General features: G+C 53.2%; 10 protein-coding genes across 13 annotated transcripts; 3 read left to right on the forward strand and 7 right to left on the reverse strand.

Moving 5' to 3' along the window:
* Positions 1–1247: 1247 nt before the first annotated feature.
* Positions 1248–5002, reverse strand: TXNIP (thioredoxin interacting protein). Of its 2 annotated transcripts, XM_084223279.1 has the most exons (8): positions 4600–5002; positions 4018–4090; positions 3767–3914; positions 3392–3494; positions 3046–3302; positions 2803–2959; positions 1963–2111; positions 1248–1878 (listed from the first exon to the last, which is right to left on the reverse strand). In XM_084223279.1, exons 1-8 carry the CDS (start codon positions 4847–4849, stop codon positions 1813–1815), a joined length of 1203 nt encoding a protein of 400 aa, XP_084079405.1. In that variant the 5' UTR covers positions 4850–5002; the 3' UTR covers positions 1248–1812. The 2 variants fall into 2 exon arrangements, with proteins under 2 accessions (XP_084079405.1, XP_084079404.1); XM_084223278.1 differs by having other exon boundaries at positions 1248–2111.
* Positions 5003–8118: 3116 nt separating this feature from the next.
* On the reverse strand, positions 8119–19394 carry HJV (hemojuvelin BMP co-receptor; the record flags this gene model as incomplete). Its single annotated transcript, XM_084222954.1, has 4 exons — positions 19270–19394; positions 17883–18376; positions 16245–16861; positions 8119–8182 (listed from the first exon to the last, which is right to left on the reverse strand). The coding sequence occupies exons 1-4, from the start codon at positions 19367–19369 to the stop codon at positions 8119–8121; spliced, it is 1275 nt and encodes a 424-aa protein (XP_084079080.1). The 5' UTR covers positions 19370–19394.
* A 3973-nt stretch (positions 19395–23367) lies between these two features.
* BOLA1 (bolA family member 1) lies at positions 23368–25850 on the forward strand. 2 transcript variants are annotated; one of them, XR_014616832.1, is made up of 3 exons: positions 23368–23407; positions 24476–25038; positions 25121–25850. XR_014616832.1 is itself a non-coding variant. In XM_084223208.1 (2 exons), the coding sequence occupies exon 2, from the start codon at positions 24486–24488 to the stop codon at positions 24906–24908; it is 423 nt and encodes a 140-aa protein (XP_084079334.1). In that variant the 5' UTR covers positions 23368–23407; positions 24476–24485; the 3' UTR covers positions 24909–25850. The 2 variants fall into 2 exon arrangements, 1 of the variants encoding a protein (XP_084079334.1); XM_084223208.1 differs by having other exon boundaries at positions 24476–25850.
* Positions 25851–27175: 1325 nt separating this feature from the next.
* Positions 27176–39214, reverse strand: SV2A (synaptic vesicle glycoprotein 2A; the record flags this gene model as incomplete). Its single annotated transcript, XM_084223022.1, has 12 exons — positions 27176–27359; positions 28169–28328; positions 30444–30647; positions 31476–31609; positions 32073–32237; positions 33712–33800; positions 33880–33990; positions 35064–35153; positions 35765–35898; positions 35978–36129; positions 37561–37741; positions 38635–39214. The coding sequence occupies 12 exons, from the start codon at positions 39212–39214 to the stop codon at positions 27176–27178; spliced, it is 2184 nt and encodes a 727-aa protein (XP_084079148.1).
* A 4530-nt stretch (positions 39215–43744) lies between these two features.
* On the reverse strand, positions 43745–51157 carry SF3B4 (splicing factor 3b subunit 4). Its single transcript, XM_084223207.1, has 6 exons — positions 51094–51157; positions 50223–50351; positions 48390–48932; positions 46715–46909; positions 45097–45267; positions 43745–44188 (listed from the first exon to the last, which is right to left on the reverse strand). Exons 1-6 carry the CDS (start codon positions 51125–51127, stop codon positions 44004–44006), a joined length of 1257 nt encoding a protein of 418 aa, XP_084079333.1. The 5' UTR covers positions 51128–51157; the 3' UTR covers positions 43745–44003.
* Positions 51158–51554: 397 nt separating this feature from the next.
* Positions 51555–56582, reverse strand: MTMR11 (myotubularin related protein 11). Its single transcript, XM_084223417.1, has 15 exons — positions 56453–56582; positions 56257–56372; positions 55748–55820; positions 55507–55649; positions 55146–55396; positions 54975–55062; positions 54803–54891; positions 54568–54689; positions 54412–54475; positions 54210–54280; positions 53966–54141; positions 53725–53895; positions 52813–53004; positions 52380–52628; positions 51555–51773 (listed from the first exon to the last, which is right to left on the reverse strand). The coding sequence occupies exons 1-15, from the start codon at positions 56499–56501 to the stop codon at positions 51678–51680; spliced, it is 1950 nt and encodes a 649-aa protein (XP_084079543.1). The 5' UTR covers positions 56502–56582; the 3' UTR covers positions 51555–51677.
* A 1355-nt stretch (positions 56583–57937) lies between these two features.
* OTUD7B (OTU deubiquitinase 7B) lies at positions 57938–85817 on the reverse strand. Its single transcript, XM_084223088.1, has 12 exons — positions 85705–85817; positions 77978–78101; positions 75665–75835; positions 74257–74475; positions 67548–67649; positions 66343–66470; positions 65439–65551; positions 64318–64445; positions 63578–63727; positions 63044–63158; positions 62343–62427; positions 57938–61731 (listed from the first exon to the last, which is right to left on the reverse strand). The coding sequence occupies exons 2-12, from the start codon at positions 78048–78050 to the stop codon at positions 60442–60444; spliced, it is 2574 nt and encodes an 857-aa protein (XP_084079214.1). The 5' UTR covers positions 78051–78101; positions 85705–85817; the 3' UTR covers positions 57938–60441.
* Positions 85818–90311: 4494 nt separating this feature from the next.
* VPS45 (vacuolar protein sorting 45 homolog) lies at positions 90312–104531 on the forward strand. The gene is made up of 16 exons (XM_084223277.1): positions 90312–90506; positions 90602–90736; positions 91018–91078; positions 91496–91575; positions 92212–92280; positions 93068–93205; positions 94020–94130; positions 95390–95524; positions 95805–95918; positions 96135–96302; positions 98535–98693; positions 99762–99869; positions 100092–100213; positions 101156–101287; positions 103498–103581; positions 104419–104531. The coding sequence occupies exons 1-16, from the start codon at positions 90414–90416 to the stop codon at positions 104420–104422; spliced, it is 1713 nt and encodes a 570-aa protein (XP_084079403.1). The 5' UTR covers positions 90312–90413; the 3' UTR covers positions 104423–104531.
* Positions 104532–106126: 1595 nt separating this feature from the next.
* On the forward strand, positions 106127–116418 carry PLEKHO1 (pleckstrin homology domain containing O1). The gene is made up of 6 exons (XM_084223132.1): positions 106127–106450; positions 107215–107361; positions 113353–113493; positions 113721–113825; positions 114586–114687; positions 114974–116418. Exons 1-6 carry the CDS (start codon positions 106424–106426, stop codon positions 115739–115741), a joined length of 1290 nt encoding a protein of 429 aa, XP_084079258.1. The 5' UTR covers positions 106127–106423; the 3' UTR covers positions 115742–116418.
* Positions 116419–126992: 10574 nt separating this feature from the next.
* On the reverse strand, positions 126993–135942 carry ANP32E (acidic nuclear phosphoprotein 32 family member E). 2 transcript variants are annotated; one of them, XM_084222978.1, is made up of 7 exons: positions 135739–135942; positions 134086–134235; positions 133527–133649; positions 132772–132934; positions 131944–132098; positions 131131–131182; positions 126993–129607 (listed from the first exon to the last, which is right to left on the reverse strand). In XM_084222978.1, the coding sequence occupies exons 1-7, from the start codon at positions 135790–135792 to the stop codon at positions 129543–129545; spliced, it is 762 nt and encodes a 253-aa protein (XP_084079104.1). In that variant the 5' UTR covers positions 135793–135942; the 3' UTR covers positions 126993–129542. The 2 variants fall into 2 exon arrangements, with proteins under 2 accessions (XP_084079104.1, XP_084079103.1); XM_084222977.1 differs by having other exon boundaries at positions 126993–129610.
* Positions 135943–136647: the final 705 nt, after the last annotated feature.

Consider the following 136647-nt stretch of genomic DNA (forward strand, 5'->3'; position numbering starts at 1 on the left):
TTGGCCAGGAACCAAAAATGATTCAAATTCCAAAGAAATAAAAAAAAACCCCAGAATTTTGGGGGAGTTCCAAGTGGGAGAGAGGCTGAGGAGCAGAGCCAAGGTCGTGGCCTTGTTTTTATTGACCTTTCCCCCAGATCCCAAAAAAAGGCTGGAAAAAAAAACCAGGATGGGGCCCCCAGCCTGCCTCAGTTTCCCTTTTGTGCACTGTTTATTTTGATTTTTTTCCCTGGAAAACCAGGAAAAAAAACCCAGGAAAATCAGATCCTGCCTCAGTTTCCCCACCCTGCTGCTCCCAGCTCTCTGTGCCTCAGTTTCCCTTCTTTACACTGTTTATTTTGATTTTTTTTGCTGGAAAAACAGGAAAAAAAATCAGGAAAATCCCATTATTCCCTCCAGGAAAAGCAGATCCTGCCTCGGTTTCCCCACCCTGCTGCTCTCAGCTCTCTGTGCCTCAGTTTCCCTTTTCTGCACTGCTTATTTTGATTTTTTTTCCTGGAAAAATCAGGAAAATCCCAGGAGTCCCTCCAGGAAAAGCAGATCCTGCCTCAGTTTCCCCAGTGCTGCTCTCAGCTCTCTGTGCCTCAGTTTCCCTTTTTTGCACTGTTTATTTTGCTTTTTTTCCTTGGAAAACCAGGAAAAAAAATCAGGAAAATCTCATTATTCCCTCCAGGAAAAGCAGATCCTGCCTCAGTTTCCCCACTGCTGCTCTCAGTTATCTGTGCCTCAGTTTCCCTTCTTTACACTGTTTATTTTGATTTTTTTCCTTGGAAAACCAGGAAAAAAAATCAGGAAAATCCCATTATTCTCTCCAGGAAAATCAGATCCTGCCTCAGTTTCCCCACTCTGCTGCTCTCATCTCTCTGTGCCTCAGTTTCCCCTTCTTTCAATTATTTTTCTGCTCAATTTTTTGCTTTTTTCCTCTGAAATAAACAGGAAACCCCTCCAGAAAAAAAAAAGGAAAAGCATTTCCTGCCTCAGTTTCCCCACTCTGCCTATTTTAACCTCTCTGTGCCTCAGTTTCCCTCCCTTTATTATTTTTTGGGTTTTTTCTTCCCCTGAAAACAACAAGAAATTCCTCCAGGGCTGCTCCTAGGAGAAAAAAAAAACCCAAAAATGGGGAAAATAAATCCAAAATGGAGAAAATAAATCCAAAATGGGGAAAATAAATCCAAAATGGGGAAAACAAATCCTCTCCACCCTGATTCTGAGGCTCCCACCCCCCCTCGAGACAGACACCAGCCACGAAAATAATTTCATTTATTTATTACAATTTTATTACAAATTTCGCCCCCCAGGGGCCACGCGAAAAACAAAAAAAAAAAGTACAAAATTTGCATTTTCGTGCTTTTTTTCCCCCCCTCCCCGCGACGCTATGTACAAAAAAGTCGCGACAGCAAGGCTTCATGTCGCGACAGGACGGATCCACCACGTCACAGCGCCCCCTGCCGCCCATCGGCGGGAGCGCTCCCTTAATTAAGATGGAATTAATTAAAAACCACAACTCGCTGCCTGTCACGTGTCGCGACAGGGCGAGGGTCGCGACAGGGCGGAGCTTTTCCTGCCTCGTCTTCCCCCACGGTGCTTCAGGAGGGGATTTTTAAATCCCCTCGAGGTTTTTTGGGGAGTGCAGGAATCCCTCGGGAAATGCAGGAATCCCTCGGGAAATGCAAGAATCCCTCGGGAAATGCAGAAATCCCTCGGGAATGCAGCAGCTCCTCGGGAATGTGGATTTATTTTCCCTCTCTCCAGGTGTGCTGCGGGTTCAGGGCACACCCCGAGCTCAGTCCAAACACTCTGCGGGTGTGGAGCTCACTGGATGATGCTGATGTTGTTGTTGTTGTTGTTGTTGTTGTTGTTGGACACGCAGGGATCCACCTGGGAGCAGCAGGAGGGTGAGGAATCCGGGCAGGTGATCCCAGATCCACCTGGTCCCTCCTCCCCCGGAGCTGCCGGGCTCACCTCCGTGTAGGTGGGGGGAGGCATGAACTTGAACTCGGGCGCGTACATGAAGATGGGGCTGTCGAATCCGTCGGGATCGTCCAGCAGGGGCGTGGTGGGGCTCTCCAGCCGGTGATCCTCGGGAACGATGTCCAGGTAGCACGGGGGAGCTGCGGGGAGGCAGCGAGGGAGGGATGAGATCGGCTGTGAGCTCCCCGAGGGGCTCCGAGCCCGATTCGCCCCAGATCCCGGCCCTCGGATCCCCATCCTGCCCCGAGGGGCTCCGAGCCCATCCCGGCCCTCGGATCCCCATCCCAGCCCCAGATCCCAGCCCACTGATCCCCATCCCGGCCCTCGGATCCCGGCCCTCGGATCCCCATCCCGGCCCGCGGATCCCGGTCCCGCCCCGCGGGGCTCCGAGCCCATCCCAGCCCCAGATCCCGGCCCTCAGATCCCCATCCCGGCCCTCAGATCCCCATCCCGGCCCTCGGATCCTGATCCCGGCCCGCGGGGCTCCGAGCCCATCCCAGCCCCAGATCCCGGCCCTCGGATCCCGCCCCGCCGATCCCCATCCCGGCCCCGCAGACCCCGATCCCGGTCCTTGGATCCCCATCCCACCCTGGGGATCCCGGCCCTCGGATCCCCATCCCGCCCCACCGATCCCACCCCACCGATCCCCATCCCCCCCCCGCGGATCCCGCCCCGGGGATCCCCATCCCGCCAATCCCGATCCCCATCCCGCCCCACTGATCCCAATCCCCATCCCGGCCCTCGGATCCCCATCCCCATCCCGGCCCTCGGATCCCCATCCCACCCCACCGATCCCGGCCCTCGGATCCCCATCCCGCCCCACTCACTCACCCTCGGGAGCGTCGGGGAGGTTCAGATCCACCCAGCTCATCTCGGAGCTGGTCTGGCTGGCCATGCTGGAGCTGCGGCTGCCGATGCCCGAGCGGCTCCCGATCACCAGAGGCAGCTCCAGGATGATTTTCTTCGAGCCTGGCACGCTGACATAAATCTACAAAAAAAAATTCCAAATTTAGAAGGGTGTGAAACAACACCAAGATGATAAAATTCCCCCAAAAGAGGAGGAGGAAGGCTCACCTGCAGGAAATATTCCACCCTGAGGATGTTGCAGCCCAGGATGGAGGGTTTGAGCTTCTTCACCCGGATGGTTTTGCCACGCCAGGACTCCGAGGTGCCCGAGATGATGTGGTTGCCACGGACACAGGAGAGTTTTTGGGAGAACACCTTGGTCTGCCCGTTGGCCAGGTAGGTGTGCTTGGCCACGATGGCCGCCTTGGGCACCACGATGCGCGAGCAGGTGTTCTCAAAGTCGGCGTTGATGCAGATCTCATCACCTGTTGAGCCAAAATCACACATTTTAGAGGTGTTGGGGGTTTCCTCACCTGTTCCCCCACTCCAGCTGGGTGTTCCCACCAATCCTCACCTTCACAAAACCCTTTCCTGTCGATCTGGGCGCTGACGGACACGCGGCCGTCAGGGATGAACATGCACGACACTTTCTTCTCCTTTTTGGCCGCTACTGGAGACTGGAGGGAAAGGGAAGGGTCAAATGCTGGCCCCATCCTGTCCTTCCCACCCTTCCTTCCTCCTTTTCTTCTTCCCTTTTTGCAACCCAGCCTCAAATTCCACTGGAGTGCACAACACGCCCCACCCAGTGTCAATTTCTGGAATTATCCACAACTCCTTAATCCCACCCTTAATCCAACTCAACCCAAATCTGATTAAAGACACCACAGGCTTGGCCTGACCCTCCCCAAGGGCTTTTCTCACCAGCTTGGAGAGAGGAAAAGGGGCTCACCAGCAGTTCTGGGGTGTTCACATCCACAGGATCCATCACCTCGAAGCGTTTCTTGACCTGCTGAGCGGGGCAGGCCGGGCGCTCCAGCGACGCCTGCACCCAATAATCCACAGAGCCGTACTTGCCCTTGAAGGTGGTGCCCAGCGGCCTGGAGACACACAGGGGGTCACTCCAGAGCCAAAACACCGATTTTCCAGTTTAATTTCCACCCCTCCAGTGGAATTCCACCCCAGCTGCTGCCTCACACTCACCCCTGGGGCAGCTCGAAGCCGAATTTGTACTCGTACTTGTTGCCGGGTCTGAGGATGACTGAGCCGTCCTCATCTGGAGGAAAAAAAGAGGAGGAAAAACATCAGGGTGATCCTGAGCTCCAAGGGTGTTGGCCAAGCCCTTCCACACCCCGGGAACCCGGTGTTCTCTGCCTGTACCTCACCAAGCCCCGGGGCAGAACAGAGTGTCTCAGCAGCTCCACCCCAGCTCCCGCTCCCCCCTTATCTCCCAGCTCCAGCCCCAGGGTGTGATCCTGTCCCTGGGGTGTTCCCAACCCACGCCACAGCACCTCCCCAGGCTCTGATTTTGTCCTTTTTGCTCCCAGACTTCCATTTAGCTTGGCCAACTTGCTAAGTTTTCCTAGATTTGGTGATTTTTCCCAAACTCCAGACACATCATCAATGCTGTGCTGCTGCTCAAGGCTTCTTGGGGTGCCCCTCCCAAACCCCCCAACCCATCCTAACCCCACCACACCCCTTCTGTGCCAACCCCTGAGCTGGGCTGGCCTTACAAACCCATATTTAAAACCACCCTTGCCCCTTTTTCCAACCCCCTGCCCTCACCTGTGGGCTGCTCCTCCAGGGCCAGCACGTCCTCGAAGCGCAGGTACTCCATCTCCTGCCGGCACTGGGCCGGGCCCTTGGCCCAGGTCACCCTGGCCACGCCACACGCCAGCACCTTGACGGCGGTGACACGGGTCACCTCGGCCACCTCCACCAGCACTCGGCCGGCCACCTTGTCCCCGCTGAAGTAAACCTTGTCGGGCTCGCTGAAGGCCACAGCGAAGTTCTTCACTTTCTTGAACATCACCATGGCTGAAGCGGGATGAGGACGAGGGGTTGAATCAAGTAAAGGCTGCAGGGTTTTATCCCCGGAGGGCAACAAAATTCCCAAAAAAAAAGGAAGCGAGGGAGGGCTTTGTTGAGAGACGCCGCGAAGTTCCCACAGGAGCCGCTGCCCCGGGACCTCAGCGCTCTGAGGGAGCCTCCGCCTGCTCTGCCTTTTATAGGCTCGGGGCCCCGCCCACCCCCGCCCGCGCCTGTTGCTGCCGGCGGCCGCCACGCCGAGGGCGCGTGGCCGGGCGTGCAGCTCGCGTGATCAGCGCGCTGATTGGCTGCCGCTGCCTTGTTTACGGCAGCACTGACCAATCAGAGCGGCGGCCGGGGAGCGTGGACAGCGTGTGAAGGAAAGCCGCGCGTGTTCAGCGGGGGCGGGACGGACGGGGGTGGAGTGACAGCTGGGGTGGCCAATGGGGAGCGAGGATGGGCGGCGGCTCTGGCCAATGGCGAGCGCGGAACACGATGTCATGTTCCCAGGCTGGGTGGGGGGGGGGGGCGCGGGGTGTTGATCCCAGTTTGGGACGGGCCGCGCTGTACTGGGAGCACTGGGAGCACTGGGAGCGGCCCCGACGGGCCCCGAGGGGTGGGGGGGCTTCACCTCCTCCCTCTCAATCCTTCCCCCCACTCAGGGGGCGCCTCCATTGCCGTCCTTCAGCCCCCCCCGTGAACTCTGCCCTATTAATTTGGGGTTAATTAGGGCGGATTTGGGGTACGGATGGAAATGGGGCGACTCCTCTGGGCAGGATTTTCCTTTTTCTGCTGCTTCCATCCCCTGGAATCCTTCAGCTGGTTCTGAGAGGTTCCCTCAGCCCCCTGAGTTGTATTTTCATACCCCCCTGCACACACACTGCCCCCCAATATTTGGGGTAAATAAAGGTGAATTTGGGGGTCCAGCATCAAAACCTGAATTTGGGGTTCCCTCCCTGTTTCTGGTGTATTTTTGGGAGCATTCCCAAAATATTTTCAAGTATTTTCCACCCCCCCTGCACACACTCCCCTCTGTTATTTGGGGTAAATAAAGGAAAATTTGGGGGATTCAGCATCAAAACCTGAATTTTGGGGGTCCCCTCCCTGTTTTTGGGGTATTTTTGGGAGTGTTTTTTACTTCCCACTCTGTCTTGGGGACATTTCCCCTTCTTTTTTCGACCCAAGCAGCAGCAAACAACCAAACCCATTCCACAACCCTGGCCCTGCCTTCCAGCAGGGATTTGGGCAGTAAATCAGAATTTAATTTTCAGCATTACTCCAGAACAGGAATTTCCTATTTTTCCCCTTTTTTCCCCAATTTTTGCCACTTCCCCAGCTCAGGAAATTCAGAGCAAAGAGAACAATCCCCATGGATCCTTGGCCCTGTCTTCCAGCAGGGATTTGAGCACTAAATCAGAATTTCTCCTCCCTCCAACCCCTCTAAAGGCGAATTTGACTTCCCAGAAAAAATCAGATTTCCCTCCCTACATCACCATTACTCCAGGACAGAAATTTCCTATTTTTCCCCTTTTTTACCCCAAATTTTTGGTGCTTTCCCAGCTCAGAGCAAAGAGAACAATCCCCATGGATCCCTGGCTATTCCAGCTGGGATTTGAGCAGAAATACAGAATTTAATTTTCAGCATTACTCCAGAACAGGAATTTCCTATTTTTCCCCTTTTTTACCCCAATTTTTGGTGCTTCCCCAGCTCAGGAAAATTCTGTGAGCAGAGGAAAGAGGAGAACAATCCCCATGGATCCTTGGCCCTGTCTTCCAGCAGGGATTTGAGCACTAAATCAGAATTTCTCCTCCCTCCAACCCCTCTAAAGGCAAATTTGACTTCCCAGAAAAAATCAGATTTCCCTCCCTACATCAGCATTACTCCAGGACAGGAATTTCCTCTTTTTCATAGATTTTTCCCCAATTTTTGGTGCTTTCCCAGCTCAGAAAAATGCAGAATAAAGAGGAGAACAATCCATGGATCCCTGGCTATTCCAGCAGGGATTTGAGCAGAAATACAGAATTTAATTTTCAGCATTACTTCAGAACAGGAATTTCCTATTTTTCCCCTTTTTTACCCCAATTTTTGGTGCTTCCCCAGCTCAGGAAAATGCAGAATGAAAAGGAGAACAATCCATGGATCCCTGGCTATTCCAGCTGGGATTTGAGCAGAAATACAGAATTTAATTTTCAGCATTACTCCCGAACAGGAATTTCCTATTTTTTCCCTTTTTTCCCCAATTTTTGCCACTTTCCCAGCTCAGGAAATTCAGAGTAAAGAGAACAATCCCCATGGATCCTTGGCCCTGTCTTCCAGCAGGGATTTGGGCACTAAATCAGAATTTCTCCTCCCTCCAACCCCTCTAAAGGTGAATTTGACTTCCCAGAAAAAATCAGATTTCCCTCCCTACATCAGCTTTACTCCAGGACAGGAATTTCCTCTTTTTCATAGATTTTTCCCCAATTTTTGGTGCTTTCCCAGCTCAGCAAAATGCAGAATAAAGAGGAGAACAATCCCCATGGATCCCTGGCTATTCCAGCTGGGATTTGAGCAGAAATACAGAATTTAATTTGCAGCATTACTCCAGGACAGGAATTTCCTATTTTTCCCCTTTTTTTCCCAATTTTTGGCGCTTTCCCAGCCCAGGAAATTCAGAGTAAAGAGAACAATCCCCATGGATCCTTGGCCCTGTCTTCCAGCAGGGATTTGAGCACTAAATCAGAATTTCTCCTCCCTCCAACCCCTTCAAATGTGACTTTGACTTCCCAGAAAAAATCAGATTTCCCTCCCTACATCAGCATTACTCCAGGACAGGAATTTCCTATTTTTCCCAGATTTTCCCCCAATTTTTGGTGCTTTCCCAGCTCAGCAAAATGCAAAATGAAAAGGAGAACAATCCATGGATCCCTGGCTATTCTAGCTGGGATTTGAGCAGAAATACACAATTTAATTTTCAGCATTATTCCAGGACAGGAATTTCCTATTTTTCCCCTTTTTTACCCCAAATTTTTGGTGCTTTCCCAGCTCAGGAAATTCAGAGCAAAGAGAACAATCCCCATGGATCCCTGGCTATTCCAGCTGGGATTTGAGCAGAAATACAGAATTTAATTTTCAGCATCACTCCAGGGCAGGAATTTCCTATTTTTCCCCTTTTTTTCCCCAATTTTTGCCGCTTTCCCAGCCCAGGAAATTCAGAGTACAATGGGAGGGGAGCGGCCGCCCTGGCAGGGAGGTGTTGGTGTTGGGCTGGGTTGTTTGGGTCGGCTGTTTGTCCTTCAGGGCTGTTTGTCCCGCCGCTCCTGGCGCTTTTCCTGCCCTTCCCCCGGAGTTAATTCACACCTGATCGGATAAAGCGATAAACTGCGGATAAACCCCGGCACAAAGGGAATAATGTGAATAAACTGAATAAAGTGAATAAAAACTGAATAAAAACTGAATAAAAACTGCCCTCCTGCCAGGGCAGGGCGGAATTCCTCCTTGGGAGGGGAATTTTTCCTTCCTTTGGTGCAGAATTGGGGGAATTTCGCCTTTTTTCCAGTTGGAAAAAAAAGGAGAATTAGGGATTTATAATGTAATTGTAGTGTATGTTTATATAAATATGTGTCAATATAAATAAAATAATTTATGCTATGTGTGTGTGTATTAATTTCTATATTGTAGTATGTATTAATTTCTGTATTTTATGTTTACATATTATGTATTTGTGTATTTATGGAAATTTACATTTCTAATATAAATATATAATACATTGATTTATTATATAGTATATTATTTCTATATTTATATAAAATATATCTATTACATATTTATCTATTTATATAAATAGATAATATAGTTCTATTATCGATTTATCATATTAATATATCTATTATGTATTAATATATAATATAATATAATATAATATAATATAATATAATATAATATAATATAATATAATATAATATAATATAATATAATATAATATAATATAATATAATATAATATAATATAATATAATATAATATAATATAATATAATATAATATAATATAATATAATATAATATAATATATATTTAATATAGTTAATATAACACATTACTATATAAATATAGTAATATATATGAATTATATTATTTAATATGCATTTTATGTTTTATTATATTACATTTATATATTATATTACATTATCTATTTATAATACATATCTATATTTATATTTATATATTTATATACTATATACTTCTATATAGAGAGAATATATTAAAATATATGATCTATTCGTTAAATATAAATATAAATATAAATATAAATATAAATATAAATATAAATATAAATATAAATATAAATGTTCTATAAATATATTATATGTGATATTTATTTATGTATTTATGTATTTATTTATTTATGTATGTATGTATGTATGTATGTATGTATGTATTTATTTATTTATTTATTTATTTATTTAATACAAATATAAACACACAGAGAGTTATAATTATGATTATAATTTGGTGAAAGGTTGGGGAGCTTTTTCCAGCCTTCCCTGCCAGGGGATATTTGACCCCTGGGCCCTCTGGCCCCGTCTGATCCCTGTTTTTCTCTCCCTCTCCAGTTCCCCTTTCCAAGGAATCCTTCCCTGAATTCCAGCCGGGCCAGGGGGGCCTGGCAGGGATCCCACCCCGGGCAGGTTCCAAAATCCCAGAGCTCCTCCCTGGCTCCTCCTGCCCTTTCCCCCCCTGCCCTCCATCCCCATCCCTCGAGGATCAGGATCCCTCCAGGAAATTCGGGGGGATCCGGGGTGGGGGCTCGGGATTTTCACTTGGAAAAAGCCAATTTTCCCAATATCAAACCCAAGAAAATCAGGAGAGGAATCACCAGGGCAGGGACAAATTCTTGCCAGCAATAAAATTTTATTTAACAATTTAACCCCCCTCCCATGGGTTCAGAAATTCCCTCAGTGGATGGACGGACAGAATGACAGGATCCAGAATTTTTCCTGGAGTTCCTAAATAGGGAAAATAAATGGAAATCTGAATGGATCTGGGGTGGGATGTCAGGATTTTCACTTGTAAAAAGCCAATTTTCCCAATATCAAACCCAAAAACATCAGGAGAGGAATCACCAGGGCAGGGACAAATTCTTGCCAGCAATAAAATTTTATTTATCCCCCTCCAAGCTGCTTTCCCATGGGCTCAGGTGGATGGACGGACAGAACGACAGGATCCAGAATTTTTCCTGGAGCTCCTAAACAAGGAAATGGCCAGAAAAATCTGAATTAATCTGGAGTGGGATGTCAGGATTTTCACTTGTAAAAAGCCAATTTTCCCAATATCAAAACCAAGAAAATCAGGAGAGGAATCACCAGGGCAGGGACAAGTTCTTGCAAGCAATAAAATTTTATTTAACAATTTAACCCCCCTCCCATGGGCTCAGAAATTCCCTCAGTGGATGGACAGACAGAATGACAGGATCCAGAATTTTTCCTGGAGTTCCTAAATAGGGAAAATAAATGGAAATCTGAATGGATCTGGGGTGGGATGTCAGGATTTTCACTTGTAAAAAGCCAATTTTCCCAATATCAAACCCAAGAACATCATGAGAGGAATCACCAGGGCAGGGACAAATTCTTGCAAGTAATAAAATTTTATTTATCCCCCTCCAAGCTGCTTTCCCATGGGCTCAGGTGGATGGACAGACAGAACGACAGGATCCAGAATTTTTCCTGGAGCTCCTAAACAAGGAAATGGCCAGAAAAATCTGAATTAATCTGGAGTGGGATGTCAGGATTTTCACTTGGAAAAAGCCAATTTTCCCAATATCAAAACCAAGAAAATCAGGAGAGGAATCACCAGGGCAGGGACAAGTTCTTGCAAGCAATAAAATTTTATTTAACAATTTAACCCCCCTCCCATGGGTTCAGAAATTCCCTGGGTGGATGGATGGACAGAATGACAGGATCCAGAATTTTTCCTGGAGTTCCTAAATAGGGAAAATAAATGGAAATCTGAATTAATCTGGGGTGGGATGTCAGGATTTTCACTTGGAAAAAGCCAATTTTCCCAATATCAAACCCAAAAACATCAGGAGAGGAATCACCAGGGCAGGGACAAATTCTTGCCAGCAATAAAATTTTATTTATCCCCCTCCAAGCTGCTTTCCCACGGGCTCAGACATTCCCCAGGTGGATGGACAGAATGACAGGATCCAGAATTTTTCCTGGAGTTCCTAAATAGGGAAAATAAATGGAAATCTGAATGGATCTGGGGTGGGATGTCAGGATTTTCACTTGGAAAAAGCCAATTTTCCCAATATCAAAACCAAGAAAATCAGGAGAGGAATCACCAGGGCAGGGACAAGTTCTTGCAAGCAATAAAATTTTATTTAACAATTTAACCCCCCTCCCATGGGCTCAGAAATTCCCTCAGTGGATGGACAGACAGAATGACAGGATCCAGAATTTTTCCTGGAGCTCCTGAATAGGGAAAAGAGTTGGCCAAGAAAATCTGAATGAATCTCGGGTGGAGGCTCAGGATTTTCACTTGGAAAAAGCCAATTTTCCCAATATCAAACCCAAGAACATCATGAGAGGAATCACCAGGGCAGGGACAAATTCTTGCCAGCAATAAAATTTCATTTAACCCTTTAACCCCCATGGGCTCAGGGGTTCCCTAGGTGGACGGACAGACAGAATGACAGGATCCAGAATTTTTCCTGCAGCTCCTAAAGAAGGAAAAGAGAATTCCAGGCCACTGTGCCTGGGAATAACCCAATTCCAGAGGCAGAAATCGAGCCCTGGGGTGACTCACTGGGTCCCGAGGAAGGAGCTGGGCACGGCCCAGGGTTGTTTTTGCCAGCTCAGCTCTCGGGGCTGATAAGATCCCTGGTTTTATGTTGGTTTTTTCTTTTAGCTGATAAGATCCCTGTTTTTTTCTGCTCCAGGTTATCGGGGTTGGTTGCCAGGAGCAGCCACTGGGGCAGCCTGGCCTTTGTCCTTGCTGTGAAAAAAGGAGGATTCGGTCAGGATGGCCGGGGAGAAGGAGGAATGATTCCTGCAGCCTCTCCGGGATGTTTGTCCCGTTTTTCTCGCCTTATTTGGGCCCTTCCAGAATATTCCAGGGGGGTGAGAGCAGCTGGAGCGCGGGGACACAGTGTGCAGTTGGGAGCTGGGGTGGAAAAAGCATTTCCTCTGCTTGTTTGTGCAGCAGGAGCGTTGGGAACTGAGCCCAGCTGGGGAAAAAAAAAGGATTCTGGGACTGGGTTGGCTCCTGGAAAGCAGCTGCTTGTCCCACATAAATAAATATATTATGTAAAATCAAATATAAAATAAAAATAGAAAATAAAATATGAAATATGAAATATGAAATATAGCATATAACATATAATATATATAATATTATATATATAATATTATATATATAATGTAATATGTATTGTCTATTATGTATTATATATTGCTTGTCCCACATAAAAAATAAATGATGTAAAATAAAATATAAAATAAAATATGAAATATGAAATATAACATATAACATATAACATATAATACATATAATACTATATATATAATATTATATATATAATGTAATAAGTATTGTCTATTATGTATTATATATTGCTTGTCCCACATAAATAAATAATGTAAAATAAAATATAAAATATAAAATAAAATATAAAATATAACATATAATATATAAAATATAACATATAATATATAAAATATAACATATAATACATATCATATTATATATATATAATATATATAATGTAATATGTATTGTCTATTATGTTTTATATATTGCATTTCTGTATTATATTTCTATTATATTTATAATTAATTTATATGTCTTTTATATTATATATTGTATAATACATATTATATGTTATATGTTATATGTTATATATTGTGTATTCGATATTATGTATTGTATATTGCATATTGTGTAATATATATTATATAATGCATTCTGTATTCTATATTAATATGTTATAAAGTATTCTATTTATTATATTTATTATATAGAAAATATATAAAATAGAACTATAAAAATACATTATAATAACCCCACCAAGAGTAATTTTAAATTATTAGCTCTAAAGCATTTACAACATAGTGGAACTACAACTAATAAACCAAAACCCACTCGTAATATATTATAATTAAAAAGTAGTTAACTTCTAATTGTAATAACATAAATTATAACACCTATTTTTGGTAACATGTATTTATATTATTTTATGACATCTATTTCTATTTTTATAACATTTATTTCTATTATTTTATAACATTTATTTCTCTTTTTAGAACATTTATTTCTATTATTTTATTACATTTATTTCTATTTTTATAACATTTATTTCTAGTGTATTTTTAAAAAAAATTCTCCTTTTTTTGCTGTTTTGTCCCCAGATTTTGCCCCCCATGTTGGAGATTCTGCAGGGACGGGGGGCTGGATCCCCTTTTCCCCTTCCCTCAGGGCTGGCCCAGGAGGATTTTTCCCTGTGCAATCCCATTTTCCCAGCTCCCACTGGACACTGGGATGTGGAATTCCCCATCCAGGTGGGATTTCTCCCCTGCTCCCTGCCCAGGGACGGGGGAGAGAATGTTCCAGAAGAGCTCAGCCGTCCATAAAGGAGGAGGAATTCGGATCCTGGCTCTGCAGAGTCCCGTGTTTGCCGTCTGCAGCGACATCAGAGAGGGGCTTCACCCCCTCAGACAGCAAAAAAATTTGGAATTTTTCCTCCTTTTCGGCAGCAAAAGCTGCTCGGAGCTGCTCCATCCATCCATCCATCCATCATCCATCCATCCATCCATCCATCCATCCATCCATCCATCATCCATCCATCCATCCATCATCCATCCATCCATCCATCCATCCATCATCCATCCATCATCCATCCATCATCCATCCATCATCCATCCATCCATCCATCCATCCATCCATCCATCCATCCCTCCATCCTCTCAGGGCCACCACCTCCTCAGGACACCCTGCAGACGCTCACACCCGAGCTGTGACCTCCATCTAAATGGGGAAAAAGCTCCAAGCATGGGGTGATCCCGTCCCATTCCCAAATTATCCCCCCTGCTCCTCCTCAGAACCCCCTGGGCCGGGACCAGACCTCTTCCCACCCCAAATCCAGGAGCAGAACGTCGGCGCCTGCCCGAGTTGTTGATATCAACAAAGTTGTTTCCACTTTGACGTCAGCGGACTTTGGATCGACCCTTCCCCTCCCTGGCTGATGTCACCTGCTAAAAAACCACCTCAGCCAGCTCCAGCAGGATCCCACGTGGGGAAATTCACCCTCCAGCCGGAGCTGAGGGCGTTCAGGGTGTTCTCCTGAGAAGGAAAGACCTCTGGAGAAGGTTTGGGTTGGATATTTTGGGGATTGTGTTCGTTGGATGTTGGAATTTGTTCGTGAATTTGTTCAAAACCAGGTGGACGTGGTACCTGGGCTCATGGGTCGGGAGTGGCCTTGGCAGCGCTGCAGGGAGTTAATAATTAACGACCTCGAGTTTCTCCGACCTTAATGAGTCCAGAATTCATCAGCAGCAGCTTCTCCACGTTGGAATCCTGTTGTCAGCAGCTGGATTTACACCACCTTGGGCCGCTCCCGGTGGAAATCTGGGCTGGGTGGAGCTGCTGAGCCTCCAAGCTGGAAGCAGAGCTCTCCCAAATCAGAATTCCTGGGCATTTTCAGTTTGGGAGCTGCTCTCTAAATTCCAGAGGTGGCTCCTGAGGAAGGCTGGGTGAGGAAAGCTCCAGGCCCGGTCCTGGTGGTGCAGGAGGAGGGAAGGTCTGGTTCTGCTGGGAACCCTCCTTTCCCCCTGGAATTCTTGTTGAGTGGCTCAAATCCACCCCAGGATTTTCCACCAGGAGCTGCAGCACCACCAGCGCTGCTCCCCAGGATTTCATCCCTACAGAGGGGCTCCATCCCCGTGGAGAACATTCTCCCCACGGAGGATTTTATCCTCCCACGAGGATTTTATCCCTCCCCAGATGATTTTCTTCCCAAAGGGGCACATCAGGAAGCAGTTTGCTTTCCCCTCCATCCACCCAAAATTCTGGAGTCAGAGGAGCAGGGGAGGAAGGAGATATTCTTATCCTCATCTGCCACTGCTGCCCAAAGACATGAAGAGACAGATGACAGGAAATGGGGACTCAAAAATAAACCCTTTAATGTCAAACCCATCAGGGATTACCAGGAGAGGGGTGAAAAACATGGAGCAGCTCTCCTGCTCCTCACTGAGCAGGAACTCACTATGACATCCATGAAATTATTTTGAAATTATTTCCTGCGTGTTCTTTGTGCTCTTGGCACAAAAGAGTAAAGAGAGAGAAAACCCCGTGGGAGTATTGAAACTTGAATTGCAGAACCTCCCTTGACGGAGCCTCCGTGCCTGGAGGGGCGGAAATTCCCTTTTCCCCCACGTCCACAAGCCCTTCCTGCGATTCTGTGGGGTGGGGATGGCCAAGTTTTTAACACTTTATTAAAAATAAAGGAAAGTTTTCCCTGAGGAAAAGATTTCTGCTGTAGAGCTCCGTCTGCTTTACTGAAATCCTCTGAAATATGTGAAATTTGCCCTCCACGGGGCAATGCCCTGCCCCTCTGTGTGCCCAGCTGGCTCTTTGCCATCAGGAATTCTGGTTTTCCAAACAAAAAGCTCCAGTTTGGGTTGGATTTGAGCAGAGAATCTGGGCCCAAGGGAGAGAATTCCCAAGGGGTGTTTTTGTCCTCCCTAAAACCTGACACCGCTTCCCAAGCCCGGACCCGGCTAAACTGAGTCCACAACAGGTGCCAAGAAAACAAGGAAAAATAGCAACAGTGGCCTGGGATATCGGAGATCTCAAGCTCCACAGCTCCCACTGCTGGAGATTCACTTGTTATTTATCCTGGAAGAGGAGCACAGGGACAAAACCAGCTGATTTCTACTCAAAAGTTTCCCTCTGGGTCACAACCTTCCCCAGAATTATTCGTGGCCTTGCTCTGCTTTGGGAGCAGCTGAGTGAAGGGTCCCAAATCCGTTTTAAATTTTTTTTTTTTACTGCTAAAAATTGGGCTTTGGGCTCTGAGTCTGTTATTTCTGGAGCTGTGGGATTCCTGAGTGGAATTCTGCTGGATTAACATGGGGAGGAAGGTGGGAAGTGATTTATGGAAGGGATCTTGAGGGACAGAGGGGGTTTCTCACCCCGGGGGTTTATTTTCCTTTGATGCACTGCAATGCCACATCCTTAGGGGAGCAGGAACATGTCAGAATGGAACAGAAAAATCTGGAACCGCCTTCAGGAGAGGAGCTGGGAGCAGCTGCCCCATCCACGTGAGACCATCGGGTGCCAACCAGGGCTTCACCCCTTCCCTCTCTTGCCTCTCTGAGGAGCCAAGGTGAGGAACCCTCAAGGTGGAGGCAGGCCTTAAAAACACCACAAAACCCCCCAAAATCCACATGGCAGGAGGCAGAGGAGGACGAGAAACGACGGAGAGCCGAGCCGGCCGCCTGCCCCGGCTTGGAAGATGTGAATCTTCTCAGCATCGGGCAGGAAGAGCCGAGCATCCTCCAGCGCCCCGCGCGCCGCCGCGGTGAAATTGGCATCCCCCGAGGTGACCACGTCGAAGACGCACGACTGGAAGTAGACATCCTCCACCGGCAGCATCTCCCGGCACAGCGCCCGCGCCCTCTCGGCGGGGACGCGTCCGCGCCCGCGGGGGCTGCGGGACATGCGCTGGCCGCGGGGACAGCCGCCCACGCAGAGCTGCAGGTCCTGCTCCTCCGTGAAGGCCGCGGCCACCTCCTCGGCGGCGCGGATGGAGAAGGAGAGCTGGCGGCCGGCCTGGCGCACGGCGATGGTGGTGGCGATGTAGGCGGCGCGGATCTCCACGTGGCGGCCGGGGATGCGCTCGCGGATGGACAGACTGCTCCCGCCGGGACGCGCGCCGCCGTCGGTGGAGCCGTCCTGGAAGGCGGCGGGGAGGTTGTCCAGCTCGGCCTGGTAGACCTTCTGGTCGATGCATTCCTTCATGTTTTTGAAGATGATGGTGAGCTGTGGGGAGGGGGGTGGGTGTGGTTTCATTGGGGTGTCGCAGGATGGAGGTGTCACCTCACCTGTTCATCCTCAAACCATCCCTGCCACAGTCCTTTGGGGATAACTACGATATTTCCTTCTTTTTTTAAACACAATTTAAGCAATGGGAAACTCAGGTGGAGACAAAGCCAGCAAGATTCCTCCAGGTACCCCATGGACCACAAATTCCTCCAGGTACCCCATGGACCACAAATTCCTCCAGGTACCCCAAGATTCCTCCAGGCACCCCAAGGACCCCAAGATTCCTCCAGGCACCCCATGGACCACAAGATTCCTCCAGGTACCCCATGGACCACAAATTCCTCCAGGCACCCCAAGCACCACAAGATTCCTTTGGGCACCCCATGGACCCCAAGATTCCTCCAGGTACCCCAAGATTCCTTCAGGTACCCCAAGATTCCTCCAGGCACCCCATGCACCACAGGATTCCTCCAAGCATCTCATGGACCACAAATTCCTCCAGGCACCCCAAGCACCACAAGATTCCTTTGGGCACCCCATGGACCCCAAGATTCCTCCAGGTACCCCATACACCACGATTCCTCCAGGCACCCCATGGACCACAAATTCCTCCAGGCACCCCAAGATTCCTTTGGGCACCCCAAGCACCACAAGATTCTTCCAGATACCCCAAGATTCCTCCAGGTACACCACGCACCACAGGATTCCTTTGGGCACCCCATGGACCCCAAGATTCCTCCAGGTACCCCAAGACTCCTCCAGGCACCTCATGGACCACAAATTCCTCCAGGTACCCCAAAATTCCTCCAGACACCCCTTGGACCACAGGATTCCTCCCGGCACCCCACGCAGTCACCTGACAGCAGCAGGAGTGTTTGAGGGTCCCCTCAACAACCCTCACCCCTGTTGTCCCTCCTTCCTCATCCCCCCCTGGCTCTGAAGGGGTTCCAAGGATTTTGGGAAGCCCAGGGGGTGCCCCAATCCTGGCTTTGCCCCCCACCCTGTGCCCTCACCTTACCTTGCTGGTGACCGTCGCGTTGGACCCCTTGGCCACCGGCGAGCTGGTGGCTTGCACAAACAGGTAATCATTGTCCAAGAGCGGCCAGGACCCCTCCACCCGGCACGTGTGGAAATCATCGTGGAAAGTCCTGATGTGGGGATCCCCGAAAGCAGCGCAGTGCTGGAAACCAGGCGGCCGGCCGTGCTTGTAGAGGAAACTCCTCTCGTAATCGCAGAGATCCGACGACTCGAAGCCGCGCGCGGCCGGCCGCGGCCGCGGCGGGGCCGTGGGCCCTTCCTTGGAGCAGTTGTTCTGGATCATCAGGTCCTCGATGCCGTGCACGGCCGAGTGGAAGGCCAGGTCGCCGCGGCAGGTGCGGGCGGTGCGGCGGGCGCAGAGCGAGTAGGAGCGCAGCGCGGTGCAGAAGGCGGCGCCGCGCTCGGGGCCGCGCAGGTGGAGCGTGGCCGCCACGTACTCCGAGTTGCAGCGGAGGATTTTGCACTGGGAAGAGACTGGGAGAGAGGGGATGGGGTGGGGATGGGCAGGCTGTCCTCCCCCTGTTGCAGGTTGGAAGGCAAGGTGTGTTCTGCTACAATCTGCGGGGTAGTTTTTCCTTATTTCTTCCAAAATTGTGGTGATGTTCCTCATTTGGGGTTAACCAAATGTGGAATTTGCAGACAACCCCAACATGGGAAGGGATGAGATCTTGACTCCATGTTTCAGAAAGTTGATTTATTATTTTATGATATATATATATATATATATATATATATATATATATATATATATATATATATTGTCGCCATGATCTTTTCTGAAAAATCCCTTTTGCCAGGATTTTTTTTCCTGAGAAGTTGAGAGGCCTCAGAAATGAAATGTAACCAATAATTATCTGCTGCTGTGGAATGCAACAGGAGAATCTTTGATTGGTCTCATGTGGTTGTTTTTAATTAATGGCCAATCCCAGTCAGGCTGTCTGAGACTCTCTGGTCAGTCACAAGGTTTTGTTATCATTCCATTCCTTTCTGATGAAATCCTTTCTTCTGTTCTTTTAGTATAGTTTTAATATAATATATATCATAAAATAATAAATCAGCCTTCCCTGTGAACACCAGCACACCTTATCTCTTCCACAATTGTGGCAATGCTCCTCACTCGGGGTGCACCAAATGTGGAATTTGCAGGCGACCCCGACGTGAGAAGAGATGAGAATAAACTATAGGGTTTTTTTCCCTTTTCTTTGAACCTATTTAAACCTGCTCTAAACTAAAGACCCCAAAAAACCCAGCAAACTACACCTAAACCACAACATCCCCCTCACCACCCAGCTTGAGATTCTCATGGAGATTCCTCCTGGAAGCATTTTATTCCTGATTTTTACCGCCCTGCCCATGCTGATCCTTACCATGCCTGCTGAGGAAGAGGAGCAGGAAAGCTCGGAGGAAGAGGCCGGAGTTTTCCAGCTGCCCTGGGCTCCTACTGTGGGCAGCTCTCCCCATTCCCATCCATGCAGAGCTTGGGGGGGTCTCTCACCCACCAGCAGCTCCTGGTTTCATTCAGCAGCTCCCCTGGAAGGAGAGGTGGGGTTGGGGAGACGGGGCTGAGAGGGGCCCTTCCTTAACACCATTTGAGCAGTGGGAAACTCAGGTGGAGCCAAACCCAGCAGGATTCCTCCAGGTACCCCAAGATTCCTTCAGGTGCCCCAAGATTCCTTCAGGTACCCCAAGATTTCTCCAGGCACCCCTTGGACCACAAGATTCCTCCAGGAGCCCCTTGGAACCCAAGATTCCTTCAGATACCCCAAGATTCTTTCAGGTGCCCCTTGGAGCACCAGATTCCTCCAGGCACCCCAAGATTCCTTCAGGTGCCCCTTGGACCCCAAGATTCCTTCAGGCACCCCAAGATTCCTCCAGGCACCTCAAGATTCCTTCAGGCCCCCCAGGATTCCTCCAGGTGCCCCATGGACCACAAGATCCCTCCAGGCACCCCAAGATTCCTCCAGGCACCCCAAGATTCCTCCAGGTACCCCATGGACCCCAAGGTTCCTTCAGGTGACCAATGGACCACAAGATTCCTTCAGGTGCCCCAAGATCCCTCCAGGCGCCCCAAGATCCCTCCAGGCACCCCAAAATTCTTCCAGGCACCCTGTGGACCACAGGAGCAAGTCCAACCCAGCTCTCCCAAGGCCACCACTCGTCCCCAGGTGGCTTTGAACACCTCCAGGGATGTGACTCCACCTGGGCAGCCCCTGCCACGCCTTGACCACCCTTTCCATGAGGAAATTTCATCCCCCTGAGATTTTATCACCACCTAAAACCCCTCCTCAACCACCTCAACCCCTGCTTGAGCTGTTTCCTCACAGGGGTGGCTGCTGAGCATTTCACTCCACCCTCATTTTGGGGACACCACACCTGGGATCAGACCCTCTGCCCCCACTGCCCCCTCACCTGGATCAGCCTCCTCAGGGAGCTCCTTCCCCGCGTCCTTGTCACCAGCTCTGCCCCAAGTGACAACCACAGCCACCCGTGGCACGACCCAGGGAAATCCCAGCCCCCCTGGGCTCCTCCATGGATGAATTTGGGGTGCCACCAGCCCTTGGAGGGGACAGAGGACGAGCCCCCCGTGGCTCCTCGTCCCCGGCCACCTTTGCTCTGTCCTTTTTCCCCGCAGAGGGGCAGAGGTGGGGGTGGAAATCGATCCTTCTAAATTTAGCTGGGCTCTGCTCCAGCCTGGAACAACAAACCAGAGCCTGGAGAAGGTGGGGCACAGCAGCTCCAGGTTTGGGGAGCCCCCCAAAAAACCCTGGGAGCTTCCTTGGGTTTTTCCTCCTTGGAAATTCCTGCGGGCAGCACCCGGGGGTGAATCCCTGTGGAAAAGTTTTTCCCTGTGGGATGTGTCCAGCAGGGAATGGGATGTTCCCTGACAGGGAAGACTTTTCCAGCATTTTGTCTCCTGGGGCACAGCCAAGTCCTGAAGGCAAACACGGCCAAAGTTGGCCAATGTCCCCAGGGGTCGATGGCCAGTGTCCCCAGGGCTGGTGGCCAATGTCCCCAGGGGTCGATGGCCAGTGTCCCCAGGGCTGGTGGCCAATGTCCCCAGGGGTCAAGAACTGCCTGGCCATGCTGGCTGCACTCCTGAAATCCCGAAATCAGGGAGTGCTGCACCAGCCCCTGCTCCCTGCAAGGAGAAGGGATGGTCAGGAATGTCCAAATTGGGATTTTTTTAGTTCTATTCCCATCTAAATCCCACCTAGACCTGCAGGAAGCAGCTCCCTCCAAGGAGAAGGGATGGTCAGGAATGTCCAAATCCTGGTGCCCACCTGAGCTCAGGAGAGCTCTGGGATTGGGGTGGGAAGAGAAATATTTGGGGAATCAGTGTTTGCCAGAGAGTAAACAGAGAGTTTGCCAGAGAGGTGGAAGAGCGGATCCCTCTTCTTTCCAGGATGCACAATCAATCCCAAAGGATGCACTCTTCCCTCCATGCTATGCTTGGAAGGAAATAAATCCCATCCTTCCAGAAATCAAGGAAATAAATCCCATTCTTCCAGAAATCAAGGAAATAAATCCCCATCCCTCCAGAAAAAGAAGGGAATAAATCCCCATCCTTCCAGAAATCAAGGAAATAAACCTAATCCCTCCAGAAATTAAGGAAATAAATCCCCATCCCTCCATAATAAATAAAGAGAATAATCCCATTCCTTCATAAATAAAGGAAATAATCCCATCCCTCCATAAATAAAGGAAATAAACCCCATCCCTCCAGAAATAAAGGAAATAAATCACATCCTTCCATAAATAAAGGAAATAAACCCCAACCCTCCAGAAATCAAGGAAATAAACCCAATCCCTCCAGAAATAAAGGAAATAAACCAAATCCCTCCATAAATAAAGGAAATAAACCCCATCCCAAGCATAAATAAAGGAAATAAACCCATGAAAAATCCCATCCCAAGCACACAAATCCCATCCCTTCATCCCCACGCCTCATCCAAAGATCCCAGCCCTCCACTTACCCCCAAAAATGCCCCGGGATGGACCAAATCCCCCCCAAAATCCAGAGGAAAATCCTGCTGGGGAGGGAATCCCGGCTGTTGCCACCCGGGCTGGGAGGAAAAAACAGCTGAAAATTCTGACAGGGGAGCAGGAGCTGAGCGATTTAAAAATAGCCAGGGGGGATTTTGGATCCCAAAAGGCGAATTCCAGTGGGGAGGGGAAGGAAGAAGGCAGGGAGAGGGAAGGAGAGGGGTGAGGTGGGCACGGGGTCGCTCTCCAGGTGTGGAATGAGTTTTAGAGGGATTTTTGTGAGCCATGAAGGTTTGAGATCCAGGTTCACCCCTGGGAGGAATTCCTGGTCAGGTGCTTGATGCAGAAATCAAGAAAAAAAGGAGGAGAAATAAGAGAAATAAATAAGAGAAATAAATGAGAGAAATAAGAGAAATAAATAAGAGAAATAAATAAGAGAAATAAGAGAAATATATAAGAGAAATAAATAAGAGAAATAAATAAGAGAAATAAATAAGAGAAATAAATAAGAGAAATAAATAAGAGAAATAAGAGAAATAAATAAGAGAAATAAATAAGAGAAATAAGAGAAATAAATAAGAGAAATAAATAAGAGAAATAAGAGAAATAAATAAGAGAAATTAGAGAAATAAGAGAAATAAAGAAGAGAAATAAAAGAATATCTATTCCAATAAACACTTTGAAACCATCTGAAAATTGAGTGTTGCTTGGTGTTGTGACCATCTCAACTATGACAGGGATTTTTTGGGGATTTGTGGACTTTTGGAGAGGTTTTACAGGGATTTTTGTGAGACATGAAAGTTTGAGATCCAGGTTCACCCCTGGAAGGATTTCCTGGCCAGGTGCTTGATGCAGAAATCAAGAAAAAAAGGAGAAATAAGAGAAATAAAAGAAATAAATAAGAGGATCCATGCCACGAGGTGGCAGCAGGACCGGTAGGAACCCCCAAAAAGTAAAAAAACAAAATTAAAATTAAAATAAAAGGATCAAAAGAACCTCCTTCTTTTAGTTCTCATAAGGGAGAAATTGGAAAATGAGGGTGAACCTGGAAAATGAAGGATGATCTGGGAAAAATCAGGATGAAAGTAGGAAAAGGGTAAGGAAAAAAATGAGGAGAGGTAAAAAATGAGAGTGAATTTGGGAAATTTGAAGGCGGTGATGGAAAATAGGAGTGAATATGGAAAAATAGGGGTGAATATGGGAACATCAGGATAAAAGTAAGAAAATTAGGGATGAATGGGGAAAAATCAGGATGAAATTAGGAAAAAAATGAGAAAAAAATGAGGAAAAAATGAGAAAAAAATGAGAAAAAAAAGAGAAAAAAAAGAGAAAAAAACCGCCGCTCGGTGTCAATCAAACAGGCCTGACCACGCCCCCACATCGTAGTCTCCGCCTACATCGCCATATAAGGATAAATAGGGCGTGGTTTGTGTTTGGGGGCGGTGCCTACGCCGCCGGCGGGGATTGGGCGGGTTGAGTCACGTGGGGCGGCTGCGGCGGTGTCACGTGACGGCGGGAACGGTGAGGGCCGTGAGGGGACCGTGAGGGCACCGGGGGGGATCGGGACCACCGGGAGGGCCCCGAGGGCTTTGGGCACTCCGGCAGCATCTGGGGGTGCCCTGTGGGAGGATCCGGGGGTACCCGCGGGGGACAGGGGGGCTCTGAGGGCGATCAGGGCCTGCCCGAGGGCTCCCCGGGACAGCCCCGAGCGCCCCGGGGCTGCTCCAGCCGGGCTCCCCCGGACTCGCCGGTCCCAGCACCCCCTGATTCCCCGTTCTGTCCCCTCAGCACCCCCTGATTCCCCATTCCAGCCCCCAATAACCCGGCAGAGCCCCCCCAAGTCACCCCTCCGCCTTCCCCCCTCCTGAGACCCTCAATCCCCATCCCTGTCCCCCCCACCCCGCCCTCTCCGCGCCCCCAAAAATCCTCAAATCCCTCCGGTGCCAGGTGGGGATCAAGGTGGGGCATCTCCCGCTGCACCCCTCAAATCCCCCCTCTCTCTTCCAGCCTTTCACCCATGTGGGGTCCCCTCCTGGGGGTCTCCCCCAAATCTCCCCCTCTCTCTCGCAGCCCTGTTCCTCTCCTGGGGGTCATGGGGGGTTTCTCTCCTTGCACCCCCTTCTCTCTTGCAGTCCTACTCCAATGTGGGGTCCTCTCCTGGGGTTTGGGGTGTCTCTCCCCCTGCACCCCCTCTCTCTCGCAGCCCTGTTCCTCTCCTGGGGTTCGGGGTGTCTCTCCCTTTGCACCCCTCAAATCCCCCCTCTCTCATCCAGCCTTTCTCCCATGCGGGATCCCCTCCTGGGGGTCACCCCCAATTTCCGCCTCTCTCTCGCAGCCCTGTTCCTCTCCCGGGGTCCGGGGTGGGTTTCTCTCCCTATCCCCCTCAATTCCCCCCTGTTCCTCTCCTGGGGTTCGGGGGGTCTCTCCTTCTACACCCCTCAATTCCCCCCTCTCTCTTGCAGCCCTGTTCCTCTCCCAGGGTTTGGGGGGTTTCTCTCCCTGTCCCCCTCAATTCCCCCCTGTTCCTCTCCCGGGGTTCGGGGTGTCTCTCCCCCTGTCCCCCCTCAATCCCCCCGTTCTCTCTCGCAGCCCTTCCCCGATGCCGGGTCCCCTCCTGGTGGCCGCCGGCGCTGCCATGGGTGGCACGGGAGGTCCCCTGGCCCGCGCCATCCGTGCCAAGCTGACCGCGGCTCTCCAGCCCACCCACCTGGAGATTCGCGATGATTCCCCCCGCCACGGGGGTCCCCCCGGAGCCGAGACTCATTTCGGGGTGCTGGTGGTGAGCGGCCGTTTCGCGGGGCTGCCGCTGCTGCAGCGGCACCGCCTGGTGCACGAGGCGCTGCGGGCCGAGCTGGCCGGGCCCCTGCACGCCCTGCAGGTCACCGCCCGCACCCCCGAGCAGTGGCAGAGCGACCCCCAAAACCCCCCCGCGCCCCCTTGTTTGGGGGGGTCCAAGAGGGAGAAGAGACGCGGGGCCCGCCAGGAGGAGGAGGAGGAGGAGGAGGCGGCGGGGAAGCACTGACGGCTCCGGGAGAGCCCCGGGAGCAGCGTGGGGCTGCTGGGACCCCCCCCAGGAACAACGGGAACCCCCCAGGAACAACGTGGGGATCATGGGAGACCCCCAGGAACAACAGGAACCCCCCAGGAACAACGTGGGGATCACAGGAGCCCCCCCAAAAAACTGTGTGGAGCTCACAGGACACCTCAGGAACAACAGGAACCCCCCAGGAACAGCGTGGGGATCACGGGAGCCCCCCAGGAACATCGTGGGGCTACTGAGACCCCCACCCCAAAAACTGTGTGGAGCTCATGGGACCCCCAGGAACACCAGGACCCCTCCAGAAACAGCGTGGGGACCATGGGAGCCCCCCCAAAAAACTGTGTGGAGCTCACAGGAGCTCACAGGACACCCCAGGAACAACAGGAACCCCCCAGGAACAGCGTGGGGATCACAGGAGACCCCCAGGAATAATGGGGGGCTCCTGAGACCCCCCCAGAACAGCGTGGAGCTCATGGGACCCCCCAAAAAACAACAGGACCCCCCCCAGGAACAACGTGGGACTCCTGGGACCCCCAAAAAGCACCAGAACCCCCCCAGGAACAACGTGGGGCTGCCAGGATCCCCCCCAAGAACAACAGGGGACTCCTGGGACCCCCCCAAAAAACAACAGGACCCCCCCAGGAACAACGTGGGGCTGCCAGGATCCCCCCCAAGAACAACAGGGGACTCCTGGGATCCCCCAAAAAACAACAGGACCCCCCCAAGAACAACATGGGGTTCCTGGGACCCCCACCCCGGTGTCAGCATTGAAAGGGGGCAAAAAAAACAGGGGGACCCCCCCCCCCCCTAAACCCCACCCCACAGCACCCCCTCCCTGCTCCCACCCTGGTGGGGGATTTTTGGGGTGTCCCTCCCGTTGAATGTGAATGAATTGAAATATTTAAATAATAATAAATGTGTTCTGTGGGCAGCTGGGTGTGGAGAACCTTTTTTTGGGGTTTTTTTGGGGGGGTTTGTAACTATTTTGTCCTTTTTTTTTTTTTGGATTTTTTTTTTTTTTCCATTTTAATTAATTTACAAACACCTGAAACTACAGCACGGCACGACAGAGCTACGGGGGGGGCCAGGGGGGGGCCCCCCCAAAAGGACCAGCTACACCAAGGAGGGGACAAAGCACACGGGGATTGGGGGGGCTGCTTGGAATTGGGGGGACGGGGGGGCTGCCCTGGGGCTGGGGGGGCTCCCCAGCTCTGCCCAACCCTCTGGGAAGGGGGCAGAGCATGGGGGACCCCCCCAAACCCCAAATTGGGAGGGGGCACAGCACTGGGACCCCCCCCTGAACCCCGATTTGAGCACTGGGGACCCCTTGTACCCCGATATTTTTTTTTTGGGGGGGGGGGGTTAGGGGCTGTTTGTGCTTTGCAAACCGCTGGTGGTTTTGGGGTGGGGGGAGGGAAAAGGGGCAGGGGGTTATTAACAGGAAAAGGGGGTGCAGGGAGCCCCCCCCTCACCCACACCAGCCTCCCTCAAATAGGGAAAATCCTTTAAAAATCAGTTAAAAATCCCAAACTGGCAGTTTTGGGGTTCCCCCTCTGCTGCACCCCAAATGAGACCATAAAGGGGGGGGGGCTGTGCTTTGCACCCTGAAAATTGGGGGGGGGACACCCAAAAATTGGGGCATCCTGGGTGGGGGGGGAGCATGTGCTTTAAGGGGGGCACCCTAAAATTGTCAAGGGGATTCTGCACCCCAATATTTTCTGCTCCCCCCCCCTAAAAAAAAATCCGTGGGGGTTTGGGGTATGGGGAAACTGAGGCACAGGGGGTTCCCCCCCTCCCCCCCGCTTCATCCTCCTGCTCCTTGGCTCAGCAGGGATTTGGGGGTGCACAGAGATGGGGGGAGGGGGGGGGTTCAGAGGGTCGGGACCCCCCCCCCCCAAATCCTGTCCCACAGCCCCCCAGGAATGAGCAGCAACTCACACAGGGGGTGACACCGAGAAAAGAAAACTGGGGGGGGCTCTGAGGGGGAGACTTGGGGGGATTTTGGGGAGGGGGGGGTATCAGGGGAGGTTTGGGGGTACAGAAGGAATTATTTTTGGGGTGAGGGGGGGGTCCAAGTGCAAATGAAAAAGATCCCAAATGCTCCAAGACGTTTCACAGTGTCTAACGCAGAACTAATCCCGGGGTGGGGGCACGAGGAGATGATGGAGGAGGAGGGAAAAAATGCTGGATTTTTTTGTGGGGGGGGGGAAATATGGGGTGGGGGGGTCCCTCTCCCCCAAACCCCCCCATCACTGCAGGACCTGCCCCCTCGTCTCGGGCAGTTTGAGGGCCAGGGAGCTGCCGAGGGCCAGGGCGGCCGAGGCGAAGAGGATGGGCACGGCCTTGGTGATGCCCACGAAGGAGGTGAAGATGCTGATGCCCAGCACGGCTGCCAGCTTGCACAGAGCGTTCAGGAAGCCAAAGGCCGTCGTCCTGGGGAGGAGGAGGAGGAGGGTGGGATTGGTGGGGGAAGCCCACCGGGGGGGAGGGTGGGGGATCAGCCCAGGGGGGAACCCGAAGAGGGCGGGGGGTGGCGTGAAATGGGCACCTGGCACCCCCAAATGGGAACTCAAATTCTGAAATGGGCACCCAGCACCCCAAAATGGGTACCAGGACTGGCAAGCATCACCCAGAATCATCTGGGAGCCCACAGCTGGCACCCAGCCCCCCAAAATGGGAACTCAAACCGTGAAATGGGCACCCAGCGCCCCAAAATGGGGACTCAAATTCTGAAATGGGCACCCAGCACCCCAAAATGGGAGCTCCAAACCCTGAAATGGGCACCCAGCACCCCAAAATGGGAACTCAAACCCTGAAATGGGCACCCAGCACCCCAAAATGGGAATTCAGGATCCTGAAATGGTCACCCAGCACCCCAAAATTAATACCAGGGCTGGCAAGCAGCACCCAGAAACCAGCTGGGAACCCACAGCTGGCACTCAGCACCCCAAAATGGGAACTCCAAACCCTGAAATTGGCACCCAGCACCCCAAAATGGGAACTCAAACTCTTAAATGGGCACCCAGCACCCCAAAATGGGAACTCAAACCGTGAAATGGGCATCCAGCACCCCAAAATGGGAACTCAAACCGTGAAATGGGCATCCAGCACCCCAAAATGGGGACTCAAAATCCTGAAATGGGCACCCAGCACCCCAAAATGGGAATTCAGGATCCTTAAATTGGCACCCAGCCCCCCAAACCTCCCTCCCTGCCCCCGAAATCTGCAGCCCACGGCCTCACCTCTTGTCAGAGGGGTACAGCTCCACGGTGAGCACGTCGAGCGCGTTCCAGGAGGCGATGCTGACCCCCCCAAAGAGGCAGAGCAGGGCGATCATGGCAGACTCGCTGTTCCCAAAGGACAGGAAGAAGCAGCTGATGCAGGACATGACACTGGAGCCAGCTGGGGGACACGTGGACACGTCAGAGCACGGGGAAACTGAGGCACGAGGTGGGGCTTGGGGGGCTGAGAGTGCCGAAAGGGAGAGGGAGGTGGGGGTGACCAAGGATGGAGGTGAGCAATGGGTGGGAGGAGGATCAGGAAAGGGGGTGATGGATGGAGGTGAGGTGACCCATCAAGGTAAAGGTGATGGTGGTGGGCCAAGAGATGGGGGTGACCCACCAGGAGGTCCCCAAGAGATGGAGGTGACAGGTGGAAGGAGGATCAGGAAAGGGGTGATGGATGAGGTGGGGTGACCCACTGGGGTAAAAGTGATGGTGGTGGGTCAAGAGATGGGGGTGACTCCCCAAGAGGTCCCCAAGAGGTCACCAGAGGTGGAGGTGATGGGTGGGAGGAGGATGAAGAAAGTCCCCAAAGGATGATGGAAGTGGGGTGACCCATCAAGGTAAAGGTGATGGTGGTGGGTCAAGAGATGGGGGTGACTCCCCAAGAGGTCCCCAAGAGATGGAGGTGATGGGTGGGAGGAGGATGAAGAAAGTCCCCAAAGGATGATGGAGGTGGGGTGACCCCCCAAGGTAAAGGTGATGGTGGTGGGCCAAGAGATGGGGGTGACTCCCCAAGAGGTCCCCAAGAGATGGAGGTGATGGGTGGGAGGAGGATGAAGAAAGTCCCCAAAGGATGATGGAGGTGGGGTGACCCCCCAAGGTAAAGGTGATGGTGGTGGGCCAAGAGATGGGGGTGACTCCCCAAGAGGTCCCCAAGAGATGGAGGTGACCAATGGGTGGGAGGAGGATCAGGAAAGGGGGTGATGGATGAAGGTGGGGTGACCCATCAACTTAAAGGTGATGGTGGTGGGCCAAGAAATGGGGGTGACCCACCAGGAGTCACCAAGAGATGGAGGTGACCAGCAGGTGGGAGGAGGATCAGGAAAGGGGGTGATGGATGAAGGTGGGGTGACCCACCAAGATAAAGGTGATGGTGGTGGGTCAAGAGATGGGGGTGACCCACCAGGAGGTCCCCAAGAGATGGAGGTGATGGGTGGGAGGAGGATCAAGAAAGTCCCCAGTGGGTGGGAGGAGGATCAGGAAAGTCCCCAAAGGATGATGGAGGTGGGGTGACCCCCCAAGGTAAAGGTGATGGTGGTGGGTCAAGAGATGGGGGTGACCCACCAGGAGGTCACCAAGAGATGGAGGTGATGGGTGGGAGGAGGATCAGGAAAGGGGTGATGGATGAAGGTGGGGTGACCCACCAGGAGGACCCCAAAAGATGGAGGTGATGGGTGGGAGGAGGATCAGGAAAGTCCCCAAAGGGGTGATGGATGAAGGTGGGGTGACCCACCAAGATAAAGGTGATGGTGGTGGGACTAGAAATGGGGGTGACCCACCAGGAGGACCCCAAAAGATGGAGGTGATGGGTGGGAGGAGGATCAAGAAAGTCCCCAGTGGGTGGGAGGAGGATCAGGAAAGTCCCCAAAGGATGATGGAAGTGGGGTGACCCATCAAGGTAAAGGTGATGGTGGTGGGTCAAGAGATTGGGGTGACTCCCCAAGAGGTCCCCAAGAGATGGAGGTGATGGGTGGGAGGAGGATCAGGAAAGGGGTGATGGATGAAGGTGGGGTGACCCCCCAAGGTAAAGGTGATGGTGGTGGGCCAAGAAATGGGGGTGACCCACCAGGAGGTCCCCAAAAGATGGAGGTGACCAATGGGTGGAAGGAGGATCAGGAAAGGGGGTGATGGATGAAGGTGGGGTGACCCACCAGGAGGTCCCCAAAAGATGGAGGTGATGGGTGGGAGGAGGATCAGGAAAGTCCCCAAAGGGGTGATGGATGTGAGGTGACCCACCAAGGTAAAGGTGATGGTGGTGGCTCAAGAGATGGGGGTGACCCACCAGGAGGACCCCAAAAGATGGAGGTGATGGGTGGGAGGAGGATCAAGAAAGTCCCCAGTGGGTGGGAGGAGGATCAGGAAAGTCCCCAAAAGATGATGGAAGTGGGGTGACCCCCCAAGGTAAAGGTGATGGTGGTGGCTCAAGAAGACCAAGAGCCTGGTTTGGGCTGGAAAGCCCCTCCAGGACCCCCCAGCCCCACCAAGGCCGCCCCCAGCCCATCCTGTTGCCCACCCAGCATGCGCAGGCGGCCGATCTTGTCCATGAGCAGGGCCGAGACGATGTTGCCGGGGAGCACGGCCAGGGTGCCCAGGAAGCTGACAAAGTAGATCATGTAGGCGTTGTTGTCGTCGCTGAAGTCCAGCTGGCAGCCCTCCTTGTTGTGCAGGAACGTGCTGTTCACCACCCGGCTGTTGATGAACTTGTACTCGAACAGATCTGGGGGGACAGCGGGGCCGCGGGGTCACCCCATCCCCGTGCACACCTGTCTGACCCCACCCACCACACCTGGTGGGTCCACCACCCCTCTGGGGACCACTCTGGTCCTTATCTCTGCCACCCCAATTCCATCATGACACTGGGGACCTTCCTCCAAGCTGGTGGCTCACCCTCATCTCCATCAAAACCCTGGGGGCCACCTTGGTGGGTCAGGTTATCTCTGCCACCCCAATTCCATCTTGCCACTGAGGACTTCCCTGACCTTCCTCCACCCTGGTGGCTCACCCTCATCTCCATCAAAACCCTGGGGACCACCCTGGTCCTTATCTCTGCCACCCCAACTCCATTGCACCACTGAGCACTTTCCTGACCTTCCTCCAACTTGGTGGCTCACCCTCATCTCCATCAAAACCCTGGGGACCACCTTGGTGGGTCAGGTTATCTCTGCCACCCCAATTCCATCATGATATTGGGGACCTTTCCTGACCTTCCTCCACCCTGGTGGGTCAGGTTCTCTCTGCCACCCCAACTCCATCGCACCACTGAGGACTTTCCTGACCTTCCTCCACCCTGGTGGCTCACCCTCATCTCCATCAAAACCCTGGGGGCCACCTTGGTGGGTCAGATTATCTCTGCCACCCTGATTCAATCATGCCACTGAGGACTTCCCTGACCTTCCTCCACCCTGGTGGGTCAGGTTATCTCTGCAACCCCGATCCCATTGTGCCACTGAGCAATTTCCTGACCTTCCTCCACCCTGGTGGCTCACCCTCATCTCCATCAAAACCCTGCTGGGTCACCCCCCTGCCGGGGATCCCATTGCCCCACCTGTGTTGTAGAAGACGGTGGAGATGAAGGTGCAGTTCTTGAAGAAGGTGTTGCTGGAGGTGATGTCCTCGAAGTAACACTCCTCAAAGAGCGAGTCCTCGAACGTCACCGACTTCATCTTCAGCCCGATGAACCTGCAGGGGGGAGAACAGGAGGGATGTCACAGACATATTTTATTAAAAATCCTTTTGTTAAGATCTTTTCTCCTGAGAAGTTGAGAAGCTTCAGCTTCTCTGTGTTTTACTGGTTTGGAGAATTGTTTACCCAGCATGTGAAATTGTTTTTCTTGAGGACCAAAGACAGCCCACCTGTGCCGAGGCTGTGAGCAGTCACAAGATTTTGTCATTATTCCTTTCTATCCCTTTCAAGCCTTCTGATGAAATCCTTTCTTCTGTCCTTTCAGTATATCATTTTCTTTTAATACCATACATATCACAAAATAATAAATCATGAAACACAGAGTTAAAATTCTCCTCTCCCCCCTCGTCCTGGAACCCCTGCGAATCCCACCCCACCGAGGAACGTTCCCACAGAGGGAGACCCCAAGCTCAGCAAGGCCAGGCTCAGCAAGGCCAGGCTCAGCCTCCCCTCACTCACTTGTCGTTGAAGTACTCCCCGCCGCGGTGCACTTGGTTCTCCAGGGTGAAGTTGAAGGTGAAGTGCCGAACCTTCTCGCGCGTGAAGAGCTTGGTGCGCGACGCGTACTCGATGCTCTGCAGGTGCTTGATCATGTCCGGGAACCACACGGTCAGCCCGTAGTAGCTGCGGGGACAGGGGTCAGCGGGCACCACACACCTGGGCTGGCCAGAGCTGGCCCTGAGCTCCCAGGGCTGTGGCGGGGATATGTGTTCCGTCCCGTCCCACTCGGGGCTGCCCCGTCCCATCCCATGGATCCCATCCCCTCCCATCCCATGGATCCCATCCCCTCCCATCCCATGGATCCCATCCCCTCCCATCCCATGGATCCATCCCATGGATCCCCTCCCATCCCATGGATCCCATCCCATCCCACTGATCCCATCCCATCCCATCCCATCCAATCCCATTGATCCCGTTCATCCCATGGATCCCGTCCTATGGATCCCATCCCATGGATCCCATCCCATCCAATCCCATCCCATCCCATGGATCCCATGGATCCCATCCCATCCCATCCCATTGATCCCATCCCATAGATCCCATGGATCCCATCCCCTCCCATCCCATTGACCCACAGATCCCATCCCCTCCCATGCCATTAATCCCATCCCACGGATTCCATCCCATAGATCCCATTGATCCCATGGATCCCATCCCACTGATCCCACAGATCCCATCCCATTGACCCCATGGATCTCATCCCATTGATCCCATCCCATCCCATCCCATCGATCCCACAGATCCCATCCCATTGATCCCACGGATCCCACCCCATTGATCCCACGGATCCCATCCCATTGATACCACGGATTCCATCCCATTGATCCCATGATCCCATCCCATTGATCCCATCCCATTGACCCCACTGATCCCATCCCACAGATCCCATCCCATGATCCCACAGATCCCATCCCATGACCCCACAGATCCCATCCCATTGACCCCACAGATCCCATCCCATCCCATCGCATCCCACTGATCCCACAGATCCCATCCCATGATCCCACAGATCCCATCCCATCGACCCCACAGATCCCATCCCATTGATCCCACGTATCCCATCCCATCGACCCCACGTATCCCATCCCACTGATCCCACAGATCCCATCCCATTGATCCCATCCCATCCCATCCCATTGATCCCATCCCATCCCATCCCATTGATCCCACAGATCCCATCCCATGATCCCACAGATCCCATCCCATCGACCCCACAGATCCCATCCCATTGATCCCACGTATCCCATCCCATTGACCCCAGGTATCCCATCCCATCGACCCCACAGATCCCATCCCACTGATCCCACAGATCCCATCCCATTGATCCCATCCCATCCCATGACCCCACAGATCCCATCCCATGATCCCACAGATCCCATCCCATGACCCCACAGATCCCATCCCATGATCCCACAGATCCCATCCCATGACCCCACAGATCCCATCCCATCCCATGACCCCACAGATCCCATGACCCCACAGATCCCATCCCATCCCATGACCCCACAGACCCCATGACCCCACAGACCCCATGACCCCACAGACCCCATGACCCCGCAGACCCCACGCCCCCGCGGGTCCCACGCCCCCGCAGCACCTGAAGGACATGGTGAACCACACCGCCATCATCATCAGCGTCACGCGCCGGTACTCGGGCACAAAGCACTGCTGGAAGTTGCTCCAGACCTGCGCGGGGACACGGGAGGTGACAAGGACACGGGAGGGGGCAGGGGGCTCGGGGGGCCCTGGGTGGCCCCGGCCTCACCTGCTGGGACAGGTTGAGGCATCGGACCAGCCAGCGCCGGTACCACGTCCCGGTGTCCGACTGGATCTCGATCAGTTCGTCCTCCCGCTTGATGGTCTTGATGTGGGTGACCTGGGGGGGGGACGGGTTGGGGACACCGGGAAGCCACCAAAACCTCATTTCTTGCACCCAAAACTTCACTTCTTGCACCCAAAACCTCACTCCTTGCACCCAAACCTCACTCCTTGTATCCAGACCTCACTTCTTGCACCCAAAACTTCACTCCTTGCACCCAAAACCTCCCACCTAGCACTCAAAACTTCACTTGCACCCAAAACTTCATTCCTTGCACCCAAAACCTCATTCCTTGCACCCAAAACTTCACTCCTTGCACTCAAAACCTTATTCCTTGCACCCAAAACTTCACTTCTTGCACCCAAAACCTCCCACCTAGCACTCAAAATCTCACTCCTTGCACCCAAAACTTCACTCCTTGTACCCAAAACCTTATTCCTTGCACCCAAAACTTCACCCTTGCACCCAAAACCTCACTCCTTGCACCCAAAACTTCACTCCTTGCACCCAAAACCTCACTCCTTGCACCCAAAACCTCATTCCTTGCACTCAAAACCTCACTCCTTGCACCCAAACCTTCACTCCTTGCACCCAAAACCTCACTCCTTGCACCCAAAATCTCACTCCTTGCACCCAAAACCTCATTCCTTGCACTCAAAACCTCACTCCTTGCACCCAAACCTTCACTCCTTGCACCCAAAACCTCATTTCTTGCATTCAAAACTTCACTCCTTGCACCCAAAACTTCACTTGCACCCAAAACTTCACTTGCACCCAAAAACTTCACTACTTGCACCCAAAAACTTCAATACTTGCACCCAAAACCTCACTCCTTGCACTCAAAACTTCACTTGCACCCAAAACTTCACTCCTTACACCCAAAACCTCATTCTTTCCCCCCAAACTTCACTTGCACCCAAACCTCACTCCTTGCACCCAAAACCTCCCACCTAGCACTCAAATCCTCCCCCCAGCACCCAGCTGTGCCTCAGTTTCCCCACCTGTGACAGCAGCATTCCCCTGCTGGTGCTTTTCCCGGAGGTGGGAATGGCACCCCTGCCCCTGGAGGACACCCCACCCTCATTGGGGTGCTGGGGGCCCCAGGGGGGTCATCCCTGGGGGGTCCTTACCGAGAAGACCCTCTCGGGGTGGCCCTTGGCCCTCATGTTGGTGTCATGGACCTGCTTCAGCACCATCCAGGCCTCGTCGTGCTTCCCGTTCTGGGAGGGCAGGGACAGGTCACCCTGGGGCACCCCAAACCCAGACCCTGACCCCCCCATCAGCAGGGCCTGCCGGGGTTCCACCCCCCCACACGGGGATCCCCCCCATCATCTTCATCTTCATCACCTCCTCAGTGTCCCCCCATCCCTCTAGGTGCCATCATCCACCTGGGGATCCCCCCATCATCTTCATCACCTCCTCAGGGTTCCCCCATCCCTCTGTGTGCCATCATCTGCCCGGGGATCCCCTCATCATCTTCATCTTCATCACCTCCTCAGGGTCCCCCCATCCCTCTGGGTCCCACCGTCCACCCAGGGATCCCCCCATCATCTTCATCACCTCCTCAGGATCTCCCCATCCCTCTGGATCCCATTATCCACTTGGGGATCCCTCCATCATCTTCATCTTCATCCCCTCCTCAGGGTTGCCCCATCCCTCTGGGTCCCACCACCCACCTGGGGGGCTCCTGCCCCATTCCACCCCTCTCCAAAACCCATCTGGCCCTTCCTCTCCATGCCTCACCCCCCTGGGCCTCCCTTCCTGAGGCCCCTCACCCCCTCACCCCCCTCCAGACCCCAGACCCACCCCAGACTCCCCCCACAGCCCCCACCTCAAGGTAGAACCGCGGGCTCTCCGGCATGGTGGTGAGCGCGCCGATGGCGAAGACCGAGGGGAAGGCGCAGACGAGCACGAACACCCTCCAGCTGTGGAATTGGTACGCAGAGCCCATCTGGAAGCTCCAGCCTGGACAGGGGGGACAGGACACGGTGGTGGGGCCGAGCCCCGGCTCACCCCCCGTGTGCCACCGGCCCGGGGCTCCTACCGTAGTGGGGGATGATGGCCCAGGCCATGGCGGACGCGTAGATGCCGCCGATCATCCAGAACATGCAGAGCCAGCTCAGGTGCTCCCCGCGCTTCTCCTGCGCCAGGAACTCCGAGAAGTAGGAGAAGACGATGGGGATGGAGCCGCCGATGCTGGGGATGGAGGGGAGGGAGCAGCGTCACCCCCCGGCACACCGGGGATCAGACCCTGCTCTGGGGGTCCCTGCGTGGCTGGGGGGAGCGTTCCCAATTTCTGGGAAAATTCCTTAGCCCGGGATTTTTCTCCTGGGAAGCTGAGAAGCCTCAGAGGAAAAGGAAAACAAGAATTATCTGATGGCTTCTGCTGTGTTTTGCTGCTTTGGAATGAGGTTTGGGGGTTGTTTAGGTTGTTTCACTGGACTCTGCTTAGAGTTGTTTTGACTCTTTGGCCATTTGGGGACTCTGGAGAGAGCCACAAGTTTTTCATTTTTATGTTTTTAGCCTTCTGTAAGTATCCTTTCTGTATTCTTTAGTAAAGTTAATATTAATATAGTATCATAATATAATAGAGTATCATAATATAGTATCATAAAATAATAAATTAGCTTTATGAGAACACAGAGTCAGATTCACCATTCCTTCCTCGGTCTGGTGGGGGAACACATATACAGCTGGGCCCCCCCTGCAAGTATCCTTTCTGTATTCTTTAGTATACTTAATATTAATATAATATAGTATTATAATATAATGTAGTATCACAATATAATATAGTATCATAATATAGTATCATAAAATAATAAATTAGCTTTGTGAGAACACAGAGTCAGATTCACCATTCCTTCCTCGGTCTGGGGGGGGACACAAATAGAACACCTGCCCCCCCTGCAAGTACCTTTCTGTATTCTTTAGTATAGTTAATATAATATAGTATCATAATATAATGTAGTATCATAATATAATGTAGTATCATAATATAATATAGTATCATAAAATAATAAATTAGCTTTGTGAGAACACAGAGTCAGATCCACCATTCCTTCCTCGGTCTGGGGGGGAACAGAAACACAGCTGGGCCCCCCTGCAAGTATCCTTTCTGTATTCTTTAATACACTTAATATTAATATAATATAGTATCATAATATAATATAGTATCATAATATAATATAGTATCATAATATAATGTAGTATCATAGTATCATAATATAGTATAATAAAATAATAAATCAGCTTTGTGAGAACATAGAGTCAGATCCACCATTCCTTCCTCAGTCTGGGGGGGACACAAATAGAACACCTGGCTCCCCCTGCAAGTTTCCTTTCTGTATTCTTTAGTATACTTAATATTAATATAATGTAGCATCACAAAATAACAAATTAGCTTTGTGAGAACACAGAGTCAGATTCACCATTCCTTCCTCGGTCTGGGGGGGAACAGAAACACAGCTGGCCCCCCTGCAAGTATCCTTTCTTTAGTATACTTAATATTAACATAATATAGCGTCATAAAATAACAAATCAGCCCTGTGAGAACACAGACTCGGATCCACCACTCCCTCCTCGCCCTGGGGGCCGAAGGAAGCACACCCAGAGCCGCGCCCCCCTTACCCCACGCCCGAGAGCAGGCGGCAGAAGAGGAAGGTGCCGTAGCCCTGCACGAAGGAGGAGAAGAAGGCGAAGACGCTGTTGACCGAGAGGGAGATGAGGAGGCACTGCCTTCGGCCCAGCCGGTCGGCCAGCCCGCCCCACACGAACGCGCCCACCATCATGCCCAGGTACACGATGAGCCCTGCGCAGGGGGGGACACACGGCGGGGTCAGCGCTGGGGGACGCGGGGACCTGCGCCCACCGGGGGTCTTGGGGAGGGATCCTCTCCCTGAAATGTTGGGTGGTCTTGAGGGGGAGGGACACAATCTCTTCTTGTCCCCCTGCTCTGCTCGAGGACTGTGCCAGCCCCTCCCCTGTCCCAAGATTGCCACATCTCAGGGGTGGGGGGCACTGGTGTCCCCTGGGGTTTGGGGGGTGTCAGGCCCTGGTAGGGAAGGGGGAAGCCATGGAACAAAGCCCCCCACAGCCCCCCAAACCCAGACTCAGCATCCACTGGGCAGCCCAAATTCAGCCTTTGCTCATGTGGGGGCCAACCAGTGTGGGACTGGGAGGAGGATGGTGGGGACCAGTGTGGGACTGGGAGGAGGATGGTGGGGTGGGACTGGGAGGAGGATGGTGGGGACCAACCAGTGTGGGACTGGGAGGAGGATGGTGGGGACCAGTGTGGGACTGGGAGGAGGATGGTGGGGACCAGTGTGGGACTGGGAGGAGGATGGTGGGGACCAACCAGTGTGGGACTGGGAGGAGGATGGTGGGGACCAGTGTGGGACTGGGAGGAGGATGGTGGGGACCAGTGTGGGACTGGCAGGAGGATGGTGGGGACCAGTGTGGGACTGGGAGGAGGATGGTGGGGTGGGACTGGGAGGAGGATGGTGGGGGATCCTCATCCCCACATCCCTTCCTGGACCCCACACCCCACCACCTCCCAATTCTTCCTGCGTTCTTCCACAGCCCCTCTGACCCCCCCATGCCCATCCCCATCCCACCCTCCCGTGCTTCTCAATGCATCCTCACATCCCCCTACATTCCACACATCCCTCTGTCCCCCCACACCCCCCCGGCCCCTCTCCTCACCCAGCATTCCCTTGTTGGAGTCGGAGAGGCACATATCCTTCTCGGCGCTGGGCAGCACGAAGCCCACCACGAAGATCTCCACGCCGTCAGCCATCAGGGCCAGGCCCAGGACAAAGTAGAGGGTCCACTGGAAGCGGCCGTGGCCGCATTCCTGCAGGATGAGCTCGTACTGCTGCGCCAGCTCCTCCCGGTCCTTCCTCCGCTGCCCCTCGCTGTCGTCGAACGCTCCGGCGGCCGCCGCCGCCCCCAGGCGCTCCCCCCCCTTCAGCGACTCCTGCCGGGGGATCCCTTGGTATTCGCCCTCGTAGATCTCATCCTCCTCATCGTGACCTTCCGTGGCGTCGCTGGACACCCCCTCCTCCTCGTTAGCCCCCTCGCCGCCCCGGTAGTAGCCGTCCTGAGGCGCGTAGTCTTCATCATCCTCCTCCTCCTCGAAGCGGGAGTAGGAGCGGCGGGTGTACTCGTCCTGCACTCGGTCCATGCCCCGGCTCACCTTCTTGGCCGCGTGTTTCTTCACCTCCTTGGCGATGTCCTTGGCGCCGCGGATGAAGGCGGTCCGGTCCCGGAACGACTCCTCCATGGTGCCCTCGGGGCTGGCGCGGGGATGCTGGAGGTGCTGGGGGTGTCTCTGCTTCGGGGGCTGCGCCCTCAGGCCCGGGGTGAGGGGAGAGGGGTGGTGGTGCTACCCATCCGTGGCACGGGGGGGTGGGAGGACCCTGGATGCCAGCCTGGACCTGGGGAGCCGGGACAAAAGCAGGATGGGTTGAGGGGTGCTGGCCCTCCCTGTCTCTCGGTGCTTTTTCTCCATCTCGGATGGAAACGGGAGGATTAGAGGACACAGGCTCAGGCTGCATCAGGGTTGGATTTTAGGAAGAAATTTTTCACTGAAAGAATAATAAAGCACTGGAATGCTCTTCCCAAGGAGGAGGTGGAATCACCATCTCTGGATGGGTTTAAAAACAGACTGGACGTGGCACTGGGTGCTGGGTGAGGTGATGGGGCACAGGTTGGACTCGATGACCTCAGAGGTCTCTTCCAACCTCATCCTTCTGGGATTCTGTGATTTGGGGACCCCCCCCGGTGAAGCAGCAGGTGGGGGCTGGGTTGGGGACAGGCTGAGGGAGGCTGGCTCCATGTCAGCCCCTTCCCCTCAACTTGGGGGGCTCCAGCTGCCACAGCGCCCTGGGACCCCCCAGACCCCCTGGATCCTTCCCCCTGCCCTCCTCCCAAAGCTCAGGGGGAGCTGGGGGGGACAGCAGGGCCACAGCACCCCCAGGACAGCGAGTCACCCCAAAAAACAAGGCCAGCAGCAGGTCTGGACCAGAGCTCCCCATTCCCCTGAGCATCACAGGGAGGATGAGGGGGTCAGGAGGTCCCCAAACCCTCTCAGCACCGCTCAGGGTACAGGAGCCCCTCAGAGGATCCCTGGGGGGATCCCTCGAGTGACAGTGACCCGAGTGTGCCAGGCCACGCTCGCTGCAGGAGCTGCCAGGCAGGATTTGCTGCAGGAGATGCCAGCACTGGCAGATGCTGACCCGGCCAAAGGGGGCTGGGGGGTTACCACGAGACCCCCGGGGGGAGGAGAGGGACATCCAAACACCCGGGGGTGGCATCTCCTTGTCCCCTCACATCCCAGCGTCCCACCCCCTCTTCCCCACACCCACTGCACAGAACCCGGCTCAGCTCGTGACAGGGACGGACCTGCAGCCCCCCAGCCCCCGATGCTGCTGCTCCTCCACCCTCGGGGACCATCGTGACCCCCCCCTCGAGCGCTATTTTTATCTCTGGCCAGGCGGGAAGGAGCTGAGAGCAGAGGGACGCAGCCGGCGACGTGTCCCCCCCTGGCCAGGAGAGGGGACAGGGCACGCAGGGACGCTAAATTTAGAATTTAGCTCTTTGGGAAGGCTGCAGGGAGGGGGGATGCGGCACAGCACGGGGCCCCCACTCCCGAGCAGAGGCAGGCAGGTGGTTTGACAGGATAAAATGACAAATTCCCCCCCCCGGGCTGAAGGGAGACCCCAATCCCCTCCCCGGGGCTCCTGGATCCCTGACCAAGGTCATTTTGCTCCAGCCAGGCTCGAGGTTCCCTTTGGAATCTCCCCGTGTGGGGCCGGCATTGCACAGACCGGGCGGTGTTTGGGGTCGGGAGGAGGAATGGGGGAGCAGGGAGAGGTTGGGAGCAGGGTGAGGAAGAGGATGGGCTGGGGGAGCAAGGTCACGGCTGGCTCCGTGACAGAGAGCGGCCGTACAAACCAGGGAGCCCCGAGCGGCCGAGCCGACGCCAGGAGCCAGAACTGGCTGAGATCGGGGGTTTGATCCCACAAGAGAGCCAGAAATCCCCCAAAACCACAATCCCTGAAATGTGGGAGCCGGGGAGGTCCCCAAAAAATGCCCGTCTGGGGGCTGAACACGCCGCTGGCCCTGCAGCCCCGCCGTGGCGTTGGACAGCTCTGCACAAGGTTATCGCCTCTGGAGCTGCCTCCTCCTGCCACGCATCCAAGAGGAGCCGAGGATGGATGGAACCGTGCACCCCAAAAACCCCCACGCTGGGGGGCTGCATCCCCCCCATTCCCCCCCCCCGCCCCCCCCGCAGCCCCCAGCCTCCCTGCGGAACGCCAGGAACATGGCGACAAGGGGGAAGAGTTGGGAATCGCTCGTGTCCAAGGTCACCCCCCAACATCCCCCCCCCCGCTACCCCTTCCCCAAAAACCCCCCGGTTCCCCCCTCCCATCCCTGCGGCGAATTCCCCGTCCCCTCCGGCTGCTCTGCGGCCACAGGCGCGGGGGGGGATGAGAGGAGCCCCCCAAAAACGCACATCCAAAGGCAGAGCCCGGCTCCGGAGAAGATTTTCCAGGACAAAATGGCCACAGCAAGTGGGGAAGGGGAAACCGAACCCCGAATCCATCAGCGGCTCCGAGGACGCCGATTAACGCCGCGGGGAGGGGGGGGATGCGGGCTATAAACCCATTTTTTGTTCCCCCCTTACCTGGCTCAGCCCTCGCCTCGCTCCAGCTCCTTCCCGAGGGATGCTCCGGTGAGGAAGGGAGGAATGTGAGGATGCTCGGGGAGGGATACGGAAAGAGGATGCTCCGGTAGCGACAGCAGCTCCCGGGTACCAGCGCTAGCGCCGCAGCCTCCGCCGCACACACGGAGCGCTGGGAGAGTCCATCGGCGCAGCCCCGGGAAGGGAGGGATCAACCACGGCACGCGGAGAACCGGGGGGGCTCGGCGGGGGCGGGGGGCTCGGCCCACCGAGGGGGGAGCGGCGGAGCTCCCGGGATGCGCAAACGGAGCTCCCCGGGATCGGCGTTCCCGTGATGGAGACGCCGCCACGGAGCCGCTCCGGAGGCTGCGGGTGGGAGGTCGGGGAGCGGCGGGTGCGGTGGGGGGGGGGCACCGGACCGGGGCTCCCCCCGGAGCTCTCGGTGAAGCTCAGCCCGCCCCCACCCCGCGCTGCCGCCCCCCGCCCCCGTCACGGCTGAGTCACGGCCCCCGCGGGGATGGATTGGGATTTTTTGGGATCAAATCGTCCCCGCCTGGGCTGGTCAGACACAAAAAGCCCCCGAGGGATTTGTTTTTTTAGGGAATTTTTAGGGCTGGAGATGTTGCAGCACTCATTTCCCGTGGATGGATTCCCGAGCTGCAGCTCTCCAGCCCCACAACCCCCCCAAAAAAGCTGTGGGGTGCTGGGTGCCCCTGGGAGCTCAGAGTGGGGGAGTTTGGGGTGACCCCACCAGCAAGATCCTCCTTCACTGGCATTCCAGTGTTCCCAGAGCCCCTTCATCCTGCACCCCAACATTCCCAGAGCCCCAACCTTCCCTGAACCCCCCTCCCCAATTTCCAGGGTGCCTCACACTCTGTCAGGATCCAAGATTAGCACTTCCAGCCCTCAAACTGGAAAAACAAGGATGAGAATCTCCACTGGGAAGGATTTAGAAATCCACAAGCTGAGAAACAAATTGTGACATTCATAATTGGAAAAAAATCCTAAAAGAGGGGTGAAAGTGCAGGGCAAAGCTGGCAGTGGAGGAAATGGGCAGCACCAGGACCCAGGCTGTGCCCTCCAGGGATCAGCAGCCCTGGGGAGGGGACAAAGGAGCTCCAGTGACTCATGTGCCACTGTCACCACAGAGCCCCCAGGGCGGTTTTGTGGATCATCAGAGGGACCAGACTTGGCAGCAGGACAGAGAATGGCTCCTCTTGTCCCATCCAGCCCAAAACGTGGGAAAGAGCTGAGGGGAATGGGATAAAACCAGGGAAAAAATGGGAGAAAAGGGGAGAAAACCAGGGCTGAGGAAGGATTGCAGTCAGGGGGAAGAGAGGATGTAACTGGGAATGACAGAACAGCAGGGATGAGGGGATAAAATGGGGTGACAGTGGATGCCTGCAGGGGAGAAGGGGATGATGATGATGATGCTGATGATGATGATGATGATGTCCATGCAGGGAGATTGGCTGCCCTGGGGCAATCCTGGTGGATCCAGGACTGAGGAGCAGGGAAATGCCACCCTGGGGCTCTCTGCATCCAGACAGGAATCTCTGGATACTGGAGATTTCTTCAGGCCCTTGGCTCAGCACCACAGGGAACTCAAATTCCCACCCCTGACAGGTAAATCCACTCACTCCACCAGTCCCCGTGGGGTTCTCCCCACATTTCTGGATGTGGAGGATCAGGAGGGGGTTCCAACCTTCTCCTTCTATCCCATCCAGACCCCAGGGCTCCCACCTGGTTGTAAGAAGATGAAGAAGGGATGAAGAAGGAAGGAAGCAGCAAATTCCAACTTCTGTGTCCCCCCACAAACTCACAGCTCTTGGAGGCTCTGGCATTGCCCAGGGGCAGAAGATTTTGAAGATTTCCCAGGGGAATGTTTGACTTTACCTTAGCACCAAAATATTCCACAGTCCAACCTCAGCTCCCTGAATCTGGGCAGCTCAAGAATGGGAATCCAGACATTCCTTGGAGCAGCTGAAGAGAGCACACTCTTCCAGGCTTCCAGGTGGAGCAGGGACCAGACCATGGCTCAGCTCTGCCCCAAATCCCTCCAGCCAGGCTCTTCCCAATGGTCCAAGCAGGGAAGAGATCTCAGTCCCAATCCAGAAACTCTTTTGGTTCCTAAATCCTTTATTTGCAAGTGGGTGGCCACTGTTTTCCATACAAAACCAACAAAATCCAGTAAAAAGGAGCTTGGAAAAGCTTCCAGGGGAACACAAACAGGAGGAGATGGGGAGAGGGAAGAAAATAAAAACAAATGGGGGGAAGAAATGGGGAGGGAAGGGAGGAGCAGGGGATGGCCCCCAGCCCTTTGCAGGAGTGGGAATGTTGATACCAAGGGCTGGGGAAGGATGGGGAGCAGAGAGTTCCCCCCTTCTCAGGGCAGGGGTCCCCGCAGGGGCCCTCGTGGGGGGACTCCAGGGGGTCTCTGAGCTGGTCGAGGGGGCAGAGGGACCCTCTGGTAGCCGTAGGGGGGGGGCCTGGGGGGCCCGTTGTAGCCGTGGGGCGGCATCAGCGGGGGGGGCCCGCGGAGCCCGTGGTGCGGCAGCGGCCCGGGGTGACCTGGGGGGGACAGGGGGGGTCAGAGCCAGGGGGAAAGGACAGAGCCCCCCAAAACCCCTGGAGGAACATGATCCACCACCCCAAACCCATCTCCCAAACTTCCCAGGAGGTGCCCACCACACCCCACCCACACCCAGCTTGGTGCCCCCACCCCAGCCTGGCAAACACTCCCCAAAATCACAAAATTGCTCCAAAAACAGGGGGCAGGGGGGGTCAGAGCCAGGGGGAAAGGACAGAGCACCCCAAAACCCCTTAGAGGAACATGATCCCCCACCCCAAACTTCCCTGGAGGTGCCCACCACACCCCACCCACACCACATGCAGCAGGTGCCCCCCCACCCCACAGCTTGGCAAACACTCCCCAGAATCAGGAATTGCTCCAAAAACAGGGGGCAGGGGGGGGTGTCAGAGCCAGGATAAAAGGACAGAGCCCCCCAAATCCCTTAGAGGAACATGATCCAAACCCACCTCCCAAAATTCCCTGGCAGTGCCCACCCCACTCCATCCCATTCATATCCCCTCCCCAGCTTGGCAAACACTCCCCAAAATCACAAAATTGCTCCAAAAACAGGGGGTAGGGGGGTGTCAGAGCCAGGGGGAAAGGACAGAGCACCCCAAAACCCCTTAGAGGAACATGATCCACCAGCCCAAACTTCCCTGGAGGTGCCCACCACACCCCACCCACACCCAGCTTGGTGCTCCCCCCCAGAATCAGGAATTTCTCCCAAGACCCCCATGGGCACAAAGGGCATCCAGAACCCCCCCAAAGCTGTGGGTATCCCCATGGGGGGGGGGGTTGAGGAAGCCCTGTGAAGACCCCAAAGTGGGGAAGGGGGGAACCAGATCCCCCAGGTTTTACTTCACACCCCTCCTCTTCTTCCTCCTCCCCCAAACCAGACCCCACTCACCCATTGGAGATCCAAAATGTGGCCCCCGAGGGGGGAGCCCCATGGGGGGGGGTCCTGGGTGTGGCATTCCTGGGGGGGGCCGGGGGGGGGGCTGCCCTCCAGAGCCTGGTGGTCCTGGGTGGTGCTGCCCCATGCCAGGGGGGCCGTGGTGCACCTGCATGGGTGGCATTCCTAGGGGGAGGATGGAGTTAGGGGTGCCAGGAAAGCCCCCCCAGGAATCAAAATTGCAGCTGGGGGTGGAAATCCTGGGTGCAGAGGGGGTTTGTGCTGCCAAAAAGGGGTTAAAGAGAAGGGAACACTGGGTTTGCAGCAAGAGGAAAAGGGCTTGGATGCAAGTGGGTGAGGAATCCCCATCCCTGGAGAATTTGGACAAGTTCCCAAAGCAATCCCAAGCTGGAGGCTGCCCTGCTCTGACTGGGGGTTCCCCCAAATTTCCCTTCTCCCAGTTATCCCATTAAAAAAAACCCAAATAAATAAATGATTCTTTCCTCCTGAGCCTGGTTTTCCCTGGCCTGGTGTAATTAGCTCTGCTCAGGCCCTGCAGCATCTGTTCCTGGCATGGCCAGAGTAGGATCACACAAAGCTCCCTAATTAGGGTGGCTCTGGAGCCACAGGATCAAACAAATCCCAGAGAATCATTAAACTGCACATTTCACAAAATTGGTGCTTTTGAACACAGAGCTGAGATGCAGACACAGCTCCTTCAGAGGACCACAGGACCAAAATGTGGGGAATCAGGGAAAAAAACTGGTTTAATTCAATTATTAATGCCAAAATTAGCTCTTGCCTTCCTTCCCATGTCCCTGCCTCCCACACCTCCCAACCCTCTCCCTGCCCAGGTGCCTCCCAGACAGCAACAACCTTCTGAATTCCCCAGATCCTTCAGCAATCACAACCCCCACTCAGAATATATTTCACTATTTTGATAATTATAAAAAAAAAAAAAAAAAATTACTGGATGCCACGTGCTTGATTCCTTAAATGGACCAGTCAGTTAATTAGTTGTAATTCAGAAATGAAATAATTTATGTTTGAAGTGTCACTGTCTAGTAGGAATTGAAATGTATGGAAAAGAGGGGAGGGGAGGGGAGGGGAGGGGAGGGGAGGGGAGGGGAGGGGAGGGGAGGGGAGGGGAGGGGAGGGGAGGGGAGGGGAGGGAAGGGAAGGGAAGGGAAGGGAAGGGAAGGGAAGGGAAGGGAAGGGAAGGGAAGGGAAGGGAAGGGAAGGGAAGGGGAAAAGGAGAAAGGACAGGAAAGAAGAGAGGAGAGAGAAGGAAGAAGGGAAAGGAGGAGAAAGAGAAAAGGGAAGAAAAGGAAAGGAGATGGAGAGGAGAAGGAGAAGGGAGGAAGGAGAAGGGAGAAAGGAGAAGGGAGGAAGGAGAAGGGAGGAAGGAGAAGGGAGGGAGGAGAAGGGAGGGAGGAGAAGGGAGGGAGGAGAAGGGAGGGAGGAGAAGGGAGGGAGGAGAAGGGAGAGGGGAGAAGGGAGAGAGGAGAAGGGAGAGAGGAGAAGGGAGAGAGGAGAAGGGAGAGAGGAGAAGGGAGAGGGAAAAGGAGAAGTGAGAAGGAGCAGAAAAGGCAGACCAAGAGAGGAGGATGCCCGCCCCCTGGCAGCCCCATACCTGGGTGGTGCATCCCTCCAGGTGGGAAGGGGTGTGGGTGAGGGGGGTGTCCCCCAGCAGGGGCAGCCCCCGAGGGGGGCCCGGGGGCTCCGGCGCCCGGTGGCATCGGCGGGGGGGGCATGGCCGGGGGCATCCCGGGGGGCAGCGCCCCGGGCGGCGGCACCGGCGGCGGGAAGGAGCCGGGGGGAGGCAGGCCTGCAACACAGCAAGGAAATTTCTGTGAAAATAACCCCAAAAACATGCAGGCAGGGTGGGAGAGCTGGGAATCCCTGTGGCTGCTTTCCAGAGGGAGTTAAAGAGCCGTGAATTCCTCACCTCATTCACCCAAAAAGCAAAACTGATAACAGCCACCTTACAGGATAACAGGATACAGGATAACTGATAACAGCCTTGGTTACAGGACCCATGTTTAGATAATTTAGATAAGGGCCTGCAAATGGGAGAAATAGAACCAGGACCACACTCCACCCAAACCAGGGCAAGCTGGACCACTTAATGAGGTTCTAAATTTTATATTCAACTATATCTTCTATGTAGAATATATAGAATATATTCTATATTCAACTATATTCTTCAGTATAGTATACTATAATAGAGTATAATATAGTATAGTGTAATACAGTATAGTGTAATACAGCATAGTGTAATTAGCATAGTGTAATATAGCATAGTGTAATATAATGTAATGTAATGTGCTATGATATATGATATGATTGATATGATATTTGATATGATATATGATATGATATGATATGATATGATATGATATGATATGATATAAGAGCCTTCTGAGAACAGAGTCAGACCCATCACTCCTCCATCCACTGAGGCCCCCCTGCAAACCCACCCAGGATTTCAGTGCCCGGGCCGTGCCAGCCCCTCTCACCCACCCTGTCACCCACCTGGCAGGGTGACACCCAGCCCCACCCCATCACCCACCTGGAGGGGTGACACCCACCCCATCACCCACCTGGCAGAGTGACACCCACCCCCTCATACCCACCTGGCAGGGTGACACCCACCCCATCACCCACCTGGGGGGTGACCCCCACCCCATCACCCACCTGGAGGGGTGACACCCACCCCATCACCCACCTGGAGGGGTGACACCTGGCCCCATCACCCACCTGGAGGGGTGACACCCAGCCCCACCCCGTCACCCACCTGGCGGGGTGACACCCACCCCCTCACCCACCTGGCGGGGTGACCCCATCACCCACCTGGCAGGGTGACACCTGGCCCCAGCCCCTCTCACCCACCCCATCACCCACCTGGCAGGGTGACACCCACCCCATCACCCACCTGGCGGGGTGACACCCACCCCATCACCCACCTGGTGGGGTGACACCCACCCCATCACCCACCTGGCGGGGCGACACCTACCCCATCACCCACCTGGAGGGGTGACACCCACCCCATGACCCACCTGGCAGGGTGACACCCATCCCATCACCCACCTGGCGGGGTGACACCCACCCCATCACCCACCTGGCAGGGTGACCCCCACCCCCTCACACCCACCTGGCGGGGTGACACCCACCCCATCACCCACCTGGCAGGGTGACACCCAGCCCCACCCCATCACCCATCTGGCAGGGTGACACCCACCCCCTCACACCCACCTGGCAGGGTGACACCTGGCCCCAGCCCCTTGTACCCACCCCCTCACACCCACCTGGCGGGGTGACGCCCGGCCCCAGCGCGGTGACCACGGGCGCGGGCACGGAGGGCGGCGGCGGCGCGTCGGCGAACAGCTGGTGCGGCCGGTCTGCCTGGGACAGCGGGTTCTGCGCCGCCAGCAGCCGCTCGGCCGCCGAGCCGTGCCGCTCGCCCTTGGAGTCCTTCTTGAAGGCGTAGGACACCGTGATGGGCCGGTTGCACAGGTACTGCCCGTTCATGGCCTCGATGGCCGCGTCCGAGGCGTCGAAGCTGGCGAAGTTGATGAAGGCGTAACCCTTGGAGTTGCCCGTGTCGGGGTCCCTCATGATCTTGGGGGTCTGCAGGATGACCCCGAAGGCGCTGAAGGTGTCGTAGAGAAGCTTCTCGTCGATCTCGGGGTCCAGGTTGCCGATGAAGATGTTGGCGCCCACGTCCAGGTTCTTGTTGTGGGCCGAGGCTTTGTTGACCCGGATGGGTTTGCCGTAGAGCTTGATCATGTTCATGATCTTGATGGCGTAGTCGGCGTCCTCCTCGCTCAGGAATTCCACGAAGCCGTAGCCTGGGGGGCACCAAAGGGGCTCAACACACCCTCAAAGGGATTTGAGAGGATCCCAAGAGGGTTTCGGACAGAAATGCTGGAGGCCAAAAGGATTTCAGGAGAGAAATCGTGGACAGAAACCAAAAAGATTTCAGGAGAGAAATCCTGGAGAGAAATCCAAAAGATTTCAGGACAAAAATCCTGGACCCCAAAAGGATTTCAGGGCAAAAATCTTGGGCAGAAACCCAAAAGATTTCAGGAGAGAAATCCTGGACCCCAAAAGGATTTCAGGAGAGAAATCCTGGACAGAAATTCAAAAGATTTCAGGACAGAAATCCTGGACCCCAAAAGGATTTCAGGAGAGAAATCCTGGAGAGAAATCCAAAAGATTTCAGGAGAGAAATCCTGGACCCCAAAAGGATTTCAGGAGAGAAATCCTGGACAGAAATTCAAAAGATTTCAGGAGAGAAATCCTGGACAGAAATGCAAAAGATTTCAGGGCAGAAATCCTGGAGCCCAAAAGGATTTCAGGAGAGAGATCTCAGGCAGAAATCCAAAAGATTTCAGGAGAGAAATCCTGGACCCCAAAAGGATTTCAGGAGAGAAATCCGGGACAGAAATCCAAAAGGATTTCAGGACAAAAATCCAAAAGATTTGAGGACAGAAATCCTGGACCTCAAAAGGATTTCAGGACAGAATCCTCCCACCTGATTTAAACCCCCAGCTCATTGAAAGCCCCATTAATTATTCACTAAACCCCCCCGATTTTATTTTAATACCACCTAATACTTGATTTAATCCCCACTTCATTTAAACCATGGCACCCATCACGTAAGGAATGTGCCCCTCTCATTGATGGAGTGGCTAAATTATTCTTTGTCTGCTAAAAAAGGAAAAAAAGCCCAGAAGTTTCTCTCCTCAAGTTGGTACAAAGACACCTCATGAGACTTTTAAGATTTTGCCTCAGACTTAGGGCTGCCAATTAAAGGCCAAAAAATCCCACCTAAGTAATTCACTAAAAAAATAAGAGAACAAAGGGAGTGGAGTGTTTAGCAAGAGGAAGAACCTCTTACCCTTAACTCAGCTTTTTCTCTGTAAGAGCTTTGTTATTTTACCTTTTTACAACCTTTTCTCTGTTTCCAACACTACCTCAAAACCCACCCTGTTAATTTTACACAGCAGAGCCAGCTCAGATGTGACAGATTCTGAGAGACCCTTAAAACCAAGCTGAAGAGAAACCCCCTCCCAAGGGACAGAGGATGATCCCCCCTCTCCCCCACCCCCGGCTCGCTGGATTTGGGGCTCCCTCACCCTGGTGCTGGCCCGTGACCCGATCCTTGGGCATGTGAGTGTTGACCACGGGCCCAGCCTGCAGGAACAGCTCCCAGAGCAGGGGCTCGCTGACCTTCTCATCCAGACCCCCCACGTACACGGTGGCATCTGCGAGGAACCGAGATCAGAACAGAACTGGGACCCCAACCGCCCTTCCCCATCAGCCCCCAGCCCCTCTTTTTCCTTCCACCACCCCTCATCCCTCCCAGCGCCTCCCTCCGTGTCCCACAGAGCCCCAAATCCCCCCCACAGCCCCTTCCAGGACCCCTCATCCCCCTCAGCGCCTCTCTCCATGTCCCACAGAGCCCCAAATCCCCCCCCAGCCCCTTCCAGGACCCCTCATCCCCCTCAGCGCTTCCCTCTGTGTCCCACAGAGCCCCAAATCCCCCCCCAGCCCCTTCCAGGACCCCTCATCCCCCTCAGCGCCTCCCTCCGTGTCCCACACAGCCCCAAATCCCCCCACAGCCCCTTCCAGGACCCCTCATCCCCCTCAGCGCCTCCTCCATGTCCCAGACAGCCCCAAATCCCCCCACAGCCCCTTCCAGGACCCCTCATCCCCCTCAGCGCTTCCCTCCGTGTCCCAGAGAGCCCCAAATCCCCCCCACAGCCCCTTCCAGGACCCCTCATCCCCCTCAGCGCCTCCTCCATGTCCCAGAGAACCCCAAATCCCCCCCCCAGCCCCTTCCAGGACCCCTCATCCCCCCCTCAGAATGCCCCTAATGTACCCACAGCACCCCGGCGCGCCCGAGGCCTCCCCAGCCCCACCGCGGTGTCCCTCCCCGAGTGCCCACAGCGCTCCCCCAGTCCCGCCGTGCCCCCGGTGCCGCCGGGCCCGTCCCGCCGTTCCCACCCTGGTTCCTCTCCGAAATCGGCCCCGCCGCCATCTTGTCCCGCTCGGCGCGCGCGGCGCCGCACGCACGTACGCACGCGCGTGACGTCAGCGCGCGAGCACGGCGTCAGTGAGACGGGCCGGAAGTGGTGTTGTGAGGGGAAGGCGCGGCCGCCATCTTGGGTGTGGGCGAGGGGGGCCTTTGCCCTTCCTTCTGTCGCGACATGGGCCTTCTCTCGCGACATGGCCTTTCTTTCGCAACATGGCCTTTCTTTCGCAACATGGCCCTCGCGGCCAGGAGGGCCATCAGTGCCGCAGGTCCCAGATCTGAGCTCCCGCAGCGTCCCCATCCCATCCCCATTCCAGTCCCCATCCCTGAGCTCCTGGAGCCTCATGGAGGCAGCACAAATTTAATGGAAAACCGAGACCCCGCAGCGTCCGTCCAGCATCGCGGACACCTCGGGAGCAGCCGCTCCGTCCTTCCCGGCAGTGCCAAGCACCCAGAGGTAGCCGGGGGCGGCTGTGGGGAGCGGCCGGAGGCAGCGGGCGGTTCAGAGCTCCAAGGCCCCAGCGATCCTGGGGTGGGCTCAGGTGTCCTCGGGCTCTCAGTGGGGTCTCCGCAGGTTCCAGGCACGGAGACGGTCCTGGAGCAGCTGCAGCTCCTCAGCCAGCCCGGCCAGGGATGGGGCCAAGCGGCCACGCTGCAGGGAGAGCACGGCCAGCACGGTGTGGGGACACAGGGACCAGAACACGGGTGGAGTGTTCATTGTGGGACAGGGACACGGGGCACGGGAACACGGGGACCAGAACACGGGTGGAGTGTTCATCATGGGACAGGGACACAGGGCACGGGAACACGGGGACCAGAACACGGGTGGAGTGTTCATCGTGGGACAGGGACACGGGGATGGGAACATGTCCAGTGCAGGACAGGGACATGGACAGGGTGGGATGGATGGACATGGGGTCTGCCCCTCCATTCATCCATCCATCATCCATCCATCTATCCATCCATCCATCCATCCATCCATCCATCCATCCATCCATCATCCATCCATCTATCCATCCATCCATCCATCCATCCATCCATCATCCATCCATCCATCCATCCATCCATCCATCCATCCATCCATCCATCCATCATCCATCCATCCATCCATCCATCCATCCATCCATCCATTCATCCATCCATCCATCCATCCATCCATCATCCATCCATCCTCACCCCCATCCCAAACATCAGGACAGTGCTGGAACCCCCAGACCATGACCCCCAGCCCCCCTGCCGTGCCTCAGTTTCCCCGTACCTGTTCCTGGGGCAGCCCCCTGAGGTAGCAGCGGTGCCAGAGGCGCACGCAGGGCCCGGCGGTGCAGGGCAGCAGCAGCCCCGGGGGGGGCTGGCGTGTCCCCAAGAGCCCCCCCTGTGTCCCCTGGCTGCCTGAGGGGGACCCCCGGGCTGGGGGGCGGCTCCACCAGGGCAGGGGGTGGGGGCACAGGGAGCCCTTAGCCAGAGTCAGCACCAGCCTGGGCCCCCCCTTTGGGCAGGGGTCTGCGGGCTGGGGAAGGAGCAAAACTGGGATTAGGAGAAATTAGGGGCAAACAAAAAGGGGAATTTAAAAATCCCCTTTTGGGATTTTCCTTTGAAGGGGAAATGGGGTGAAAAAATAGGAATAAAAGGGGCAGAATGGGGGGAAATAACAGGGATTGAGGGAAAAAGGGAGGGTGCAGCCCCCCACTCACCGTGCCCGGGCTCGGGGGCTCAGCCGGGCCCGGGGGTCCCGCGGGGTTCCGGAACTGCTCCCGCTGCTGCCGCGTGTAGCGCCGGCCCCAGGCCCACACCGGGGGGAAGCTGCAGGGGCGGGGGTCTCCCCTGTGCCCCCCGGGGTCCTGCCAGCCCCCCATGGGCCTGTAGGTCTGGCTGGGCAGCCGGAGCTGCAGGGGGAAAGGGTTGGGAAATCAGTCCCTTGTTTGAGATGGGGAATCTGAGGCATGGAGGGGGAGAAGAAAGGGTTAAATGGGAGATCTGGGGGTGCCCAGTTTGGGATGGGGATGGAGAAACAGAGTGAGGAGAGGAAGAGGTGGAATGGGAGGGTTTGGGGGTGCCCAGTTTGGGATGGGGATGGGGAAACAGAGTGAGGAGAAGAAGGGGTGAAATGGGGGTGCCCATGCCCAGTTTGGAATGGGGATGGAGAAACGGAGTGAGGAGAGGAAGGGGTGAAATGGGGGTGCCTGTGCCTAGTTTGGAATGGGGATGGAGGAACTGAGAGTGAGGAGAAAAAGGGGTGACATGGGAGGGTTTGGGGGTGCCTGTGCTCATTTTGGAATGGGGATGGAGAAACAGAGTGAGGAGAGGAAGAGGTGGAATGGGAGGGTTTGGGGGTGCCCGTGCCCAGTTTGGAATGGGAATGGAGACACTGAGAGTGAGGAGAAGGAAGAAGAGGTGGAATGGGAGGGTTTGGGGGTGCCCATGCCCAGTTTGGAATGGGAATGGAGACACTGAGAGTGAGGAGAAGGAAGAAGAGGTGAAATGGGAGGGTTTGGGGGTGCCCATGCCCAGTTTGGAATGGGGATGGAGACACTGAGAGTAAGGAGAAGGAAGAAGAGGTGGAGTGGGAGGGTTTTGGGGGTGCAGCCTTGCTCCCCTGCCCTCACCAGGCCGCTGTGGCCCCGCTGGCGCTGGCAGCTGAAGCGGAAAGTGCTGAAGTAGGGGCTGAAGCTGCTGTCGTGGAGCGCCAGCAGAAAAGCCTCGGTGAAGCCAAAATCCGCCGGGAATTGCCACAGCAGCTGCCACGTGCAGTCCAGGAAGAGCAGGAACACGGGGGCCTGGGGGGGAAATAGGGGATGGGGTGGTCTCACCTCCTCCCAGGGCTAGGGACAGCACTGGGGGTCTCACCTCCTCCCGGGGGCTGTCCTGGCACAGCAGCCCCAGGCGGCGTGGGAAGGGGTGCCCGGCTGCCACCCACTCGCGCTGCACCAGGCTCTGGAAGCCGGGCAGGGAGCGGGCATGGGGGTCCCCCAGGAGCTGCACCAGAGAGGCCAGCAGGCAGTTCAGGTCCCGATCCGAGGGTTCTGGGGGGACAAAGTGGTGAGGAGGGGGTTCCCTTTGCAGCCCCCTCCCAGCCTTTTTCGGCCCCCACCTTGCAGGACCACGGAGCAACGCTTCCCCGCCAGCAGCGACGCCACCTCCGCTGCTTTTCTCAGGCACGAGCTGGGGGGTGAAAGCAGGGGTTTAGGGCACCCCAAAATGTCACAGTCACCCATTTGGGTGGCTCATGCACCCACCACAATGCCCCCTACACCCCAAAATACACCCCAAAGTCCCCCTTGTCCCCGGCTCACCGGACGTGGTCCAGCCAGCGCGTCGCCTCCAGGGCTGAGAGCCACTTCTCCTCTGCCACTGCGCCTGCATCCCACGGGATGGGGTTTCAGAGGGGGGGAAGCCCAGCCCCCCCGGGGGGTTAGGGGGTCCCTGGGGTCCCCCCTGGTGTCACTTACCTGGCAGGCAGAGCGCCCGCAGCCTCAGGTGGGCGAGCTGGATGTCGGCCAGCGTGGGCAGCTCGGCCGTGTCAGCCAACACGCAGGGCCCACGACCCCCCAGCAGCAGCTCCTCCAGGCACCTGGGGGGCACAGAGACCCCCAGGTGGTGCCAGCCCGGGGGCACAGGGACCCCCAGGTGGTGCCAGCCCGGGGCACACCCTCAGCCCCCCACCCCAGACCCCCTGGCACCCACCTCACGTCCTCGCTGCCCGGCTCTGAGGCCGGGTGAAAGCTGGCAGCTCTCAGCAGGTCCCCCCCACCCGGCTGGTGCCAGCACAAACGCTGCAAAGAGAAACGGGGTGACACCCCCGCATCCCCCCCTCCCCAGTGCCCCCCACCCTGCCAGGGCCTGCCCAGGCACTCACAGGCACCCGTCGCTCCTGGAAGTGGGCAAAGGTTCGCTTGAGGTCGTGGTCCAGCAGCCCGCTGGGCACCCAGAGGTACTGGGGGAGGCTGTGGGAAGGTGGGACACGGGGTGGGGTCCCCCAGATCTCGGGTGCCGTTTGCGGGGGCTCAGGCAGCGTTGGGGGCTGTACCTCGGGGCCATGTCGAAGCGCTCATTGACGGCGCTCACCCTCCAGCCCGCAGCACCGAGGCGCTGCAGCTCCTCCTCCCAGTCCCGCAGGCTCTCGAAGAGCCGCGTGGTGGACGAGCCATCCTCCCCATCCTCATCCTCATCCTCATCCTCCTTCTCCTCTGGCGGGGCTTCTCCAGCGCTGGCCCAGCCATCAGCAGCATCCCCCAGCCACGCAGCCGCCTCCCGTGCCTGTGCGATGGCATTGGCCACCTGCGAGGGCAGCCAGCGGTGGGCTGTGAGCTGGGAGCCCCCCGGGCTTCCTCGGAACCGCGGGGTACCCCAGAGCGGGGCTGCAGCGCTTCTGCCCCTCCCTGGCGTACCCGGAACGCCTGCGGAGCCAAGCCGTTCTCGGGGAAGGAGAAGCGGAGCAGGCGGAAATCCCGACAGAACACGGCGAGCTCCTCCGGGATGAACTTGAGGGTGGAGGCGGCCGTCAGCACCTTGGGCTTGGAGAAGCTGCTGGCTGGGGTCGGGGGGATGAGGCTGTCAGGGCCAGCTGAGCCCCGAGACCCGCCCGGCTCATCCCTCGTGTCCCCAGGTGTCCCCAGGTGTCCCCGTTACCTGCCACCAGTTTGTGGATGCAGGGCAGGGCCACCTCGTCCTCAGAGTGGAGGCGGCCACGGGAGCCGGGAGCCTGCGGGAGAGTGAGGAGGGCTGGAAACTGCCCCGGAGTGTCCCCCCAGTGCCGGGAGGGCAGGTGGGGATGGAGCGGGGGGTGGGACACCTGGACCGATGTCCCTTGTCCCCCGCTGTGTCCTGCAGTGAGGAGGCTCCGCAGTCAAGGAGCCGGGATGGGCTGGGATGGGATCGGGATGCGCTGGGATGGGGCCGCAATGGGGTCGGGATGCGCTGGGATGGGATCGGGATGGGATCGGGATGCGCTGGAATGGGATCGGGATGCGCCGGGATGGGATCGGGATGCGCCGGGATGGGATCGGGATGCGCCGGGATGGGATCGGGATGCGCTGGGATGGGGTCGCGCCGGGACAGGGATCCCCCCCGGGCAGGCGGCGCGGGGTCCCGCGGCCCCGTTCCCGCTGTTCCCGGTGTTCCCGGTGTTCCCGTCGCACCTGGCCGGGCAGGAAGGCGAGGCGGCGGTTGGTGCAGAGCAGCGTCCCCGGGACGGAGCCGCCGCCGTTCCCGCAGCGCTGCCGGGCGCCCGCCGCCTCCTCGAGCACCCGCTCCCCTGCGGGGACCGACACTGGGTGCGGGGCTCCGAGCGCCCCGAGCCTCCCCAAAACCCCCGGTCCCCGGCCCCGGCCCTACCTGGGAGCCCGGGGAAGGTCGGGCGGCGGCCGCCCGGGGCCCCGCTCATGGCGCAGGGACTTTGGCCGGGCGGGCCCGGAGCGCCGGGGCCGGAGCGGCCCGGGAAAGAGCCCCGAGCGCCCGGCCCGGCTCCGGCATCCCGCCCTCCACTCCGGCATCCCGCCCTCCCCTGGCATCCCTGCCCCGGCATCCCGCCCCTCGGGGCCCGGCATTCCGCTCATCCCGACCTCTCGGATCCCGGCATTCCGTCCCGGTACCGGCGGTGGGAAAGGAGGGGGGAGCCCGGGGCCGGGAGCTCCGCAGGCGGACGGGGACGAGGGGCGGCCTGAGGCACCCCAGAAGGTCAACGGTGGGGTGGGGGCACAGACCCGGCGACCCCGTCAGGGACGGGCCGTTCTGGGGTCCCGCAAGCGCTGCCCAGTGCAGGGGAACCCCCAAACCCCGTCAGCAGCGGGGCGGGAGGGGGCCCGGGGCCCCTCCCGGGCACACGGCGGGAGAAGCTGCTCGGTGACTCACGGCAGAAGCACGGAGCCTTCTCCTCCCAGCCCAGCACCGGCTCCTCGGCCAAGCCGGCCCCGTCCCTGCCTCGCCGAGCCCCCCACCCCACAGCGGGCAGCAGGTGGACGGTGACCCCGGGGCTCCCTGTGCCACCCCCCGGTGCCACCAGGGCTCCGGGCACCCCAAAGCCCGAGGCAGCCGAGGTGGCAGGAGAAATCCTGACACAACCCAGGCACACGGAAAACTCAACGGAGCTCCAGTGCCAGCTCTGATTCCTGGTGTTATTTCCCCCCCGATTTTTGGGGCAGTCCCAGCTTTGGAGGCTGCAGCTCGTGCACCCCAATTTTCCTCCTGCAGCAGGAACCTGGCAGAGGTTCCCGGGAAAAGCTTTTGGCTCTGGCACCTGGCAGATGAGAGGAATTTCCTGGAGGCTCTGAGCCCGGAGCTGCTCCAAGCCAGGACGGGGTCAGTTGGGGCCATGGCAGGAGGGAAGATCCTGGAGGAAAATCATCAGAGACGGTGCTGGGCACGGAGTGTCTGCCCACAATGCAGGGAGGAAGGAAAAACAGGGAGCTGGGAGAGAAAATTCCATGGGAAACTGTTCTGGGGATCCCCATCTTCCACCATCCAGCTCCAACCACCCCCAAACCTCTTTTTCCTCTTTCATTTAAAGCTTCAGCATCCACCTGGCCCATGCTGGGTTTTATCCCTAATTTTGTCCTGAGATTCAGGTACCAAAGGGAGCCTTGGGATGCAGCTGGGGAAAAGAGCAGCAAGGACAGACAGAAACGGGGAGGGAAGGGTGTTTGAGGGTGTTGTTTTTTAAATGAAAGCCAAGAATTGAAACCAAAATGGAATCACACAATAAATAATATAAATAACAACCCCCAAAATCCCCAAATAATTGGATGGAGAAGGGGATGAGGAGCAGCCCCAGGAGGGAATTGGGGATGCCCAGGGTGAGGGGATGAAGGAGCCTCAGGTGCATCAGCTGAAGGTTTTTATTGTCAATGAGTCTGTGGTGCCACAACGAGGCCACAGGTACAGCCCAAGTGCAACGCTCTGGCCCTGTTCACCAGGAGGCCAAATAACACCAATTAATCTGGAATTAATTAAAACAAAAAAAAAAAAAGGAGTTTTTTTTTGTGAATAAACCACTGCAGAATTAATTCAGGTCACTCGGTGTCGCGTTAGTGAGACCCAAAGCTGCCCCGGCCTCCTCCGCCGAGGGGCCGGGGAATGGCGAGGGTGAATCTCATTTAATAAAATCAAATCAAATCTCATTCAAGGGTTTTACACACGCTGAAAGACAAAGTTTTCCTCCACCAGGATCAATTTGAATTCCAACCACACCAGTAAGTGCACTTAGTTTGACCTTGGGGTCACACCACAGTCTCCCCGTGGAAAAAATCCCTCCTGGGGGCAGGTTTGGTGCTTCTCCTCCAGTTTTGGAGTTTTCCCTCCAGGACTGCTGCTTTTCCTACAGATTTTCTGCCTTCTCCCTCTCCCCTCCCAGCGAGGGGGGTCTGGGGGCTTCTCATCCCAGCCTCCAGTGGGATGGAGCTCCCCAAAGAGGAGAGAAATTCCCCCAAAACCCGAGTGCTGAAGCATCACCTCCCCCTGCCCGCCGTGCCCTGGGGCATCCCTGCTCCGGAGGAAATTCCCAACACCAAAACAAAGCTGCTGCTCCAATTTGGGGAAAAATAAACATCAGAAAGTGGAATTGAAACCAAAAGCCCGTAAATAGTGAAGGGTTTGGGTTGGGTTTTAACCATTTCAGCTTCAAATTTGGGGTGAACCAAGCAGGGGCAGAGCTTGTGCTGCTTAACCAGCACTGCATGTCCCTGCCTGGGGCTGAAGTCCATTGGAATTCCTGCAGTTTGAGAGAAAAACTTGGAATTTGGAATTTGTTCCCAGGTAAGAGGAGCCAGCTGGAGTGGGTGTCACACCCTCCCCTTCCCACAGCTTCAGCCTTTTATAAAACCACAGAAAACAACTTCCACCAACGTCAAACCATCCCTGGGGTGTCTGAAATTTGGATTTGAAAACCTGCATTGCTGGCTGAACTCAAAGTGTTGGGATCCCACCAGGAAAGGCCTTATTTGGGGGCATTTAGGTGGAGGAAAGGCCTTAACTCTGGGGGGTTTAAGTCTAAATTAACATTTTTTAGGTCTAAATTAACATTTTTTTGGGCCAAGTGTAAGGCGTGGGGTGATGCCCCGAGCTCACTTCCAGCTCCTCTGCCTCATCCCTTCTCCTGGCAATGGCCATGGGCAGGAAGGGGTTGCATAGTTCGATGCCTTTTGGAAAATCAACCCAAAAATAGAAACGAGGGAATGTTGTAAAGCTCTGGCTGAAGGATACAATTCCTGTTTTATTTCCGTGTGATAGGAAATGCTGCAGGATCAGGCCCGGTTTGGGAGCTGCAGTTACCAAAAACAAACAAAAATAAAAACCAAAAAAAAAACCCCAAGGAATTCTGTGCAAACATCGCAGTGCTAAAGAATCCCACCCTGGGAGCCAGGGAGTCAGGATGGGGGTCAGAAACAACATGGGAGGATTTTACCTTCTTGTTCTGCTTTTTAGCCCTGTTATCAAAAAAATATGGATTAATTCCGCAGCCTAAAGGTCAGTTGGTGGCTCAGCACAATGGAGCCGAGTTAATCAGGATCAGAGGTAGTAGAGAGTAGCTGTGCTCAAGTAGGAGTTACAGGGGGCTGGGGGTGCTCTGGGACCCCTTTCCAGTGGGGGTTTTGCCCCAGGCTCACTGGGAATTCCTGGCAGGAGATGCTGAGCCAGGATCTCCTGTGGGCTGGGGGTTCTGCCCAGGAAGAGAAACCTCCAAACCCTTGAGCTCTGGGAGTCCCTCCCCCCCCCGCCTCAGAAAGAGTTTAAAAATAACATTTTAAAACCAGAGTTCAGCTCATGGGGAGGAGAGGAGGAGACAGAGCCCTGAGCCTGTCCTGGTGCCCAGAGTCATCCAGGACTGGGTGGGGGGCGTCCAACCCACCTCACCTCATCAATGTCCAACTCCAACACGGTGTCGCTCAGTACCAGCAAGAAGAAATACAGAATAAAACCAGTGTTAAAAAACTCCATTAAAAGGTTTGTGACGCTCAAAATGGGGCATTTTTGCTCCGTCCCAGGTGGTCAGGAAGTGGGAAGGACCTGATGGGAGCTGCTCCCCCTGCCCACTCCCAAAGCTTTGGTCTGGTTTATTGAGTTTTTGAGGAATTCTCCCCCCTCACCCTGTGCTCCGACCCGAGCAGCTCCCCTGGGAATCCTTCGGGAAGGCAGGAGCTGCTTTCCCTCCTCTCTCCCTCCTGCACCCCATCAATCCCACCAGCCCCCTGCCCATCCCAGCAGGCTCAACACCTGCTCCCACCTCCTGCAGAGTGCGAGAGGAGCGTGGCTGGGTGTAAAAAACCAAACTGGATCTCTGTTATTGCATCCCCCACGTGCCAGGGGTCCGGGTGTGCACAGGGGGAGCCTCAGAACCTGTGCACCAGCGCCTCCCTCTCCCTGCGCCGCAGCTCCTCCTTGTAACAGCAGGAACAGAAATTCCCGGTCTCTGGGTGTCCGTAAAAGCTGCAGTTGGGCTGTTTGCACTTGGTCTGCTGGATGTTGTAGAGGCCTTGGCTTCTCATTTTATCCACCGTTCCTCCCTTGTCCTGCTCCAGCAGCTCCCGGCAGCCGTTGCTGTGCGGGGGGAGGCAGCCGGAGCCCTCGCACTCCGAGGGGAAGGGAGGCTGGATCTCCATGTCCGTGGGGGAGAAGCGGCCCAGGTGGGCAGGGCCGGGGGGGCAGGGCCCGAGGCGGCCCTGGTGGTGCCGGGGCAGGGTGGCATAAGGGGGGAGGCTCCCGCAGGGCCCCCCCGCCAGCTGCCGCCGGCCCTCGGGGCACGCGGGCGGGTGCAGCCCCTCGGCGCTGCCCATGGAGGGCCTGGGGAAGGTGAAAACGCCGGAATAGCCAGCTGGAAAAGCAGCTATTTTAGCACCCAGGGCCGCCTCCAGGGGCTGGGGGGGGTAGGTGGGGGGTGGCTGGCAGAACACGGGGCTCGGCATCGCCTCCTCGCTCCGCTGGGCGCCCACCTCCCCTTCCGGCCTCTTGGCCGGGGCAGCGCTGCCCAGCGCCTTCTTCTCGGCCTCCTTCTGCCTCTGCTCTGCCAGGAAACGCTCCTCAGCATCCAGGAGGTACCTCTGGATCATCTCCTCCTGGAACTGGTGCCGGGTGCTGGTCTTGAGGTGGCTGGCGAAGATGAACTTGCGCTCGCCCTGCATGGCGGCGCGCAGGATGCTCAGGCTCAGCCGCACGTCGCTGCTGTACTTGGAGGGATCCGAGGGCTTCTCCGGGGCTGCTTTACCTGCACAAGGCTTCTCTGCAGGAGCCAAATCTCCAGGGGAACATTCCTCTTTGCTGTCCTTCCGTGCCTTCAGGGATCCTTTCTTCTTCTTCTCCAGGGTGTCTCCCTGCCCGTTGCTCACGCCGCCCTTCACGGCTTTGCTGTGCATCAGGCCCCCCATGTTCTTTTTTAGTTTGCTGCCCAGAGTCTTCCCGAAGCTTCCCAGCTTGTTGGCTACCGAGTCTGCCCGTTTTTTATCCTTCTCCTTCTCCTTTTCTCGCTCTTTCTTTGGTTTCTCTCTGTCCTTGCCCGCCCTGGTGCCCCCGTTGCTGGCAGAGCTGCTGCACACCGACTCCTTGTCCGACTCGCCCGACTCCGCTGCCGAGCGAGCGTCATCGCCCGCCGAGGCCGTGGGGGACTCTGGCTGAGCCAGAGGCGCCTGGGGAGGAAGGAAAGACAAATATCAGAGTCTAGAAACTCCTCAGGTAAAGATTTTCAGGTGGAAGGTGAAGCAAAGGTGGTGGCGTTGCTTGGAACATGGAGGGGACATGTCTGGACACACTCAGCGTGTCCCCAGTGCATCCTGCACACCCCTGAATATCCCCTGGCCCCTGTTCAACCTGAGATAGCCCAGGATCTTCTGATTCTATTCTGTGATTCTCTGCTACCTCCACTTGCAAATCCAGGGAAATTTCAGGTGCAAATCCAGGGAAATTTCAGGTGCAAATCCAGGGAAGAGAAGGTTGAGACTTGTCCCAGTCTCGAGGTGGCCATAAACCAACAGCTCCCATTTGTTTGGAGCATGGGGTGACCCTGAGGGGCTCCTGGGTCATGTGAAGACTGAAAATGGACATGGAAAGCTCTGGGGAAAAGGTGCCCACATGCAAAACTGAGTCACTTCCCTGCTCTCTGAGCAGAATCAGCCACAATTCCTGTGGGCACAGAACCCCTCATGAGGCAGAGCCCCCAGGTAAGGCCCTACAACAGCTTCCCTGTAGAGAGGAGGGTTGAATTATTGATAGGTAAAGAGGATCCCCCTGGTCCCTTTACCTGCATGTCACAAGGCAACGTGATCCATCTGACATTCATGTAGCTGTGCAGCAGGTGCAGTTTGGCTTCCAGTGACAGTGTCACACTGGTATTGGAGGGGGGTAAAGCCACAAGTTAGAGCCATTTCCCACCTGGAAATATCTCCCCCCATATTTACATTATTCTCTGTGTTGTGTATTTAAATGGGTGTTTTCCAAAGGTAGAAATTATACAGCTTTCCTTTCAATGAAAACTCAAAGGGAGAAATCAGATTCCTCAGTGTTGGAATCAAAATGTTTCTGCCTCAGCCATAGGAAATGCTGGGAGCAAACCAAGGTGAGATCTGCCCAAAGCCTCACCCAGACCAGGCATGGTCTGGTGGCCACCACCCTCCCTGCCCCAGGGACCCACAACACGAGGATTTGGTGGCAAATGGAAAAAAAAATGTCATTTTTTGTGCTCCTATCACTGCTGCTGGCTACACCCAGCCCAGAGCTCCAGGATCTGGAGCATCATCACTGAGATGTGGAACAAAGCTCCTGAGGTGTCCCAGCCCCACCCAAATCCCATCAAAATGAAGGAAAATGAAGGAAAAACTGAACAGTGCCATTCCCTGGGCACAGCTTTCATCCAGCACAAGAAAACCCAGCTGGGGTTTTCATCTGTCACCTCTCTGCTCTGCAGATCACCCAGCCCTCAGTGGAGCCCTGCAGGTCACCAACCTGGCCAGCTTGACATTGTCACTGTCATCCTTCCCCCACTGCCACTCCTTGCCGGGGTCCACGGCGAAGTGCACGGGGAGCAGTTTGTGCTCAGAGTCTGTCAGGGGGATCACAGCTGCCAGAAATGGGACACAAATGTCACATTCACAGCCCAGGAGGACAAATATTCCACACTCAGAGCACAGCACCCACCAGGAGCGTTGTCACCTCTGATGGCAAAGCCCAGAGCCTGGGACTATGGAATTGTCAGAGCAGCAGGACCCTCACAGGGAAGAGTTTCTCCACAATATCCCACCCAACTCTGCCCTGTGGCATTCCCTTTGTCATTCCCTTTGTCATTCCCTTTGTCTTGTCACCCTGAGTCTCCCCTCAGCTCTTGGAGCCCCTCTGGGCACTGCAAGGGCTCCAAGGTCAGGACATTGTTGCTTTGCTGGGCTGACAGTGCACCTTGATGGCTCCTGGCCAGCTCTTCCTCCCCCAGCACCCCCAAATCTTCCTCCTCCTCGGTTTGTTCACCTGAATCTCATCACTCACCTTGATCTTTTGTGTTTTCCTTCTGCTCCATGGAGACCAGGGCAGAAAAATGAGCTTGGTCATAAGCCAGAACCAGTGGAGACCGGTGGCATTTGTTGGCTGGGACTTCCAGGGGCAGATAGATCCCTCCAAAGGGAATTGGGGCAAATGCTGGGAAGAATTGAGAGTGGTTAGTTCTGATCACAGGTTCAAGAGTTCAGAGTTGTTTGTGCTGCAACTGCTCCAGAATGAGCCCTTTGCCTCAGCTGAGGGCTCACCTGCAATTATCTGTCATCTCAGGGGACATGAAACAAAACCACAACCCAAAATAGATGTTTATTTTACATCAGGAGGATTTAAAATGTAGAATGAACTGGTATTTTCTATAAAAAGATTTCCTCTTCACTCCCCCACAAGACAAACTTTGCCCACAGAACCGTGGAAATTGATTAACCTTCTCTGTCAGGAAACTGAAGGTGATGGTGGAAAATCCACCAGCCAGGGAATGGAATTTCTCATCTCTAGATGTGTGTGTAGGGGCAAAAGAGGTAAAAAAAAAGAAAAAAACCTCGTGTGGATGCTCCTAAATTGGGTTGGGAGCCAAGTCTGACCTGGCCATCTTCTGTGGGCTCACCTGTAACAGGTGAATTTTCCCCTCTGCACAACTCCAGGTCCAGCTTTGACAGCAAAGAGACCCCAGAAAGGGTGAAAATGAAAAGTGAAGAGCTCAGAGAGGCTTTGGGAAGAGAGGAAGGTCTCACCTTCACCACCTGAGTCCCTCAGCATCGTGTCTGCCACCACCACAATGGGTCTCTTCAGCACATGGGCCAGGACAAAGACATGGAACTCCTCCAGGCTCTCGTACACTGGCTCCTCTGAACTCTCCACCCTTGGACAAAGAAACTCAATGTCATCCCTTGGAAATTCAAACATTTGCTTTGTGACACCAGGAGGAGGTTTCACACTCAGCCACAGGCAGCAGAGGCTGAGCTCAGCACTAATCTGAGGGTTTAGGTGAGGATTCCCAAAATGTTCTGCTCCAAAACAAGGGTTTGTGCCCAAGGAATGCCCAGCTGCTGCCTGGCACTGCTGATAAGGGAGTCCCTTATCTAAGGAGCTGGAGAGCTGGGGCAGGGAAGTGTCCTTGAAACAGAAGGGAGATGGCAAAAACTCTCAGCTCTGGGTTATTCTCTCATTTCAGAGCGAGCAACACAAGGAGACAAAAGGAAACACAAGGAAAACACAAGGAAACACAAGGAAACACAAGGAAACACAAGGAAAACACAAGGAAAACACAAAGAAACACAAGGAAAACACAAGAAAACACAAGGAAACTCAAGGAAACACAAGGAAACACAAGGAAAACACAAGGAAAAGATTTATTCCCTGCCCAATCCATGCCCCAAAATCCTTTCCTGGGATGCTCCACGTGCCTTGTCCTTCCTCTGAAACCCCAACCAGACCAACCCAGAGCTGCTGCCCTGTCCTGGAGCACCATGAGGGCTGTGTCCTGAGGGGGGATTCACCCCCTGCTCCAGCCCTGGGTGCAGAATCCTCCCTGCCCCAGCCCTGGCTGCAGAATCCCCCCTGCCCCAGCCCTGGGTGCAGAATCCCCCCTGCCCCAGCCCTGGGTGCAGAATCCCCCCTGCCCCAGCCCTGGGTGCAGAATCCCCCCTGCCCCAGCCCTGGGTGCAGAATCCCCCCTGCCCCAGCCCTGGGTGCAGAATCCCCCCTGCCCCAGCCCTGGGTGCAGAATCCTCCCTGCCCTGGGTGCAGAATCCCCCCTGCCCCTGCCCTGGGTGCAGGATCCCCCCTGCCCCTGCCCTGGGTGCAGGATCCCCCCTGCCCTGGGTGCAGGATCCCCCCTGCCCCTGCCCCGTACCCGCCGCAGCCGCCGCCGTTGGTGCCGTAGTGCACGCGGGGCTCGCTGGACGCCAGCTTGATCAGCTCATTCCACTCCTTCTGCCATTCTTCTTCTGTGTAAACCAGGCCAGACTGAAAAATAGCAAAAATTATCCAAATTTATCCAAGTAAAGCACTCCCAGTTGCTCCAGAGTGGGTTTATAGACACAGCACGACTTTTCTCAACACATTCTTCACCACGTCCTCAAAAGTGCTGCCCAATATTCATCCAAAGTTTCCCTCTCAATTTAAATCCATTCCCCTTCTCCTGTCATTTGTGTCATGTAGGAATGTGCTCTGTGCTGATGGAGTGACAAAACTGTATTTTGGCTCTTTAAAAAGGAGAAAAGTCCAGAAGTTTCTCTCCTTAGCTGGGTAAAAAGACACCTCATGGGACTTGGGGGACTTCACTTCAAACTTAAGGACAGCCAAATGGACAGAAGCCAAAAAGTCTCAACTTAAAAATTCACTGAAAAGAAGAGAACAAAGGAACTAATCATTTTTGTGAGGTGTTTTACCAGGAGCAAGAACCTCTTAGCCCCTGGCTCGATTTTTCTCTGTAAAAAGTTTTATTATTTTGCCTTTTATTAAAACTTTTCTGTTTCCAACACTATCACAGAAGCCATCCTGTTGATTTTATGCCTTCTAAGGTAGCTGAGCTGTCTTGGGTGTGAAATAAATCCCCAAAAGACCTTTGGAGATCTCTTGTAAGAAATCCAGCACACCCATCTACCAACCCCTACATTTCCCTACAGCTCTGACTGCAGGCCACCCCTTAATGTATCAAAACCCAAAATTCCACACAGGAAACACCTCCTAAAACCTCAAGATGTTTTTCTCAGGATGTCAAAGAGGACACAAAGCAGCCCTGAGCTGGTTCCCACCTCCTTGTTCTGCTGTGTCTGCTGCCAGCGCCACCTGCGCCTCAGCGCCTCCCGCTCGGCTCCCTTGTCCATCAGGGTGTGCAGGGACTTCCTGAGCATCAAATCCCGGTCATGGAAACCCCACATTCCTACAGGGAGAAGGAATAGGAAGGTCAGGAGGGGCTGGTGTGACTCCCTGAGCCACTGAGGTTCCTGCCAGAGCTCCTCCATTATCCCACATTTCCTTCAGGCATCCAGGAAAACTTGCATAAATCAGAATTAAAACAGGAGTCAGGATTTCCAACCAGAAAACTTCTCCTCTATTTATTTTTTTCCCTTCTATGCTTTATTTCCCTCCTCAAAGGCCATCAGAGAAGGAGCAGAAGCTGCTGGCAGCCCCTTCCCTTGAAGCCACAGCTCTTGCACAGCCAGGAGCAGCAGAACTGGTGGCTCCTGCCCCCAAAGTGTGGTGGGATCTCACCCAGGGGTTTGGGGGCTGTTTTCTGGGGGATTGAGCTCAATCTGCCCCCAAAGGAGGATGGTGGGATCTCACCCAGGGGTTTGGGGGCTGTTTTCTGGGGGATTGAGCCCAATCTTACCCAAAGGAGGATGGTGGGATCTCACCCAGGGATTTGGGGGCTGTTTTCTGAGGGATTGAGCTCAATCTGCCCCCAAAGTGTGGTGGGATCTCACCCAGGCATTTGGGGGCTGTTTTTTGAGGGATTGAGTCCAATCTGGCCCCAAAATGTGGTGGGATCTCACCCAGGGATTTGGGGGCTGTTTTGGGGGGGATTGAGCTCAATCTGCCCCCAAAAGAGGATGGTGGGATCTCACCCAGGGATTTGGGGGCTGTTTTCTGGAGGATTGAGCTCATTCTGCCCCCAAAGTGTGGTGGGATCTCACCCAGGGGTTTGGGGGCTGTTTTTTGAGGGATTGAGTCCAATCTGGCCCCAAAGTGTGGTGGGATCTCACCCAAGGATTTGGGGGCTGTTTTCTGGGGGATTGAACCCAATCTTACCCAGGGAGGATGGTGGGATCTCACCCAGGGGTTTGGGGGCTGTTTTTGGGGGGATTGAACCCAATCTGCCCCCAAAGTGTGGTGGGATCTCACCCAGGTATTTGGGGGCTGTTTTCTGGGGGATTGAACCCAATCTGCCCCCAAAGTGTGGTGGGATCTCACCCAGGGATTTGGGGGCTGTTTTCTGGGGGATTGAGGCCAGTCTTACCCAGGGAGGCAGCGTGGAGCAGGCAGTTCCCATCTCCAGTGGTGGCCAGGGGCAGCAGGCGCTGGCAGCTGGGATCCACGCTCACCCACCAGTTGAGACGCCCTGGGGAGAATTGGGAGAGTTTGAAACCATGGCAGGGAACTGGGAAGGCTCTGGGGGCACTGCAGGCTGTGGTTTCAACCCTTCTGAAAAAAAAAACCAGGAGTTTAGACAGGGTGGAAGGAGCACCTGGACAGACCCAGCTCAGGACTGGGTGGGGAAGAGGAGATTGGAGCTGAAAAACTCCCTGAGGATGCCAGGAAAATTTGGGGGCTGAATTTGGGGTCACACAAATCAGAATTACACACAAATAGGAGTCAGGAATTCCATCCAGACCAGCTCTCCTCTTTCTGTTTCTCCCCCACATCTCTTATTTCCCTCCCCACAGCCCATCAGGCTGAAAATGCCACCAGGAGCACCCAGCACAAAACAATTTCTCCAGGGGAAAATCAGCTTTTTGCTGCTTCTTAGAACCAAATCCCTCCAGTTTCAAGTCTCTCATGGCCACATTTCCCTGCTGACTGTTTTTTAGGCAGAATACTCCAGGATTTCTGCTGATCCCAGCAGCTTTCCTGCTTCAAATGCAAACTGACAGCACTTTAGACTGGGAGTTTTGGGTCATTGTGATGATTCAAGTCAAGAGCAGCTAAAAATAGAAGAAAGGAAGAAATGCCCAGTGAGCCCAGAGATTCAGCCCTTCCCAAGGGAGTGGGATCAGGACTTTGAACCCCCTGTCTGTGTCTTGCCCTGCCCTCACCATCCCTCCTTGGCTGTCATATTTTCCAGGGGTTTTTGGATCCTGTGCAACAGGCAGATTTTTGGCTGGATGAGGTTGTTTAGGCTTCCAAGTTGGATTCAAATTGCTCCTGCAGGAAACCAACCCTTTTCCTTTCATTTTCAGAGCCTCTCCTTCCTCTGGAGCATGATCCTGCTGGGGATCCCAGCACAGAGACACGGGATTGCTGAAAATTCTTTGTACAACCTCAGGGAGAGAAACTAAAGGCAGAAAACACCAGAAAACAAAACCCATGCAGTTCAGCCTGACACAGGCAGGTCACTGCTGCTCCCAGAGGCAGGAAAGGAACCCAGCAGAGCTGAAAGTGTTCTGCACTGAGCCTGGGGACAATGGCTCTGCACAGAGCAGCCTCCTGTTCCCTCAGCAGAGCTCCTGGCACAGCCAAGCTGCGAGCCTGGCCAAGTGGCCCAGAGCCAGGAGCTCCTCACAGGAGCTAGAGGCAGCACCTTCTCCTCCTTTTTCCCCTCATTCCTGCAGGATTTCATGCTCTTTGCATGTCTGGCTGGTGTTTGGGAGGTTGTGCAAGCCCAGCCAGGGCTGAGGGGACACACCTTGCAGAGGTATTTCTGTGCCCAGGGTTTGTGGTTACGCAAGAGAAATCGTCTCCGAAGGAACCACACGCCCAACCCAACCCTCCTGCCCGTGTTTTGCTCCTCTTGGAAAGGCCAAGAGGCTGCCCAGAAGGGTGGAAAACAATGGCAGAATCCAGAAAATTCCTCTGGCTGCCCTGGAGGATTCAAGACCCTGGCAGGGGGCTCAGAGTCAGAAACACCTGAGCGTTGGATTTTAACCCATGGAGAAAATTCCCAACTTTGTGTGAGCCACAAGAGTTTGAGTAGAATGAGAGTTAGTTTGTCACAAGGTGGAAAAGAAGAATTTTGGGGTTTTTAGAGTAGAAATTCCTCTGGCTGCCCTGGAGGACTCCAGACCCTGGTAGGGGGCACAGAGTCAGAAACACCTGAGCCTTGGATTTTAACCCAAGGAGAAAATTCCCAACTTTGTGTGAGCCACAAGAGTCTGAATAGAATGATTTTTAGTTTGTCACAAGGTGGAAAAGTTGAATTTTGGGGTTTTTAGAATGGGGGTTCAGGAGGCAGGATGGAGGGATTTGGGTGGAAATTTCTCTGGCTGCCCTGGAGGATTCAAGACCCTGGTAGGGGGCACAGAATCAGAAACACCTGAGCCTTGGATTTTAACCCATGGAGAAAATTCCCAACTTTGTGTGAGCCACAAGAGTTTGAGTAGAATGAGAGTTAGTTTGTCACAAGGTGGAAAAGAAGAATTTTGGGGTTTTTAGAGTAGAAATTCCTCTGAGTGCCCTGGAGGATTCAAGACCCTGGCAGGGGGCTCAGAGTCAGAAACACCTGAGCCTTGGATTTTAACCCATGGAAACAATTCCCAACTTTGTGTGAGCCACAAGAGTCTGAATAGAATGATTGTTAGTGTGTCACAAGGTGGAAAAGAAGAATTTTGGGGTTTTTAGAATGGGGATTCAGGAGGCAGGATGGAGGGATTTGGGTGGAAATTCCTCTGGCAGCCCTGGAGGATTCAAGACCCTGGCAGGGAGCTCAGAGTCAGAAACACCTGAGCCTTGGATTTTAACCCAAGGAGAAAATTCCCAATTTTGTGTGAGCCACAAGAGTCTGAGTAGAATGTTAGTGAATTTATCACAGGGTGAAAATGTAGAATTTTGGGGTTTTTAAAATGGGGATTCAGAAGCCAAGATGGAGGATTCTGTGTTTGTCCTGTCCTTCCTCCTGTTTCTTCTTGTCCTCCATCTTCTGGGTGATGGTGGCACTTTTGGATTGGTTTAAGATAGAGACAGATTGTCTGATATAGGTGATAGGGATTGAAAAATTATTTTAAATAAAGTAAATGCAGTTTTTAGTATAAAAAGATAACACTGCAGTCAGTGTGCCATGAACCAACTCGCTGGACAGACCTCAGCAGGTCAGGAAAAAGAATGAAAGAAAATAAAAATAAACAACCTTGAGAACCACAGCTGAGAGATCCTGCCTCCTTCTTCAATTGCAACACTGGGAAAAAGAGACTTTTCAACACCTCAGGGTCATCTCAACCACAGAGACTCCAAGAGCTGCCCAGAAGTGTTGAAAACAACAAATTCAACAAATTTCTGTGTGTGTGTGGTTCTTAAGAACCAGCCCTGAGAGCTCTGCAGGGCAATCAAATGGATTTAGGAGCCTGAGGGATATTTTTAGAATGGAGCAAGAGAGGAAAAGCTCACTGGCATCCAGAGGATCCCTCTGCATGAGCTGTGTTATCCCACAGGGGGTTTGGGGAAATCCCATTTTCTCTTCCACCTGAACAGGTCCCAGCAATGGGAAGGAACTGATGGCTCTACCCAGCCTGGAGGGAGGAGAATTGCCTCATCCAAACCAGAAATGGCTTCCCCAAGGCTACCAGGAATCCACTCTGGCTTCCTGACACAGGGAGTGTCCCAGGGGATCAGGATCTTTCAGTTCCTGGTGATTTTTAGCCTCAAATATCCTCAGCTGAGGTGCCATGGACTGCTCCTCCCTGTGTGACACAAGCAAACACACCCTGCAGCTCCTGATCCCTGAGGGTTTGTGTCAAAAGCTCCACTCAGGACAGAGGTTTCAGCTTCCCACACCACTCCAAGCCCACTCAGAGCATTCCCAGAGGGTCTCACTGAAGTTTGCAGCCACTCTGGAAGTGCTAACTCTGGCACAATGGTGGAGTGGGGAAGAGGATCTGAACATTTACTGGGCTATAAAATGTATTTCCTTAATTCCCTAAGGATGGTGTGTGCTAAATTAATAATGGGAGTTCCTGCAGATCACAGCACCATGCTCAAAATCCTATTTGGAATATTTCCTAGCTGCACCACAGCCCTTTGCTCCTGACAAAACCCACAGACACTCAAAAGGCATTTTCTAAAACGCAGAATTTCTAAATTCCTTCCCATCACACCTGGAAGTGCCCCCAGCCTACAGATGAAGCACCCAGCATCCCCCAGCCCCAGATGTGATTTGTGTTGGGACAGAGGAAGCTGAGCCCTGCCCTGCTGGGCTGAGATCTGGGCTTGATCTGCAGCAGCTCTGCTGTCACCTCCCGGCGTGGCCGCGTAACGGGATCGCTGCGATCAAGTGCTCATTCCCAAAACATGAGAATATTTCTTACAGCAGCTCCTGAGCAGGACAGGGGGAAGCTGTGCCCTCAGAGTGTCTGTTATCCCTAAGGAGAATGTGTTTTCTGCTATGTGCAGCACCACAGAAACAGCAGGAGTGTAAATGGAAACCCTCCTGAGATCCCTCATGGCATCCTGCCCACGGGAACCTTCCTGCTGCCAGGGATGAGGGTTTTCCCTGATATCCCCCTCAATCCCTCATTTCCAGATCCCCTGGATGTCCCCCTCATTTCCAGATCCCCTGGATGTCCCCCTCATTCCCTCATTCCCAAATCCCCTGGATGTCCCCCTCATTCCCTCATTTACAAATCCCCTCAATCCCTCATTTCCAAATCCCCTGGAGGTCTCCCCTCATTTCCAGATCCCCTGGATGTCCCCCTCAATCCCTCATTTCCAGATCCCCTCAATCCCTCATTCCCAAATCCCCTGGATATCCCCATCATTCCCTCATTTACAAATCCCCTCAATCCCTCATTCCCAGATCCCCTGGATATCCCCCTCAATCCCTCATTTACAAATCCCTGGATATCCCCCTCATTCCCTCATTTACAAATCCCCTCAATCCCTCATTTCCAGATCCCCTGGATGTCCCCCTCATTCCTTCATTTCCAGATCCCCTCAATCCCTCATTCCCAAATCCCCTGGATATCCCCCCCCCAATCCCTCATTCCCAGATCCCCTGGATGTCCCCCTCATTCCTTCATTTCCAAATCCCTGGATTTCCCCCCTCAATCCCTCATTTAGAAATCCCCTGGATATCCCCCTCAATCCCTCATTTCCAAATCCCCTGGATGTCCCCCCTCATTCCCTCATTTACAAATCCCCTGGCAGCTCTGCAGGAACCTGCAACCAAAGCAGGAATTATGGAATTATGGAATTATGGAATTATGGAATTATGGAATTATGGAATAATTCCCTGCTGGATATGATATCCTGGTATCACTGGCAGATTTTCTGAAAAATCCCCTTGCCCAGGATTCTTCTCTTGGGAAGCTGAGAAGCCTCAGAGAAAAAGGAAACCAATATTTATCTCATTTACTTCTCCTGTGTTTTGCTGCTTTGGAATGTGGCTGGAGATTGTGAATTGTTTTGATTTAATGACCAATCATGGTCCAGCTGTGTCAGGACTCTGGTTTTCATCTTCATGATCTTGTGAAGCCTTCTGTCAGTGTCCTTTCTCTATTCTTTAGTATAGTATTAATACAGCATTCTTGAATATAATAGAATAACAGAAAATAATAAATTTGCCTTCTAAGAATGAAGAGGCAGATTCAACATTTCCTCCTGCCACGGGGGACCCAGAAAATACCACAGGGTGGTAACCAGAAAATACCACAGGGTGATATCCAGAAAATACCATGGGGTGATATCCAGAAAATACCACAGGTGATATCCAGAAAATACCACAGAGATGTACCCAGAAAATACCACAGGGTGGTACCCAAAAAATACCACAGGTGATACCCAGAAAATACCATGGGGTGATACCCAGAAAATACCACAGGTGATACCCAGAAAATATCACAGGGTGGTACCCAGAAAATGCCACAGGTGATACCCAGAAAATACCACAGGTGATATCCAGAAAATACCACAGGGTGATACCCAGAAAATACCACGGGGTGATACCCAGAAAATATCACAGGGGAATATCCAGAAAATACCACAGATGATACCCAAAATAGCAGGGGGTGATACCCAGAAAATACCACAGGGTGATACCCAAGAAATACCACAGGGTGGGGATATCCAGAAAATACCACAGGTGATATCCAGAAAACACCACAGGGTGATACCCAGACAGGTGATATCCAGAAAATACCACAGGGTGATATCCAGAAAATACCACAGGGTGATACCCAGAAAATACCACAGGGTGGTGATATCCAGAAAATGCCACAGGTGACACCCAGAAAATACCACAGGTGATATCCAGAAAATACCAGAGGGATGTACCCAGAAAATACCACAGGGTGGTACCCAGAAAATACCACAGGTGATACCCAGAAAATACCATGGGGTGATACCCAGAAAATACCACAGGTGATATCCAGAAAATACCACAGGTGATATCCAGACAGGTGATACCCAGAAAATACCACAGGGTGGTACCCAGAAAATACCACAGGTGATATCCAGAAAATACCACAGGTGATACCCAGAAAATACCACAGGGTGGTACCCAGAAAATACCACAGGTGATACCCAGAAAATACCACAGGGGGATACCCAGAAAATACCACAGGGGGATACCCAGAAAATACCACAGGGGGATACCCAGAAAATACCACAGGTGATACCCAGACAGGTGATACCCAGAAAATACCACAGGGTGGTACCCAGAAAATACCACAGGTGATATCCAGAAAATACCACAGGTGATACCCAGAAAATACCACAGGGTGGTACCCAGAAAATACCATGGGGTGGTGATACCCAGAAAATATCACAGGGTGGTACCCAGAAAATACCACAGGTGATACCCAAGAAATACCACAGGTGATATCCAGAATGTACCACAGGTGATACCCAGAAAATACCATGGAGTGATACCCAGAAAATACAACAGGTGATACCCAGACAGGTGATACCCAAAAAATACCACAGGGTGGTACCCAGAAAATACCACAGGGTGATACCCAGAAAAAGCAGCACCCCAGGGTGCTCCTGTGGGTGACACTGCCCAGCAGGGAGCCAGCACTCACCAGCCTGCTCCAGTGCCACCAGCATGGACTGCTCGATGAGATCCCTCTCGATGAAGCTGCGGAAATCCTCGGAGTAGACGGTGAGGTCGGGCAGCTGGAAGGTGCAGATGGGCATCTCCAGCAGGTGCTCACTGCTGCTGCCATTGCTGGAGACGTGGGAACGGGCCAGGGACACGATGCTGGAGCTGGCATGGGAGATGCCTCGGGACAGGCGCTTCTCTGGGGGAAAGAAGGAAGAACAACCAGCAAAAGTGGGGCAGGAGCGGTGGAGGAATGTGCCCCCTGTCACTGTCACTAAAAAGGAAAGAACAACCAGAAATTTCTCTCCTCAATTAGGTGAAAAAGGATCTCATAGGCCTGGGGGTCTTCACCTCAAACTTAAGTGTCACTGTCATCAGGTCTGGGGAAAAGAAGGAAGAACAACCAGCAAAAGTGGGGCAGAAGTGGGGTAGGAATGTGCCCCCTGTCACTGTCACTAAAAAGGAAAGAAGCCCAGAAATTTCTCTCCTCAATTAGGTGAAAAGGGATCTCACAGGCTTGGGAGTCTTCACTTCAAACTTAAGTGTCACTGTCCTTGGGACAGACATTTCTCTGGGGGAAAGAAGGAAGAACAACCAGCAAAAGTGGGGCAGGAGCGGTGGAGGAATGTGCCCCCTGTCACTGTCACTAAAAAGGAAAGAAGCCCAGAAATTTCTCTCCTCAATTAGGTGAAAAAGGGATCTCATAGGCTTGGGGGTCTTCAAACTAAGTGTCACTGTCCTTGGGTCTGGGGAAAAGAAGGAAGAACAACCAGCAAAGTGGGGCAGGAGCGGTGGAGGAATGTGCCCCCTGTCACTATCCTTTGTCCCCTTAAAAAAAAGGAAAGAAGCCCAGAAATTTCTCTCCTCAATTAGGTGGAAGGGTTTTCATAGGCTTGGGGGTCTTCACTTCAAACTTTAGTGTCACTGTCCTCGGGTCTGGGGGAAAGAAGGAAGAACAACCAGCAAAGTGGGGCAGGAGTGGTGGAGAAATGTGCCCCCTGTCACTATTCTTTGTCCCCTTAAAAAAAAGGAAAGAAGCCCAGAAATTTCTCTCCTCAATTAGGTGAAAAATCCCAGAGCAGCCAGCACCAAATCTGGCAGTGAGCAGCCAGGACACAGCCTCAAGCTGCATCAGGGAAGGGACAAATTGGATATTAGGCAAAAAATAATTACCAAAAAAATAATAAAGTATTGGAATTATTTTCCTAGTTGAACATCAGTGTTTAAAAAACCACTGGCATGGCACTGGCTGCTACAGTGAGAAAATACTGAGACATCAGGATACAGGTTGGACGATAATCTCAGAGCTCTCCAACCTCATCCTTCTGTAATTCTGTGATCTGCCAGGACACTGCCCACCCCAGCACGCCCCTCCAGGACACACTGACCTTGCACCAGGTCATCCTGGCGTTGCAGGGGGGGCCTCCCTGGCCGGGCCAGCTCCCTCTCGGGGGGCCGTGAGCCCCGGCCCTCGTTGAAGGAGTGCGGGAGGTTCCCGGCGTGCACCTGCCGCAGCTGCTCGAAGTCGCTCAGCGCCGCGCTCAGGTCCCAGTTCTTGCCTGCACGGGGAGGTGGAGCCTCCATTTTTCCCATTTTCCCCATCCCAAGTGTGGAAGCTGAGGATTTTTCCCCATTTTCCCTGAAATTATTCCCATTTTCTCAGGAATTTTCCCCATTTTCCCCCATTCCAGGTGGTGGAAGCCAAGGACCTGGGCAGAAGTCGAACGCGGCGTTCCCACACACCAGGAATTTTTCCCATTTTCCCCATTTTTCCTGGAATTATTCCCATTTCCCCCATTCCAGGTACTGGAAGCTGAGGAATTTTCCCCATTTTCCCCATTCCAGGTGGTGGAAGTGATGGAATTTTCCCCATTTTTCCTGGAATTATTCCCATTTTTCCCCATTCCAGGTACTGGAAGCTGAGGAATTTTCCCCATTTTTCCTGGAATTTTCCCCATTTTTGCCCATTCCAGGTGGTGGAAGTGGTGGAATTTTCCCCATTTTTCCCCATTCCAGCTGTGGAAGCTGAGGAATTTTCCCCATTTTTCCTGGAATTATTCCCATTTTTCCCCATTCCAGGTGGTGGAAGCTGAGGAGCTGGCGTGGAAGGGGAACGCCGCGTTCCCACGCACCAGGAATTATTCCCATTTTTCCCAGAATTATTCCCATCTTCCCTGGAATTATTCCACATTTTTCCCCATTGCAGGTACTGGAAGCTGAGGAATTTTCCCAATTTTTCCTCATTCCAGCTGTAGAAGCTGAGGAATTTTCTTCTTTTTTGCCCATTCCAGGTGGTGGAAGTGGTGGAATTTTCCCCATTTTTCCCCATTCCAGCTGTGGAAGCTGAGGAATTTTCCCCATTTTCCCCCATTCCAGCAGTGGAAGCTGAGGAATTTTCCCCATTTTTCCCAGAATTTTCCCCATTTTTCCTGGAATTATTCCCATTTTTCCCCATTCCAGGGGTTGGAAGCTGAGGAGCTGGCACGGAAGGGGAATTATCCCTATTTTTCACAGAATTATTCCCATTTTTCCCCATTCCAGGTACTGGAAGCTGAGGAATTTTCCCCATTTTTCCCCATTCCAGGTGTGGAAGCTGAGGAGTTTTCCCCATTTTCCCCGGAATTTTCCCCATTTTTCCCCATTCCAGGTACTGGAAGCTGAGGATTTTTCCCCATTTTTCCTGGAATTATTCCCATTTTCCCCATTCCAGCTGTGGAAGCTGAGGAATTTTCCCCATTTTTCCCCATCCCAGCTGCAGAAGCTGAGGAATTTTCCCCATTTTTCCCCATTGCAGGTACTGGAAGCTGAGGAATTTTCCCCATTTTTCCCCATTGAAGGTACTGGAAGCTGAGGAATTTTCCCCATTTTTCCCAGAATTATTCCCATTTTTCCCCATTCCAGGTGGTAGAAGCTGAGGAATTTTCCCCATTTTTCCCTGAATTTTCCCCATTTTTCCTGGAATTATTCCCATTTTTCCCCATTCCAGGTACTGGAAGCTGAGGAATTTTCCCCATTTTTCCCCATTCCAGCTGTGGAAGCTGAGGAATTTTCCCCATTTTTCCTGGAATTATTCCCATTTTCCCCATTCCAGGTACTGGAAGCTGAGGAATTTTCCCCATTTTTCCCCATTCCAGGTACTGGAAGCTGAGGAATTTTCCCCATTTTTCCCAGAATTATTCCCATTTTTCCCCATTCCAGGTGGTGGAAGCCGAGGACCTGGGCAGATGGTGAACGCAGCATTCCCACACACCAGGAATTTTTCCCATTTTCCCCAGAATTATTGCCATTTTCCCCATTCCAGGTGGTGGAAGCTGAGGAATTTTCCCCATTTTTCCCAGAATTATTCCCATTTTCCCCAGAATTATCCCGATTTTCCCCAGAATTATTTCCATTTTCCCCAGAATTTTCCCCATTTTTCCTGGAATTATTCCCATTTTCCCCATTCCAGGTACTGGAAGCTGAGGAATTTTCCCCATTTTTCCCAGAATAATTCCCATTTTCCCCAGAATTATCCCCATTTTTCCCAGAATTATCCCCATTTCCCCCATTCCAACTGGAGCAGCACCACTCATCCTCACCCACCACAGAAAACAGAGGCACATCCTAAAAACATCTTAGCTGAAAACTATTCCAACCCCCACCTCCTTCACCTTTTCCCTCCCAGCCTGGGCATTTCCAGGATGATTCCCAGTTTTCCATACCTTCAAGGAGGTCTCTGGCCAGCCCTGGCTCTGCCCCCGTTGAGCGAACAAAGTCGGACAGGACGATGTCCATAGCCAAGGCCAGGCGGAGTCAGCGGCACCAGATCGGCTCCTGGGCATCAACCTGGGCATGGAGAGCACCCAGAGCACACCTGGATTGCACATCCCCAGCTGGGAATGAGCTCAGGGCTGAATGAAACCCTCCCAAAAAATTAAATGTGCTCCAGGATTGCTGGGAGAACTTGGCTGGAACCAGCAACGAGAATTTCCTCGGAAAATTCATGAGCTAAAACAATTCTCATCTCAAAGGTGGTGGAGATTTTCTTTCCAAGTTAGGAATAAATTCTATAATAAATATAATTTATTATATATTCATATAATATATATAATTTATTGTATATTCATATAATAAATGAATTTTTGGGAGCAATGAGAAAGCAGAAAGTTTCTCTTGTGCATTTACAGGGAGTAAATCCCTGCCCCATCCCACTCTAAGCACAGCAGTTCCTCAGCATCAACCTGGACATGGAGAGCACCCAGAGCACACCTGGATTGCACATCCCCAGCTGGGAATGAGCTCAGGGCTGAATGAACCCCCCCAAAAAATTAAATGTGCTCCAGGATTGTTGGGAGAACAACACTGACATGGCTGGAAGCAGCAATGAGAATTTCCTCAGAAAATTCATGAGCTAAAACAATTCTCATCTCAAAGGTGGTGGAGATTTTCTTTCCAAGTTAGGAATAAATTCTATAATAAATATAATTTCTTATATATTCATATAATAAATGAATTTTTGGGAGCAATGAGAAAGCAGAAAGTTTCTCTTGTGAATTTACAGGGAGTAAATCCCTGCCCCATCCCACTCTAAGTACAGCAGTTCCTCAGCATCAACCTGGGCATGGAGAGCACCCAGAGCACACCTGGATTGCACATCCCCAGCTGGGAATGAGCTCAGGGCTGAATGAACCCCCCCCAAAAAATTAAATGTGCTCCAGGATTGTTGGGAGAACAACACTGGCATGGCTGGAACCAGCAACGAGAATTTCCTCGGAAAATTCATGAGCTAAAACAATTCTCATCTCAAAGGTAGTGGAGATTTTCTTTCCAAATTAGGAATAAATTCTAGAATAAATATCATGTATTATGTATTCATATAATAAATGAATATTTGGGAGCAATGAGAAAGCAGAAAGTTTCTCTTGTGCATTTACAGGGAGTAAATCCCTGCCCCATCCCACTCTAAGCACAGCAGTTCCTCAGCATCAACCTGGGCATGGAGAGCACCCAGAGCACACCTGGATTGCACATCCCCAGCTGGGAATGAGCTCAGGGCTGAATGAAACCCTCCCCAAAAAATTAAATGTGCTCCAGGATTGTTGGAAGAACAACACTGACTTGGCTGGAACCAGCAATGAGAATTTCCTCAGAAAATTCATGAGCTAAAACAATTCTCAGCTCAAAGGTGGTGGAGATTTTCTTTCCAAGTTAGGAATAAATTCTATAATAAATAGAATTTATTATATATTCATATAATACATATAATTTATTGTATATTCATATAATAAATGAATTTTTGGGAGCAATGAGAAAGCAGAAAGTTTCTCTTGTGCATTTACAAGGAGTAAATCCCTGCCCCATCCCACTCTAAGCACAGCAGTTCCTCAGCATCAACCTGGACATGGAGAGCACCCAGAGCACACCTGGATTGCACATCCCCAGCTGGGAATGAGCTCAGGGCTGAATGAACCCCCCCCAAAAATTAAATGTGCTCCAGGATTGTTGGGAGAACTTGGCTGGAATCAGCAATGAGAATTTCCTCAGAAAATTCATGAGCTAAGACAATTCTCATCTCAAAGGTGGTGGGGATTTTCTTTCCAAATTAGGAATAAATTCTAGAATAAATATAATTTATTATATATTCATATAATATATATAATTTATTGTATATTCATATAATAAATGAATTTTTGGCAGCAATGAGAAAGCAGAAAGTTTCTCTTGTGCCTTTACAGGGAGTAAATCCCTGCCCCATCCCACTCCAAGCACCTCAGCTGTGAAGCAGGGAAAGGGAATTAAGGACAAAATGCTGGAGTTAGAAGATGTCTTCTAAGGAAAATATATTTTTAAAAGGTCATTTCAGACAAAAAAAACCAAAATAAATAATCCAAATTGCTCTGGCAGACAAAATCCCTGTCCAGACAGAGCTCCTTTCCACTCCAGAGCTCCTCTGACTCCAGAGCTCCTTCCCAGAGGGGACCAAAATCGCAGATTGATTCTGTAAATCTGGATTTTGTTGGGTTCTGAAGGCGTGTGCTCCTGCCATGCCTTCAAATCCTGATTTTCTGCATTCCTCAGGGCAGAGAGGGAAAGGAAGAGCAGCCTCATCCGTGGGAGTCCAGATGGGACTCCACGGAATTTGCAGTTGTTAAAGGCTGGGATAAAACTTTTGTCATCAAGGAAAAGGAAAGAATGGGGAGAGAATTTATGCTGAGCTGAAAATGTGGAAGGGGAAAAATCTGGGAAGGCTGGGAGAGAGAGGTGCTGGTGTATGAGGTGTAAGAGGAAATGTCAGGGTTTGTGTGGAATATGAACAATCCTGGTTGTTTTCCTGGGAAAAAAAGGATTTTCAGGATTATCCCTACAGACAGGCAAAACCCTCCTGGAGCCTTGAAATGTTTTTTTTTCCCAAGATTATCCTTAAAGGTGGGTGAAATTCCCTACAAGCATCCAGACTTTAACCTGGAATTTAAACAACTCCACAATGGAGTTGTTAAATTCCTCCTCCCAGAAGAATCGATGCCAAAGCCCAGCACATTCCTGGAGCAAGATTTGGCAGCAATTCCTGCTCTTACTCCACCAATTTAGGGAACATCCCTAATTAGGAGCTGCACTTTTGGATCTTCTAATCCCTGGCAGGAGTTGCAGGAGCAGCTCCAGGATGAGACCCGGGGTGAAGTTTCCTTCAGGTGGGTGTGGAATTCCAATGCAAATGAAAATTCAGCAGAGGTTTGGGGAGGGAATTGAGCAGCACATCCCACCCCTTCTTCCACTGCATTCCAAACTCCCTCGTGCACAAAAATGCCAGGGAAAACACAGATGGGAAACTCTGGGTGAAACGAGGAGGTGGTGAAGGATTGTTTGGGATTTATGGAGGGATTGGACAGAGAGATGTCCCCAGCATGGAGTTATTGATTATTTCCTTTCCCTCCTTCCAGAACAGGTGGGAAATACGAGCCCAGAGAGGGGAATCCAAGCCCCAGGAGATTCACAACTTCAAATCCATCCCCCAGCCATGGAGCACAGCCCAAATCCCCCAGGAGTGCAGCATGGCTGGATGGGATCCTAAATGAGTGTGCCTGGCACATTCCAACCAGAAATGTTTGGAAAATCTGTATTTAGGAGCGAGCCCAGTTGTTGCTGTGATCCCAACAGCTCTTTGCAGGCTTTTCAGGAAATGTTTAATATCTGCTCATACTTGCACAGGGTCTGAGCACAGAAATGCTCCTGATGGGAGTGAGGAGTGATCACTGTGCTGGAGCTCCATGCAAACAACATTCCATGGTCACACACCCATGGGAACCCAGTGAAAACCCCACTGCAAAGTGCCAAGAGATCCACCCAACACTGACACCAACCTTCAGCCTTCCAGGCAGAGGAATCTGCCCAGTTCTACCCTTGGGAGCTGATTAAACCTGGGTTTATCATATTATTAATCCATGTTGGGTTTAGCTTGTAAATCCTTCCTAAAGGGAATTCAGACTTTTCACACCAAATGTCCATCCAAAATAAAATGAAAGTCAGAAAACCCTCCTGGAGCCTCCTCTCTCCTGCTGCCTAAAACCTCTCCCAGGGCAACTCCCAAACTCAAGGTTTGGGAAGGGACTCACCAGGAGCATCCCAGCCCCAACACCATCTGAGGGAGGAATTCAAGCCACAAGGTGCAAAAGCTCAATGTCTCTCAGCTCCATCCTGGGGGGAAATCAATCATTGGGAACACTGAATTTCAACAGTTCATCAGAACCAAGTGTGGAACACCAAAATTGGATCTATTTAAAGTTCCAGACTGGAATTTATGGGGTTTTAATTCCCTTATTCTGTTAGATTTCAATCCTGCTGAACATGCTGCAGAAAGATAAAATAATTCTCTTTGTTAGGGCCAAATCCTGACCCAAGGTCAGCCACAACCTGTAGCTCCACTGTGTTTATAAAATACTTCCAGAAATATTTTAGGAGCAGCAAACTCTGACGTCTCTCCCCCGGATCTGCCACGTGATGTTTTGCTGAGGGCAGGAACCAAGCTGGGAGCCAGGACTCCACTCCCAGAGCTCTGCTCCTCATCCCTTCCCCACAAGGACACAGGGAACACCAAACCAGACCCTCAGGGAGCTGCAGGTGAGGCAGGAGGTGCCCAAATCCGTGGGAAATTAAATCCTGCCAGACCCACGTGGATATTTTCACTCCCACCACCAGGGAGCTGCAGCAGAGTGAAAAACCAGAGTGGAAACCCCAAATCCTCCAAAACTCTGAAATCTGGCAGCACTCAGGGAGGTCCTGAGGGGAAAGACCACGCTGGGACCTGCAGGTGGGACATGGGAGCAGCAACAATCAGAGGCTGTGAGAAAAATGAGCTTCTCCATGAGCTGTGAGTGAGCACATCCTGATGCTCCTGGAGGTTTCCTGATGCTCCTGAAGGTTTCCTGATGCTCCTGAAGGAGGTTTCTGGCTTCCTCCTGCTCCCCAGAACAGTGGGAGCTGCTCCCATCCCATCCCACATCCCTGTCCTGGCCCTGCAGGTTACCTAACAGCACCAGGATTAGCAGCACCCGTCCTGACCTGACACCTGTGCTGTGTCACTAAGCTCCAGCTGGGAGTGCTGGGTGGGACACACATCGTGCCTGCTTCCTCCAGGATGGGAATCAACCCTCCTCCTCCTCATCATCATCATCATCATCAACAAAAATCCAATTATTTCTGATGAAACTGATGGTGCAGGACACACTGGGAGTGATGGGTGGGACACACATCGTGCCTGCCTCCTCCAGGATGGGAATCAACCCTCCTCATCATCATCATCAAGAGAAATCCAATTATTTCTGATGAAACTGATGGTGCAGGACACCCTGGGAGTGCTGGGTGGGACACACACCGTGCCTGCTTCCTCCAGGACGGGAATCAGCCCTTCTCCTCCTCATCACCATCATCATCATCAACAAAAATCCAATTAATCCTGATGAAAAAATGGTGCAGGACACCCTTGGAGTGCTGGGTGGGACACACACCCTCTCCTGCCTCCTCCAGGATGGGAATCAACCCTCCTCATCATCATCATCAACAAAAATCCAATTATTCCTCATGAAACTGATGGTGCAGGACACCCTGGGAGTGTACACCATGCCTGCTTCCTCCAGGATGGGAATCAACCCTCCTCCTCCTCCTCACCATCATCATCATCAACAAAAATCCAATTATTTCTGATGAAACTGATGGTGCAGGACACCCTGGGAGTGCTGGGTGGGATACACACCGTGCCTGCTTCCTCCAGGATGGGAATCAACCCTCCTCCTCCTCCTCATCAACAAAAATCCAATTATTTCTGATAAATCTGATGGTGCAGGACACCCTTGGAACCCCTCAGGCCACAGGAGGGGAGCTGTGAGTGTAGAAGGAAGCCAGTCTGGCAGGGAAGAGCAGGGATTTTGGGGAACACATGGCAGTGACTGAGCAATTTTCCCCATTTTTCCTGGAATTATTCCCATTTTTCCTCATTCCAGGTGCTGGATGTGGCTCTGTGGCTGCACCTCATGTTTGGTAGGATCAGCTCAACAAGATTTACCATTCTGGGAACTTCTGAGAAAGTTTTAGCACATAACACCCACAAAAGAGCTGATCCAGCAGGGAAAAGGAGCTCCTAAAAGGGCTCCTAAAATCTCTGGCTGGTGCTCAGGAGCTGGAGCAGGAGTCAAGTGAAAGTTATGGAAATCATCCCATTTTTACAAAGCTTCAATGAACAGCTTTATCCTGGGTTTTTTTTTGGTTTTTTTCCAGAGCTCCAGCTGCTTCCCAGTGCCCCAGACACAGCTGGGCTCCTCCCAACATCCAGCTCATCCTGAACCTTGGGCTGAAGAACACACCAGAACCTTCCACTTTTATCTCTAAGATAAAAACTCAGAAATCTCCAGCAGCAGCTCCATCCAATCCAGACTCTGTCCTACCACCATCATCATCATCATCCCTCCTGGTTATCCCAAAATGAGAGGATTCTCTAATTTCTAATGAAGCACTGACAACAAACTCAGCTCTCTCAGAGTCTGCACCAAAGAAATTCCCTTTGAGCCAAGCTCTCCTTAAACCAGGCCAGGATTATTTCCAGCCTGAGCCCTGCAGGAGCTGGGCCTGGCACATGTTGTCCTTGCCTGTGTCCCAGGGGATGCTCCAAGTGTCCCCTCTGCAATCGAGGCCACGGCAGCTCCATCACCAATTCTGTTCTTTTTCTCCCCAGAATGTTTCAACCCAGTGCTGCTCATGCCAGGACAATTCATTTTCAGCCCCTTGCAGGGATGAGTTTAGGGTGGAAATCAGGACTGGGAGAGCTGAAATGTCAACTGAGGGCCAGAGCATCTCCCAGGGCTCTCCCATGGAGAGCAGAGCCACATCCTGGCACGGATTCACCACCAACACCAGCAGAAAATGAAATATATTCCAACAAAAAACTGAACTGAGTAATCCTGAGGAGCAGAGTTCTGAATTTTTTAGCAGTTTGGGCACACAGCTCCTTTTCCCATCCCAGTGGGATTTGGATGCTCCTGCCCACACCAGGGGCTGAAGCAGCATCAGGGGATGCCTGGATCCAGCTGTGCATCCTGCCAGCCACATCCAACACTGCATCCACAGGTGGCCACACCAGAAGCTCCTTTAACACAAAACCATCTTTAAGTAGCTTAAAAATCCAATTTTCCCCCCAAAAAACGACTCAGCATGGAAGTGTGTGCTGGTTCAGGAAGATAAAACCCAGCGGTGTCAGCGATTCAGAGCAAAGAATCCCGGCTGGAAGTTTGGACTTTCCAACTCGGTGGCTTTTAAGAACGGGGAGATCCCGAGTACCGATTTCACAGCCAGGAAAGCTGGGCTGGATCCCGGTGCACCGGGATCCAACACAACTCCCGGGAGGATCCGTCCCCCTACCGGGAGTGAGGTTTCCCGGAGCTGGGGACGGTCCGGGCACGGCGAGGCAGCCGGGAATGAGTAAGAGGAGAAAAAAACTCCTTCTCCTCACTCCAGGCTTCTTTCTGAGCTCGGTTTTTGCTCCACAACGGAGCGACCCCAGCCTGGACCGGGGTCCCGGTGCTCCCGGGAGAAAACAACAACCGAGAGGAAAATTATTTAGCACAAAGTCACCGGGACCAGGAAAATGTCACTCCCCGAGGAGCCCCCTCGCCCGCCGGGGAGCCCCGAGCCGTGAAACCCGGGGGGCTCCGCACCGGGAGCGGCCCCGCAGGCCCCCGGGTTGAGGAAGGACCCGCAGCCGGGACCCGCACCCCGCCACCCACCCTGAAACCCCGGCACAACCTCCGGTACCGACCCCGGCAGCCGCACCCCGGCACCGACCCCGGGACCCGCCCCCGCCGCCCCCTGAGGCCGCGCCGTGACCCCGCGGGCGCCGCCGACGCCGCCCCGAGGCCCGGCCCCGCCAAAACTTTCCCGAGGCCGAGCGGGGGCCCGCCGTTACCTCCGAGAGGCTCCATGGGTGGCCCGGCGCGGCCCGGCCCGGAGCGGCCCCCGGGCCCTCCCGCCGTCGTCGCCGCCGCCGCTGCCGCCGCTGAGGCCGCTCCCGGGGCGGGGGGGGGGGGGGGAGAGCGGGGGGGGGGGGGGAAGGCGGAACGGAACGCGCCACCCGGAACGCGCCGCCACCCCCGTTCCCGCCCGGAACGCTTTGGCGGGCGCACGCGGCCGTGCCGGCAGGGGCCAATGGCGGCGCAGGGTCGGGCTAGGCCACGCCCACCTCGGGAGCGGTGGGGGAGCAGAGCGCCCCCTGGCGGCGGGATGGGGTGCGCGGCACCGGGACCACCGGGAGGGCCTGAGACCCCCGGGAGGGGCCCTTGACCCTCTGTAGGCGGCCTGAGACCCCCGGGAGAGGCCCTTGACCCTCTGTAGGCGGCCTGAGACCCCCGGGAGGGGATCGGGAACCCCGAGAGGGGCCTGGGAACCCCGGGAGGAGCCCGGGACCCTCTGTTTGTGGCCTGAGACCCCCGTGAGGGGCTCGGGACCCCCGGGAGGGGCCTGGGACCCCTGTGAGGGGGCCCAGGATTCTCAGGAGGGGCCTGAGACCCCCATGAGAGGCTGGCGACCCCCGGGAGGGGCCCGACACCCCCGGGAGGGGCCTAGGACCCTCTGTTTGTGGCCTGAGACCCCTGTGAGGGGCCTGGGACCCCCGTGAGGGGCCCGTGACTCTATTTTAAGGGTCGGTAATTCACCGCGGGGCCTGAGACCTTGAGGGGCGTCCCCTTCCGTGGGGTCGGTACCCCCAGAGCGGGGCTGAAGTGCCGGCCCTGGAGGGTGAGGGGTCAGCACCCGCTCCCCGAGCCTGGCTCCCTCTGGGGATCCTTTCCCCGGCAGGGGAAGATTCCTGTTCCTCAGCCGTGGCACGGAGCAGTGCGGAGTGGGGCAGCAGCTTGGGGCTGGTGGGATGGCACCACATTCCCCGGGACATCCCTTGGGACATTCCCTGTGACATTCCCCATGGCAAGGGCCCCACATTCCCTGTGCCATTCCCCAGGGACATTCCCCGGGACATTCCCTGTGCCAAGGGCCTGGAATTCCCTGTGGCATTCCCTGTCACATTCCCTGTGGCATTCTCCAGGGACATTCCCCGGGACATTCCCTGTGCCAAGGGCCTGGAATTCCCTGTGGCATTCCCTGTGGCATTCCCTGGGACATTCCCCATGCCAAGCGCCCCGCATCCCCTATGCCATTCCCTGTGCCATTCCCTGTGCCATTCCCTGTGCCATTCCCTGTGCCATTCCTCATTCCATTCCCTGTGCCATTCTCCATGCCATTCCCTGTGCCATCCCCTGTGCCATCCCCTGTGCCATTTCCCATTTCATTCCCTGTGCCATCCCCTGTGCCATTTCCCGTGCCATTCCCCGTGCCATCCCCTGTGCCATCCCCTGTGCCATTCCCCATTCCATCCCCTGTGCCATTCCCTGTTCCATCCCCTGTGCCATTCCCTATTCCATCCCCTGTGCCATTCCCCTTGCTATTCCCCATTCCATCCCCTGTGCCATCCCCTGTGCCATCCCCTGTGCCATCCCCTGTGCCATTCCCCTTGCTATTCCCCATTCCATCCCCTGTGCCATCCCCTGTGCCATCCCCTGTGCCATTCCCCATTCCATCCCCTGTGCCATTCCCCGTGCCATTCCCTGTACTATTCCCCATTCCATCCCCCGTGCCACCCCCTGTGCCACAGGTGGGCCAGGCCCTGTGCTGGAGCAGTGGCCAGCACAGGGGGCAGGGGGCTGCAGGGGCTGCTGACAAACAGGCCACGTCATGCCCCCAGCTCAGCTGATCCCAAGGCTGAATCCATTCTTTGTGTCCTGCCAGGAACCTGCCCTTGTTTGTGTCCTGCACAAAGGGATTGTTTGTGTGGCCGGGCACAGAAAGGACAGGCCCGGGGTTTGTCCCTGCTGGCTGCACAGTTTGTCCTCACAGTGCATCCTGCCTCATGTCTGGTGGCCAGCAAGGGGCTGGAGTGTCCCTGTGCTCTGGAGTGATCCCTGTGCTCTGGAGTGTCCCTGTGCTCCAGTGATCCCAGTTCTCCACAGTGATCCCAGTTCTCCAGAGTGATCCCTGTGCTCTGGAGTGATCCCTGTGCTCCATGGTGATCCCAGTTCTCTCCAGTGATCCCAGTTCTCCACAGTGATCCCCGTGCTCTGGAATGTTCCTGCTCTCCACAGTGATCCTAGTTCTCTCCAGTGATCCCAGTTCTCCACAGTGATCCCAGTGCTCTGGAATGTTCCAGTTCTCCACAGTGATCCCTGTGCTCTGGAATGTTCCTGCGCTCCACAGTGATCCCAGTTCTTCACAGTGATCCTTGTTTTACAGAGTGATCCCTGTGCTCTGGAGTGATCCCTGTGCTCCATGGTGATCCCAGTTCTCTCCAGTGATCCCAGTTCTCCACAGTGATCCCTGTGCTCTGGAATGTTCCAGTTCTCCACAGTGATCCTTGTTTTACAGAGTGATCCCTGTGCTCTGGAATGATCCTGTGCTCCAGAGTGATCCCTGTGCTCTGGAATGTTCCTGTGCTCCAGAGCGATCCCTGTGCTCCAGAGCGATCCCAGTTCTCCACAGTGATCCCTGTGCTCTGGAATGTTCCAGTTCTCCACAATGATCCCAGTTCTCCACAGTGATCCCTGTGCTCTGGAATATTCCTGTGCTCCACAGTGATCCTTGTTCTCCAGAGTGATCCCTGTGCTCTGGAATGATCCTGTGCTCCACAGTGATCCTTGTTCTCCATAGTGATCCCTGTGCTCTGGAATGTTCCTGCTCTCCACAGTGATCCCAGTTCTCCACAGTGATCCCTGTGCTCTGGAATGTTCCAGTTCTCCACAGTGATCCCAGTGCTCTGGAATGTTCCTGTGCTCCACAATGATTCTTGTTCTCCACAGTGATCCCTGTGCTCTGGAATGTTCCTGCTCTCCACAGTGATCCCTGCCCATTCCATCCTGCAGGAGCCATGGCCAGGGCTCAGCACAACGTTAAGCAGACATAAAATCCCATCTCATAGCTGACAGCTCCAGTTAGAAACATTCCCAGGCTGAACAAAAGGATTCTGTGGTGAATTTACCCCTGAGGAGCCACGGGAGCCGTGGTGCTGCTGCTCCCTCCATGGCCACACGCAGGGCAGGGCAGTGGGGACAGGGACAATGCCCCACACAGGGATGGCACAGGCTGCCCTGCCCATTTCTCCTTGGAATCAGCAGTGGAGAACCCATTGTTGTTGAAATAATCAACAGCAAATTCAATGCCTTAAAATAGCAGTGCCATAATCCCAGACAATCCTATTGCCTCAGTTTAGGGACCAACGTCTGTCCTCGTGCCTGGGCAGTGGTGACAGGCCCAGGGCAGTTATTGGGGAGGTTAAATCAGGGTTATTTACAGAAATTATACTTGAATCAATTCTTATTCAAGAATTAGAAGGTTAAAATTATCAAGGTTAAAAAGAGGTTATTAAAATTATTAAGGTTTAAAAGAATGATAAGGTTTAAATTAAAAATTACAGCAAATGCAGAGATCTTTTCCAGCCTAAACTATTCCATGATTCCAACCACTCCCACCCCACTAATTTGCCTGTGGAGAATGAAAAGTGTAAAATTTCTGCAGAATAAAAGTTGCTTAAAATGTTTTACCTGCAAACCAGGGATAAACATCCCACCAAGAAGCCTCAGAGGTTTGGTTTGTGATTAATTTCACTAAAATGGAACAAGAAGGGGTTTGTCTTCCTTGACAAAAAGGACAAAGATGGATTTAAAGAGGAGATGACAGCCTGGGTTTGGTTAGTTCACAAATAAAATCCAAAAGCATTTCCAAGGAAACTGGACAGTAACTAAACCAGCACTTTCCAGACACTGAAAGGAAAGAAGACTGGAAGCATTTGGAAGTGAAAAGTAAAATCTCGGCAGGAAATCGAAGGATTAAAGACGCCAAAGGTTCCGTCACTCTGAGAGGAACCGGGCAGCCGCTTAATTGGAAGTGAAAGGCAGGACATACTCATTAATTAATTGTTATCCCCCGCTATAAATAGGGCAGGGGCAGCGGGGGAGTGCTCTGTCCCGCCGGGAATAGCTCCTAATCCCAGCGTCCTGCCCCGGGATTAGCGTGGCCGGGCTGCTCCCGGAGCGCTCTCCATCCCCGGTTCGGTGGAACCGGGTCACGTCCTTTGTCCTTGGGGATCCTCGGGTGTGCCGAGCTCTCCTGGGGGCTTGGGGTGGGTCTGCGAAGATTTGGGATGGTTTGTGTAGACCTGTAGGGGGTTTGTGTGTGTTTGGGCTGGGTTCGGGTGGATTTGGTTTGTTTTAGGGTAGATTTAGAGCGGGTTTGTGATGTTTTAATGTAAATTTGGGTGCGTTTAAGTGTGTCTGCGGTGAGTCTGCTTGCGTTGAGTATCAAACTGCTCCGCCCTCCCGAGACACTTCCACTGCTCGGGTCCCCTCGGGAGGGAAAGGACGGGACGGGGGCTGCGGGACCCCCGGGAGCTCCGGGACCCCCGGGGCCGCCCCCGCTGCCGGACTACAACTCCCAGCAGGCTGCGGGGCCGGACGAGGCGGGGCGGAGCCGAAGAGGGCCGAAGCAGTGCCGAGTCCGGCCGAAGCGGGACGAAGAGAGCCGAAGCGGGGCCGAAGCGGGTGAGGGGCAGCCCGGTAGAGAAGCATCCCCGCCAAGATGAACGCGGTGCTGGCGGTCCGGCAGTACGTGTCCAAAATGATCGAGGACAGCGGTCCCGGTATGAAGGTGCTGCTGATGGACCGGGAGACGGTGAGGAGCGGCCGGGCCGGGAGCGCGGAGGGTGGCGGGGCCGGGAACCGGGCCCGGGGCCGCCGTGACGGGCGCTGCCCCCGTGCCGCCCGCAGACCGGCGCCGTGAGCGTGGTGTACACCCAGTCCGAGATCCTGCAGAGAGAGGTTTATCTCTTCGAGCGCCTCGACTCGCCCAACAGGGAGCCCATGAAGCACCTCAAGGCCATCTGCTTCCTACGGCCCACCAAGGTACGGAGCAGAGCCGGGGGAAGCGGCCTCAGATCGTGCTGGGGAGGTGTAGGTTGGATATTCAGAGAATTCCTTCATGGAAAGGGTTGTTCAGCCCTGGTACAGGGCAGTGGTGGAGCCACCATCCCGTGGATGTGGCAGTTGGGGACAGGGGTCTGTGGTGGCCTTGGCAGTGCTGGGGGAATGGCTGGACACCAAGATCCCGGAGGTTTTTCCAACCCTAAGGATTCCATGATTCCTTATTCCTTAACTCTGCTCTCCCTGGTGCTGTTTCCATCCAGGAGAACGTGGAACTCCTGGTGCAGGAGCTGAGAAGGCCCAAGTACAGCGTCTACTTCATCTGTGAGTATGAAGAGCCCTGGAGGGATCCTGGAGCTCCATAAATCTGGAATAAGCTCTGCATCCCAGTGTGGATGGGACAGGCTCCACACCTTCCTGTGCCAGCTGTATCAGGCAGGGGCTTCCCAAGTGTCCTGAATGTTCTGTGGGTTTGGGAATGAGGCAGAATGACTCCAGCTGCAGGCCAGGAGTTAATCCCTAGGATGGCAGGAGCTGGGTGAAGCGGCCTCTAGATGTCATTGTGGCTCTGCAGGATGCTGGGGAGGTGGGCAGGGAATGAGCTGGGAGCATCCCTGGGAGGTGGCTCAGGATTGCCACACCTGCAGGGTCAGAGGGGCTCTGTGGGATGTGCTCCTGCTCCACAGGGGATCAGACTGCCACCCCATGGAGCCTCACTGTCCCTTCCCTGTTTCCTCCCAGATTTCAGCAACGTCATCAGCAAGAGCGATGTGAAGGCCTTGGCTGAGGCTGATGAGCAGGAGGTCGTGGCTGAAGTCCAGGTGAAGTTTGGATATTTTAGGGAGATCCAAAAGCAAAGGGGAGGTCCAGGCTGCCAGACACTGGGAGCAGGAGGGTTGTTCCCAACTGGTGCAGGCCTGGGTGGGAGGAGGGATGGGCACAAATGTGGCATGAAGAAGTAAAAGACAGAAAAGTTTTTTTCCATTTCTCTGTGCCCTGGGCTCTCACAGCTGCTGCTGTTTTTGGTGTTTCACAAGGTGCTGCCCAGTTCAAATCCACGTGGATGTGGCACTTGGGGACACGGGTTAGTGGTGGCCTTGGCAGTGCTGGAGGGACAGCTGGACTCAGGGGTCTCAAAGGGCTTTTCCAAAATCATTAATTCCATGATTCCATGTTTGTGGTGCTGATGAAGATCTGGCCACTGGAGCAATGCTGGGGAGGTTTAGGTTGGATTTTCAGGATGGAAAGGGTTGTTCATCCCTGGCCACCATCCCTGGAATTGTTCAGCTCCGTGTGGATGTGGCAGCTGGGGACAGGGGTCTGTGCTGGAGGGGAGATCTCAGCGGGGTTTGGGGTGGAGGAAGGCAGGATGATCTGAGCCAGTGTGGCCAGTGCTGGCCCATGGCTGTGCCTGGGGTCAGCTCAGAGACACAGAACTGTCCTGCTCCCCTCTCCAGGAGTTCTATGGTGACTACATTGCAGTGAACCCACACGTCTTCTCCCTGAACCTGCTGGGCTGCTGTCGGGTAGGAACACGGCCGGTTCTTCTCGCTTTGGGTAACTTGTTGTTCCTCTGACTGCCCTGGAGGACTCCAGATCCTGGCAGGGGGCTCAGAGACCTTGGCACAGAGTCAAAAACACCTGTGCCTTGGATTTTAACCCATGGAAACAATTACCAACTTTGTGTGAGGAGTTACAAGCCACATTCTATTGGGGTTTTTAGGATAGAGGTTCAGGAGGCAGGATGGAGGAATCTGGGTGTGTCCTGTCTTTCTCCTTCTTCTTCTTGTCCTCCATCTTCTGGGTGATGGTGGCACTTTTAGATTGGTTTAGGATAGAGACAGACTGTCTGACATAAGTGATAGGGATTGGGAAGTTATTGTAAATAAAGTACAGGTAGTTTTTAGTATAAAAAGATAACACTGCCCCAAGGGCAGTCAGTGTGCCACAACCTGACCTGCTGGACAGACCTCAGCAGGTCAGAGAAAGAATGGAATAAATAAGAGAAAATAAACAACCTTGAAAAGCAAAGTGAGGAATCCCAACTTCTTCTTCAATCACAGAGCTGGGAAAAAAGACTTTTAATACTTTGGGAGCCATTTCAGCAACAGCAAACCCAACAACGTGTAGCTCTCATAACCCAGGGGGATGCTGGGGGGAATGGAGCTTGGCAAGGAGAATTTGTGTTCATCCCCTGGGTACCTGCTGCTCCAGCACAGCTGTGCTTTCCTGTGAGGCTTCAGGACTTAGAAACAAGGATGTGGGAAAGTTTGGGACCAGTGCATCCATGTGAGGTACAGCTTTTCCTTCCAGGGCCGCAGCTGGGATCCAGCTCAGCTCACCAGGACGACCCAGGGGCTCACTGCTCTGCTCCTGTCCCTCAAGAAGTGCCCCATGATCCGTTACCAGCTCTCCTCAGAGCCAGCAAAGCGTTTGGCCGAGTGTGTGAAGGTGAGAGCAACCCAGAGCTCATCCCTTTAGGGTGAATTCAGCCTTGGTTAGTTTTTTACAGCTGTTTGTCACTGTCATGTTTTCTGGAAGAATCTCTTTGCCAGGATTTCTTCTCCTGGGAAGCTGAGAAGCCTCAGAGAAAAAGGAAAACAATATTTATCTCATTTTCTTCTCTTGTGTTTTGCTGCTTTGGAATGTGGTTTATCCAACAGGTGGTTGTTTGATTGGTTTTATGTAAATTGTTTTAACTTAATGATCAATCACAGTCAGGTTGTGTTGGGATTCTGGAAGAGGTCACAAGTTTTCATTATCATTCTGTGTAACCTTCTGTCTGTATCCTTTCTCTATTATTTAGTATAGTTTAGTACAGCATCATATCATATCATATCATATCATATCATATCATATCATAAAATAATAATAATAATAATAATAATAATAATAATAATAATAATAATAATAATAATAATAATAATAATAAAATTCTAAGAACATGGAGTCAGATACATCATTCCTCACCTCATCCAGGGACCCTGAAAATCCACACCTGTTTTCAGTCAATTCCTGTGAATTCATCAGTTACTCCAAGGCCCAGCACTGGGCAGGTCATGCCCTGCTCTGCTCCCAGCCCAGCACTCCTGGGAGCACTGTCCCATTTCCCTGGGGCCTTCAGCTCCTCCCTGGCACTGCAGACAAAGCAGCACAGTTTGGCTTTCACCCTCCCCTCCCTCTGTGCCTAAGTCCACGCTGAGAGAGAGCCTTTTCCAGGTGTTCAAGTGGGTTTTTTCTCATTTTTTCCCCCATTTCTCCACAGCAAGTGATCACGAAGGAGTACGAGCTGTTTGATTTCCGGCGCACCGAGGTCCCTCCCCTGCTCCTCATCCTGGACCGCTCAGATGATGCCATCACCCCCCTGTTGAACCAGGTGAGTCACACCCAGGTGTGTGCCAGGCTGGGGCAGGTCACACCCAGGTGTGTGCCAGGCTGGGGAGCCCTGCAGCAGCTGGAGTTCTGCCTCTGGCAGGTCATGGTTGGATGGAGGAGAGGAAAGTGTTGCTTCCCACCTCCAATCCCTGCAAAATCCCTCTTTTATCCCCTGGCTGGGTTTTCCAGACTTGAGTGGGAGTTGTTTGTGTTGACTTCAGTGGCAGATGGACCCAGCACCCTGGAAAATGGGGCCACCAGCCCTTCCATGTGGTTTCTGGAGCCCCAGTGCTTTGCAGGGCCTTTCCCAAGGCTGTTAGTGGGGCTGTCGAGTGACCTTGCCCTGCTGAGTCTCCCTCTGGTATTGATGGCTGCTGGATTTGCTGGGAGCTGTTGGATTTATTTGTTCCATGCTGTGCTGCAGATCCTGGCAGGAGCTGTTGGTCTCCCTTCATTTCTGTGGGGTTTCCTTGGAATCTGGGGATCAGGAATTGCACCTGGGTGGTCTCAGCAGTTCCAGAGGTGCTGTAACACCAGTTCTGCAGGAGCTGGAGGTGACATCTCTGTCACAGAGGGGTGTGGCTGTCACAGTCCAGCCCACACCTGGTTTGTGGTGTTTAGGATTGTGCTCAGCATCAGGCATTATCTGCTGTTTCAGGATTTCCTATCCCAAAGAGATTCCCGGGGATGTAAATGGAGTGTTGGGCACGGCAGGGCTCTGATCAGCTGTCACTGTTCTCTCTGGGTTATTATTAGACTTCTCAGGATAAAAATAGAAACTCCTGATGTGCAGAAATGCTCCTGCCAGTGGAGCATGTAGGGAATTCTGCAGTGGAACTGTGGGACCTCTCCCTGCCTGGGCACAAAGCTGGGGGGTTTGTTGGCCAACAGAGTGTTGGAACGGGAATGTTAATCCCCATCCCTCTTCAGTCCATTTTGAAGGTACCTGCAGGAATTCCTGATCTGGTGGGAGGTGTCCCTGCCATGAACAGGATGGTTTTAGTGTCCCTTCCAACCCAAACCATCCCCTGATTCTGGAATGGCCCTGGAGGGGGGCAGTGTCTCCCCATCTGAGTATTTATCAGTGATGTTTATTTTCATCAGAATGCCTTGGCTGCTCTGAGGCACACCCTCCCAAACTCTTGTTGCGTGTCCTGGGGTAGCAGGAGCAGCTCTGGCTGGCTTCAGCTGAAATCCATTGATTTCCCAGTGCTGTGTCTCACCAAGGTCATCCCTTTGCCTCCCTCTGTCCCCTGGCAGTGGACATACCAGGCCATGGTCCACGAGCTGCTGGGCATCAACAACAACCGCATCGACCTGTCCCGCGTGCCGGGGATCAGCAAGGACCTGCGGGAGGTCGTCCTGTCAGCTGAGAACGATGAGTTCTATGCCAATGTAGGTGTCCAGGGGGGCTTCACCAGCACCAGCATCTCAGGGTTTGTCACAGGAAAGGAGCTTCCCTGTGATTTTGGGGATTTTGGCACCTTTCAGGGTGGGGATGTGCCGTTTGTGGCTGTCGTTGTCTGATGTGAGATAACGTCCTAGAAAATGTGTTTGTAGTTTGATTTCAAAGCCTGCTGCAGGTTTTGGGGGATGGAGCAACCTTCTTCCAGCTGCTCAAGGCTCTTCTTTGGTCAAATCAGTTTCCCTCTGCTTCCCATCTTGCTCCACACAGAACATGTACCTGAACTTTGCCGAGATTGGCACCAACATCAAGAACCTGATGGAGGATTTCCAGAGGAGGAAGCCAAAGGAGCAGCAGAAGCTGGAGTCCATAGCAGATATGAAGGTACAGATAAAGTCCATCCCAGCTGTGTCCCATCCCTCCCAGAAATCTCCTGGTAATGAGAGAAATCCTGTGAACCCTTGGGCTCAAGGTGTCTGATCCTCTGCACTCCTGCAGAGAATTGCTGGGAGTTTGTACAATTTATGGCTGGCTGCACCCATCTTCTACTATCTCCTGCTTTTCCCTGGAAGCACCCACTGCCTCAGTTTCCCCTCACAGGCCTTTGTGGAGAACTACCCTCAGTTCAAGAAGATGTCAGGCACGGTGTCCAAGCACGTGACAGTGGTGGGGGAGCTGTCCCGGCTCGTGGCGGAGCGGAACCTGCTGGAAGTGTCAGAGGTGGAGCAAGAGCTGGCCTGCCAGAGTGACCATTCCAGTGCCCTCCAGGTACTCATCTGGCTCTGGATCAGGGGGGTTTCATCCCATCTCTCCCTTGGGAGGGGGGATTTGATGCTGGGAGGCAGTGGGAGCTCCCTGTAGGGAGGGATACTGCGTGTGGAATTGCTCCTCGGAGCTCAGCTCAGATGGGAATGAGTCATGGTTAATAACTGGCTTGAGAAGCATCTTTGCAAATCCTGTCCTTACATCCCACAATCCAACATTCTTTCTTTATATTCAGCCAGTTGGTTTCTGGCAGACACCAGGATAAAACAACCTCAGATGCTATGCAGGAGCTGATGTGTTTGGGGAGGAGAAGAGCTGGAATCCATGGAATTGTCTTTACCTCTTTTTTTTTTTAATCAAAGCCACTAGAAAGACTCTTAAATCCAAGATTTCTTTGGCAGAGAGGCCTGGAAAAGTTGGAGGGAGGTTCTGTGATAGCTGAGTGTGGCCCCTTGTGCTGTGAGCAGAGCAGGGTCTGGCAGAGTCAGTGGTGATGGATTTGGGCTGGTGTTCAACAGCAGCTTTGGGATGGAGAGTCTCACTTCTCACTTCTGAGAAATGATTCCTTGATTTTCAGTAGTGGAGGGGGATTCCCAACACATAACAGACCCTGGGGAAGCAGAGGGACTGGGAAATGAGGAAAAGCCTCTCCAGCAGGTTTGAGATCAGTTCCTTCCCCTCCTCTGTGACTCTGAACTGCAGGTGGGGGCAGAGGGGACAACACTGGCCTGTCCCCAGAGGTGGAATGTGCTCCCATCCCTCTGGAGCAGGGAGTGGAGGGATGGGATGCCATAGCTGGTGTCTGGCAGGATTTCCATGGCTGAGTATGGAACTGGGAATGCAGCCAGCAATGTGTTTGCTGGAAGCAGCCTCTGAGGTCCTCCTGCTGTATCACTGTCTCCAGCTCAGGTTGTTGTGGTTTAAAAGTCAAATATTCCCAGTCTGCTCCCTCTCTGTGCTGTGAGCCGTGATTTTTGATGGAATATACACAGCACAGAGCTGGTGTCAGGTGAATCCTGGGGTCACCTTGCTCCTGCTCTACATAAAACAGCATTTCTGCAGTTTTAGAGCAGAAATGCTGCCTCAGTTTCCTTCCAGCTCTGTCCCTGAAGAGCCACTGGGAGATTTGCAGCAGCTTGGAATTAAATAGAAACCCCTGCAGGTGGGATCTTTGTCCCTGCAGCCACCCCACCCTGGGCTGTCCCTGCTGCAGCTCCCAGTGGCAGCAAGAAGGGCAAGGCCACGGGACAAGCAGCAGCAGCCAAAGCCTGGAATAAGGGTGGAATTGTTCTCCCCTGATGTCACTTCAGGGATTGTTGGATCTCTGGTGGCCTTGGCCCTCCCCAGTCTGGGACATTTGGGTTCTTCCTCCCCTGGGCTCTCATTAACCCTGACACAGAGCATGAATGGAGGGTTGGAATCCCAGCTCCTCCCATGGACAATGGGTTTTCTGTTCTCTGCTTCCTGCTGGTCCTGGCACTGCCAGCACAGGAACCTCCCTGGGGCTCTGGCTCTCCCTTCACAGGTGAATTCCTGACCTTGAATGGTGAAATTCCTCTTGATCCTCCTCACAGCCAGGATTTTATGCTGTTTTCAGTCAGCATCAGTTAAATAGATGCCAACAGACATCTGGGCCAGGGTGGTGAATCCAGCAGCAGATCAGGAGTGGTAACAGATCCCTGCTCTTCCCTGCAGCTGGGATCTTTCCATGCTTTAATTCCTTCCCTCCTTTGCTTCCAAATGTGCAGTTTATTCCTCCACATCTCACATCCAATAGTTTGCTGAGACTTTGATGCCTCTGCCTTGCACCTTGCAAAAGGAAATGGAGTTGGGGGGATTGCCTGAGGGGTTTGTGTAGTGGTGGAACCTTTGGGGTGGCCCTGCTCGAGCTGGAAACACCCAGGCAGAGCTTGGAGGTGTCAGTGCCTGTGCACAACTTCCCCCTCCTGCAGCAGCACAAGGAGCTCATGACCCATCAGAGGTGGGTTGTGAATTCCCAGTTCCACGGAAAGACCCAAAACCAACTTGTACTCCAGTAAATCCTCCTGTGAAACACCTGAGGAGCCGGGTTTATACCACAACTGCCTCCTCTTGCACTGCCCGTGGCAATGCCGCGCAGCGAAACCGATAAGCGACAGTGATAAGTGACCGATAAATGACTGATAAGACAGTGCCACCAATGAAGGTGTCACGTCACCGTGTCCCCCAGGCTGAGCAGTGCCGTGTGTCCCGCAGAGCGTGCGGCGGCTGCTGCAGAGCCCGCGGCTGTCGGAGCTGGACGCGGCTCGGCTGGTGATGCTCTACGCGCTGCGATACGAGCGCCACGCCAGCAGCGGCCTCCCGGGGCTGCTGGAGGAGCTGCGCGCCCGCGGCGGCACCGACAGGTACCGCAAGGTAACCCCGGGGTGGGGCGGGTACCGCAAGGTAACCCCGGGGTGGGGCGGGTACCGCAAGGTAACCCCGGGGTGGGGCCGGTACCGCAGGGCAACCCCGGGGTGGGGCCGGTACCGCAGGATAACCCCGGGGTGGGGCAGGTACTGCAACGTAACCCCGGGGTGGGGCCGGTACCGCAGGATAACCCCGGGGTGGGGCAGGATGGGGGGCAGGGTGACCCCGGGGTGGGGCGGGTACCGCAGGATAACCCCGGGGTGGGGCCGGTACCGCAGGGCAACCCTGGGGTGGGGCAGGATGGGGGGCAGGTACCCCGATGTGAGAATCGCTGCTGTTTGGGGTGAATCCTGCCTGCTCCGGGTCAGCTCAGGGCTGTGTTGTTGCACAGAGCTCGGTTGGGACATGTGGGTGTGGATTTAAAAGGTGTTTTAAGTAAGTGATTCCATTTCTGTTTACTAAATCGGTGGAAATGAGGCAGAATGGCTCCAGCTGGTTTGGGGTTGAAGTCCCAATCCTGCAGCCCAGGAATTAGTGAGTGGGAGTTGGACTCCAGAGGTCCCTTCTAGTCCCTGACTAGTCTGTGATTCCATGATATTGTGAAGGATTTCATAAAGAAGGGATGGCAGGAGCCTGTTGGGAGGGGAGTGTGGCACCTCCATGGGCCTGGGATGTGCTTCCTCTCTTCTTTTCCTCCCCCACTTTCCCCAGCTCCTGCAGCACAGGCAGTGGCTGCAGCGAGGGGCTGGGGATGGAGAGGAGCTGGCAGAGAGGGAACAGGCAGCAGTGCCAGGAGCAGCTGGGGAGGAGGTGGAGGAGAGGGATGATGTCACCTCGTGTGGAGGAGCTGAAGTCGCTGCTGCAGGCGATGGAGATGAAGATGAAGCTTCTCCTCAAGCAGAAGGGTCGGGGTGGGCTGGGGGACGTGGGGGTGCTGCTGCTCTGCCCCCTCACCTCCATGTGTGGTTCCATTGGGATCATCTCCATGGCTCCTTGTCCCCAGGGGGTGTCTGCACCTCAGCACAGCCTGGAGGGAGTGCCAGGCTGACGGGGCTCTGCCCTCTCCCTGCACAGCTGGTGTCTGCCGTGGTGGAGTACGGAGGGAAGCGCGTCCGAGGCAGTGACCTGTTCAGCCCCAAGGACGCCGTGGCCATCACCAAACAGTTCCTCAAAGGCCTGAAGGTACCAAGATTCCTTGGGGAAACGGGGATAGACTCAAAACTGCAGCCCAGAAGAGGAGAAGGGCTGGCAGGAATGAACTCAGGGCCTGATTGCACTGTGAACAACAGGAGTGAGCTGCTGGAGAGCTTCTCAATCCTAAATTCAGGGGGAGTACCTGCTGTGCCTCTGCTGATCCTCCTGCCTTGCTGGGTCACTTCTTAAAGAGTTTCTCTCTGGCCACAGGGCATTGAAAATGTGTACACCCAGCACCAGCCCCTGCTGCAGGAAACCCTGGACCAGCTCATCAAGGGAAAGCTCAAGGACAGCCAGTATCCCTACCTGGGCCCCAACACACTGCGGGACAGGTATGTGGGGCAGAGCCTGCACTGGGACACCCCTGCTGTCCCCAACACTGTCCCCAACACTGTCCCCACAGCAGGGTGGGACTGATGGTGAACAGAGCTGGGGCTTGGTGCAGAAATCTCTTGATTGTAGAGGTCTTGTATGCCCAGGAATGTTCCCAGGACTGGGGTGTGTCTCATCCTGGTTCAGATGTGCCATTCCTGATGGGCAGCTCAGGTGAAGGATGAAGCCCTCACTCATCAGAGGAGGCAGGAGCAGCTTTGCTCCAGGTCATGCAGTGATCCAAGAAGGAAATCCCTGGTGTTGGTCCTTCCAAAGGATTGGGAGGGTGGTTACAGGAGAGGGAAGGAGCAGCTCACTTGAAAGCAGGATGTGCACAGCACACCTGAGTTGGTGTTGGGATGGAGGAAGGTACTTCCCTCCTTTCCCTCCTTCCTCTTGCTTGGCTTCCCTCGACCATCCCACATTTCCCTGCTGGCTGGGAAATGTCCCCTCAGGTGAACTGAGGCACAAATCCTGGCAGTTCCTGATCAGCCTGGGAGCTCCAAGGCAACACTGTGTCCTTGCCTGACTCCAGAATCGATCCTGATTTCCCAGCCCCAGCAGATCATGCATTAAACATGGCACATGGATCCACAGGGATCGGGGTGCTGCTGCTGCTGGAGGCTGCTCTGGGTGAAAGTTCAGGAGAGGAGAGCATTTGGGGGATTCAGTGGGTTGTTTTCAGCATGTCACAGGGATGAGGGAGGGTCTAGGATCCTGGATCACTGCCTCCAAAGTGCAGGATTTATCCTTGGCTTTATCAGATCCCAACTCAATATTTGTGGCTGCTCCATCTCAAAATGTCCAAGGCCAGGTCAGTCAGGGCTTGGATCCACCTGCTCTGCTGGGTGTCCCTGGTTTCTTTAAGCCAAACCATTCCATGATTTGTGCCTTTATCCCAGGCCTCAGGACATTATTGTGTTCCTCATTGGAGGGGCCACCTACGAGGAGGCTCTGGCCGTGTTCAACCTGAACCGCTCCAACCCCGGCGTCCGCATCGTCCTGGGTGGCACCACCATCCACAACACCAGGAGGTAAAATCCAGCCCTCTGCAGAGCCTGCCTGTGGAACTGCTGGCCTGGCAGGAATTTGGGATACCTGGGACATCCCCAGTGGAAATGGGTGTCAGTGCTCGTGGTGGCTCAGGGACAGGTCCCCGAGCTGGAGGTTTAACTTGAATTTCCATGAGTTCAAGGGCAGGCAAGGAGAGTTTTCTACAAAGATTTTCTAGTTCATAACACTGGGAAACCAGAGCAGCACATGGGAATTCAGCTCTGAATGAGCTTTGCTGAAGGTGGGCAAAGATCCCTGTGAGTATGGAACTCCCTGGTTTATAAAAACAAATAACTTTTCCTGAACCCAAATTACTCATTTTAGGCACATGACAGAATTGAGGCCACAGTGGGAATTGCTTCCCCTCGATACAGCTTGCTGCTGGCCAGGCAGGAGAGCAGGAATTCTTTCCAGATTCCCAGTGCTCAGTGTGGGATGGTGGGAAAATCCTGAGCTGAAGCTCAGGATCTGCAGCTCCATCATTGGATCTGCTTGGATTGGTGCTGCTAGGAGCCACCCTGGCTGGTTTGGGCTCTGCTGCTGTGCAGTCCCTGAATTATTTACAGAAAAGCTGGGATTCTGTATCCAAATTTGCATTTCAAAGAATGAAGTGGGGGGGAAAAAAAAAGGAAAATAAAAGGAAGGACTAGATGTGGCCTGGCCCTGCCTGGGGAGGACAGCAAAGGGCCTGTTCTGAAACAGCCCTGTCCCAAATGATCCATTTTCTCTTGGATAAGGTTTCCTTGAGCATGGAAGGACAATAAAACTGTCTCCTGTCCATTGTTATCCACAATTCCAGCACAGTGCCCTAGGATCAGGCATATCTCAGCACATCCATGGGGTGTCTGATATGAGGAAAGCCAGGTTTTATTGTGTCCCAACCCCTCACATAATCCACAGCCTTGCTGATTCCTGTGGGATTAGGGCAGATATGTCACCAGAAACAAGGGGATTTGGGTGTTAATGCACCAAGCAGCCGTGTAAGCACCTAAATCCTGCTCCCATTGTTCCTCCTCCCTGCTGGAACTGGGACCAACATCTGTGGGCCCAGAGGGGTGGCCCAAAGGATGGAGAATTCACTCTGCTGCCAGGGATTCCAGAGCAATTCCAGAGGGTTTGGAGGAGAAAGGGTTACAAAGGATCAATAATCGGATCAAAAGGGTTGCCAGGAACATCTGGTGCTGGGGCTGACTCATCCTGGGCAGGTTGAGACAAACCTGCTGGGACTAATCCCAGGATGTGGGGCCTGACCCAGTTACCCAGTTAGAGCCACACTGGTGGCACTGGATCCTCCTGGGGACCCTCCTGACTGCACAAGGCTCATTTCTCCTGGCACTTCCATCTCCAGGCCCTGCTTGGGTGGAGCAGCTGTGGAGGTACCTGCAGATGCCTGTGCTGGGTGTGCTCAGCTGTTCCTGCAGCATCTGCAGGGTCCTTGAAGCTGCAGCCTCAGCATGGAGGGGGTTGTGCTGTGGTGCAGCTCATTTTTGGAGGGCAGGTGGGAATTTCCAGTCACTCCAGACTGGGAATGTGCTCAGAGAGGCCGTGCTGAGGGACCCTGAGGTGTCACTGGTCACAGGCACAACCTGCTCCAGACAGCACAGAACCAGAGACCCTAAAAGCACCAGTCATTCCCTGCCAGAGCTCAGTTCTGCCTGGTTCTAGTGCCTAAAAATAACCTGGAGGAGGGAGAGCTCAGGCTGGAACACAAAGCCAGGTGCCAGAGCCTGTGCCAGAGCTGGTGCCACCGTGGGCAGTGCCCTGGCTGTGTCTGATGGGACTCAGAGCTGGCTGTTGCTGCAGGAGATTTGAAGGTTTTACTATTTTCAAGATTCACAACCTGAGCAGGAAGAGCTGCTCCAGCCCCAGTTTAGGGGATTCCCATTTCTTTAGGATTTATGGCATATCTTGGTTTGTATTTCTTTATCTTTTGGGTTATTTTTTGAAGCATTGCTGTTAAAATCACCTGATCAGCAGCACACTGAGGGATGAGTCAGTCTGGGAATGGCCGTGGTGTCTCATTGCCAGAGGAACCATCCTCGGGCAGCATCCTTCCTTCCAGCTGGGAGCATCCCTGCCTTTGGGAGCTGCTCCCAGCCATGGGTGGGTGATGCCAGCAGGCCTGAGGTTTGTTGGGGACAATCACAGCCCCTCAGGCCCTTGCTCCACTGACCTGAAGCTTTCCCAGCAGCTTCCTGGAGGAGGTCACAGCTGCAGGATTCCGTGGTCGAAGCACTGAGAGCTCCCAAGCTCCCCCAAGGTCCAGCAGCAGACGGTGAATCCTGAAGAAATGAGTTTTATTTTTACACATTCAGAGCTTTCCCAGAGCAGAGCAGAGCAGGATGTTTCTGCCCTGCAGCTGGAGCTTCCCCTCCACACCCAGAATGCTGGAGCTGGCACTAACCCAACCCCAAGGATGTGCCCCCACTGCAGCTCCTCATTGTCCCCTCACCAACAGCTCCAGCACTGGGATGGGCACCTGAGGAGAGCCTGGGAGAGCCCTTGAATCCCTGCAGCTCCTGCCTCTTTACAGGACACATGGATGAGTCCCATGAGGATCCCCATGCAGGGGGAGCAGCTGTGGGGGTGTGGCTGGTGGGCACAGGAGCCCTTTGCTGTTGTCTGTATATGTTGAATCCTATTAAATCCCCCACTTTGGCCAAATCTGTCTGCTAGATGAGTCCCACTTTCCCTTTCCCAAGGCCACAAGGTGCAGTTACATCCTGAGCCTCCATGGGAGCTTTTGCTCCCTTCCAGGACCACACCAAGGAACCTGCAAGTGTGTTTCCAGCTCTGTTCCCTGGGCCTCTAATCAGCACTTGATTGGGAATTAACAAGCCAGATCAAATGAAATGAGCTCCTAAATCCCTGGGAATTATCTTGGCATCACAACTAAGTCCTGTTGATGTGGGAGAGAGCAAAGCCCTGCAGGGAGGAGGGGACCTGGCCCTGGGGCTCCTGGGCAGCTCTTTGGGGAAGGGAGGAGGGGGACAGAGCTTGTGCTGGGGGGGTTCTCTGCCCACAGCCCAGGGTGGAACTGGGTGGGCACCAAATTTTTGGTGAATTTGGGATTGTTGGGACAGGCAGAGCTGTAAGAATTTCCCCTTTACAGGTGACTGAGGTCTCTGACAGCCTGAGACCCCAACAGAGGGGAGCTGAGTCACAGCTGCCAGAGGATACAGGGCAGCCCCCTGCCCCATCCACTCCTCCAGCAGCCCCTTCCCCAGACACCAGTGATGTAACTGTTGTCAGAGACTCAGAAAAACATGTGTCCTAATTAAACTTCCAGGCAGCAGCTTCACACTTGATATCCAGAGGCAAAATGTTGTGTGGGGGGGTGTTAAATACATAAATAAACCAAGAGTTTGCTGATCTGCTCTGCAAGAAGAGGTGATTTTGGCAACAGTTTGTTAAGGAGCAGCTACAGCTGCCAGGGGTAGCAAAGGGGGCATGTGAATATAGGGAGAGACACAAACACACCTTGGAGAGGCTTTTCACTCTGCCCACAGGGATGGGGATGGGGATGAGAAGCTGCACTGACCATGTCACCTGTCCCACTGGGGAGCAGCCTCCTGTTCCTGGTACAGAGATGGGAGATGGGTTCCCTCCTGTCTCCTTCCTTCCATGTAAATTGGTGATGTTTCCAACTCTGAATCATTGGTCACATCCTTCACAGTGTGACTCACTGACAGAACAGCCTGAGGATTCCAACTGCAGCTGAATTCCTTCTCCCAGGGATGTGTGCAGCTGTGTTACCTGCTGGGGCTGCAGGGCAACTTCCCTGGCACCAGAGGACGTTTGGGAAGAGCGTGGGCCCTGCTTGCAAAGGGCACAGCAGAGCTGTCCCACTGCCACCAGCACTGTGCCATCTGCTATTGGCCATCAGCCGGTGCTCTGCAGGCCCTGGCCACCAAAAACAGGATGGGAGGAAGGACAAGTCCATTTGGAAGGCAAAATGTCATTAAATAAACTGGCAGGTTCTGTGATGTCCTGGGGATACTCTGAGCAGCCACAGTGGATCATCTGTCCCTCTGCCATCAGCTCTGCCTGGATTTGGGGTAAAAAGGGAAACTGAGGCACACAGATGGCAATTCCTGCTCCTGGGCCCCGGGGAGTTCAGGATTGCAAAGGCACAGGAGGAAAAGGCCAGCCCTGCATTTGGGGTAGGGAGTGATTTGTGTCTCTGTCCCAGGTATTCACAGCTCATGGCAAAAATGCCAACGCTCAGGATGGGATACAGACACTCCCAGAAGCTCTGGAAATACTCCAAGTACATCTCTAGGACTCTGGGTGCATTAATTCCAGAGTACTGGGGTGAAACTACAACTTGAAATCAGGAGTGGGGGATGTCCAGGGATGGGACAGACAGTTATTGGAAAGCTGATCCACTGATGGACCATGGACCCATCTATTTCTTGCAGGACATGAAGGAGACAGACAAAACAAGCCAAATAAGGGCATTTTTTAGGAAGCTGAGTGTCTCCTCACTTTTGGGAACTGTGCTCTGAATCCAACTGAATCCTGGCTGTCAGACCCTCCGTGCTGGAAATGACCCCTCCCCAGGAAATCTCCCAGCTCCTCTCTCCAGAGGGATTTTTCCCCACTTCCAAACACCTTTAGGGCACAAAACCCTCCCAGTACCACCCGGCTGCTTTTCCCTCTCCTAGGAAGTTTCCCGATGACCCACGACACCCGCCGGGAACGCGGCTGTGTCCCGTTGGGGGAACACCATCCGAGGCACCTCCCGCTTCCCCACGGCCCCGTGTCCCCGGACTGAGTCAGAGACAAAGAAGAAAAACCCTCGTGGGCTGCGATTCGCCCCGTGCCGCGAACCCCGACGTCACGGGCGTGCGGCTATAGATGGAGCTCGGGAGCCCGGCGCAGCCCAGCGCAGCCCCCCGAGCTGCGGGATGGTGGCGGCGGGGGGGGACGCGGCGGCGGCGGCGGCGGCGGCGCTGGAGATGGCTCAGAGCGCCGGACCGGGCGCCGTGTAACGGGAGAGGGCCCTGAGACACGCGGGGTGAAAGCAGCGCGGATCCCGGGTGTTCCCCCCCCACCCCGCGGGAGCCCCTCTGCGACCCCCGCCCTAAAATCGCCTCGGAGCGCACCGAGGAACGATGAAAAAAAATAATTCTGCAAAAAGGGTGAGTAAAGAATCGCTTCTTAGTCGGGGTGAGGGAGGCTCCTGGATGTTTTGGGGAGGGGGGGATTGGATCGTCTCTTCGCTTCGCCTCTGCTCCCCCACCCCGCGGAAAGCGCACAGACCCCCCAAAGAGACCCAAACCCTGCTCCAGGCCCTGCTGCTGCCCCTCTGCCTCCCGCAGCCTCCACAGACACTGCGTGATGTAGGCAGGCAATTTTCATCTCGGAACACAAGGAAACGATAAAATCCGGAGGCACCATCAATCCGTCGCTCTTTGCCGTGCTGTGTGTGCTGCACCCAGCGATCCCGATCATCGCTGCCTACGGAGACACCTCTGATATAAACCACCCACAGATTTCACCTCTTGGATTAATTGCTGATAAAAAGCCCCCAAAATTCTTTTTTTTTCACCGCAATATAAAACCTCAGCTGGTTTAAATTCCGCCCATCCCCCTCCTGTTCCCCTTTCCATGGGTAAATGCCCGTTGGATGAGGCGATAGAGACGCCGGCCTGGCTTATATAACCGCGGAGGGAACCCTGCCCGCTCCTCGCAGCGTCCTCCCCATGCTGCTGCTGCACAAAAATCCCCGTGGGGTGACCCCGGGGAAGGACTCGGTCCCGGCGTCGGCGGAGAGAGGGGCCGGAGGGAGGGGGAGACAAAAGTTGGGCAAAGAGGGAAGTGTGATGGGGATGAGAGAATAGGAGTGTAAAACCAAAAATAATCGCGTTTTTCCCCCATTTTCTTCCCTCTCTCTTTGTGTTAGGGCAACCAGGATGGAAACCAGCAACCTGTGCAGCCGGAGAAGGTCGGCTGGGTGCGGAAATTTTGCGGGAAAGGAATTTTTAGGGAAATCTGGAAAAACCGTTATGTGGTTCTAAAGGGAGATCAGCTTTACATCTCGGAGAAGGAGGTAGGATCGGTTTCAGTTTCCTTTCCCATCCCCCCCTTCCTCTCTTTGCATATGAAAGGCGCAGCCCCGGCCCTTCCCAGCGCCAACCGGGCCCAGAGGGTTCCTCGGGGGCTTCTCCTCCCCGGCCTGGCGCCGGCGGGACCCGGCCGGGGTCGGGGTCGGCTCTGACAGCGATTTTCCCGGACAGCTCTGCTGGGAGACATTTTCCCAGCGTGGAGACACGAAAAGGATTCACTTAGCGAGAGTTAAGCCCTCCAACCTCTTTACAGCAATGCCGGTTCTTTTCTGTGCCTGTCCTCCGTCCTTGAGCCCAACGCTGCCTTGTTCCCAGCTGCTCGCTCTCTGTTTGGAAATAACTCCACTCTCCCGACTGGAATCGAGCCATTTACGGGTCGATCTCTTGGATTTTTCACAAAATTTCACCCCGGATCGACATCTTAGTGTAACACGTGCCCCTGGTCTCCTTGCTGGGGTTTAACGTGCTGTTGACATTGGAGGTAATGGGATGTGACTGTCAGGCTGAGGCGGCACCTGGCTGTCCTTGCACGCCCCCCCCTTGTGTTTTTTGTTTCCATAAATCCATCAGGGAGAACTCCCCAGGCCAGAGCCTTCCTCCCTCTCATCCTCTGTGACATCCCAGAGCTGCACTGGGCAGAGTGCTGCCCACAGCAGGCAGAGGGGTTGCTCCAACTCAGGGAATTTGGGATAAAATCCTGGTTTCTCTGGGTTTCCCCCCTCAGTGGAGGTAATTTCCTGACAATTGGATGCCTGGCTCTGCCAGCACCTGGAGAGAGGAAGGGATAATTTGATTTAAGGCTAGTTGAGCCATGGATGTGGCACAGGCAGAGGGTCAGGGCTTGCTACAACAGAGAAATGGCTTAAAAAAGTGGATTGAATGGCCAGGTCGTGCTGAGCTGCTTGCTCTCATCAACCTCCTGGCTGCTCCAGAGCCAGAGGGAAACACAGACCAGGCAATAGATGTCCAGGTAGCTACAGATCAAATCCAGGTGTGCTGGGAGCCCAGGAGAGGGATGCAGAGCCTGCTTTGAACAAGAAGCTCTTGTGTTTGTGTTTTATAGGGGGAAAACCTCACAAGTTTTGAGGTTGAGTTGGCCCCTGGGCTCCACGTGAGTGTGAGGGACCATAAATAACCTGCAGCAGCCTCTGCTGAGGCTTTATATGGAAGAATCTGTGGCCAGCAGAGATGACATCTGGTGCTGGAGTGTGCTAAGGTGACTCTGTGCTGGCCATGGAGGTGACTCTGTGCTTGTGGCAGGGGGTCTGGCATCCTGGGGGTCTCAGAAGGTGTGCTGCAGGGTTTGATGCCAACTTTGCAAAGCCAGGAGCCCTCCTGAGCCAATATTTGGCTCCAGGTTCTGCTCCCACAGCACCTGCTGTTTTCTGGCAGCTCATCTCATGCTCAGCAGCTGCTCCAGAGGTGGTTCTGCAGGTGAAGCAGAACCCCAGCCCTCCCTACCATCTCAGAGCAGAAAGGGTTAAACCCTGAGGCTCCTGGAAGCTCCTCTGTTCGTGCCATGCTCTTGTTAAATGAATTCAAATAATTTATTTACTTTTGCCTGAATTTCTCCATCTGGGAAGCAGGGCAATGAATCCCATCTCCCCAGAGCACGTGGGGACAGGGAATTGTGTGTCCCACACCAGGATCCCTTGGGATGTAGATCCCCCTTGGCTGGGGGCAGGTGTTGAACTGCTCAGAGCTGAGCACGGGCTGAGGTCTGGAATGGGGAGATTTCCAAAATTCAGACTAACAAATCCCATCAATATCCTCCTGGGAATCTGTGTGCTTTTCCAGTTGTCTGTCTAGGACCTGGGCTTGCAGGTCAGAGACCAGCCCTGATTATTCCATTTTGTCAGGAGAATTTGGGAATGCCTGATAGGAGCCTGAGCTTCTCCCTGTAAGGAGAAGAAATGTAGTTTTTCAACCCAGCTGATGGAAAATGCTAACAGGGTGTTTGAGTGCTGCCCTTTGAAAGCTGTGGGACTTGTCTGACACCTCCCGAAATGGGAGCTCGAGGCTCTGGCCGTGCTCACTCCGCTCCCCCACGGCTGCTGAACTCGGTGAACTCACACCAAAATCCTGGGTTATTCAGCGTTTGGTCACCAGCCAAAAGCAGCTCTGTAGAGATGAGCTGCAGCGAGTTGAGCTCTGCTGAGCACACCACCACCACCTTCTTAACTCACTCTCGCATTCTTTCCCCTCGGTCCCTCCCCTCCCCGGGCACATTTCTGGGAATTGTTCCCTGTTCCTGGCCCAGCTTTGTCCCCGCCTGCGCCGGGGAGCAGCGGCCGGGCTGACCCAGCCGGGCTCGGCACTTCCTCGCAGGAAGCCGGGGGCTGCCCGACAGGGGGATGAGGAAACGCTTCTCTCGAGCTTTCATTCGCTTGTTTGCTACCAAAGGCATCGGCTCAATTAGCACAAGAGCACTCGAGGAGGTGCCGCTCCTCGGGAGGGGGCTGGGGGGTGTTTGCATACTCGGTTCTCTAATGCTCCATGGGACTGCTGAACACAGCACAAATAGATTTTGGGAAGAAATTCCTCCCTGTGAGGGTGGGGAGGCTCTGGTACAGGCTGCCCCATCCCTGGAAGTGTCCAAGGCTAGGTTGGATGGGTCTTGGAGCAATCTGGGCTAGTGGAAGGTGTCCCTGCTATGAATTAGATGAGCTTTAAGGTCCTTCCAAAACCATGTCATAATTCAGTGATTCTGGGGAACTTGTGTCCCTGGAGCCTTGGTTGTGACTCTTTGCAGAAGGGACTGAAGCAGCCACGTCCTGCCACCATCCCCTGATCAGCTAAGGGCAGTCCTGGCCATGACAAGGACTGGACAGTCCCAGTGTGCATCCCTGTCCCAGTGACAGCCTGGCTTCAGCCGGGTCTGCAGGATCCTCCCCTGCTGAAGTAGGGCTGCTCAGCTGCAGGAACTGAAACTTTGGTTGTACCCTGCAAGGGGAACTGTCTGTCCCAAAATTGCCCATGTTTGGGTATTTGGCTGTACAGAGAGTCTGGAGGTTTCTGGTTACATCCTGAGCCACACTTAACCCCACGCCCACCCCAAGTGTCCCATGGGTGTCTTGTGATTTTCTGTACCTTCCTCATTTTTCTGTGTCCCATTGCAACAGAGAACTGCTCAAATCATCACCAAAAATCCCAGACTGGTGTGACTGAGCACCTGTGCATGGTTTAGCCCCAAAACACAGCCCTGAGCCGGGTCCAGGAGGTTTGGAGTCACTGCAGGTCCCAGCTTGATGAGGAAATTCAAACTCTCATCAGTGAGAGACCCAAGGGTGGTCAATTAACAGAGGTCAGAGACCCTCCCACTGCCAGTGCACTGCCATGAGCCTTCCCAGAGCAGACCTTTGGAAACACAAACAGCTGTGACCCTCTGGAGAAGGGATCTGGGTGCCATGGCTGGTGTTCTGACCCACATCTCCGGGCACAGGGAGCGCTGGGTGCCCCTGGGGCCAGCCTGGGCAGGCAGCAGCTGCGGGGGAAGGAGTGCAAGGAGTGCAAGGAATGCAGCTCCCCTCCTTGGATCCCAGCAGAGTCAGCACTGTCAGCCTTGGCACAGGCAGGGACACCCCGAGCAGAGCAGGGGCAGCTGCCAGGGCTGTGTGATCTCATGGCTGCAGAGAAATGTTCCCTGCTCTAGGGATGGGGGATGCTTCTGATTCCTTTTCTATGCCTCAGTTTCCCTTCCCTCACCTGGCCACAGGTAGGAGGCAGGTGGAACTGCAGGGCAAGGTTGTTTTGCCTGCCTCAAATGGGTACAACTCAGCAATGCCAGCTCAGACAGCCAGGGCAGCACCTGCTGGGATTGATTCACCTTAATCCTTCCAATCCTGAGCTGCCCACAGGGCACAGAGAGCAGGACTCACTGGTGAGGCTCAGAGATCCCTCAATTCTTAAACCCTTGGCAGTTATGGGGAAGAAAAGACTTGCTGGAAACCTCCCAGCAGGGCATGGTTTTGCCAAAATCAACCACCAACCTCTTGCTTCATCCCTTCCTACTGAGAGCTGATAGCAGAGGCTGCTTCCTCCTGGGCACTGCCCGGGTGCTGGGACACATCCAGCCAAATCCTCTTTGGAGAAGCCTGGAAGGTTTGATTTGGATGGCCCCTATCTCACTGAGAAGGTGGAGGAGGTGACACCCTGCAGGTTTGTCACCCACCTGTGACTGGCACAGAGACTGGGATTTCAGCTCTGTTGGCCACATGGCTCCTCAGGGCTGGTTTTGTCCTGTTCTCACAGAGAATGAGCTGCATTTCTGTCCTCAGCCTCTCCTGCCTCTGAGGCTGCTCTGAGCTGCCTCTCATGCCATCACCTCCCTCCTTTTGGCCTCAGGAGCCTCCCACAAAGGACAAAAGAGCTGGCAAGTGCCTCTGGAGTTGCCTTTCACCTTCCTTGTCCAGTTTCTCTTCCTGCACACTGGATGCTCTGTTCCATGAGCATGAGAGGGGACTCAGTGGAATTTCTGTGCCACTACAGCCCAGGCTGCTGCTGATCCTCTTCCCCCAGGAATCCCCCTGTGGATGTTGCTTAATTCCAGTTTTAAGCATTTTCTAAGGGGTCACACACAGGAGCAGGATCCCCTCAGCATGTCCCAGTGCAGTGTCAGAGCCCTGATGTTTTTCAGAGGTGTTTAAAGGATCAGCTGCAGGGTGTTTGTCCGAACCAAAGACACCTGCTCTGTCCTGCAGCCTCCTGGGGATGCTCCTGCAGGCAGGAGGTTGAGTTCCAGCTGTGTGAGCTCTGAGGAGGAAGGGGAGGGCTGGGGAAGCCCCAGTGACCCACATGAGCAAACATCTGGAGCTCAGGCTCTGGTCACAGCCACAGAGCACAGCTGGGGGCTGGGAGGGGGATCAGCTTTTCCTGCTGCAAATGAGTCGGGCAGAATTCAGCTGAGATTCTTGGAAAGAGGTGGATTGGAGGATGGGAGTGGGAAGAGATCAAAGCAGATTAGCAGCATGGGGAGGATGTGCAGCCAGACAGTCTCTGTTATCACACCCAGACACAGGGGATGTGTCACAAGCAGGAACCAGCTCCGGGATGGCAGTGCCGGTGATTGTCCTGTGGATCCTGGGGACGCAGTCAGGATGAAGGACAGAGGGGAGCTGTTGTCATCAGGCAGGGCCAGATGGTCAGTTTATCCATGCCCCTGGTTAGGAAGCTGGTTTAGTCATCCTCTTTGATTCAATTCTATGGAAGAATCATAAGGAGTTCCTTCAGTGCTTCCCAAAACTGTGGAGGAAATATATGAAATGGGGTGGAGTCCCTTCAGGAAATCCAAGGGCTCAGACCTCAGCACCATCTGCCTTCCCAGCACCCGAGTTACACACCCTGCACCACTGATGCAGCCTGGGATGACTGGCTGGAGTGGGATTAAGCAGATGGATGTAGATTTGAGCCTGCTGCAGTGTCTGTAATGGACATCCAAACCCTAATTCCTTGTGTTTACCATGGAAGAGCAGAGCTTCCCTGCTGAGGATGGTGCATTAGGAGAGTGATGCACTTTGCCACTTCCCCTTTGCTCCAAGTGTTCCTGAGGGATGGCACTGTCAGGGGTCAGCATCCACACTCCTGTGTGCCCCTAGATCCCTGCCTGTCCCCCTATGCAAGCTTCATCTTTCATCTGAGCCTCTGTGACACTGATCCATCCTATGTACCTGTCACACTGTGGCAGTGCAGAGTGTTGGGGAACAGACCTGGAAAATGGGAGATCTTGTAAAGTGGTGACTCAAAAGGACTCTAAAGGACACTGAGAGCCTTGTGACAGCCTGGCAGCCCCTGCCCTCTGGGGGTAGAAGAGGCAGAGGGCAAACCTGGCAAAGTGGGATTTTCTTGCTATCCTTCTAAATATGGCCCCTCATTCCAGAAGAGACAAGTCAAAACCCTCATGTTGAAATCCTGCTGCCTGGAGCAGCAGAGTCTCTGTTTGACATCTGCAAAGCTCTAATTTTCTTGCTGTTTTGCAGGTAAAAGATGAAAAAAACATACAGGAAATGTTTGATCTGAGTGACTACGAGAAATGTGAAGAGCTCAGGAAGTCCAAAAGTAGAAGCAAAAAGAACCACAGTAAATTTACCCTTGCCCACTCCAGGCAGCCTGGAAACACGGTAGGTGGGGCTTGCCCAGATGCTGCCAGCCCAAGAACCACTGGTCCAGGGTTGGGCAGGGATGTGGATGGTCCTGGGGGATGCAGGGGAGGGAGGGGTGTGGGTGGTCCTGGGGTTTGCAGGGCTGGAGGCTCAGCTCTGCTTTGCCTTCTCTGTAGAGGCCTCACACTGGCCAGGGCCCTTCTCTGTGTGAGTTCCAGCGCTGATCTGACTTCCCTCTTTTGTAGGCACCAAATCTGATCTTCCTGGCTGTGAGTCCAGAAGAGAAAGAGTCCTGGATTAACGCCCTCAATTCTGCAATCACACGTGCTAAAAACCGGATCTTGGACGAGGTGAGTGGGACTCACCCTGACTCAGCCTGGGTGAAGGTTTGAGACTGCTGGGAACAGCCCTGCCCTGGGGATACATCCACACAAAGTGTCTCCAGCAGAGCTCATCCCCCTTCTCAAGGGGAGTGTGAAAGTCCCAGTTACACAAAGCAGCTTCTGCCAGGAAAAATAACAGGGCAGGCCCGGTTCAGCCTCTTCCTGGGGACACAGGGTGTGCTCAGAACACCAGGTGGGCTGGCAGAGGCAGGTCAGGGTGAGCATTCCCACACAGTTTCCTTCACTGGGAAGGAGAACCTGCCTGGAACAAGCTGTGCCCTCGCTCCAGGGCTGACTCTCACATTAATGTTTCATGGCAACCCTTCCTCAGCTCAGACCTGTCTCAGATCTCCCATTCACACTCAGCTTCCCGCAGCGCCGTGGCACTGCCAGGAGGCTCTTTGCTCTCCTGGATGGCAGCACAGAGCCTGAAGTGAAGAAAAACCAAGGTCAGACTGTGTGAGGGGTTTTAGAGCAGGAGGCAGCACAGCAAACACCAGGAGAGATGGCTTCCAGGAGAGCCTGCAAACAGGTTCAGTTGTCAGGAATGACTCGAGCAGATGTAATCCCATCACAGCACAGAGGGGACAGACCAGGCAAACACTGGGTCGCTTCCAAGGCTGGACTCCACTCCCACACCCCATTCCCTGCCAGCCTCCTCCTGCTTACAGCTCCAGGAGCTGGGAATGGCTCCTGTTCCCTGCTCACAGCCTGTGTCACCCTGCAGGTCACCGTGGAAGAGGACAGTTTCCTTGCCCACCCGACACGTGACAGAGCCAAGATCCAGCACTCCCGGCGCCCTCCCACGCGGGGTCACCTCATGGCTGTGGTAGGTACAACCAATCCCAGACAGCTGCTTGGGTGAAATTCCCCTGGAAGTGTTCCATTTGTAAGTGGAGTTGTTGGAGCTCCATCCTGAACTGAGAGTTGCCATGAGGACAACTCGGGGTCAGCTCTCATCCTCTGCTCTCGTGGACCAGTGCACTGTAAAGTCCACCCCTGGGCTCTGTCCCTGAATGAGGGAGCATCCCCCCTCCCTCCCTGCAGTGCAGACACCCCTGGAAGTCTGGACAGCCATTCTGGTGCTAACTCAGCTCTGCTTTCTGCTCCTCCAGGCATCTACCTCAACCTCTGACGGAATGCTGACCCTCGACCTGATCCAGGAGGAAGACGCCTCTCCGGAGGATCACGGCACCTGCGAGGAGAGTTTCCGGGTGGATCTGGACAAGTCCGTGGCACACCTGACCGCGGGGCGGCGCCGCTCCGACTCGGAGAACACAAAATCATCGGAGAAAGGGCGGACAGGGAGCCTCCCCCGACAGGAGGCGACCCCGTGGGACAGAGCCGGGCAGCGCAATGACTCCTTTGATAAAGGGACCATGTACACACCGCAGGTCCCTAAAAAGCTCTCACACTCAGAAAAGAATAAATGTGCCTCCATGGAAGAAATCCTGTCCCGACGGGACTCTTCCACACATCGGGCGGTGCTGAGGAAGGGGCTGGAGGCTCAGTTTGCCTCGGCAGAGCCGGAGCAGCTGTCCCGGATACAGGAACTGGTTGCACTGAAACTGGAAAAAACTCAGGAACTGCTGACAGAGGTGAAGGGCTACGGGGAAGGCAAGAAAAAGACCAAGGACTCCAACACCAGCACCACCATCACCACCACCTCTTCTTCCTCATCATCTTCCAAGTCGGACTCTGAAAGGATCCTGCAGGAATCTGAGAGGCTGCTGGGGGAGGCTTCCTCCACCTGGAGCCAAGCCAAGAGGGTGCTGCAGGAGATCAAAGAGCTGAGGGACCTGTACAAACAGTTTGAGCTGCAGCAGTCAGACTCGAAGCCCAAACAGAGCTCACAGTCGCAGTTTAGGAAGAGCATGATGTGAAGGCAAGCCTTGGGATGGGAGGGAGGGACTGGGAAGGGCAGCCATCTGGTCTTTTTTTTAATTATTATTATTATTTACAGTGTTCAAAAGAGTGAAAAGGTGCCTGTTCTCACCCAAATTTGCTTCTCAAAGCTTGGACCCTTCCTTTCCTCCATCGCATCCCCTGATGAATCAACCCAGTGTTCCAATAAATCAGTTGCAGTTTATACCTCCTTTGTTAGAGCTCCCTTTGCACTGCAGCTCCTGTCCTGCTCCAAGGACAGAAGCAAGTTCTGGTTCCTGGAACTGCCCATGTCTGCCTGGAGCATCCTGTGGGGTGGAGCTGGATCAGCCCTGGCATTGCTGCTCTCATGTCTGGGCTGTGTCCCACATCTCTTTCACTTGCTCTGTTTCCTCTCAGAAAGAAATGACATTAAAAGGTCAAAAAAGGTGTCCATCCCCACCACTGCCTGCAAGTCCCCATGACCCAGGAACTCTCCTGAAGATGTGGGAAGTTCAGTCTGGTCCCCAGGCCATTGAGGCATTTGCTGGATGCAGCTCTCAGAGCTCTGTCCTGGCACAGTCCACAAGAAAACTTGGTGCTGGCAATTTTTGAGTGCACAGAGAGCCCTCCAGGAGTGCAGCAGTGACACAATCCACATCCACCCTGATCCTGAATGCTTCACAGACCCCCTGGCCCCGAGCAGTGGGAGGTAGCAGCCATGTGTCTTCTCTTCTGTGCAACCAGAGGATCAAAGTCTTGGATCTGACAGCCCACACAGGCAGCTGGGAGGGGTTTGGGCTTTTCCATTCTAATTTCTCTCATTTTTTTTACCTTTTCTCTGAGCTGAAAAGTCAGGGGGTGTGTGTGGGAGCCAGACACCACAAGCCAATGGCAGTTTTGATAGGTTTGCTTTGCTCTCTCAGGTGTCATAGTCAGACAGCAGCAGGCTCTGCTTGGGCTGCCCAAGATCTGAATCAGCCCTGCTGGAAGGAAAGCTGAGCCCAGAGCAGAGCTCAGATCATCAGCACAGGCTGGCTCAGCTTTCCCACCCACCAGCCGGACGTGGCTGGGGCTCACAAGTTCACTCCTGGTAACATCCAACTGTTCCTTGTTTTTTTAAAAGGAAACCTAATTATTTTACCTACATGGCAAATAGTCCACAAAAATATTAAACCCACAGAGTTACTTCCTGGTCGTGGTTAGTGTTTTCTCTTTCCTGGCTGTGATGACAAGATTTTTCTAAATTAAAGAAAAAATAAAACCAAACCCCAAACCTTTCTCAATGAGTTTGGGTTAACCAGACTCCAGTGATACTCCCAGGGATAACTTTCCACCTTGATGAACTGGATTGCTTCACAAAGTTTTTTGCAAGGAACCACTGAATCACCATTGTGACCTGCATCCCAGCTAGTGCCAGTCCCACACCAGCAACTCTCCTTGGATTTTGGAATGCTCATTGCCATGCTGCTCTGAGCAGAGACTCTGGGAAGGAGCTGGTGCAGCCCCCCCTGGCACACCTGAACAGCCCTGCCCTGCTCTCTTCAGGAAGGCCCTGAAGCTCTTACAGGCAGTTTTGAGGATTTCACCTCTCTGCTCACCCCTCAGTTTTCCCCCCCTCTGTTTCCCTGCTGCCTCCTGCCCTCCCAAATCCTCTGGCGCGGTGCAGGGAGCGCTAGGGAGCTGCAAAGCCAAGGGCAGCACAGAGGTGGCTTTGTGCATCGCCCCCTGGCCGGTGGCTCTACCCATGCGGGAATAACGCCGCACAAAGGGGCCGTGCTGGCCCAGCAGTGCAGCAGCCGTCTGCCGTGCCCAGAAAGGGCTCCTATTGTCCACTGTGGCAATTACGTCGGGTCTGGAGACAAAACATCGCATCGTTACAGGAATACAGAGCGCCCCGGCCGGGCAGTGCACAGCAGACAAGTCTGAAGCCTGATAATGGCCAAGAATTCTGGGTTCTGCCCAACTGTGCCTTGAAAACAGAACGGGGAAAAGGGGGCTGGGAAGGGGATTTCCCATTACACTCCAGGGAGACGGGATTGGGACTGGATTCTTAAGATGTAGGCAAAGCGTCTCCTGTAAAAATAGCTGCAATTTGCTCAACACATGCTGAGGAGTGGGCAAGCGTGTGCTGTGCTCGTCAGCTGGCACTCGGCTCCGGTGCCTGCACTCCCTGCACAGCCAATCCCCGGAGTGCTCCCGCTCGCAGCCAAATAAGGACCGCGGGGCGAGGATCCCCGGCTGCACGCGGCACTCCGGAGCCCACCCACCCTCCCAGCCAAAGCGCCTTTTTTGGATTATTTTCTCCCTCTCTGCTTCAAAAGCTTTAAGCAAACCCCCTCCTCCCTCCCTCCCCTTCTCCCTTTCTCCATCCTCTGCCTTTCTAAGGGAATTAACAGAGAGACACCTTAGGATGGAATTCTTGGGAAGGAATTCCTCCCTGTGAGGGTGGTGAGGCTCTGGAATAGGGTGCCCAGAGAAGCTGGGGTGTCCCTGGAATTGTCCAAGGCCAGGTTGGAAAGGGCTTGGAGCAGTCTGGGATAGTGAAAGTGTCCCTGGATGAGAGGTAAGATCCCTCCCAAGACCCAAACATTGTGTGATTCCATGATTCTATGAAACACTGGCACCCAACACCCTGGGAGGAGAGGGCTGAAAACCCAACTCAGACAGAGCTGACCCCACCCCAGAGAGTTCCTGCTCATGGAGAAGCACATTTTGGGGTGCAGCCCCACAGATCAGCCCCATGGGACACGAGGCTGCCCTGAGTTTCACCCAGAGCAGCTTTGGGGACAAAGGGAGCAGCTGCAGAGTCTCTGCAGTGCTGAGAGGCCTCTGGAAAGCAGGAGGGACTGATTAAGAGGCTTTTGGTGGCTTTAAATAGAATTTACACTTGGAGGCAACTTTCACACTGCTGATGGGTGGCAAAACTCGGGTGGAGAGCAGAAATGGGTTCATGTTGTTCCAGCAGCAGTGGGCTATTCTGCAGGCTGCAACTCCACCTAACAAAGCAGTTCACAGCAATAAAATTGGGGTGGATAAAATCCAGTTTTTCCAGCAGTTTCCAACTTTGGAAAAAGCCCCTAACTCCCAAGTGGAGCAGGATCACCAGTAACTCATGGCAGAGGGTTCTCAGGCTGAGGAGGGGGTAGATAAATACAATTTATCCTGCTGTGCAGAAGGATTTCTTGGAGTTACTGATGGAGAAAACTGCAGAAATGGTTGCTTATTTTGTTATTCTGCAATAAGGCAAATGCTTTAAAAAGAGAAAGTAGCATTTGTGTCCAGAGGTGGAAGGTGGGAAACTATAGACCTTCCAATATCCTCACTGAATAATATGTTCAGCATACCCTTATAGTAATAATAGAAATAATAAATAAATAAATAGAATAAATTCCATGGGATCCCAAGGCACTCTGATATGTTATCAGAGCTGGGGGCATTTTTTCCTAGACATCTGTTTCAGCAGCTGTAGGTGAACACCTGGGGCTCCAGAAATGCCACTTGCTCACACCCTGACCCTGTCCCTCATCAGCTTCTACCCCCATGGGACAATCAGTTTGGACTTTTGAAATAAAATAGGAAGTGTGGTGCTTCCTACCTTGGAGTGCTGGAGGATTAAATCTTCTTCCAAGTCCCTAGAGAGGAAGAGACATAAAATAGTTTGACCCACATTTACAAGAATAATTATTGACTTAACAAGTTCCAACTGGGTTTTCAAATTAAAGCTCAGCAAGAACAGACCCACTTCCCTAAAAAAAGAAAGAAAAGGGGAAAATTCAGTGGTTTTTTATGCCAGATATACCTGTGTGCAAATATATCCCTGGAATATGCACATGTGGAGATTTGTGCATCTTCCCTCTCTTTAGAAAGGAATTCTTTGGTGAGATACACAGTACAGGGCCTTGGATTTCTTTTCCTAAATCCAATTTGAGCTATCAGAGTTCCTCATCAGGCTCAGAGATCCCCACACTCCTCTCCCTGAGTGGCCAGAGGGGCTGGTTCAGCCCTGGGGATGTTTGACAAGACACCTGGTAAAGTGACACCACAGAAAAGGTGAATTCCTTGCTGTTGGAAATGTTTCCTGAGCGTGGCCCAGGAATATCAAATCCCTGCTTTCAGATACTGCTGATTTGTTTGACTCTATAAACAGTGATTCTTCCACTTCCTTAATTTGTAACATGTTTAAAAATGTATTGTTCTGTTTTGATACAAATCAGCCCAGCTCAGAGGCAAGAGAGGATTTTAAAATCTTTCTAACATTTGGGAATGCTTGGGAGAGGCCAGACCAGCCAGAGTTCAAAGGGTAGAGCTCAGCCCCCTCCTGACACCAGTGGTTTGGGAGTTCTGCACTGAAATGGTGATTTCTCCTTCCAAACCCCTGCCCTGGGGCTGAGGGAACAGGGCTGTGGTTGGAATAAAGAGCCCTTACATGTAGGACAGGAGGACAGAGGGAACCATTCAGAGCTGGAGGAATCTGTGCCTCACAGGCTGATACTGGACAGCAGGCAAAGCTCTGGCACGAACTGGAATGAGCCAGTGGAGATGTGGACATCATTATTTAAAGGACTCTCAACAATTGGGCTGAGTCATTAATGACTTTAAACTGAAAGAGAGGAGGTTTAGATGGGATTTTGGGAAGGAAAAGGGTGGGCAGGCCCTGGCACAGGGTGCCCAGAGAAGCTGTGGCTGCCCCTGGATCCCTGTCCAAGGCCAGGCTGGATGGGGCTTGTGGGAGGTGGGAGAATGGAACAGGATGAAGAAAAGCTGAGAGCAAGGGATCAACCTGTGTGCACCCAACCTGCCCCTGGCACTGCCCAGGGCTCTCCTGCTGCCACTGTGGTTTGTGCTGCACCATAAGACACTCCCTGGCTTCCTCCAGAGCAGCCTCTCTCTCTGTGCAGCCCAGTGTTTCTCCTCCCAGCCCACTTGGTGCTAAATATAATCTGAGCACTGTCTACCTTTCTGCAGAGCTAGCTGGGAGTCATGCTTCCCAGAAATCGTGAGGTGGCATTCAGAACACTGACAGCTCCTGGAAAAGCCTGCTCGGAATGCTGCTGCCTCTCTTGTCCTTTATAGGTCACAGGGTCACTCAGGTTAGGTCTGCTGGCAGTGCACAAACTGGTAAAGTTCAATAAATCAGAGGTCTGGATCGTAAAAATAACATGTGGCCTCTGTATGGCCTCAAATAGATCCTCTGGAAAATCAGTTTCTCTCTCCTTGCTCAAGTCAGATATTTGCTTGCTGCCATCTGCTCTCTCCTGCCTTCCAGGGAAGAGTTCACCCACCAGCTCATCAATGAGGGCAAAACCACAGACAAATCTGGCAGAATTTTTGTTTCTTCATGGGCACAGCTCATCCTTCCCGTGACCTGAGTCTGTGCTGCTGCAGCGTTCCTCAGGCACCTCGTGACCTCAGTTATTCCTCACTTCTCAAAACATCACTGCCTGTATTTTCAGATGTTTTAAAACCACTTCCGTTTTTACAGTGCCATTGAAACACTTTTCTGTCATTTTCTTACTGCTCAGCAGTTTGGGAATGTTTCATTACACAGAAAAGTTATCTCAGGGGCTCAGCCCCCAGGATTTGCACCCTCCTGAGTTATGGGATAACAGGATCAGAGTGTAACAATGAATCCAGAGCCTGTGAGGCAGGAAAAACGGGGCTGGTTGCTCAAACGCTGCCTCTGCCAGGTCCTTGGGGCACGATTTGGGATGAATCACCCTGTTCTGTGTGCCCTCACCCCATGCCAAGGGTGAGCATGTGCTCAAAATAGGAAGAAGCTGCTCCTCCCTTGCAGTTCCCAGCAGATGAGCTGCACCCTCCTGTGTCAGGGACAGGATTCCTGCAGGAAGGAAACTGATGCCACAGGGCAGGAGGCACCTTTTCAATTAACTGATGGTGCAAGTGACAGTGAGGGAAATATTCAGCATTCCCTGGCACAAAACATTCCCACTTCATTTCAAGGGAAAATACAAAGCAGCAGTGCCAATTTAGCTCCAGAGGGGAGAAGGGGGACTCCAAATGGGAACAGAGCAGGTGCTCAGTACTGGGTAGAGCAGTGAGGGTGCCAGGGAGGAGGGAGCAGGGTAAGGAGGATTGTGAACATATTTACAGCCATCTGGCACCCTGAATTATCCAAACAATGAGCCTGCTTGAGAGCTCACTGAAACACAGAGAGGGAAGGAAGGAGTTTGTTTGGGAATAGGCTCCTGAGGGCTTCATGCTTTCTGGAAATGTTTTATATCACTTATAAAATTATTTATGTTACTGGAGATGTAGGGAAATGAAATCAGAAGGAAATGGAAGAGCTACTCCTCCTGGCATTTTTCCTTCCAGGTTTCTAGGAATCGAGTCATATTGGGAAATCTTGGTTTCTTGGGAGGGATCAGAAATGAATCAGGAAAGTTTGTCATCACCAAACTTCCACGGTACCCAGTGCAAAGAACAGCATAAACCCACCCAGCTCAATCAGTTCTGTCTTTGATTCCTTTCTTTTCACTCTTCTACCTGCATGCTCTTGATAATCCCAGTGCACCACAACTCCTGCAGGGCCTCGCCTCCCAGCACCTTCTGAAAGATGCCATTTTAAGGAGTCACTTGGACTCTCAGGGGTGGAAGGCAGCTCAGCGACAGCCGCGCTCTGCCTCCCCCTCGCCGAAGCCCGCGCCCGTCGCTGGTCGCGCTGTGCCCTCTAGTGCTCGTTCTCCCCGTCCAGGGCTCCTGCAATCCCGAGCTCACCGGGAGGATCGGGGAATGCGTTCCTACGGAGTAACCAACCGTGGAACTGCAATTATTGAACTATTTCCCTTCCCTCGTGGGAAGGAGGAGCACGGATTGACAGGAAAACACATCCAAGAACAGCAAACCCGAGTGCCACAGGTTCCCACCCTGGCCAGGCAGCCCTAACTTTGGTCCAGACCTGTTTGATTCACACTGGAAGCACATTTTTAGAAATTCAGGTGTGTTGGAGAAAGAGTGGTTTGGGAAGTTTAGTAAAGCACTTCAAAAACTTGCATTGAGATGCACGTGAGAATTCCCAAATTTAACTAATTTGTGGGCATTTTATTGTTCCTGTCTTCTCTGGGATTCCTCACTCTGTTTTAGGAAATACTTTTTTGATCTGGGAGTTTTTTTTGTAGTGAGAATGCTTAACATCCATACAGAAATTCTGCAGCAACTGAAGCCTACAGAACCTCAGAGTAGAGAGAGGTGAATATTCTTCCTCCTTTCATTCCTCCTGTTGCAGGCAGAAGAGTGATGTGGTCTGTGCAGGGATGTGAATGAGGAGGAACTCTGGATGATTGTGGGAAATAAAGGGCTCTCTCAGGAATAACCTCATTAATTTGTGTAGTATGTTAATGTAAGAGATTTCATCAACAAGCAGCCTTCCACCCCCCCCAGCTCTGCATGACTGAGATGGAAATAGCCCTCAGCAGATCATCAGAGAAAACATTCCCATCTCCACAAGTCTGTGCTTCAAAGCACACCTCAAACACAGAACTGAACAGCAGAAGCTTTTGGACTGCAGCAGGAGTACGGGGTGGGTGTGCACGGGAGGTGTGAGCACAGCCAGTGTTTGGCATTAAAAAGTCAGCACTCAGTTACATCCTTAAATACATTTCTGACACAAAACAGGGCAAGACTTGAATTCCCAAGGCTGATCCTACAGCTTTTGGTGTGGATCCCCCGACAGTGATGCTGATGAAAGAACAGACTGAAGATGTTCTTGGTTTCCAGGAACACAAATTACCCAATTCACTCCAGCTGGGTTTTGCTGTGACATGGGAGCTCACTCAAAACACACGGGGCGTAGAAGAAACACCACAGCACACACTTTAAAGCAGAATAATTATGACTCATCATGGTGATGAAGCTGAGAGACACAGATGTGATTTGAAATGAGTGCAGAAATGCACTTGCTGCAGGGACGCCTCAGCTTCAATTCACCATTAGCCAGGAGCTCCCTTCCAGCCTCAGATTCCTAATTAAACATGATTCTGCATGTCCTCAACATTCCCAGGGATGAGGATGTGACCAAACCCCTCACAAATGGCCAGAAGACATCAGTGCTTCACCAAAGCAATGCTGAGGAGCTCTGGCTGGCTGCTCCTCGGTCATGACAAGATTATTTTATTTGAATTAACTCTAGTCTAGAAGGAAATGCTCCCTGTGTGAACACATTACATTCACATAGGAGAGATCAGCTCCTTTTCCAACATTAACCCACACTCTGGGGTCATTTTATTCCTAGAACAGAATTATTTTCTGAATGCCAGGAGCTCCCAGCTTTAATATGCCCCATGGTTTTCTGCTGGTTTGCTGTTGTGGCCAAACATTTATTTTTGGATTCTCTCTCATTTGTGCCAATTAAATTAGAAGCAATAGGAAGGACTTTCCTTGGCTAATTTGGGGGGGTAATTTTTTATTATTTTTTTAATGAGACACACTCAAAGAAGAAACCGAGCACACTATAAAGTGTAATTTAAAAGTTTAAAACCAGAGGAGTGTTCCCCAAACTCTAACTCCAGTGAGAAACCTCCCAACAACAGCAGTAGCAAGAGGAATTTCCCAGCCCCAGGCTCTGCAGAGGGACATTTTCCATGTCCTGCTTCAAGCAGCTGCTGTCCCTGACTCTTTCTGTCCCATCCCATGGGTTTTGGTACCCTGGGGGAGCCGCATTCCTGACTCTCCATTTGTGCCAGTCGATCGATGAGCAAATGGAGAACAGGAGTGTGCACATCTAATGTGACACAGCAACCCCTGGCACAACTGAGAGGCTCAGAAATGGATAAAAATAATTCAAGCATCATTTTTACCTCATAAATTTAGATCTCAGACCATTGCAATGGGTATGACCAGTGAAACTGGTGTATTTTTAGCATACAGCAGCTCTGCTGCCAAAATCAACAACAGCTCTGTTTGCTGGAAAATGGGGCAGTTTTCATTCTGAGATTTCTCATTACTCCATCATGCAGTTCAAAGGATTTTACAGTTTTCTCCAAGGCCAAATTCCTGAATTCATGGGATTCCACAAGAATCTTGGCTTCCCCATTCTCACATAAAAATATAGATGAGTAAAGCTGAAAGGGAGCTGCCTGTGGGTTAGGCATTGAGAGATCCTTGGGTTTTATAGCCTTGGCAGCATGAGGTTTTTAAAATTAATTTAATTTGAGGGAGAATAAAGGGGCAAAAAGGCTAACTGGTCATTATGGAAAGCGCAGGAATGGCAAGAGATAGTTCTAGGAATTCTTGGTCACATTCCAGACCAAAAAAAACCCTCTCTTTTTTGGAAGTCTGATCTGTGGGAGCCCCAGACCTTCACTCCCCTGACCCAGGCAACTTGGTCACAAAAATAACCCCAAAATCCCTTCAGTAGTGTGGCTGGGTTGAATTAAGCTGGAAATGGGCAATGGGATGTAGGGATGTAATTGAAAAAGGGGAAGATTTGCCTTGGAACCTGCACATGCCACATTGCCCTGCAAAAGCAGGAGCAATTTGGGGGAACATTAGGAACTACATGGCAGCAGGAGCTGCTTGAAAACACACACTTTGGAATTCCCTTGCTACTGGGCTTAACTAAGCAACCTGAAGAATTTTATAAGGAATTTCTTCCTATTTTCACCCGGTTCATTTGTACCAAATCCTGGCTGAATTTACCCTTCCTTACGCGACGTTGACAGCCACCTTCAGGATCACGGTTTGTATTTTCGGGTTTTTTTCTCCGCTTGGCCTCTGAACCGCGTTGTTTTCCACCACCGCAATGAAGTTCACACAACCTGAGGGGAAAAGCCTCTCCTGGAGGCTTTGGGGTGGGAATGGGGTATTTCGGGTGCGAGCAGAAGCTGTTTTGGGGGGTGGAAATGAGACTTTGGGGACAGCGTCTCCCTCAGCGCCGCCGTGAGGGGCCTGAGGGGCCGTGGGCGGGGCGCCGCGCGCGCGCGGGTGGCGGGAAGGCGGAGGGGCGGAACTGCGGCAAATCTCAACCAATCAGCGGCGGGGTCGCGGCTCGGCCCCTGCTGGCCGCAGCTGGGGAGCCCCGTGGGTCGCGGTTTCCCGCGCTCGGGGGCCCGCGCGCCTCCTCAGGAGGGTGTCTGGGCTGGGGGAATGGCGCCCCGAGCCCTGAGGAAGGAAAAGGAGGGGAAGCAGCACCACTGGGAGGGGGAGATAAGGGCCGGGGAGGGAGCAAGAAGGGGCACAACAAGACAAAAGCCCCGGGGGGAGAAGGAGGAGGAGGAAGGAGCAGGATGGAGGAAGCCGCCCGCCGGTACGGCTTCCCCTTCACTGCAACAAAATGGAGGGCGGGGGGGCTGTGCAAGGTTAAGGCGCTGCTGGACCGCGGGTAGCGGCCTCATCCCTCGGTGCTTGCCCAATTCCATCTCGAGACATCGGGAGCGACAGGTGCCTGGCGTTGTGGCAGCAGGTGAGCTGTGGAAGCCAGAGATGGGGCAGGGAGGGCCGGTTCCACATCATGAGGAGGTGAGGAACCCGTCAGCCACACAGCAGGTTTTTCCTGGCTTTGAAGATGTGCCCACACACCACTGGAGCTTTCTCTTTTGCCAGCAAAGTAGTGCGTGACAGCCTGGTTTTACTTCACCCACCTGCAGCCCCAAAAGATGGATTTAATTTGTTTAAAGTCATCCCAAAAGTTAAGTTCTATTTGGCCCCAGATCCAGTGGGAAATGGGTGCAGAGGGTAGAGGTGTGGGGCTTCAGCTGGAACAGCAATTCTTCTCCACCCTTTAAAACTAAAATATCCCAGAAAGTCACCACCCATTTCTTGCCTAATTGCTCATCCAGCAGCAGAAAAGCCTGTTTGCCAAGGGCTTTCTCAAGTGCATCCAAGGGATTTTTGCCAGGAATGCTGGACTAATCCCAAAATAAAACAATGCTTTCTCTAGCTCGGGAGGAGCAGCAGGGTTTTTTTACAACATTGTTCTTTGTGTGAGGAATATTTCAGCACCAGACTTGGCTCAGGCTGCTGGGCACAAGGAAGACCTGTGAAAAGCAAATCTCAAGACTCACCCAGACTGATGTCTATGACATCTGTGTTCAACTCACCTGGAAACACTCAGGGAACCATTCAGGTTTTCCAGAACCTTCCTTCCTTGACTGTTCCAATGTTACCAAGGACTCCAAGTTCCATCCCCAGAAACACACACCATTCTGCAGATTTCCACAACCAGAAAGAAAATTCCCTTACTCCATTCCTTCCCACAGGTGGACATACCCCGAGAAGTAATCCAATACAATAGTCTCGATTTATTTGAAATAATTCGGTTTGAAAACTTTTTAATTTAAAATTTACAGCACACATGGGGAGGAAACATGTTTTGTTACAACTAAAAGTTACCAGAAGAGTGCTGCAGGGCTGTTGTCTTTAATTTAACACTGTCATGGCTTTATTCAAAACACAGTTGCACAAAATCAGTTACTCCAAAGTTTCAGGAAAGAGTCGGAGAAGGAACCAAACCACACTATATACAGACTGCCATACAAAGAGCATTAAAATAGGACAAAACCTCTACAAAATATAAAACCCACCCTGACGTATTTGCATGAAAAGACCACCCACCAAGCAAAAAAGTTTCAAAAGTTATCTGGAGGCTCTGAATTCCTCATTAAAAAACGCTGTTGCTGCATGCCGAGCGGAGGACACAGGACCGGGGATGGTGACACTGGGACAGATTCTTGGGTTCGTGAGGGGCTCAGGTTCCACGTGGTGGAACTGTGGCTGTTTGGGAAGTGGGAAGTCTGGCCTAGGGAAGGGCTGTCACCCCTCGGAGCTCTGGTCTTGCTTATCCAAACAAGCCCACTACCCACATTATTTTAATCCATCAAAATAGACTCTTTTTTTTTTTTTTCCTTCCATTTAAAACTAATTTTATCTGCATCAGTAATAGACAGTTAAGTAAAACCCTGACATGGAGGTGCTCTAACGTACACACTTATAAATAACAAGTTTCAATCTAAGGACAATAAGCAAAAGGATGGGAAGAAACACTTTTTCTCTCAAAGCTGAGCACGGAGTGAGTGCCTCGCCCAGAGCCTTCAGGACATGACAACCATGCACTGACCCAGCCAGGACTCATCACAAACACAGGACTTGGTTGTGGCTGCAAAGGAAATTTCACCACAGCTTTTCTAGTGTCTTTAGAGATTATCCTTTAAAATCCACAAAGCCCAAGGAGTCAGTTGTTCCCTAGTGTACCACCAGACTCCGCTTCGAGGCCGGGAAGGTTCAGGAGAAACCCAGAATTAAGGCTCTAGTTGGGGGGGAAGGTGAAAAAAACCACACACACAGGGAGTGGGGCTTTGCAGAACTTCAACCCTGCATGATCTAAACTCCACCCAAGAGCTGGAGGTCACACTGAAATTCCTAAGGGACATCCCACAGGGAACCAGGTGATGAGGGAGTGACTCTCTTAGACCCAGCAATCTCCCTCCTCCCACCTGCAGGCTCTCCCCAGTTTCTGGCAGCTATTGACAGCCAGGACAGATACAAAAATAAGTTCTCTGCAATAAAGCTGTGTGTGATATTTGGTTCAGGACCTATGTGAGACTGATGGCAGTCAGTGTGATACCACCACTAGGCTGTGTTACACCCAGGTCACGCCTGAAGGAGGAATGCTGGAAGTGAAAATTTGTTTCCAACAGGAAAGATGATACCTTGGGGCAGATTAGGAATTAGAAAGGCTGCTAGATAAAAAGCTTCTCTGCACATCCCTCATGCTCTCTCTGCAGCCACTCAATATAAACCCCCAAAAATTCCAAACTGTTACATACAGAGTGTTTTACAGCCAGATTTAAACAGTTTAAGAGGTGAAGTGCAGAGAAGGGCCAACTTGGGTTCATTCTTCCCTTCAATAGTTCTAGAAAAGCTGGGGGGGTGGAAAACAACACGCTTGGAGGAGTTACCCGTTCACTTCTGCATCAGAAATGCATATTTCATCTATTTTATACATTTTATAGCCATGAGTGGTGCAGAATTCCCAGAATGACAATGCAAGAGCAAAGTGAGTGAAAGTTTTAACAAAGATTTCTGGCAAAAAGGTTTAAAACTACACATTAATTGCTTCGTTAATACCTGCAGTGACAATGGACTTGGGGGAAAATTTATGGATTGCAACCCTGTAAGGATCACAACTCTTTCAGTTTGCCAAAATACACTCTTGAAGGAATCTAGTGAATACTCCAAACACTGAACATTGGAGGAAGCAGGAAAACAAAAACATCTTCTGAAACCCACTGAGGCTTTACCCTGGAATACCCAAAATAGAGAGGAGCCTTTAAAAAAAGAAAAATCACAGGAGTCACCTTTTAAAAAACTGAAACACAGGTGTCATCTAGTTGGGGGTTTCCAGTTGAATCCATGGAAAACTTGGCCTAGAGTCAACTGATTTAACAGAGAGTGGGGAATTCACTGTAGAGCACTTTTCAGTTCAGCTTTTTAAGCATAAAAACTTTAAAATCCTGAATGAAAATTCCCAATATTAAACCCATGGGACATGGAGTTGGATTCAGGGCTAACAATGACCAACACAGCAAGATTGGATGAAATTAAAGAGCTCCAAAGAAAAGTCTGGTGGGGGGAATTTGCCAATGGCTTCAGTGATTATAGGGCTGAAAATTGTTCTCTACAGAAGGTTCCCTATGGGCTATCAGAGCTTATCTGGAATGATAAAAGGGGCAGGAATAGTAAAACCACACTTCTGCTATAAAAAGTTAACATAGGATTTCTGTCAGGACATCTATGGTACATGGACATACAGAGCTGCATAATCACTATTGCGTCTTCCTTAACTGGAGAGTCTGGTCCTGCAAATTAATCCTCCTCTTCCTCGCCTTCATCCTCGGGCTCTCGTTTCCTCTTCTCCCCTCGGACACCCTCTGCTGAGGAGAGAGGGACACACACAGCCCATGATGGTCTGAGCACAGGAGGGGAGGGGAATGGGGAGAGTGTGGGGTGCAGGGGTGCTCCTGATGGGATATCCCAGCCCAGGATCCTGCACAACATCCCTGGGATTTTCTGTGGCAATGAGCTGGATTTAGGTGCTCTGCTATGGAACATCCCAGCCCAGGATCCTGCACAACATCCCTGGATTTTCTGTGGCAAAGAGCTGGATTTAGGTGCTCTGCTATGGAACATCCCAGCCCAGAATCCTGCACAACATCCCTGGGATTTCTGTGGCCAAGGGCCAGAACATCCCAGCCCAGGATCCTGCACAACATCCCTGGAATTTTCTGTGGCAAAGAGCTGGATTTAGGTGCTCTGCTATGGAACATCCCTGGATTTTCTGTGCCAAGGGCTGGATTTGGGTGCTCTGCTGTGGAACATCCCAGCCCAGGATCCTGCACAACATCCCTGGATTTTCTGTGGCAAAGAGCTGGATTTGGGTGCTCTGCTAAGGAACATCCCAGCCCAGGATCCTGCACAACATCCCTGGGATTTCTGTGGCAAAGAGCTGGATTTGGGTGCTCTGCTATGGAACATCCCTGGATTTTCTGTGCCAAGGGCTGGATTTGGGTCCTGTGCTGTGAAACACCCCTGGATTTCCTGTGGCACAGGACTGGATTTGGGTGCTGTGGAACATCCCTGGTTTTCCTGTGGCACAGAACTGGATTTGGGTGCTGCGCTGTGAACATCCCTGGATTTCCCGTGGCAGGGGCTGGATTTGGGTGCTGTCCCTGTTTTTTCTGTGGCACAGGACTGGATTTGGGTGCTGTGAACATCCCTGATTTCCCGTGGCAGGGGCTGATTTGGGCGGTGTGCTGTGCGCTCTGCTGGTGGGAGCTCGCAGTGCAATGCTGCCCCAGCCAGTCCATTCATTCCCCAGCAGCCCTGGCCAATGGCCCATCCTGACTCCAGGATTTGTACAAAGTGAAGAATTCACACTGCTCTTTCAGAAATACCATTTTTGCAAGTGGAAAATCCAGCTCCCAAACCTGCTCCACTGAGCCCAGCATGTGGAGGAGATGGGAGCTCAGCTGGGGAGAAATTCTGGGATTTTGTCTTTACAAAAACATGGAATTTTTAAATGAAAAAATTAATTAAAAAATACTCCAGTAAGCCACTTCTTGCAAACAGAACTTTGTCCCTGTAGCAGAACTGCTTATGGAGAAGCTGGATAAAGGGAAAGCTCCAGCTGCTCCTGGCTGCCAGGCTTTGCCAGCAGAGACTCTGGTGCACTTGAGGGATATTTTCAATGTATGTAAATAACAAGATGCACAGCAGAGCCCCACTCCTCTCCACATCAAAGAACAATTTCCAACTGCACAGCAGATGGTGCCTTTCCTTTCAGAAAACTGTTGTTTCTTCCTCACTTTTACTTGATTTTGTTTTTGTGTTAGCATGCATGTCCCAAACCCACAAATAGAATTGTCAGTCACAACTTCAATACTTGAGCACTTACCTTCTTCCTCCTCATCACCTCCTTCAACGTAGTCATCATCATCCTCTTCATCCTGTACAAAAATTAGGAGATATTTTTACAATTGCTGTTTATTGAAGTCTTGTTTCCACAATGATTCCAAGCAGAAATCCAAGAATTCCCTGCAATTTCCCCACCAGGGCATCAGTCAGCCCCAGATCCTCATTTCTTTGCTTTTCCTCACTGTTCACTTCTTTAAGCCAGCTGAAGGTTATGAAAAATCAACTGTGAGAGAGATGCCAGCAGCTCTAGATTGCCTTTGAACCCACAATAAAGGCCTGGAGGAAAAGGTGCATAACTCTGTGAAAACAAGTGAGTTTTTGTGTTGGTTTTTTTGTCTTGTTCTAAAGCTGATAGATGAGTGATGTAAATGAATTAACAATCAGCTCCAGAGAATTGAACAAACCCAAGTCTTGTTTTTATATCCCTCTGCTTGGTGCAATTTTGTACACAGTGGAGTGTGACAAGTCAAAATGGGGAAACAAACCTCTGATAGTGGCTCTTGGAATATTGGAATTAAACTCACTCCACATTAACTCCCTGGCAGGAAGCAAACTCTTATCAGAGAACCAGGAGTGGCTGCCACAGGATCCCAAATCCCCTTCAATCCCAAAGATTGTGCTGCTCTGGGGCACAAACCCCACACCCAGAGCTACAAGAACTCTACTCATCACCTCCTGAAAGATGGCTCTTTTCTGTTCTCTGAGAACTCTACCAGAACTGTTTTCTGTAACCACAGAACCCCACAGGAGCTTCTCTTTGCTCCCTGAACTTGGCAGCATTTACAAACTTTACCTGAATTTCTTCTTTCATCAGGTATGAAAGACCAACTTCCTCCTCCTCTTCACCTTCACCCAAATCTGAAGCTCCATCATCTTCATCATCTTCTTCTTCATATTCTCCTGGAGGCCCAGCTTCATTCTCATCATCATCATCATCTTCATCCCCCTCTGCAGTGAAGGACACACATATAAGACCAGGAGTTCAGTTCCATTCTCTCCTCTCTGAGTATAGCAGGCTGGCCTTGCCCTAATAATTTTTCTCCTGAAAGATTTGGGGATTTTTATTTTTTTTCTAAATCCAGGCAACACATGGGAAATGACCATGATTGTAACCAAGTTAAATTTTGTCTTTTTTTTTTCTCTAAGAGAGACTCCCAATGTTTTTCATCACAAGCTTCAGGCAAAACTTTTGAGCTGCAAATAGAAAATCCTGCCAGCCCTAACAGCCCCCTTAAGGACTGCAACCAATCTGGGACCAAAAGGAACTAGGTGTGCTTTCTGAACTAAAACCAGGGGCCTGAAACCATTACAAAACCCTGTAAAATTGTCATTTTTTATTCAAAATAGTGCACATGTCCCCTTGCTCTGCATCACTCAGTGGCACAAAGGGCTTTACTGCTGGCAACAAGAATATTTGTGTCTTTACAAAAGTATCTTTAGTCCAATTCCCTTAAGCCCAGGACTGGAACCCTGGTTTTGTTCTTTATCAGTGCATTAATACCAAACACACTCTGGACTCTGCTGTTCAGGAGCAGAATTGCACTTGTGTGCTCAGGAAAACCCTGCACTACATGGAAATCTTTATTCCAGCATCCCATTCCTGTTTGTTTCAGGAATTTACCATCATCATCATCTTCTGAGTCTGGTGCCTCGTTGTCCTCCTGATCAAAGCCATCCAGGTACGTGATCTGCTGCAGCAGCTCAAAGATGCTGTCCCTGTAGTCCTCAAGGTTTGTAATCTCACAGTTGAACAGGTCAAGACTCTTCAAATTCTTCAGATTTTGCTGAAAATAAATGAAAATATTTAGTTTTTTTCCCGTGGTGCTCTCAGATACAGCAGAGTGACAACCCAAGAATAACAGAATTTACTTTATCCCTCATTTCTAGTTAGAATTTTTCTCCCTCCAAGTTCAGTCCAAATTGCTGGCTTGTGTGGAATAACTCCAACCTTGGGGGTTGGTTATGTGTGCTGAGTCCAGTTTTGGACAGAATCATCCAGAAAAATGGGTGAAATGATCACCAGTGGCAGCTCCCTCCTCTGCCTCACTGTCCCACTCCTGGCTGTATCACACCTGTGTCTGAGTCACTTCACAGATTAATGAAATCTCAGCAGACAAACACACCTTAACCAACCAGGGGAATCATCACCACACACCTTGGCCACTTTTTCTTCAAAGACAAAACAATCCCAACCATCTCTGATTTGGGACATCCCATTTTCCAGCAGTGGGGTTCCACACATGCTGTCCTATAACCATGGCACTGAGTCTATCAACCACGAGATTTTATCAATCCATTGCAAAAATATTAAGGGTTCTTGATAAAAAATAGTATTTATTACATCCCCCCCCAGAGCCCTTCCCACTTCATACTCACAAGAGCTTCCACAGTGCCAAGATCTTTGATTTTGTTGCCACTTAAATTTAGATATGTGAGATTAGGACATCTCTCTGCAAGGACCTCCAGGCCTCCAGAAATGACATTGTCGCTCAACTCCAGCTATTGGACAGGAAAAAAAAGGAATTAACAAATAGATTTTCAGCCTCACATTCAGCTGCATCATTGTTAATTGTTCTCCCTTTAAGAATGTAATCACTTTTGAAGAATCACCCAAAGTAACAAGCTTTGAGAATTATAAACTGCTCCTTAAATCTCATGGGTTTGGGCACCTCAGTTTTAATTTAATCCAGGACTGGATTTCACTGAGTGACCCAAGAGCCTCCTACCAAGGCATAGACCTTCACAAAATCCAAGCAGTCACTGCCCCAAGAATCACTGACCAAAAACCAACCCCAGCTCATCATAATTAACTGGAACCACCCAAATAAATTTCAATTCTTAAAAACACATTTCAAAGGCCCACGAAACACCTTCAGCACCACAGGAATCCAACCACAAGTGCTGAAAGATGCTCTGCCACCCCAAAGGTACCCACCTTCCGGAGTTTACTCAACGTGGGCAGCTTGGCCAGTGATGTCAGCTCAACGTTGGCCATGCTGAGGAACTGGAGCTCCTTAAATGAGTCATTGAGCCCCTCGATCTCGCCGTTGCTGGAGCGGCAATTATCGAGCACCAACTCTGTCACCTGCAATCAGGCCAGCGAGGCACACTGTGGGTGTCACAGCAGCAAACTCACCTGAAATCCACCTCAGGGACAGGGCAGTGCCTGCAGGTTTGGGGTTTCATATCAAATCAGAGCAGATTTCTGCCCTGAAATCGCCAACACCCACCTGATTTAAAAATTAGGCGGTAGTTTCCTGTTCTCTAAGCGTGCATTAAACTCTGCAAAAACTGCCACCTGACCCCAAAACTCCATCCTACAGCTCCCCACAGAAGCACTGGAGCCAACCAACTGCTGACTTCTCAGGTCTCATCATTTAACTGTGCATAACCAAACTCATAAAACCAGTTTCTCTCTGAACCTAAAACCTTCTGACTCCAGATTATTCTCCCAGAGAGTCCTAGAAGTTAATGGAGCCCAAATAAATAATTTCTTTGTGCCCAAGCCACTCAATAATCAATACAGTAATAATCAGTACTTGGAGAAGCAGCAACAAGAAGCAGCCAATTAATTTTAAATTATTTTATCTCGAGTGGAACATCCACTTGGCAAAGGACAAGGTGACTTCTTTCCCTCGCACACTAACAAAATTTTGCGAGTGCTGCCGACCCCAAGCACCACGAGGCCAACTTCCCACTATTACTTTATTTATTCGTTAAAAGACGCCCATTATTCCATACAGACACCAAATTTTAAGGCAAGCTGCCGGGAGGAGAGGGAGGATCCCAGTTCCATCCCCAGCAGCCGCACGCTGGTAGCGCGACGAGGCCTCTCCGAGTACCTGCCACCCGCGAACATCACCGGGCGCGTTAAACCAACACTTCCAGACAGTTTTTTTTTCCCCTAAAAAAAAACCCCACGTGCGCCGGGTCAGGGAAAACGAAAGTCTCAGGACTTTACTCTAAGGGGGATCCGGGTGAGGGTTTCCACGGTGGCGAAGCGGGGAGCGATGCTCGGGAGCCCCGGGAAGCGGCGGGGGCAGCGCGGAGCCCGCCGCGCACGTGCGCTCCCGCCGTGCCAGGGGCTCCTCGGGGCTTTTTTTTTGTTTTTTTTTTTTTTTTTATTTTGGGGGGGGGCTCTACCCTAAGAAATGGAAAAGTTGGAAGCGCGCGGGGTAGGGGGGGAAGCGGGAGGGGTATGGGGACCCCCCACGGCACGCCCGGGCGCGGGAAAGAACGTTAATTATACTAATTAAAGGCGCCGGAATGAGCGACGGGCCGCGGCCGGGGCCGTCGCCGTGACCTGTTTACTGCGGCCGGGGGAAGCGGCGGATTAACGTCGGGGGAAGCCGAGGCCGTCGCGCCCCCCGGGAACTCCGGGGCACCCCGAGAGAGGAGGCGGAGGGGGAATGAGGGGGGGCCGCGGGTCCCGGGGCCGCGCCGGAAGCGCCGCCCGCGCCCCGCCGGGCCCTGCGCCACGGCTGACCCAGATTCGGCAGCGGTGCCGCCGGGCCTGCGCGGCCCGAGGCGGCAGCGACGGCCCCACGGGGCGGGGGGAGCGCGCCCCACCGGCCCCGCCGCCCCTCACCTTCTCGGGGGCCCGGTTCCGCAACTCCAGGTTGATGCGCTTCTTCATCTCCATTGCCCCCCCTCCCGCGGTTCCGCACTGGCGAGGGAGGGTGGCCGAGAGCGGCCGCGAGGGTCGCTGCGGCTGCGGCGGGCGCCGGGAGCGCGCCGGGAGTCGGTCGGGGGTCGCCGGGGCCGCCCCGGCCGCGCCGCTCCGCAGCAGCTCCGGCACCGTCAATGGCCGCCCGCACACTGCGCCTCCATGACACGGCGCATGGCGCCCCCCCCCGGCCACGCCCCGCCCCGGGGCGGGGCTTCCTCGCGCCGCGCCGTCATTGGCGCGGGGGACCCCGCGCTATTGGCTGAGCGATCTGCCCGTCAGAAAGCGCGGGGGCGGGGTTTGTGCTCGCGCGCGGGGGCCGGCGGGTGCGCGCGCCCTGAACGGGAGGGGCGGGGCCGTAGCCGGGGGCGTCCCCGAGTGGGCGGGGCCGGGGCGGGGGCCGGGGCTCTGGGGTGGGCGGGGGTCGGGGTTCTGAGGGGGCCGCGGCTGTGAGGGGATGGCGGCTCTGTGGTGGACGGAGGTCGGGGGTCGTGGTTCTGTGGGGGCCGAACCGAGCTGGGGGTCGCGGCTCTGGGGTGGGCGGGGGTCGCAGCTCTGAGGGTGCCGCGGCTCTGAGGGGGTCGCGATTCTGAGGGGGTCGCGACTCTGAGGGGGTCGCGGCTCTGAGGGGGTCCCGACTCTGAGGGCGTCGCGGCTCTGTGGGGGTCGCGGTTCTGAGGGCGTCGTGGCTCCGGGGTGGGCGGGGGTCGGGGGTCGCGGCTCTGTGGGGGTCGCACGGAGCTCGGGGTCGAGGTTCTGAGGGGGCCCCGGTTCGGAGGGGGCCTCGCCGGACCGGGCATCGCGGCCGCTGCGGGGTCGGGCCGGAGGTCG

This window comes from Fringilla coelebs (assembly GCF_963513975.1).
Source record: "Fringilla coelebs genome assembly, chromosome: 29".
NCBI lineage: Eukaryota > Metazoa > Chordata > Aves > Passeriformes > Fringillidae > Fringilla > Fringilla coelebs.

What these genes read in the sequence shown, in the direction of transcription:
- SF3B4 (XM_084223207.1), bottom strand. Translation starts at nt 51,127, where the DNA reads ATGGCGGCGGGGCCGATTTCGGAGAGGAACCAGG. An exon ending in GATTTCGGAGAGGAACCAGG is followed by an intron (nt 50,352 to 51,093) that starts GTGGGAACGGCG and finishes GGTTCCTCGCAG; the next exon opens with ATGCCACCGTGTACGTGGGG. An exon ending in GCCGGGCGTCACCCCGCCAG is followed by an intron (nt 46,910 to 48,389) that starts GTGGGTGTGAGG and finishes GCTGTGTTGCAG; the next exon opens with GCCTGCCTCCCCCCGGCTCC.
- VPS45 (XM_084223277.1), top strand. Translation starts at nt 90,414, where the DNA reads ATGAACGCGGTGCTGGCGGTCCGGCAGTACGTGTCCAAAATGATCGAG. An exon ending in GCTTCCTACGGCCCACCAAG is followed by an intron (nt 90,737 to 91,017) that starts GTACGGAGCAGA and finishes GTTTCCATCCAG; the next exon opens with GAGAACGTGGAACTCCTGGT. An exon ending in GCACCGACAGGTACCGCAAG is followed by an intron (nt 98,694 to 99,761) that starts GTAACCCCGGGG and finishes CTCCCTGCACAG; the next exon opens with CTGGTGTCTGCCGTGGTGGA.
- ANP32E (XM_084222977.1), bottom strand. Translation starts at nt 135,792, where the DNA reads ATGGAGATGAAGAAGCGCATCAACCTGGAGTTGCGGAACCGGGCCCCC. An exon ending in CGTTGAGTAAACTCCGGAAG is followed by an intron (nt 133,650 to 134,085) that starts GTGGGTACCTTT and finishes CCTGTCCAATAG; the next exon opens with CTGGAGTTGAGCGACAATGT. An exon ending in TGATGAAAGAAGAAATTCAG is followed by an intron (nt 131,183 to 131,943) that starts GTAAAGTTTGTA and finishes ATTTTTGTACAG; the next exon opens with GATGAAGAGGATGATGATGA.
- MTMR11 (XM_084223417.1), bottom strand. Translation starts at nt 56,501, where the DNA reads ATGAGCGGGGCCCCGGGCGGCCGCCGCCCGACCTTCCCCGGGCTCCCA. An exon ending in TCCAGGAGCGACGGGTGCCT is followed by an intron (nt 54,892 to 54,974) that starts GTGAGTGCCTGG and finishes TTCTCTTTGCAG; the next exon opens with CGTTTGTGCTGGCACCAGCC. An exon ending in CCGGGCAGCGAGGACGTGAG is followed by an intron (nt 54,690 to 54,802) that starts GTGGGTGCCAGG and finishes TGTGCCCCCCAG; the next exon opens with GTGCCTGGAGGAGCTGCTGC.
- PLEKHO1 (XM_084223132.1), top strand. Translation starts at nt 106,424, where the DNA reads ATGAAAAAAAATAATTCTGCAAAAAGG. An exon ending in CCAGGCAGCCTGGAAACACG is followed by an intron (nt 113,494 to 113,720) that starts GTAGGTGGGGCT and finishes CCTCTTTTGTAG; the next exon opens with GCACCAAATCTGATCTTCCT. An exon ending in AAAACCGGATCTTGGACGAG is followed by an intron (nt 113,826 to 114,585) that starts GTGAGTGGGACT and finishes GTCACCCTGCAG; the next exon opens with GTCACCGTGGAAGAGGACAG.
- OTUD7B (XM_084223088.1), bottom strand. Translation starts at nt 78,050, where the DNA reads ATGGACATCGTCCTGTCCGACTTTGTTCGCTCAACGGGGGCAGAGCCA. An exon ending in CCAGGATGACCTGGTGCAAG is followed by an intron (nt 74,476 to 75,664) that starts GTCAGTGTGTCC and finishes TCTTTCCCCCAG; the next exon opens with AGAAGCGCCTGTCCCGAGGC. An exon ending in GGAAAACACAAAAGATCAAG is followed by an intron (nt 63,159 to 63,577) that starts GTGAGTGATGAG and finishes CATTTCTGGCAG; the next exon opens with CTGTGATCCCCCTGACAGAC.
- TXNIP (XM_084223278.1), bottom strand. Translation starts at nt 4,849, where the DNA reads ATGGTGATGTTCAAGAAAGTGAAGAACTTCGCTGTGGCCTTCAGCGAG. An exon ending in GGGTGGAATATTTCCTGCAG is followed by an intron (nt 2,960 to 3,045) that starts GTGAGCCTTCCT and finishes TTTTTTTTGTAG; the next exon opens with ATTTATGTCAGCGTGCCAGG. An exon ending in CCTCCCCGACGCTCCCGAGG is followed by an intron (nt 2,112 to 2,802) that starts GTGAGTGAGTGG and finishes GCCTCCCCGCAG; the next exon opens with CTCCCCCGTGCTACCTGGAC.
- BOLA1 (XM_084223208.1), top strand. Translation starts at nt 24,486, where the DNA reads ATGCCGGGTCCCCTCCTGGTGGCCGCCGGCGCTGCCATGGGTGGCACG.